General features: G+C 49.8%; 1 protein-coding gene across 1 annotated transcript; it reads left to right on the forward strand.

Moving 5' to 3' along the window:
- Positions 1-9612: 9612 nt before the first annotated feature.
- Positions 9613-109505, forward strand: FAM222A (family with sequence similarity 222 member A). Its single transcript, XM_054995913.1, has 3 exons — positions 9613-9857; positions 64893-65020; positions 108202-109505. The coding sequence occupies exons 2-3, from the start codon at positions 64939-64941 to the stop codon at positions 109452-109454; spliced, it is 1335 nt and encodes a 444-aa protein (XP_054851888.1). The 5' UTR covers positions 9613-9857; positions 64893-64938; the 3' UTR covers positions 109455-109505.
- The last annotated feature ends 17011 nt before the right edge of the window (positions 109506-126516 follow it).

Genomic DNA, 126516 nt, shown 5'->3' on the forward strand with positions numbered 1-126516 from the left:
ATATGAAATCTGAATATCGTGCTGATATATTGGCACACAAATAACATTATAAAAGGCTTACATTTTATGGGGGAAATTAGGTGCAAGGAAACTGGAAATGGTGCAAAACCAGACTTGTGGGTTCATGTTGCCCAAGGGAGAAGAAAAATCAAAATACAGCCATTGGAGCTGAACCGGCGTGCTTGCAAAATTTGATTGCATCCCTGTTGCAAAAAAGTTGATTTCCTTGTCTTTTGACAACTTGGTGTTGTTACAATTTGCAGGCCCCCTTTTTGGGGAATCACACTGGCTGCCATCAGAGGAGCCCTACCTACTGGCCACAGAGCCAGCTGACCCCTGAACAACATCCCTCCCCATAGATTCTTCTGCAAGACTGAACCCCTTCCCAGGAGAACAGGCTCTATACTCTCTGGGAGGACTCCCAGAGTGCTCCACTCTTAAAGGGCAATTACAACTTTGCCTAAAGGGAGTTTTATGTAGAGTAGAACAATAATTGTCATTAATAATGAGAAAATGGCCTGGCAAAGAGCCAAATTGTGATCTATTTGTATAATCATTGTGGGGGGTGGTTAATATGGGTTGGGAGGCTGTGTGCAGCCAGGAAATGGAGCACCCCCCCCCCCCTTCTCTCCCTTTGCTACTAGCCGGCAATCACAGGCAATTGGGAAGAACGCTATTGAGGTGGAGATGAGTGCCCAGGGAAACAGGTATTTCAGTCTTTGCAGAGCTTTGATCTGCAATCAACCGCCATCTGAAAGGTAGGCGCCACAACGTGGACTTGTTTCTTGGCCCTGTGTGGACAGGTTTCTTCCTCTCTCTTTTTCTCAGGTGTGGGGTGCAGAAGTTGAATTTTAGTGGGAAAGCTACTGGATGGTAAGAGCTTCAGAAGTACCTTATTCCTGCCATGCCAACCGGGCGGGGGGACTATACAGGCCTGACCGTCTTCTCTTTTAAAATCTTATTTTTCATTTAGCATTCGTGTCATTTCATTTTATAGCTAGACCCTCCCTCTCTCTTTCCCCCCCATCTCCCCATCCTCTTCCTCCTCCTTTTCAGAAACCTTTTAAGCAATGCTTGATGCAGCTGGTTCAACACAGTTGTGGGTCAGGAGGACTCACAACGCTGTTGGTGGCTGCCCAGCAACCTCCTTTTGCATCATTCCAGCCATGGATTCTGAGAGGCAAGAGAGCCCTTGGCCCTTGCGAGAAACGTCATCATATAATCTACAGGCTGTAAAACCAGAGGAGGAAGGAACGGGCCCTGTGCTGGACCTCTGGTCCGGGGGAGTGCTTCACCTTCAGATGGACAGCTGCCGTTGCCCCCGACCAATTCAGATGACTGGCGCACCTCGCCAAGGCTAGTCTGATCTGACAGGCAACGGCTCGCCAGGCTGTCCAGGACAGAACGGTCTTTTCTGCCACCTGAGCTCCATTCACTGGATGTGCCAGGGACTGAGCTAAGTACCTCTGGCACGCAAAGCGGGGCTCCGCTGCCCTCCCCCCCCCGCAGCCCCTTCACTCCCCAGAGCTCAGCAATCCCGAGTTCAGTCTTGCTGGCCAGAAAACAAGAGGGATCCTTTTCCCTCGGCTCCATCAGCCCTGTGGTGTTTCCTTCCTCTGGAAGGGATACGGCTCTGAGCTTGCCTGCTGACAAAGAGCCCCTTATAATGGGGCCTGTGCAGGATATGAAATGTATCCCTGGGAGATAAGCCACAATCCCCCGTCAGTCATCTCCGTATCTATTGTGCATCAAAAGGCTCATGACTAACCAGAGCGGCAAGCGCGCGGCAGGCTCGGCGTTGCGCCGAGCGCTCTCTTCCCTCTCCATTCTTCCCCTTGTCTGTTGTATCCCCCCTCCCCCAGCACTATAGAGAGATTCGGGGAGCAACAAAGGATGATAAAGCCACGGACACAACCAGGAACGGAGGTCAAGTTCAGTCTTAGTCACCTGCGGTCTCAGGCACAGGAAGAACATTTGCTTCACCTCCAGCCTGACCCTTCTTCTACCTCGAGAGGCTGCTGGGGATTGAGCCTGGGTCCGCGGCATTTCCGGCCACCGGCGTTTTGGGCCTCACAATATGCAAAAAGAAAATGGCAATAATGGCGCCTGTGAAGGCTGCCAGGGCCACAAGTGGACAGCTGAGGGGCCAGTCCCGGTAGGACTCGGTGCCACAGTAGGATGGAGTCCTGCAGCACCTCTCCTGGATGAAGTGCAGAAGTGCCCTCAGTGGAGGACGGAGGATGCTGGCAGAAGGGCTGGAGAGTTGGGGAAGCTGGCAGGAGAGGCGGTTGGCCGGCCAGTAGAGACATCTGGTCAGAGGGTGCCAGGGCTTTTTTTCTGGGAAAAGAGGTGGTGGGACTCAGCGGTGGAACTCAGGACCGCACAACGATGTCACTTTGGGTCAGCTGGAACAAGGGAGGAGTTTTTAAAAGTTTAAATCGCCCTCACCGAAAATGGTCACAAGGCCGGTGGCCCCGCCCCCTGATCTCCAGGCAGAGGGGAGTTTAGATTGCCCTCCGCGCTGCTAAGCTGCTGCAAGGCTAGGGTTGCCAGCCTCCAGGTGGTGGAAGGAGATCTCCTGGAATTGCAATTGATCTCCAGGCCACAGAGATCAGTTCCCCTGGAGAAAATGGCTGCTTTGGAGGGTGGGTTCTATGACATTATACCCTGATGAGGTCCCTTCTCTCCAAAAACCTGCCCTCTCCAGGCTCCACCTCCAAAATCTCCAGGAATTTCCCAACCTGAAGCTGGCAACCCTGTGCAGGCCCTCCATCACGCATGCTCCTGTCCTGCACGATGACGTCACTTCCAGGAAGTGATGTCATCACACAGGCAACGTGCTGCCCCTGGGAGCACTCCAGTGCTCTGCAGCGGGCCAAATCAGGCTGCTGCAGAATGCAGGAGCACTGCCGGGGTGGCACGACAGGCCTTGGAGCCCTCCTGCGCTCCGCAGCAGCCTAATTCAGCTGAATTGGGCCACTGCGGAATGCGGGAGCACTGTTGGAGTGGCATGATGGGCCCGCAGCAGGCCGAATCAGGCTTGTTTTGGGCTGAAATCGGCCTACTGCAGCATGAGGGAGCACACTGTGCTGCCCAAGAGTGCGCCCTGGGAAGTGCATTCCCCTGCCTTTCCCCCTGCTGGCCAGGGGTTGGAGCGGGGGACCCTTTGCCCCCAGTGGGGGACTGGCAACCCTAGGTGCCAGGGTGGCCCGGCATGGCAGCGCGGCTCTCCCAAGGCCCTGCAGTGGCCGTGGAGGTGGTAAAGAGGCCCAGCACAGTGGCACGGCGCTCCCAAGGCCCCATAGCAGAGGCATGCCGTATCACTTTTCTAGAGCCCATTGTACTTTTCCACATAATGGGCTCTGTTGCTAGTGAGTCATTGTTTTCTCACCACTGTTCTAAAGAACTATGCAATGGAGGATGCTGGAAGGGAGTGCTGGAGAGCATCGGGAATCCTGTTCTCCTACACCTGGCACAAAAGGAACAAGCTGTATTCCAGGGGTGCAACTGGGATTCCCCCCAGACTCAGCGGTCTCCCTGATTGCTGAAAGAGGGGTAGTCGGATAGAGCCTCTAGGGAGTGCTTTTGACTGGGGAACTGCAGTTGTCCCACAAAGGGACCCCAAAGTTAGGACCCCACCTGCTACCATCTGCCAGTATCTGGACTCATGCAGGGAAGAACTCTGCCAACGTGACTGTTGCCACCCCACACACATTTGGAAGAAGCCAGTGAACAGAGCCAATGCCCCCCTCCCTCTGCCCTGCAGTTCATGCACAGTTCAAAGCATGACCTGCTATTCGAGATTAGCTGCTAACAAGGGGCATACGAGCACTTGCTGTTAAAACCAACCTGCTTTCCAAAATGTGGAAAAGCTGCAAACATAAATCGAGATTTTAGACAGGGATCCAGGAAATTACAAGCCACTGAGCCTAAGGCATGTCCCAGGTAAATTGCTGGAAACTGTTGTTAAAGAAAGAAAAAAGAAGCGCACGGTAAAAACAAGCCCTGCTGAGGAAGGATTTGCATGGCATCTGCAAAGGGAAGACCCGCCTCACTAATATTTGGGTTATTAACAGTGCAGTCCTAAGCAGTTACTCTAGTCTAAAACCATTGAAATCAATGGCCTTTGACCAGAGTAAACCTGCTTAAGATTGCACTGTGAGAGTCTTATGTGAATAATGGTGATCAGGTGGCCAAGATTGCTTATGTTCTGTTTCAGCATTTCTTCAGCTCTGTATTAGATTCTTGCTAATGCTGTGTCTTTGTAAACTTGTGTTTATTTACCCAATGGCATTGTTTATGAAATCGTCCTTGATACTGACTGTACTACTCTCACACTGTGTAATCCACCTTGAGTCTCAGTGAGAAAGGCGGACTAGAAATGAAATGAAATATGAACGTACGCACATACTTACTTGGGCCTTCAAAGTTCTTTTGATGATGAAGCCCCTCAACAAAAGCTATGGAGTAAATGTAGCAGTCTGGGGTTAAGAAGACAGGTCATGACTAGAGATGGGCACGAACCAAATTATGAACCGAAGCTCGTCACAAACCAGGCTGGTTCGTGGTTCGCGAACTGGCAGTTCGTGGAAACTCATTTTTCATGAATTGTAATGAATTTTATCCCAGTTCGTTTGGTTCATATTTTGGTTCGTCACTGCAGACAGCCTGGTGCCGATCAATCAGTTGCCTAGGTAACAAGGGGATGGGCTCTCTGCAGACCTTCTGCTGACCTAGAAGTGACATTTTAACGAACCGAACGAGCTGGTTTGCGAACCGGGGCAAGTTCGTGATTCGTGAAACACGACAAACCGCAAACTGCACGGTTCGGAATTTTTCCAGTTTGTGCCCATCTCTAGTCATGACACATTAGGAAGCAGATAAAAGGAACAAAGGGATCCTTCTTGCAATGGAGGGAATTGAGCACTGGGGTGCTGATGGATGAATTCTTTGTATTTCCATTTTATTTGGCATCTTCTTGCTCTGAGTCAGACTGTTCATAAGTTCTCATGTTAATTAAAGACCAGAGATGTTCTTGCACATTATTGTCGCTTTGCATAATGGGTTTCGGAGTACTGATGCTGCCAAAACAGAAATTTGTTTCTTAGCCTGTGTATTTTGTACAAGAACAGAGATGGGCTGGTTGCACGTGAAACGGTTAAATATCAGGGAGAGTCATGGATCCTGTCCCGCCTCAGTGGTCAGTAAGGAGATGCTATTAATTAAACTCCATGCGGCTGGAAGGGCAGCCTGTGATGTTTGCTCCTGGCATAGTCTCCTTCAGCTGATTTGTTTGCTCTGCCAGTGTGGGAAGGGCAAGAAGCACTGATTCCCCACCTATTGATGGCCAAGCAAATCAATGCTATCTCCTTTTTCCACGCCTATGTGCACATTGATTTTTGGTGCTGTTGCTGCCTGGCTGTTTATGTAATGTCTGAACTTTGTGCAACTCAACCATTTAGTGTGCAGAAAAGGAGGCCTGTTGCCATGAAAACAGATCTCCGGATGACAGCGTAATGCCGAGTTATCCTTGTTTCCTTGGACCACACTGAATGTATTTTAACCTTGATAAGTCAATAACTTTGTACAAAAGGAGCCAGAGCCGAGAGAGCTTAGAATGCATTTAAACAGGAGGAAAAATGCTCCTGATTTGTAATCTGCAGGAAATCACTCCAGTTCTGCAGACCAATCATTTTCTGAAAAAGAGGTTGACATTCTGAACAACAAAATGCTGCCTGTATCGCCATCGAGAAAGGACCCAGGATTTTGCTGCCCTAGTTAAAAATAATTCAAGCTGAAGAGGACCCCAGAAAGATCGGTGAGGTGGAGCTTTGGAGAGCATGGGCGGGGGGCGGGGGGGGGAAGGCTGTGCTTCCCATGCGACCCCTTATGTTTACACATCCCTCTGAGCATGAGAAGAAGGTACTTTGGCCTTCCTCTGAAGCAGCCTGGGGGGGGGGGTCCAAAGTCGGGAGGGCAGGGGCAGAGGAATGCTAGCTGGAGAGGGATGGAGAAGGGAAGAGGGCCTTGCGGGAAGGGAAAGGGCAGGAACAAGCTGCAGCAGCAGAATGCCCAGGGCAAGTTCACGGTATTTTGTTGTCCTAGGCAAAGTACACCCATTTCCCCTCCCTCCCAGGCCTGCATTGTGGGGTGGAGGTGGGGAGGGGTTGGGTTGGTTTATGCCTGGTAGGCAGTGATGTCAGCCAGGGCATGCCTGTCTCTTCCCATGCCATGGCTGGGAACGAGGCAAGCTGAGCCCCTTATTATGCCCCCTGGAGCAGTCCCTTATGTGGCTTGACTGAAGAACCAGCCGTGGGGAAGCCCAAGAGCCAGTTTGGTGTAGCGGTTAAGAGCGCGGAACTCTAATCTGGAGAGCCGGGTTTGATTCCCCACTCCTCCCCTTGAAGCCAGCTGGGTGACCTGGGGTCAGTCACAGCTCTCTCAGAGCTCTCTCAGCCCCACCCACCTCACAGGGTGTTTGTTGTTGTGGGGATAATAATGACATACTTTGTAAACCACTCTGAGCGCGCATTAAGTTGTCCTGAAGGGCGGTATATAAATCGAATTTTATTATTATTGTTATTAAAAGAAGTCCTGGGCAGAGGTCCCTGAGGAGAAAGCTCCTACTCTAAGTCCTAAGGAGAGAGTCTTTGATGACCGTAACAAGTGGAGACGCCAGCCTGGGCATTGAGGGGAGTAGCAGCAAATGCAGGGGCTGTTTTTGCCTTCCAGATCGTAGCTGACTGGAGCTGGAGCTGGAGCGGTGCCTGGGCAAGCCCCCCAGTTCAGCCCATGGCATCTCCCACTTCCAGAGACGGGGAAGACGGCAGGTGGCCTGAATGCTTGGAGAGTCACTGCCAGCCAGAGCAGAGGATACCAGGTGAGGCTGGCTGCAGGAAGCCATCTGCAGGCTTGTTACTTATTTCTTGCCTCTCTTTCTAAAGCAAGTCCCAAGGCGGATAAGGAAGGACAAGAAGGTGCAAGCACGTGAATTTGACTTGAACTACGGCTTCCTCCGCAATGGGACTTGAGGCACCAGAGTGTGGTCTGAAAGCTAGGCCTCAGCCCTGGGGAACAGCAAGCGAAGACAGTGCCTTCCATCCACCCCTGAGCTACCACAAACTGCCCTCCTAGGGCAGCAGCAGAATGCCTGCTTTGCACATAGAGTGGCCAACAACCTGGAAGGAAAAGTGTCCTGGCCCTTTAACAGAGAATGAGTGGGATTATTTGCCAGGTGATGACCAAGGGAGCTTTGATTAAGAAGCTCTTACCTTGGAAATTTAGTTGGTCTTGAAGGTGCTGATGGACCCAAATCTTGCTCTTCTGCTCAGGGCTTTTTTTCTGGGAAAAGAGGTGGTGGAACTCAGTGGGTTGCCCTCGGAGAAAATGGTCACATGGCCGGTGGCCCCGCCCCCTGATCTCCGGACAGAGGGGGGTTGAGATTGCCCTCCGCGCTGCCAAGTGGCGTGGAGAGCAATCTCAACTCCCCTCTGTCTGGAGATCAGGGGGCGGGGCCACCAGCCGTGTGACCATTTTCAAGAGGTTCCGGAACTCCGTTCCACCACGTTCCAGCTGAAAAAAAGCCCTGCTCCTACTACAGACCGACATGGCTGCCCACCTTTACCAGGTGATGCTGTTTACCTCTTTGCCATGAAAAGCTTCCACTGCTCATTTCCACACATTAAGCTGCTGTTAAAATGGCAATAGAAAAGAGTCCAGTAGCACCTATAAGACTAATAAAATTTGAAGATGTGAGCTGTGGCTCATGAAAGCTCATAACCTACCACAAATTTTATTAGTCTAATCTCACACTATGTAATCCGCCTTGCGTCTCAGAGAGAAAGGCAGACTAAAAATGACATAAATAAAGAGTCTTATAGGTGCTACTGGACTCTTGCTCTTTTCTGCTGCTACAGACTAACACGGCTACCCATTTTGACTTAAAAGAGCAAGACATGTTTTTCTTCAGGTTGCTGGCAACCCTGTCTGCGTGCCAGTGTGGTGGTTGGAGCATTAATTAACTTCTGAGAGATCTGAGATCAACCCAGTCAGTGATACAGGAAGCCCCCTGGGTGATCCTGTGACAATCACTTTTTAGTTTGCCCTGCCTCACAGGATTGGTGTGAGGCTAGAGGAAGGGAGAGCCAGGTTGCTAGAGCTGAGCCTGGTGAGTCCTACCTGGAGGACAGAAGATGCTGCGGTGGCTAACCCCGTACACAGAGAAGGTCAAAACCATGACAAGGCCCTATGGTTCCTGGGCCCTCCAACTCCTCGCATCCATCAGAAGACAAGCTGCCAGTTTCGTCTGCCAGACAAGAAGCCCAGACTGCCTATGAACAGGAGCTGGAGATCCGATCTGCAGAGGAACCTGCTATGGAGACCCTACAGTTGCCCCCAGGAACCAAGATGGAAGTCTGGGTGGAAGCTCTGCTCAGGTAATGGAATGTGCAGCTGGCTGTTTGGGGCTGAGGAGACCTCAGAAGATCCAGATCTATCTTGAGGCTTTGAAGACAAAAAAGGGAAACTGCAACCGAGCAATCAGAAGGCGGTTGAGACAGGACCGTCATGAAGGAACTAGAAAATGTCCTTAAGGATCGACTCTGCCAAGCAAGCCACGACCTGCTGACACTTTGCAAGATACGGGCAAGACTGCCCCGGAGGTCTTTCACTCACAGGGTAGCCCTAAGTCGGAAGCGCGGTGACGGAGCATCGTCCACACGCAAGCACACGCCAGGCCCATTTTGCAATGTAACCTAAGAAACTCAGCGAGCGTTTTCCCGAGCGAGGGACTGCAACTCCCATCGCTCCCGGCGGCCGCGGCGCCTGCCGGGTCTTGCAGTCCCTGCCTGCCCGGCGCGCCTCTCGCCTCCTCCGTCCCCGCTTCGAATTTTGCCGCGAAGGCGCCGCGTGGCTCCGGAGGCCCCGCCCATCCCACCCCGCGCGGGCGGGGCCGCGAGCCGAAGACGCTTCGTGGCGTCGCCGGGGCAACCGCGGCCCGGGGATAATGGGGGGCGTGGCCCGGCCGCGTGCGCCTGGCGCCTGGGAGCGCGCGCGCCGCCTGCCAGCCCGCCCGCCCGGCTTCGCCGCTCAGTGTCGCCGGAGCCGCCGCGGAGGGAGGCAGCAGCGTCGGAGCCTCCGGCGCGCGGCAGCCAGCGAGGCCCGGGCAGGCGCGGAGGCTGCCCCGGGGACGCGGACCTGCAAGCGACGCCCGCCGACCGGGGCCGGAATTGCCAGCCGAGCCGGCGCGGTGCAGAGACTCGATCCGGCGGGGGCGCCGCGCTGCCTCTGCCCGTCCTCCGCCGAGCCGCGGCCGGGCGCTGCTGGCTCGTAGCCCCTTTCTGCGCGCTTCCCGACGCCGAGCGATCCGGATCCGGCCCGGTCCTCTGCGGTGGGGCCGCTTCCCAGCGGCGTCCGCCCCACGGCTCGCCCGCCCGCCGCTCTCTGCAGCCGGGCGGGGGCACTCGAGGAGCCGCGGCGGCGGCGGTGGCCCGGATTCTCTCCCGGCGAGGCGAGCACACAAAGGGAGGGAGGGCGGGGAGGAGGAGCCAGGCGCGATGGGCCGCCCCGCTCCGCTCCGCTCCGGCAGGATGTGAGCCGCTGGCAGCCCCGGCGAGCGTCGCAGAGCCCCGTCGGGCGGCTCCGCGGGGAGGCGAGCGCGGGAGGCCGGCGGCGGAGGATGCGGCGGCGGCGGCGCTGCTTGAGCCCCTCCTGGATGCGGCGCCTGTGACCCGCGGCCGCGCCGCGCTGGGATCCTTCGGCTGCGCCCCGCTCGGCTCCATGGCTCCGCGGACGAGGCAGGCGAGGCGGCGCCCGGCGGCGCCCTGAAGACGGATCCGGGCTGCGGCGGCGCCTGGCTGGTAAATGTCGCCCGGCAGGGGCCTCCCCGCGCCGCGTCCTTCTCCCTGGGCTGTCCCCGGGCAGGCGCTGCAGTGCGCCCGGCGGCCTGGCGCAGGGGCCGGCTGTGCCCCGGAAGGGCCGCCCGGCAGCGGGCTGCAGCGCCGGCCGGGCCCCGTGGGCCAGGCCGGCCCTTCTCTGTTTGCTGGGGCTGCTGCTTGGAGCGCGGCTGGACGGGAGGCGCTGGGCAGGGGCGGCGGGGCCAGTCCCTCGGCTCGGGCAGGGGCGGGCGGGCGGGCGAAGCCCGGCGCGCTCCCTTCCCGGCCGGCCGGGCGTCCTTGCGGGCGCTTGCGGCTGCCGCTTCCAGCCTCGCTCCCGGCGCTCCCAGTGTCTGGCCGGCTGCGTGGCGGGGCTGCGGGGCAGCAGCTGGGCAGAGAAAGCCGAGCGAGCGGAATGGAGCCTCCCCGGTCAGAGGCAGTCGGGAAAGGCGGCAGGCGGCAGGCTTCCTGGGCCGCCTGAGCGCAAGCAGAGCGCCGCCTTCGGGAGGCCCCGGTGCCGCAGGAGCGCTGCAACGCGCCTTCAGACCATCCTGGCGGACAGGCCTGTCGGCAGCCAGTAGCCCGGCTTGCGAGGAATGGAACCTCCACCTGCAGAGGCAGTATACCTCGGCGGCCCTGCCCACACTCTGCCTCCCTGAGGGACCTAGAAAGCTTCCTCCATTCTGCTGCTCTTTGCTCATCTGGCCCCCTTGTGTTCTTGTCCCCAGCTGGTTTCTCCAGAGGAGGGCTTTGCCTTGGGTGGAAGTAGGGGGGATAATAAAGGTAGTGACAGGTTTCCTTGCCGAAGGGCCTGTGTCCTTGAGCCCCGGAGGTCTGCAACGGTCAAGTGCTGGCAGCGCAAGGAGCACTTTTGGAATATCTGGCTGGACTGTGATGATCCCGTTTGATGGGTTGTGCCCTGGTGGGGGTGGGGATGGTTTTTGGAGGAGAAACAAAAGGAGGGTGCAGAGGCAGGGGAAACGAGGCTACCTCCGTTGAGGCATCTTCCTGTCACTTAGCTCAGGGGGAGGTGGATTTTTCAGGTGGGGACTGCCTCTGCCCCCCCCCCTCACTTCCGAGAACTCCCAGTTGGTGCTGGATGGTGGAAACAGAATGTGGCTCCCTCTCTCTCTCTCCCAAAACAGCCCTCCAGCTCTTTTGGGGAAGCATCGGCCCACTAGCCCACGAGGCCACAGTCTGTATGTTAAGCAACTGGGAGGGCCGGGTGAAAAGCGCCCGCAGGCCAAACGTGAGCCCCAGCTGTGTTTCCCCCAGGTCCCTGCTTTCTGCCTCTGTTAATCTTCTGAAAGTAATGGCTCTGCAGAAGAGCGGCGGGAGAGCGTGAAATCGGGGTGGTGCGCTGCTACGTCTCTGCTCCCTTCACGTGGCTTGGGGCGAAGCACAAACTTGGTCTTGCAGTCAGGTCTGGTGAGGAATAAGGTTGCCCGTCCTGGTGAATTAGTCTGTGATTCAGCTTCGGGGGCTGCTGCACCTGGAGAGGTTTATGAGCCCCCAAACAGAGATTGGGAGGCGCTTCTACTTGGAATCCAAAGGAGTCAGGCGTCTGTTAAGCTTGGTTGGGTATTCTTTTTCAGGTGTGCATAAGAGAGGGCTGCGTGCTCAGTTGTCTTGCTCATAGTCGTGGCCCTTCCGGCAGGTGAAGCAGTGGTACAAATTTTAACTCCGGACAGGGCGAGAGAAGGTTCCCATGACTGGTAGTACTGCTGGGTTTAATTGGGAGGTCTGGTCATGGACCTCTGGATTTAGTAAGATGCTTCTGCCCTTGACTTTGTATATTGTAAAAGACTGTACGGACTTGGTGGTGTTTGCTCTCTCCCTCACCCCCCCCCCCAAATCCATGGCTGGTTTTAACAGGTTGGTTTTAACAGGTCGATAAATCTGCATTCCAAGCCCTGTTCTTGGTTTCTGCCGCAAGATATTTCAAGGCTCTGTAGGGAGGGCTATGAAATCTCTAAGCTTTCAAGTCACTGCATAGTTATCTGGAAGGAAGGGAGGCCAGCCTTGGAATTATGCTGTTGGTCAGATGGATGCCCTGAATTAACAGCCCTTGACTTTTTACTGGAACTCTCACCTCTCCTGTTGGATCCATGTGAAGGGCGGAGCAACCTGGCCTGTTTGTGGATAACATTCAGCCACGTTGGGACTGGGATTGTAAAGCACTCGGGAGGACAGTCTCTGCTTTCCTGACATCATTTAATGTTAATTTCTTTTCCAGATTCTGTTTATTGTTTTCAAAATCTCAATGTGACAAATAACTTTTACAAAGATAATTATCTATAAACAATTGTTACTCTCAGTATACGTTTTCTAAATTAGTATACATTTATACATTCATAAATAACATATAATTTAATGCTGTTTTAATAACTGCCGCTGTATTACATGTTCTGTGCCCGGGTTAGCAGGTATTGCATTAACCCGCTTTGATGACACCTCAGATTCTGGGGCTGGAAATTTGAAAACCCGACAAATGGGATGAATTAAGAATTTAACCTGCTTTATGAGTCAAGGAATGCCCTTTTCATTGAGAGATCACAGCCGTGTGGATAAATGGGGGTTCTGCCTTTATAAATAATTTTCAGATCTCATGTCCAGTCATCCTAAAAGCTGGTGGTTCTAATCTCACTTGGCAGCCTTGAGAAAGTCATAGCTACCAGTATTTTCCTTAAACACATCCTCATTGCCATTTTCTGATCAATTATGGTAGGACTTGTGCTGTTTTTCTTTATCTCATTTACATGGCTTCTTCTAAGGACACAAAATGACTTTAAAAACAAAGTTGAAATCACTATATTAATTAGTGTTTTAAAACATACACAGTACCTACGCCTTGTGTCCCAGAGCTGGACAAAAATCTAGCCTGCTGGCCTCTAAACACTCTGGGCCCCCTCGCCTGCTGCATGGTCCAGTATTTATTTCAGAATTTATGTCCTGCTTCTCCAGAATAGCTGTTTACTACAGTTCTGGCAAACTTTAAAATGGCAGCATGCAAACGTGATAAAATTCAAAAATCCAAAAAAGTAACAAAACCGTATGCCTGTGAGCTCTTAGAGTAGTGATAATTCAATTAGAGTATTTTATTTAAAAAGTAGTTGACTTCCTAGTCCTTGTCATTGAAGAGGATTGGGTCTCCGGTAAAAAAGTTCAAAATTCTTCTGCTTTGCCTCAGGACATCCCCCCCCCCCCCCTTCAGCAGCCATCTTGGAGCATGAGAAATAGTAATCGTGCTTCTGTATATGCACAGAGTTCCTTCCCTTTGCTATTTGGTCACTGCCGTTGGCTCTCCCTGATCGGAGGTAATTAAAGGGCATATCCTTGCAAAGGCTCCCTTTGATCGTATGCAGATTTGTTAAGCATACTCTGTCTTTTGTGCCTCTGGAAAAAGCTTGACTTTGGGCAACCTGTTATGTCAAATGTGAATGACAAATTGCACATCGGATTCTTTGCGCAGGCAAGAAAAAGGAGAGAGAACAGAGGACATTTCTCCTTTCTCTCCTGCCTGGCACATTCTTCGGAAAAAGCTAATATTCGCACAAGGTAATTCAATCAAGCAGTGATTCCTGTCGGCTAACACAGCGACGCTGGGAACAGAGAGGCAGGCGCACAAAAGCCCTGCTGTATTACCTCCTGCTTGCCCCCGAATTGCTTTTCTCCCTCGAGTGAGCCGGCTAAAGCTGGCTTTATTATGTTAACCTATTTGCGTGTCAAGAGCTATTGTGCCGCTCCGTATCTGTGTTTGTGTTTGCTTGGCGCTGCAAAGGAAAGGGCGAAGGGGAAAATGGCCGTCCGGTCAGTGCCTGGCGCTCCAGGGGCACTGCTCTGTTGCTAAGTGACTTGCGTCCCCACTAATCGCTTATCTCCCAAGGAGTTGTCCTCCGTAATTATAAGCTGGCTGACATCTTTGAAAGCTGCCTAACGGTGTGTGTGTGTGTGTGTGTGTGTGTGTGTGTGTGTGTGAGAAATCTGCATTGAGCAAAGGGGATGTTGCTTCTCTTTGGCTGCAGCAGGGAGATTCATTCTGTAACCTGCAAGCAAAGGAAAAGGCCTCATACAGAGTTGGGCCATTGGTCCTCCTGGCCCAGAACTGTTTACTCTTGCTGGCAGGGACTCCCCAGCAGACAGCAGCGCCTGCTCCTGCAGATTTGGGGGTGGGACCCAGAATTGGCTTCATGCAAATGAGGTGCTGTGGTACTGAGCTCTTCTTCCTTTAAATATGGCCGTGAAATCGCACCAGGAAGACGCTGTCGTTCCGGGAGCTTGGCGCGACGTTCCGTGGCCGGTAAGCAGTGTGAAAACGGCCTATGCCTAGTTGCCTTACAGAGAGCCCAGTCAGTGGTTGCTCTAGCCCAGGGTTCTCTATTCTGACATGCCAGGGTCTCCCCTGGGTCTGAGGCGGAGAAGGCTCTTCCTGAGCATCGGCCTGAGCTCTTTAACCAGAGATCAGCCCTGGTGCCTTCTGCGTGCAACACACCCACTTGCTTATTTACATAATTTAAAACATTTCTGTGCCCCCTTTCGACCTGCATCAGAATTCCTGACGCAGACCGTGAGCTGGGACTAAAGACAGTTTAGGAATGTTTTACGTAAATAAATTAACATTAATGCTTAATGATATCCCATCTCTGTGTACATTTTTAGTGGCTGATAGTCAGACCATTAAAAGTGCAGTCCTGTTAAATCGGAGCCGTTGCCGGTAGAGCTGTGGGCAACTTTTCCCAGTCTGTACACTCCCCCCCACACACACACTTCCACCAAGCACAGAGGGAGGCTGTGGACATGAGTTCGATCCCACAAAGCCATTCTGCTAGCAGTGGTGTCCTGCGTGCACTGCGTGAAAGCACTTCCTCAGAAGACTGGGTTTGTGAGATTCCTCCCATAGTGTGTTCGCATGTCACATTTGCTGGACTAAGGGAGGGTGGACCTATCCACCACACCACATTAGCAAAGTTTTATGTACCTGACACCCCCCACCCCAAGGGCACAAAATCGTTTAAAGGTCCCTCATTGTCATTTGTAGTCTGCCTTTCTCACTGAGACTCAAGGCGGATTACAGAGTGTGAGATTAGTACAATCGGTACCAAGGACATTTCCCTACACAGTGTCATAGGATTTGACAAAGACCTAGCATTAGCAAGGATCCAATACAAAGCTGGAGAATTGCTGAAACAGAACTTCTAGGATTGACATTAGACAACATAAAGCACAGGTTGTACCTAGGAGTACGTATTTAAAGAAACAGTACATAAGGCAACATAGTGGTGAAGTCTGTGGTCCCTAACTCATTAGTGAAGCATCTGAGACCCCTTCCCTACAATACCGCCCTCCTATCTGAGTAAAAATCCTTTTTGAATAATTTGGTTTTGCATTGTTTGCGGAAAGCCAGGAGAGTGGGGGGGGGGGGGGCGTCTCCTGACCTCCTCAGGCAGGCTGTTCCACAGGGTAGAAAGCCCATGTACGGGCTACTGTTGATTTTGCCCATGTACAGGCTACCATCCTGTTCAGATGAGCGAAGCTGCTGTGGAGGAACAAAGGGAGGGAGGCGGTCCCGTAGGCATGCTGGGCCAAGGCCGTGAAGAGCTTTGTGTGCATGTTTGATTTAGCTTTACTCTTTGAGTTGGTTTCGTTAAATTTGTAGATTGCACTGAAAGGACATTGCTGTCATTGAACTCTTAATTCGAGGTGTGCAAGGAATCCTCAGCGTGGCAGGAACTCACCGATGAGTCAGTTGGGTGAGGAGAGATTAGCTAGCCACTGTTGCTCCTTGGAGGCCCTCGACGGTGGAAGAAAAGCATGAGTGAAAGATCTGAGGCTGTGAAGGCAACTCACCTGTGGTGGTGGTGGGGGGGTGTCTCCTGGCAGGGCCACTTTTGCATTTTCTGCGGGATACAAGAGGGCCCATCTGTTACACTCTTTAATGTTAATTTGTAGGCAGAGTCATAGGGTTGGAAAGGACCTCTAGGGTCGTCTAGTCTAGACCCCTGCGCAATGCAGGACATTCACAACTACACGTCCCCCCCACCCTGACTGCCCCAGGGACTCCTGCTCCATGCCCAGAAGATGGTGAAACACCTCCAGGATCCCTAGTCAAACCAACCTGTGGAAAACCGCCCCTTGACTCCAAGGTGGCGATCGAGCCTGAGTGTGTAAGAAGGGCCATGAAAACCAAGCCCTGATGCAACCCCTCATGCCCTCCCCCTCACGATCTGCCCAGGTTCACAGCATCAGCACTGCTGTCAGGTGGCCATCTAGCCTCTGCTTAAAAACCTCCAAAGGAGGAGAGCCCACCACCTCCCGAGGAAGCCTGTTCCACTGAGGGACCGCTCGAACTTTCAGGAAGTTCTTCCTAATGTTTAGCTGAAAACTCTTGATTTAATTTCAACCCGCTGGTTCTGGTCCAACCTTCTGAAGTAGTGGAAAACAACTCTGCGCCATCCTCTATATGACAGCCCTTCAAGTACTTGAAGATGGTTATCATATCACTTCTCAGTTGTCTTCTCTCCAGGTTAAACATGCTGAGCTCCTTCAACCTTTCCTCATAGAACTTGGTCTCCAGACCCCTCACCATCTTCCTCTGTATCCTTCTTAAATTTTAATGCCCCGAACTGAACACAGTAGTCTAGGTGAGGTCTAACCAGAGCAGAGTAGAGCGATACCATCACTTCCCGTGATCTGGACACTGTGCTTCTGTTGATACAGCCCCAAACCGCATTTGCCTTTTTAGCTGCCGCATCACACTACTGACTCATGTTCAGTGTATGGTCTACTAAGACCCCTAGATCCTTTTCTCACATACTGCCAAGCTAAGTCTCCCCCATCTTATAATTATGCATTTTTCCTTCCTAAATGCAGAACTGTGCATTTATCTCTGTTGAGATTCATTTTATTTGTTTTAGCCCAGTTTTCCAGCATGTCAGGACCATCCTGTACCCTTACTCTGTCTGCGACCATATTTGCTACCCCGTCCCAATTTAGTATCATCTGCAAATTTAATAAGTGTTCTTTCTATTCCTTCATCCAGATCATTCATAAAAATGTTGAACAGAACAGTTTTAGTTGATTAACGAAATTGTCCATTCAAACGTTCATCCCGACTTGTGTTCATTGCCAAGTCTGCGCTCTTGAAATGTGTGAGGTACTGCTACAGCTTCTGCAGAGGACCTCTTACTCACCTGGTTATTCACTCTCCAAATCTGTAATTTGGTCTTTGTGTGGTTCTGATTTTATTTTGGCTTTGTTCTTTGCATCAAGTTTTTCATTATAAGCACACCATGCCAATTTGGGGGGTAGCAGGGGGGGTGGAATGGCCTCCACATGGCGTGAGTCTGTCATTCTTTTTTTGGAAAAGGAACATTAAAGAGCCTGGTTTTATTACCTCCTTTGGCATTGTACCTTTCTAGGATTGCATTCTTGTCCTGCTGGTTAGTAGGGGTGTTGCAGCTATGTTGTTTAAAATCACCCTTGCAAACAAGAACACACAAGTTACTAGTCCATAGTTTTTTTTATTTTTACTGTCTACACTTCCACTTAGATTATCTCTCTGGGTTCATTGCTGCCGGGAAGAGGTTTTTTTTCCTGCGTCCCCACAACAGTGGAGTGCACTGTGGAACGCCCCCCCATGGAAGTTCCCACAACTTTTCTCCTGTCTTTTTCCAGCCTGCTTTCTCCAACCTGCTTTGTTTTGGGAAAGCTTGCAGTAAAGCCTGGGTGTGAGAAAGCTGGGATTTTCTTGCTTAAATGGGAGCATTTCCCCTGATTTTGTGGTGGCCATCTTGTCCCCCTACTGCGTGTATGTGGGGGGGGGGGTGTTGTTTTTTAAATAAATTGGCATTAGAATATTGTTACACCATTATAACAATATGTACAACAAGTTCTTTGCATTCACAGCTTTCATTAAAAAAATAAGACTTATGGAGATATAAGGGGAAAGGTATGCCTCTGCAAAAGAAGGAACAAGATGCTTTTATGAAAAATGAAAACTGGAAATCCAGCAGACCAGCTATATGTACTTGTTGCAATGGCACATTGATATAACAATATTCTAGTGCTGATTTTTTTAAAAATTGCAAAAACCGTGGCGGCCCACAGAAGGAGGCGTGGTCACTGCTGGGGGACTGGGGCAGGGAAACCTTGGGAAACTTGTCATGTGGAAGCCCCATTGCTGCACCAGCAATGGGGGGAACCACCCAAGCCTGTCCGTGTTCGGAAAACGCCCTAGTCATCCATGGGTTGAGAGAATCAGTTTTCTGAAGCGTCAGTGCCTGGTCACTTGTAGGTAGAGTGGACTCGCCCCAGGAGAACTTACTATAAGCTTGGAGCTTGCAGAATGGCACTGCCATGGCCTGGCTGTATTTTCGTTTCCCCTGCATTAGAGGGCAGCTGGCAGAGATTAAGCAGGGTGGCGTTGTGGGATGTTTCCCCGTAATATTGGCAAAAGAGAGCCGAGCAGAGCGGCTGTCCTTGTGAAGGAGAAAAGGCATCCAGGTGTCGGGCCTGCCTCTGCAGGTAGGTTGTCCTGCTGGAGGTCACGAAGGGGGCTCTGGAATGCCTTGCCGTCCTTCCTCATCCTGGGGCTTGCCCCCTCTTGAGGGTCTCGGTGTGGCTTTTTGCAAGAGGCACGCAGACGCAGCAGCTCTTGACGGCTGGCTGTAAACAAGCCTCCAATAAAGGCAAGTTAATGACCTGAAACTGACAAGAGTCTGCTGGGAATTTTTTATGGCCCCGAGACTCCTCTTGCCAAAGAGAGAGACTCAGCATTCCCCCCCCCCCCAGGCAAACTCTGTTGTGCCCCCCACCCCAAAGTCCCTTTAACATCCAGGAAACCTACTTGGGCCGGGCTCAGGCCATTTGCTTTCCCTTGGAGGTCCTGTCCCCCTCAGCATCTTGGGGCAGGGAGTTCTCATAGCCTCTATTCCAGGCTCGAGAGAGGCTGGCTGGCATTCAGACTGGCGTGGTGGGAAGGAGGATGCCCCCCCCTCATTTGCACCGTGTATGGAACTAAAAATGTGGTTGCAGCTGAGAGACCTTGGGGAGGTCTGACAGTGTCCCCTGGGCCAGACTTTATTGGTCCAAGCACCTGCAGCTGGGGAGGGGCATCATCTTCCTTGAGGGTCTTTCTAACTAGCCAGACCCCTACTGTTCTATCCCCCCCCCACAGCAGCTGCCTGCACTACCTTGTATGGCTGGGGTGGGTTGTAATAGAAGTTTATCAAATTAGGGGTGGGAGAATGATGTGGGATCCTCCCCCCTTACAAAACAGTACTAGAACTTGATGTCAGTCAAGTTGCTGCCCCCTCCCAAGGGAGGGACAAAGAGCCACTCTGCTTGCCTGGCCATCCTTGCCCCACACTAGGCACACACCTGGGCTGCCTTGCCTGAACTGTGTGGAGTCAGCTGAGCATCACCTTGCCTCTGTACCTGTCCGGCCCAGGTGTGTGTGTGGGGAGGGGACCATCAGCCCTGGTGGATGGGGTGGGGCTTGGGCTTCTCCATGAATGGCAGCAAGCCCCCCGCTGCACGCTTGGCCCTTTCCCAAGGGCTCTGCAGGGGGGTATTGTCGAGTCACTCTCTGTCCTCCCCCCTCGCCAAGTATTTTATGGAGCCTTTTTAAGGCAGTGAATGTTAAGCACTTTGAACCAGGCCAGATTGAGGTATTTTGTCACTCTGAGGAAGGTACCCCACATTCCCTTCTGGGCCTGCACAGTTGCTGGCAGGGTCTGAGTGGCATCGCAGGCACCCCCAGTGCCCCCAGTAGCAGAGTGGGCTGAACTCCTCTGCAACAGCCTTTGCCTCCCTAATTGGTCGCCTTTGAGACTTGGCTGGAGAACTGGCCTTGCTTGCAATACTCTACCAATATTATATGCTGGAAATCTGTCCCTTCGTGGACTTTTCTCTGGTCTGCCCTTAGCTGTGCTTTGAGAGAAGATGGCCGTTCTGAATCCCCCGGCTGAGCAGACCCCTCCTCTGTCAGACATGCAGGCACTTCGGTGCTCTGTATTTGAGCATTGCAGGCATCGCTCTGTGCCACTGGTGCGTTCTGGTGACGGTTGTGGGTTTTCCTGAGCTCTACAGAGTCACTCAGGGCAGACTTCCCCATGCCAGTTTTTATCTATTTCATTTACCGTCCGCCTTTTCCACTGTGACCCAAGGCGGATTACATAGTGTCAGATTAGTGCAGTCAATTTCAAGGACGTTACAATTAAAAAATGCCACAGGGTCTATACATGCAAATTTAAAAAGGCATAACATCAGCAAAAACCTAGTACCGAGTTGAAGAAATGCTGAAACGGCATAAGCAATCCTAGAACTGACATATTAAATAACATAGAACTGCCCAGTAAGGTCATGTTGGCTTGGGGGAGAGGGTGACTTAAGTGGGTAGAAAGTGGGACTTGGGCTAGGTGGGCTTCTGTGTTGGAAGCCCAGCTTGGCCATGAAGCTCCCGTGGGCTCGGCTCTCAGAGCCTGACTTATTTTGCAGGGCTGGTGTTCTTAGGAATGTCAGAATGGGATTGGCTTCCGCCACTGCCCGCTCCATCAGTTGTGCCAACAGCTTCCAGTTCAATTCTGAAAACTCTCTTGTGTGGTTCTTCCTTTTGCGGCTTGGGCTTCCAGCCGTCTCATCCTTGAAAGGCTGTGCGTTTTAACAGGCCATCTTTTTCAAGATGACGGCTGCCCTCAGGCTGCAAGCGGAGCCTGCCTTTGTTGGTGGTAACCAAACACTAATAAAGCTTTCATACCTTCTCGGAGTGCTGGGCTAGAGCTGCCTCGCACATCCAGGCGGCTTTATTTCTCCCATGTCTGCAGCGCCCTTGCAAGATGCTTGTGGCACAGAATGCAGCTTTTTAAGGCTTGGGGGTGGTGGGAATGCCCTGCCTGACAGCCAGCGTGGCGTGGTGGTTAGCGTTGCAGACTAGGATCTGGGAGACCCAGGTTTGAATCCTTGCTCTGCTACAGAAACTCACTGGCTGACCTTGGGCCCGTCACACTCTCTCGGCCTACCTTTCACAGGGTCCTTGGCAGGATAAAACGGAGGAGAGAAGAGTGATGCAGTAAGCTGCCTTGGATCCCCGTTGGAGAGAGGAAAGCCGGGTGTAAATAAAAACACACAATAAGCCGACTAACAGGTTTATTAGTGGCACAGGCTTTCATACTTGGATTTAAAGAAATCTACGTATTTATTTAGCCCTTAAGGTTAATAAAGGCAAGATTCCGGCAGGGTCCGCAGAATCTCATGTGTGTTGGGAGGGGGCTGCGGCTTCTTCTATGGGCTGGTAATGACTCCTTTCACAGTAAATATATGTTAAAGTAAGCAGATTTGTGTACTGTTAATTTGCGTAGTCTCCACAGGTTGCAGAATTTAGGAAGAACGTTCCGACAGTTCGAGCGGACCCTCAGTGGAACAGGCTTCCTTGGGAGGTGGTGGGCTCTCCTCCTTTGGAGGTTTTTAAAGAGGCTCGATGGCCATCTGACAGCAGTGCTGATTCCATGAATCTGGGCAGATTGTGAGAGGGAGGGCAGGAAGGGTTACCTCAGCGCTTAGTTCTCATGGCCCCTTCTTACACGCCCAGGGTAACGCCACCTTAGGGTCACGTAACAGTTTTCCCCAGGCCAGTTTGACTAGGGGTCTTGGTGGTGTTTTGCCATCTTATGGGCATGGAGCAGGGGTGTCACTGGGTGTGTGTGCGTATGTGTGTGCGGGGAGCATTTGTGAATTTCCTGCATTGTGCAGGGGGTTGGACTAGATGACCCTAGACGTCCCTTCCACCCCTATGATTCTATGAATCCTGCTTTCCCTCCGCAGATTAAGTGCAGAACATGCAAACTGGACTCAAATCACTTGCGGCAAACAAAATTGACAAGTGGCTCACTTGCGGGTGATGGATAGGGAGAAAAGTCTGCTGCTCTTCTGGGTGTCGGGTCACATTTTGAGTTGGCGAATGTGGATGGCAGTCTGAGCGGGTGGCATGATGAGAGCCCGTTCAGACCGCGTTCTTGAGGCCTGGTTTGGCTGAACGGCCCTGCCCTGATCCGGGCAAGGTCCCTCCTCCTCGCCGGGAACAGCTGGGGACTCCTGCAGCTCCAGTTGCGCGGGGCCGGTGGGGAGCATGAAAGATTAAGGCGAGCGCCCATTTTTCTAACTCAATAATGGCGAAGACAAGCTGGAGTCTGCAGTCCGGAGATAAAATTAGTCTGCAGCTGCTGTGCTGCCTTGATTTAGCTTCCCCGAGCTGAACAAGACAGGGCTGTTAGACCCAATTAGCAGGAACATCCCCACAATGCCTCGATGGGCCGGATAAAAAGCCATTTCTGTGACTCGGAGGGGGAAGGACGGGATCCGGGGTTTGGCGGGGAGGCTGTTTGGGTCTCTTCTTCAGCATTAGAGGAGATGTTGTGAAAAGCTGCAGATTCTCCCCACGGCCAAGAGACGGCTGTTAGTCACAAGCAATAGAAACACGGAGAAGGGAAGCCCCGGCCCTTCTGGCAGATGGCAGCCAGAGTGTCGGAAGCATCCGATTGGGTCACACCCAAGACGGTCCAGGTAGCCCAGCATCCTCTTTCCAGCAGCGACCAGCCAGAGGCTTCTGGGAAGCACAGAAACGGGGCACCCTGCAAGTGCTATTCAGCGCTATGCGGCTTCTGAATGTGGAGCTCCCATCTAGCTGTAATGGCTTAAAACTGTTACTAGGCCCAAATGCCTCCATGAATGTGTCTCGTCCTTCTTTTGAAGCTGGGTAAGCAGTTTGCCACCTCTTGTAGCAAAGGGGGAATCGCCTTTTCTCTGTTTTTTAAAAACAAGAGCGAGCCTTTGTCCTTTTGGTCCTGAGCTTGGTGCCGGTTCTGTAAATGTCTGGATCTGCCCACCTCTGGTTAGAAGCATAGATTTATCTGTTCATAGAGCCGGAGGACTTAGCTGTGTTCGTCTGTAGTAGCATAATAGTAAAGAGTCCAGTAGCACCTTTAAGACTAACCAACTTACTGGCAGCAATAAGCTTTCGAGAACCGCAGCTCTCTTCGTCAGATGCGTCATTTGTAGTATAAGCTTTCAAGAACCACAGCTCTCTTGGTACAATAAAGTTAGTTAGTCTTAAAGGTGCTACTGGACTCTTTACTATTTTAGATTTATTTGTTGACACTTTTAGCTTTAATGCTTGCGTGCCACCCCAGAAACGGAGCTGGCAGACCGGGACACCTTGGCAGGTCGAATGTGGCCGCTGTTGGTCTGTCTGTGCTTGGTGATGGTTCCCTTTCAGTCAGGTGATGTTCAAGGTGTTGGGCTGGGGTCCGGTGGCGTGGGAGGGCCTCTGTGCTAAGATGGGCCTGAGCAAGCAAGCAAGAGGCTTTATAAGGAACTAACTGCTTGTCTTTTCCACCTTCCTCAGAAAGGCTTTATCTGGCAACTTCCCTGGTGTGTTGACAGGCACAGAAAGAATAGAGACTGGCAGGTCGCATGAAGGCTCTGGTTTGGCCAGGCCTGGTCTCCGTCCTGGGAGTCTGGCCTTGTGTCCTTCTGGAGCGGAAGCCCCCCAGTTTCTAGCATATGATTCCAAGGGTTCTGGGAATGCATGTTTCAGGCTTGGCTTTGGGTAGGGCTGCCCCCATTGCCTTGACATTGTCCAAAGTGCCAGAAGGGGAAGGCTACTTTCCTTTTTTAATTAATAAAATAAATGAGAGCAGCTGGCCGTAGCCTGACCAGTTCTTCTTCCTGATAGCAGCCCTCTCCAGACTCCGTTCCTTACAGACTTTTGTGGGAAAGACTCTCTCCTGCTCCCCCAGAACCTGTCTGGCCACTCGGAGGGAGGGCACGGTTGGGCCGGCTCCTTTTGAGTTGCCTCCTGCTGTGGTCCCGTCTGCTTGTGGGCATCTGAATGGAGCAGACCCATTTGGGGTGCCTGGCAAATAAAGTAAGACCACATGGGCACATCACACTGCAAACTGTATTGGTGGTTTGTGCTCACATCTGGGTCACCATGTGCAACAGGAAGGGGGAATCTTTTATTCCAAATCTGCTTGGAAGTGTGCACTTTGTGTAGTGTGCGTGTGCGTTCCTGCCAGGCACCCTCAACTGTATCTCTGGCTGTGTGGCTTGCTCTCTTTTGGGGCTCCTTCCACCGTTCCTGCTTGGGTTGGCCAGAAGAAGCTGTCCAAAGAGGGCCTGGAGACAGGTTGTGTCTCTGCCGGTTGGTACCTGAGTGTGTTTCTCAGTTGAAGGCCAACTTGCATGTCTGAATGAATGAAAGGGGACAATCCCGTATTGCTGTGGCTGGGATTCCATTGCTGTGTTTCAGAAGGTCCACTTCTTGTGTCACTTTGCCTGTCTGCAAAATCCACGTTGGAGTGGGAAGTGATGCGATCTTTGGGACGTGCGAAAGTGTTCTCTACTCGGCCAGGCCTTACCCCCCTTTCCCCCTAACTCCCTGGCAGATTAGAGGTGGCCACATACTTGATAATTGGGTCAATTATTTTGCCTTGGTGGCTGGTGGGGGGGCAGTCTCATAGAGGCAATTTTTTTGCTGCTAGTTATTAATGTGGCATTAAAGAGATGTTCCATTTAGCCACATGGGTGATGGGTTTTACGAGGCTGCAGTCTATAAAATCTGGGCTCTGGCGCTCTTGACTCTCCGCTTGGTGGCTTTGGGGCCTCTGCACAGCGGCTGGCTCGCAAAGATCTTGGCCCGTGTTTCTCTTCTGTCCCCTTTTAGAGAGACAGGACAGTGTAGATCGCAAGCGGCAAAAGCTGCATGATCCAGGTGGGAGGGGGCCCGCATAGATCGGGGCCAGCAGTTTAACTCTTCCTTCCCCATGGACTGCTCCTTCCCTGATTGAAGGGGTCTTTCCTATCCCACTGTAGGGGGGAAAGTGCAGTGTAATAACATGGCGGGGGGGAGCGGGAATGTATGCTTTCTTTCCCCCAGTGTGACATAAAGCAGCCAGACTGCAAATGTTCTTGATGGAGGAAGAGCATGGGGTCAAAGGGTTAATCTCCCTTCCCCAGCGCTGCAGCAGATTGAGACTTCTGTGCTGCTTTTCACAGCTAAGCTGAATGTCTGGAGCTGCAGCAGTTGATGCTGTGTGGCCTTGAATACCTCCCCCCCCCCCCCCGCCATGCACACAGCCTGACCTGGATGGTCCCGGCAAGCTGGATCTTGGTGGCTCTTGGAAGCTAAGCAGGATTGGTCCTGCTTGGATGGGAGACCACGAAGGGTTGCTAGGCAGAGGCAGCCAGTGGGAAACCTCTGAACTTGCCTAGATTACAGCAGGTTTGCCTGGAACACCCTGTGGGGTCGCGGCAAGTCAGTGCAATTTGACGGCACCCAGGTCTCTGCCACACAGTCCAGTGTTCGCCGTGCTCCTGCTCAAAAGAGGCTTATAGGCACTGACCCTCGTCCTGTTCTGGCTGTGGAATTTGTTATTGCAATAAAAACCAAGAGGTTGTTAAAGGATGTCAGAGATATAAAGTGCCTAGTAAAGTTCTCTGTCAAAGACGTGGATTGTATGAATCTCGGCTTAATTGCCTCTTGGTGGGATTTATGTCGGTTATTTGCTCTTTATTTGGTGTGTGTGTTCAATTCTTTCCACCTTCCTTGCTCTTACTCTTCTGATGTGGGCTGCCCAAGCAAAAGGGGATTTTGAGAGAAGAGGAGGCCATCAACTGCCCCCGGAGAGGAAGGCCACCTGGTCTGCATTGAAACTTCCATTAAAACTTGCCCGCTGCCAAGACTCTGCATGCTCCATCAGAACAACGGAGTATAGAAAAGCCTTCCAACATACGGCATTGGCTGCAGAATTTAGCTTACCCCAAAAGCAGGAAGCAAAAGACCGTCAAGATGCTAGTCCTGAAGATTGCAAAGATGTGTTTGGAAGTGTGTGAGTCAAGGCTGGAGAATTTCCAGAAGCTACCAAGGTTGTATTGTCGAAGGCTTTCACGGCCGGAGAACGATGGTTGTTGGGGGTTTTCCGGGCTGTATTGCCGTGGTCTTGGCATTGTAGTTCCTGACGTTTCGCCAGCAGCTGTGGCTGGCATCTTCAGAGGTGTAGCACCAAAAGACAGAGATCTCTCAGTGTCACAGTGTGGAAAAGATGTAGGTCATTTGTATCTACTCAGGAGGGGTGGGGTTGAGCTGAGTCATTCTGTAAGAGTTTCCCAGGGTGTGGAATGCTAATGGCGGGAGGCTTCACTGTAACCTGAGGAGGTTCTTTTGCATATGGATTGGTGCTTGATGTGCTAATCTTCTCTGCAGGGCTATTGTCGGGTGTGGAGTGTTTTGTTGGCCTGGTGAATACTGCTTGAAGGTTATGTGTGGAGTGTTTTGTTGGCCTGGTGTGGTCCTGCAGGACCACATCGGGAAAACCTCGTCTTACATCAAAGATTCAGCAGATTTCATCAACAAAATCAGTTCTCTGAAACTCAATCCACAAGACATACTTGTCAGTTTTGATGTTGTATCCCTGTTTACCAAGGTTCCAGTAAAAGACACTATTGCACTGATTAATCAGATTTCCCAGAGGATGTAACAGCCTTATTCCATCATTGTCTGACAACCAGTTACTTCCAATGGGACAACGAATTCTATGAACAGATGGATGGGGTGGCCATGGGGAGCCCACTCAGCCCAGTTATAGCAAACTTCTACATGGAACATTTTGAAAAAACAGCTCTAGAATCAGCACCCCACAAACCCAGTGTATGGTTCCGGTTTGTGGATGATACATTCATCATTTGGAGCCATGGGGAGGAAGAATTGAGGGAGTTTTTGAATCATCTCAACAACATCCACCTGAACATACAATTCACAATGGAGAAAGAAAGTGAGGGAAAACTCTCATTCCTGGATACCTTGGTCATCCGCAAAGCAAACTTTCAGTTAGGTCACAAGGTCTACAGGAAACCAACTCACACTGATCGGTACTTACACAAAAACTCCAATCACCACCCCCGACAGAAAAGAGGCATAATGAAAACATTAGTGGATCGTGCAAGACGGATATGTGAGCCGCGCTTTCTCAATGAGGAAATTAATCATCTAAACCACGCACTTCAGGCAAATGGCTACTCCAGAAATGAAATCCGAAGAGCAATCAAACCCAGGATGAATCAAACAACCAAGGAAAAACAGTCACCTACAGGAAAAGTGTTTTTGCCATATATCAAAGGAATTACTGATCAGATGGGAAAGCTTATGGAAAAGCATAACCTTCAAGCAGTATTCAGACCCACCCGAAAAATACAACAGATGCTACGATCAGCAAAAGACAGCAGAGACCCCCTCACCTCTGCAGGAGTATACCGTATACCCTGCAGCTGTGGACAAGTTTACATCGGGACCACAAAGCGTAGCATCCAGACAAGAATAAAAGAACATGAAAGACACTGCAGACTTGGACAGCCTGAAAAATCAGCAGTGGCTGAACATAGCCTAACTCAAACAGGGCACAGTATCTTATTCCAGGACACCAAAATACTGGACAACACTTCCAACTACTTTGTCAGACTGCACAGGGAAGCCATTGAAATTCACAAGCATAAGCAAAACTTCAACAGGAAAGAAGAAACCTTAAGAATGAACAGAGCATGGGCTCCAGTTCTGAAAAACACCAGGCCAACAAAACACTCCACACCCGACAATAGCCCTGCAGAGAAGATTAGCACATCAAGCACCAATCCATATGCAAAAGAACCTCCTCAGGTTACAGTGAAGCCTCCCGCCATTAGCATTCCACACCCTGGGAAACTCTTACAGAATGACTCAGCTCAACCCCACCCCTCCTGAGTAGATACAAATGACCTACATCTTTTCCACACTGTGACACTGAGAGATCTCTGTCTTTTGGTGCTACACCTCTGAAGATGCCAGCCACAGCTGCTGGCGAAACGTCAGGAACTACAATGCCAAGACCACGGTAATACAGCCCGGAAAACCCCCAACAACCATCGCTACCAAGGTTGTTGTGGCAGCGTTGGGTGCCTTTTTATTCTGGAGGGTGGTAAGAGAGGATATGCCTCGTGGCCCTACAGTAAGTGGTGCCTCTTCCCTTTGGAGAGGGGGGGGGGGCTTTGTCTCTTGGAGGAAGTTCCTAATCTGGGTCCGTTTCCTGCATGCAAGCTGTGAAAGGCTGGGGCTTGGTTTGCCAGCAGAATGCCTGCTTGGTTGGCTGGCACGTTTTCTTGGCTCCCCTGATTTTTGCTGGCAGTGTTGCCACAGCATATGCCACCCGTCTTTCCTCCCTCCCCCCCCCCTTCCTGTGGGCTGCTTTTGCAGAAAAATGTGTCTGATAGAGCTGAAGTCTTGTCTGATCTGGCCATAAACAACCCCTGGAGAAAGGGGGCCACCCGGGGAGTTCCCAAGTAGTTAGGAGCTGTGCAGAAGGCCTTTCCCAGGAATCCAGGGGAGGCCGTCGTGTCAGTTTGCCAGCCTCTGTGCCAATCCATGCCCAACATCAGTGCTGGGCTAGGGCAGTGAGGCATATTGCTGGTTGGCCATGCAAACGGGTGTGTGCAGGCACCATGTGAGCGAGACAATAATTTTTGCAAGATCTTCTCCCTGTTTCTGACTTGACCCTACAGCACTGGATTGGCAAACTCGTCTCTGGGTGATCTTCTAGAATAAAAGCACTGAGTAATGTCTGCTTGGAAGGACCTGGAAGCGCTCAACAGGACTTCCGCTGTTAGAGGCTGTTCACTGGGGCAGGTGCTTTGTATAGCTGGGAGGGAGAATGCAGGAGCTTGGCATCGGGGAAGGCAATTGTACTGGCCCCAGGTGAGCAGCCAATCTTAAGACTGGCTTGCCAGAAGTTGCGGAGGCTGGAATGGAACAGGGGGCGGCAGCAAAAGTCAGTGCTATGCTGGCTGGATACGTTGGCATCTAGACCAGGAAGGGGGAGCGAGGATTAAAATATTTGATGCCTGGGTGACCTGCAGCCAAGATGGAAATTATTCGTTGCTTGGTAACCTGAGATTACCCCAGGTCTGGTCTTGGTGGGTCCACCCTGTCCTTACGTGTGTGTCTTGCTGCTTTCCCCTTCTTGCAAGTAAAGTTGGACTCTCAAAAGGGCATCCCTGCAGTGGGAGACGGGTCTGGTGGCCTCAGGCGCTGTTGTGTATGTGCACACACAGCAGGGGGAGGAAGGACCCATCTCTGCTCAACCGCCCGCCCGCACAGCTGTTCCTGGGCTATTAATGCGCGGTGCTGATCACGGGCTCCTGTTGTAATCATTAAAACTATTAGAAGGGAAACGTTTGCTGGAAGCGAATGTCGGCCTCTCTCTGTTCTGCTTTGCAAACGCTCACAATTAATGCCAATCAGGAGCCGGGAAAGAGCCAACTTGAAATCGCGTCTGTTTGATCTCATTTGTCAGCTGTTGCCGTTCCGTGTTGTACATTTTCATACAATTGCTATAAACATAAAAGGGGAGAAGGGGGGGTGCTGCATTTTCCCAGGGAGTGCTTGGCATTGTTCTGTATGTTCATTTTAATCATTTTGCATTTCTCTGCCTGTCACCTGGTCCTCTCCAAAGAGCGGGAGAAGAAAGTCGGTCTTTGTAAAACAGACACATGAGTCTTAATAAGAGGCCTTCTTTTCAGATCCGGTGCTTCGGTTAGGTTAGATGGTCTGTTGCTAAAAAGGGAAAGCCTGTTCAGATCCCTCGTTTCTCGTGGAACAGCCCTCTTCCCTCTGCAGTTAGACAGATGTTTAACTTAAACTAATTTTGGGGTGGCAGGTCTGCATTTTTGATCTTTTAAAGCCTTTCCCCCCTGAAGGTTGGAGTAGGGAGAGAGTAGGAATTCTTTGCCCAAGGAGTGGCATACTGTTAGGCACAAGGAGCAGAATGAGATTCTGCCCACCTCCCCGTTGGAGTCGCTGAAATGGCTGTTGTTGTTGGCAAGTTTTTGAGCTTCACAAGCACAGTGGGGGAAGGGCAGAATCTCCAGTGGGCTTTCCTTCCTCTGACCTCTTTGAGCCCCGCAACCCACCATGGGTCCTTTTCTTGCTGGCCTCCCGTTTCTAGCAGTGGCCTGCTCGATGCTTCCAGGGAGTTCCCGTGCAGGGCGTGAAGGCAAGCAGCCCTCTCTGCTTGACCCTCGGCAGCGGACACGGGGAGGGTTCAGTGCCTCTCATGGAGGGTCCATTGGGTGGCCAGGGTCTTCTCCCTGCGTCTGTCCCTTAAAGCCGCTTAAGGTTTGATGCTGTAAGAGAGTTTTTTGTTTTGCCCGTTAAGGACGCTCGGAAGGGATGTTATTTCTCTGCCAATTCCACATCTGAATAAAGTGTTCTGTGTAGCTTTCGCTACCTGTCCCATGTATATTCCGTTGTTTCAGCCCAAAGTTGCCATCATTTGACTTGCGGTCAGATGTCTACAGTGTCCTCTGCAAAGCTGAAACCCCTGCCTCATTCGGAGGGCGGGCAGGCCAGAGAGGTCTTTTTGTGTTGCAAAACAGAGCTTAGGTGATGGACAGCCAACTAATCGTAACGCGATTAGACAGGGCAGCTTGGAAGCCATTCTTCCCCAGAAGTCCTGAAAAGGAGCTCCATCTGTCGCCTGGTAAATCCCTTTCTTCTCTCCATGTGTTCTTCGGATAATAGCGCAGCCTTCAAAAAAGCCATCCTCTTTTGCCCCCTGCGAAAGCGGGAGGCGTCCCGAGGCAGGGCTGGCCGGCCTGTCACAGGCAGGGGAGAGCATAACTGGGTGCTGGTTGTGGAGGCCTATTGTGCGGGTCCATCCCAGACTCCCAGGTGATTGGTGGGGGGCACCTCCATTGAGCCTAGAATGACAGGCTGCCAGCGCCCAGCAGAGGCCAGCAAGCCGGCTAGGAGAAGGCTGTGGGTGGGGGAAAGCTGGCAGGCAATTTTGGCTTTGAGGCAGGGGCAGAAGAGGTGTCCCTTGGGCTTTCACAGAGTCCTTTCTGCAGCAGCTTTTCTGTTGAAAAGCCACCGCATTTTTGCAAAGGATTTGAGCATGTGTGTGTGAAGTGTGTGCATGTGGTTCACACTGGGTGCAGGCTGCAGTGTTGCCATCACTGTGTGCTCGCTCAGCACTCCCATGTGCTTTTTCGCATTGCTTTGTGTGGGCATATTGTCCTTCAGGAACTTGCCCCCACTGCTGCAGTTGTCTTACTGGGAACCCCCGGGACTGGGCCATGCCTCTGTGGCAGAGCAGCTGCTTTGCAGGCAGAAGGTCCTGGTTTCGGTCCCTGACATTTGCAAGTGAAGGATCTTCGCCTGTGACTTCCTCTGGTGGAGCTAAGTAGACCACGAGTCTGATCAGATGCGGTGCGTTTTGGCTTTCTGGGCCGAGATCGAAGGCAAGGCACCGTTTTGTTTGCTGCTACATAGTCTAAAGGTGGCCAGACCAGCAGCCTCCGTCTGGAAGCAGAGCCCATGGTGTGGTCCTCTGTTCAGAGCATCTTCTCTTGATTGCTCAGAGGCTGGCTGCCGGGGCTGGGAACACTTGAAGCCAGCCTGGCCAGAAGGCTGGTTAGCGAGCGGATTACAAAACTCCTGGTAGTCCTCTCAAAAAACGTACTCTGTCTTCTCGTGCCAAGTGAAGTGTTCTGTGTAACTCTCCAGTTTGCGTGGCCAGTGTGATGTCGTGGTCAGACAAGAATCTGGGAGACCCAGATTCGAATCCCCCCTCTGCTGAAGGTGACCTTGGGCCACTCACACCCTTTCAGCCTAGCCTACCAAACACAGAGATGTGGTTTTGTTGAATGGGCGTGTCTCGTATGGTCTCCCTTTGGGCTGTCAGTCACAGGCAGTGCAGAGAGGCCAAAGCCGCCCCTGCGGTCACTCCCAGCAAAGGCTAGTCAAAGGTGCACTGTCTTGGAGCCTTGAGGTCCTGTTTAGCCTTCATGTCGGGTAGCCGTTGAGGTACCTATTCCCCATTTATCTAGCTTGCTTTTAGGGGGCACGTGTGGCTGTCACTGGTGGCACATGGACTAGAGGAAAGGAAAAAGAGAAGGCTGCTTTTGGCATTTCCAGCTGGGTTCAATTTTTTAAAAGTATGTTGAAACGACTGTGACTCCTCTGGCAGTTTTTGCTTTTTTACCTTCTTTCTCAAAGTTTGATCGAGGTGTACGAGAGTGTGAGAGTCTCCTGCACAGTACTGCTGACACACGTTCTTCCTGTGTTGTTAGCTGGGAAGCGTAGTTTTAAATGACGAAGCTGGCGGCGATCGCTCCAGAGGGGGCGGCTTCTCTCACAGCCCTCTGCCACCTCTGGTGTCTCTCCTTTTAGAGCCTTTGCCCTGCCAAAGCCCAGTTAGTTCTAAGTGTTAAGCAGCGAGGGCGGCTTTGGAAGGGGAGACAGTCCAGCACACCAGAGGTAGTGGAGGGCTGTGCGAGAATCCATCCCCTCCAGAGCGATTGCCGCCGGCTCAGTCGTTCAAAGCTACTGTTCCTTGTTAACGTTGTGACTCCTGACACTTGACGGACATGTGCCCCGGTGTCTCGTGTAGAGAAGCCCTGTGTTGCTTTTCTCCGAAGTCTCTGCCTTCCTGTTCTGTTCTATCCAGTGGACACTTTGACTACCCCCCCCCCCCTTACAGATCAGTTGGGGCAGCTTCTGGCCCTCGCCCCTGCCCAGGAGCACCTAAGAGTGATCTTCCTTCCCCCCTTCCAGCTTCACCTCGGCTGGCCTCCATATTTCTCTCTTTCCCGTCTGGATCATTTTGCAGAGAAGCTCGCGGTGTTTCTTGACACCCCCCCCCCACCACTGTTTTTCAAGTTCTGGATTGAGGGGTGGAAGTTTCCCACTAGAAGCAGGGCACTGTATTGCAGGTGTGTAAGCTGCCACTTCTCGAGAGCAAGTTGGTGCACTCTCCATTATAGGAAAACACAATGACACAGTTGTAAGGTTGACAGTGACAAAACTGAAATCGTTAAAAGATTTCCTATTCCTTGGCTCAGTGATCAGCCAAAAGGGAGACGGTAACCCAGAAGTCAGGAGACTGAGACGTGGAAACGCAGCCATGAAGGAAGTAGAAAAGATCCTTAAGGAAAAGGATCACCCGCTGCTGATTGGCTGAGCTGCTCTGACAGCATGGAATGTGTACAGACAGTTTTACTGGTGGTGTGTGAGTGCCTGAGGTGGTGATGCGTCATGTATTTTCCAGCTTCTGTTAGGGGAGAGAAGGGTGTTGGTTTGGCTGGTCCCCAGGAAGGAAGGGAGTTGGGGAGGTCGGAAGCAGGGAGTTCCTAGGGTGTGAGGGCAGTGTAAACAGCAGACCGAAAAAGGGGGCCTGGGAGAGGAATGAAAGTGATTCAGCAGTGGCCAAAGGCATTTAATTGCTGGTGGATTTTCTTTGGCAAGGCATGGGAGGCGGGTGCCACCACAGAGCGGGCCTGCAGTTTGCCTGTGCACATCTGACTCCTGCTAATTGGGTTGGGGCAGAGAGCAGGTTGGCCTGCAGATCCCGAAGGGGTGTGTGTGTGTGTGTGTGTGTGTTTTGGGTTACCTTGGCTGCTCAGGGCTTTAGAGGCCAAACATAGCCTGGGACCCAGTCTAGGGTAGGGGGGCAAGCCCGATCTCACAAGCTCAGCAAGGTCAGCCTTGGTTAGTGATGGGTTGGGAGACCACCAAAGAAGACCAGGGTCACTACATAGAGGCAGGCAATGGCAAACCACCTCTGTTAATAATGACATATTTTGTAAACCGCTCTGAGTGGGCATTAAGTTGTCCTGAAAGGCGGTATATAAATCAAATGTTGTTATTATTATTAGTCTCTTGCCTTGAAAACCCCAACAATGAGTCAGCTACAGCTTGACGGCCATCACCAAAATCCGGAACTAGACTGGAACGTTCTCTCTGCCGTGGAAGCTTGCTGGGTGACCTTGGGCCAGTCACAGTGTCTCGGCCTAGCCTACCTCACAGGGTTGTTGTGAGGATAAAATAGAAGAGAGGAGAATGATGTCCGTTGCTTTGGGTCAGGGTATAAATGATGTATATAAAATGTTTGTAGAAGGGTCCAACACGAGCGTTCGGGCCTTATTGAACTCCCCGGGACATTTTGTTTACAAAGCAAGATGTTGGGCTGCTGAGCCCCTAGGAGGCCCTCCTTCTAGAAACGTTCTAGAAAAGCAGACAGCCATGTGAGGCTAATGGCCTCTCTCTTGTTAGAAAGGCATTTTGTCGGTTCCTAGCCAGGGCCGTGATGGCTTCCTCGACGGCCTCCAGTGAGGCCTGGCCATCAGCTGACCCTGGCAGAGCTCTTGCTACCCCTCCTCCCAGATGCCGAATGATTCTTTTGGTCTGTCTGAGGCCTGGTGGCTGAACGCGTTTATGGATTGAGCAGTCCGGCCACGCTTGCAGTTTTGGCCCAGGATGGTGGCCCAGGTTGGGCCCCCTCCACCTGCCCACTCTGTGAGCTGGGCAGCTGCTGTGATCTCATATCTTGCAGGCTTTTAATTTCATGTTCGGTAGTGTTTAAAAATGCCCCCTTCGAGGGGAAGCTGCCAAGCGGTGGCTTTTGTCCTGGCCGCCCGGGCAGACGCTTCCCTTCGATTGTTATTGACCTGCCTTAGAGCTGCTCTGGCTCCCGCCTAAAATTAGCCCTCTAATTGCTTGCCTCAAATAGCTTAGGGGGCAGGAGGTCTCCTTTATGAGCAGGGGCATATGTGCCGACACCCACCGCTGCCTGCCAGTGCTGAATTGCGCTTTGATTGTCTCTCTCCCCTCCCCCCCCACCACATTGTTCTGTCGGGTTCTGTTGCTGCAAGCCGCCGGTCTGATACCTTTCAGTCCTTCTCGTGTCTCATTTGTAATGTTCTCAGGGCGCTTCAGCTGCGTTTCAGTTCAGTTCTGGCGGCCTCGGCTGATGCTTTGGGTCTTGGTGGTTTGCACTTGTTTGGGGGAATTTCTTGTAGCTTCGCCTGGGGACGAACGTGGCTTCTGTTGAAGGCTCAGTGGTGTCTGAGGAGAGCGGCCGTCTTCAAAAGGGGGCTGCCCCTGAGTCTCTTTCTGTCTAACCTACCAAACCTTGCCCTCTGGTATCTCTGTTGCTCCAGAACATTTTTGGGCCTGTGGGCACCTTTGGGACTTTGGCACGGTGGTGGGCACAACCACAAAATGGCTGTCACAAGAGGAAGAGCCAACCACAAAAATGGCTGTCGTGGGAAGAGGAACTACACACGCCCAGGAAGCCCAAGTGCAGAGGAGAAGAGATGTAGCTTAAAATATATATATATATATATATATACCAGGAAAGGAGTGAGAGAAAGTAAAACCAGATGGGTGGCAGCTGCCGCCAAAGCAACATTATTATAATCTGCACAACCAATCAGAAGCCCTGCCTGGCAAGAGCCTCGCCCACTTTCTGATGATGATGATAAGAGTGTGCTTAGATCCAGAGGAGTTAGCCGTGTTAGTCTGTAGTTGCAAAATAGTAAAGAGTCCAGTTGCACCTTTAAGACGAACCAACTTCGTTGTAGCATAAGCTTTCGAGAACCACGGCTCTCTTCATCAGATGCATTGACAGCTTTCGAGAACCACAACTCTCTTTGTCAGAGGCATTATCAGAGCGAGCTGTGGTTCTCGAAAGTTGACGATGCCTCTGACGAAGAGAGCTGTGGTTCTCGAAAGCTGACAATGCATCTGACAAAGAGAGCTGTGGTTCTCGAAAGCTGACAATGCCTCTGACAAAGAGAGCTGTGGTTCTCAAAAGCTGACGATGCCAGTGACGAAGAGAGCTGTAGTTCTCAAAAACTTATGCCACAATAAAGTTGATTCATCTTAAAGATGCTACTGGACTCTTTACTAGTGTGCTTATATGCCGCTCTTCTAGACAGATCAGTGCCTCACTCAGAGTAGTGAACAGAGCCAGTGTTGTTACTATCTGGGGAGCTGGGCTGAGAGGAGGGGCTCGCCCAAGGCCACCTGCAGAGCTCAGGGCAGTCACGAGTGTTGAACTAGCAGAGTGCTGCCTTGCACCCCAACCACTTCAATCACTACACCACAGCAGCTCTCTTATCGGGTGCCAGGAAAGGAATTGGCAAGCAGCGTGGGCCCACAGGTGCAATGCTGGGAATCGCTGCTCCAGAACATTCCCAGAGGTGGTGTGCAGTCCCAAGCTTTTTGTTTTTCAGTTTATCAAAATTATTGGAAAACAACTCTTATCCCTTTATCTCAGGAAGGGCCTCAATAAATTGCCAAAATGAACAAAGGTACTGAAAGCCAGCCCTCATTTACCAATGGGAAGGAAGCTTTCAGTGTTATTTCAACAGAAGCAGGCTTTGTTTCTTAATTATTGGAATAGTCAAACAGAATTTTTTAAAAAGTAGAAATGAGTTTCTTCATGTAAAGTTTAAGAAATGTACACGTATGTTTATGTCAATATTTGTTACTCTAAAAATGAGAACGTATTGTGCATAAGGATATATGGCAGTGGGGCTGCTGGTAGCCTCCTTGCATAGAAAGTTTACATGGCTGGTAATTTCTTTCTCTTCCTCCACCCCCATCCTCTTGTCCTACAGTTGCAGATATGAGCATGGCTGGGCATGCTTGCTGTCTCAGTTCGCAGTGCTCTTTTTTGCAGGAGGAGATCTGGGGCATAAGTTGTTAACTCGGGCCCAATAAGGTTTTTTTTTGGTAAGGAGTTGGCAACCTGCAGCCCACAGGCTGAGCAGTAGCACTCCACCCTATTTTGCTTGGCACACGGACAGGGGCAGTTTTCCTGAAGGAGGGATGGAGGGGAGTCCCTGCGTGGGCTCTGCTTGCTGCTCCCCTGCGTCTGAGCAAGTGCAGCTCTCTCCCACCCCTTCTGACCAGTGTCTGCACAGATAAATGTTGGAGGGATTTTTTTTTCATATACTTGGGCCAGGAAGGTTGCCTGTCTCTGCTCCTGTGCCTCTGATGCCCAACCTTCGAGAAGCTGCTCCTACTTGGAGAAGTGCAGAAGCTACTGCTCAAAAGCAGTGGGGTACCCCATGGAATGGGGCTCCATGTGGCACTCCTTCAAATCTCTCAGGCTTTCGGGAGTGACGAATGCAGGCTGTACATGAGTGTTGTGTGGCTTTCTGGGTGTGGGGGAGGCAAAGCCACACATAGGGGAGACTCGGTACAGTATAACTACCTCTAGCCACCGTGCCTTTGGGTCAGAGTTGCACATGCATGGCAGGACACCAGGAGTTGTCTGGGCTGGTAAAAACCGGTGACTGAGCCGTTGGCAGTAGAGCGTTGGCAGTAGAGCGGCTTGATATAAATCAAGGTGACTTTTATCATTGATTGAAGCCATCTGTTTAAATAACCAAGAACAAAAGGCTGTTTTGAGATGAGTTCCCCATTTTGAAACTTAAGACATTCCCTGGCCAAGCATGCATACTATATTCAGGTATTTATTATCAGTGTACACAGAGTTCAAGTTAAAAACAAGTTAAAAACATAGGGTCTGAATAGCCGGCTACATACATAGGTTGAAAATAGGTAAACCGTTCTCCGTGTGCAGTTAACAATACTGTTAAATGACCAACGCTAAAACAGACCATAGTTATTTCAGCCCCAAGGCCTTCCTCAGTGGTCAGTTGTAGTACAGTATCTAGAGTAAACAACAAACAGTTCAAACAAGTCAGTTGAAGTCAGCAAAAGTCCTGCAAAAGACGCCCGGCCGAAGTTCCCACGGCCGGTTCCCACACACTGCAAGCTGCGCTGATAAGGCCTCTTAGCAAAGCATAGACATAGTGAAGGAAGCTGCACTACAGGAAGAAAGCCCATCTCCCCCCACCCCACCCCACCCAGTAGACATGCATTCAGTTACGGCAGGCAGGTTGGCTTGCCTGCCACACATCCAGAAATCAATATAAAAATTGTTCCTGTTGTTCTTATTTAAAAATGCAAAAGGAGGAAGAAAAAATATTTTTAGTGTTGGCAATCGCTATACTATAGAATTTTTTTTTAGAAAAACGCCGCACCAATGTTACCTCTTGTATTGTGTGGTATAATACAGATCATTGGGAGCAGCTCTCTGTCTCTCGTGGGAGATGCTGCATCACCCTTCTATTTTTCATATAGCTGAACTTCATGAGATCAAAATGCCACTTGATTGTAACTGCAGATTGATACACATCCAGAAACATTGGAAACCAAGCCTAAGGTTTGTTTTGGAGATTGGGGAGCCCTGTATGTTTTGTATGTAATATTTAGTTCATTTGTAATTATTGTTCTATAGAATATAATACCAAATGAAGAGCACTGTTTGAGTGCATAGATCCAGAGGAGTTAGCCATGTTAGTCTGTAGTAGCAAAATAGAAAAGAGTCCAGTAGCACCTTTAAGACAAACCAACTTTATTGTAGCATAAGCTTTTGAGAACCACAGCTCTCTTTGTCAGATGCATCGTCAGAGAGCTGTGGTTCTCGAAAGCTTGTGCTACAGTAAAGTTGGTTCGTTTTAAAGGTGCTACTGGACTCTTTACTATTTTGTTTGAGTGCAGTCACTATGTGAAGCTGTCCATGGCCTGCTGCAAAAATCTGTAATATACCGCACAATAAAAGAGGTAAAATTGGTTTACTGTTTTTCTAAAAAATATTTCTATAGTATAGTGGTTTCCAAAGTTAAAACCCCATCCTTCCCCAATAGTAAAGAGTCCAGTAGCACCTTTAAGACTAACCAACTTTATTGTAGCATAAGCTTTCGAGAACCACAGCTCTCTGACGATGCATCTGACAAAGAGAACTGATGCATCTGACAAAGAGAGCTGTGGTTCTTGAAAGCTGATGATGCATCTGATGAAGAGAGCTGTGGTTCTCGAAAGCTTATGCTACGATAAATTATGCTATGATAAAATATGCTACAATTACAGACTAACACGGCTAACTCCTCTGCATCCTTCCCCAAGCTCTACTCCCAAATCTCTAGGAATTTCCCAGCCCAGAATTGGCAACCTGACCACCTATCCTTGTTTAACCAAGGCAGAGCATCTTCTGTCCTTAAAGCCACCAAATGTGTGTGTGTGGGGGGGAGATGCACTGCCACATACCTAATTTCTGTTTCAAAAGGACCCCTTCTGTGCCCCGGGCTCTGGATGTGGGCATTCACACATTGATCCACCACCATGACAACCTTGGGAGGTAGCTGGCTGTGAACGGCAATCCAACTCTGCCCTGGAAGCTCCCAGCTGGCTTCCAAGGTTTCCTCAGGCACAGCCCCCATGTTTCCAGACTTCCCTCTCAAGCTCAGGATGAGCAAGTCGCTTTGAAAGACGGCTTGCCTTGGAGAGTTTTGAAGAATTGGCAGCTTCGTATCTGGGGCTTTGCTGTGTGGCTCCCCTCCCTTCTGGCGTTGCAACGTCTTCTCTTGCAAGCCAGCGTGCCAGGCTCAGGTCTCCTCTCTTCGCTTCGCTTCCCCAAAGGGGCCACAGCAGTTTTGTAGAAGAGAAACAGGAGAGAGTCTCTATTCCAAAAATCCACGGAGCAAACAGACAGGGTTCTCTGCGGAATGCTTTCACGACCATGATTGTCTTTGTAAACCAGCCATTCCTTGCTTACTTATCGCAGCACGTCTGGTCAAATTCTGACTTTGTCTTTCCTACAGAATAAATGGGAGGGCCAGGCCTGGCTACATGAAAGTCCATTGTTGGGCGTGGGGGGTAAATCCCACTGTGTATTGTCTCAGACTTTAAAGTGCCAAACTGTTACTCCCTTCTTCCCATGCTGATACTGAGGGGAAGGGACAGCCATAGAATGTTGTCAAACAGCACAGCCATTGTGGTGGGAGAAGAAAGAGGTTCCCTTAGCCAATGTGGCTAGCAGGGGAGGGGGAGACACTTCCTAGGGTCTAAGGTGGGGAGGATGAACCTTTGGGTTTGAAAGCCCCTCTGAGTCCTTGCCTGCCTTTGGCAGCTCCTAGAGGGGCAAGTGGGTCTTCCTGCCTTCAGTGCCAGCCACCCAGGAGTGGCTGCCTTCCCAGCTGTGGCTCTCCATGGTTCTGAAGGGCCTCCTGCTCTTGACCCGTTAACAGTTTTCAAATGCACTGGCCCACTGACTGGAGCTACGCCTTGCAGGGTTGGTGCTCTGGGAAATAATTAAGTGGGTTAAAGGGCTGAGAAGCAAAGCCCAGGGCCTTTATGTATGTATGTATGTTATTTATTGTCTACTTCACTGAGATTCAAGGTGGATTACCCAGTGTAATGAGTGGCTATGACTCCCCATACTGTGACCCCCCCCCCCCAAGTGATCTGGAGTTATAGGGCGAAAAGAAAGTTGAGAGCTCTTTGGAAGCCCAATGGCAGCAAACCAGGACAATCCAGAAGGAAGATGGCTGGTCTTTGCAATTCCAGTAGAGAAATACCGGTTTTCCCCTCGCTTTTGCCCATAGGAGCGAATATTCAGCACAGAGATTCTGTGAAAGAAGACTTAAAATCATGGCCTGGAAACACCCCCCTCCCTTTATAACCTAGGGAAGTGTTGTGATGACTTGAAGAGCTTGTACCTGTTTTTTTGTCGTTGTAAAGTGGCAGGTGTGGGGTAGATTTCTCATCAAGATTGGAAAGAAACAGCCAAGACTTTGCATCTGACAAAGAGAGCTGTGGTTCTCGAAAGCTTATTCTACAGTAAAGTTGGTTAGTCTTAAAGGTGCTACTGGGCTCTTTACTATTTAGCCAAGACTTTGGATGCAGAAAGTTAAAACAAACCAAAAGAGATGCTAAGCCGGTTGGGGAAACCTTGGACCCCGCCATTGAGCCTCTTCTGTGGGCCCCCTCCCTCCATCTTTTAATCTGCAAGGCCGGTGTCACTTTAAGATCATTGGGCTTTTAAAGATCACAAGAGGGGTGAGAGAAAATTACCCTTGACTCTTACATGCTAATATAATCTCTAACCACATCTTCAGGACTGCAGCTAAAATTGCTTTTTAGATTAACATTTAATTATTAACAGGGCGAGCTCCCTCCCTCCCTCCCTGGCAGGCCTGGGGCTTGTGCGCGGCAGGGAGCGAGGCAGGCAAGGCAAAGCAAGGCGGCCTGCCTTTTTGCAGAATGAATCAGGCAGGCCTGATGGAGACGTTTGCAAGCGGCAAGGAGGGGAGGGAGCCCGGCAGGGAGGGAAGGTCACCGGTGCCTCCTCCGATCAGGAGCGCGGGTGCTTTATTGCAAGCCTTTGGCAAGGTGCTGCGTGAACTTTCCTCTTTGGATTTTATTTTATATATCCCATAATTTACCAAGGGGTGACCTTTCCCCAGATTAACTCATTTCACCACCCAAACTGTCAGCTTTGCTAATTGACTTGCAGCCCCTTTTCCCTGCTCTTCAAGGTTGAATGTAAATTACTCAGTCGTTTGGAAGGGGTTGGCAGGAGAGGGGGGGCCTGTTTCTGGAGCTGAGGGCTAGAACAGGTGAGGAAAGTGAGTGCCTCTGAGTATGTGCAGAGTTCCTTGATACCCCTTCCTTCCACAGAGCTGAGGGGTGATAGCATGTGGTTTCCAGGATAGTCTTGAACGCTGACATAACTAGGTTGGAGGGGGGGGGGGGATTCAGCCACTGATGACCTTTCTCCGCCTGTGAAGATGGCACGCAGCCAGAGCGATGTTGCTGAGGGGGGGGGGGGTGTCTAGGAAGCCTGAGTTGTTGGTTCTTGGGGGTCTGATTGAGAAGAAGAATTGGGAGGGGGTCCACTTCTGGCTAGAATGTGGATCACTGGCTTGTCCTTGACCAAAGTCTCAGAACAGACTATTGAACAGTGAGAAAACTTAGAGGGGGGTTTGGCAAAGCCTCAAGGATCCAACGGTGGGGCTTCTACCGGGGGGCCAGGTTGAAATCCTGCCTAGCCGTGCGTCTTACGGAGTGAACCTTGGACACCTCTTGGGACACTGTTTCTCTTGAAGACGGCAGGCAAGGGGGCTGTTTCTCTTTGCTTTCCAGCCCTCCTTGCCTCTGTTGCAATGCTGGCTCCCCCTCCCGAACCGTTCCCTTGTGTGAATTTGCAAAGCTGGATTAATTGCCACATCGTTGGCTGCCTTGAGCTCCTTGGAGGTAGGAGGGGCAGGATGCAAATGTAATGGTTTTCCAAAGCCGGTGGAATTAAATTTCACTCCTGTTTTTGAGTGCAGTCGTGAAGTTGAGAGAAGAAAAGCAGCACAGCGGGAGCAACATTTGTTATGAACCTGAGTCATCCCTTTTATTAACTTTTGGAGACACGCCCGTAAGGCTGACACCGCCGTTCAGAAGCGTGCGTTCAATGCTGTATTTCATTTGTTTCCCTAGTTTAAAGATGCCCCCCTGATCCAGTCTGATGGACAGTCTGCAGATGGTATGTTTTAGGAAGTGGAGGCTTCGTGGGCACCTCGGAGCCTCTGGCAGGGCTGGGGGATCCAGCTGGGGTTCCCTGTGCCCCTTGTAGTTCCTGAGCGGCTGCGGCGAGGTCTTAGCGGCTCTTGTACGGCCTTTCCTGGAGGGTCCTGGTCCAAGGCAGAGGTCCTGAGCCCCAGGAACGAGAGAGGGTGTTACCAGGGAGTGGGAGTACAGCTGGGGAAACGGGGGGGGGGTGTTCAAGGAATCCTTTGGGCTATTGCGCAGGAGAGCTTCCCTAGGATGGTGTGCAAGGTGCTGTTGGCTACCTATTGGCTACCTATCAGTTACCGTGTTCAGTTCAAGGTATTGGTTATCACATACAAAGCTCTTCACGGCCTTGGGCTGGCATGCCTACAGGACCGCCTCCCTCCCTATGTTCCTCCACGGCAGCTTCGCTCATCTGAGCAGGGTCTCCTGCAGGTGCCAGGCTGCACATGGGTGAAATCAACAGCAGCCTGTACACAGGCTTTCTCTGTGGTGGCCCCCACCCTGTGGACCGGCCTGCCTGAGGAGGTCAGGAGAGCCCCCACCCTTTCTGTAAACGATGCAAAACTGAATTATTCAAAAAGGCTTTTTACTCAGATCGGAGGGAAGTATTGTAGGGAGGGGCTCTCAGCTGCTTTGCTAATGAGTTAGGGACATTAGACCTCTCCACTATGTTGCCTTATGCACTACCTGTTGTCTTAAATATGTGCTCCTATGAGCTATTTGTGCTTCTTGTGGTCTAATGTCAGCCCCAGAATTGCTTCAGCATTTCTTCAACTCTGTATTGGATCCTTGCTGATGCTGTGTCTTTGTAAACTTGTATTTATTTATCCTATGACTTTGTTTATGGAAATGTCCTTGATATTGACTGTACTAATCTCATACTACCTATTCCGCCTGGAGTCTCAGTGTGGAAGGCAGACTATAAATGACATAAATAAATAAAAACAAAAGGAAGGTCATCCATTTGCTGCCTCGGGCACCAAAACCCCTTCCCCAGAAGCTGGCGTGGGTCCCCCACCTTGGACAGTCAGTCTGGATCTCCCCCCCCCCCCACTGCTTTGTTTTTTAGGCCGCTGGGCATTAGCAGGGGCCACTCCTCTGTGCTGCTTCTAATCTTCCCTCTTCTCCCTTATGAGATGCCTGCTTTTGAAAGCCTTCTGTATTGCCGGTCCTCTGGCTGCATTTGGAAGCTGCTGCCTTCCTCCATCGCTCCTCCCGCTCCAATGCCCCCCCCCAGTCCCCTTTTTTATCTCTTAGCCTTGCCTATGAAAAGGCGGTATCGACAGCTGCGCGCACTTATCTCGCCAAAGGGACCTTCATGGAGGCTCACGCCGGAGATAAGGCCTGTCTTATCGGCTGCTGATGTCAGAGAAAGTGCCAAAGTGTTCTATCATTGGCGCGTTAGGCGTAGGGTGGCTTAAAAAATTATTAAAGTCGCCAAGACCTTGGGCTTATAAATAGCCCTGATTTTAGCGATAGGGTTTCAGAATTAGCAGGCGTTGGAGAAAAGGCTGTGAAATGGAACTCATAAAGAGGCAGCGGCTGCCATAGAATGACTTAAAGAGCTGCTATTTTTAAAACCTGAAGAGCAGACGATACTGGATAACATGCCCTCTTATGTACCGGAGACCTACAGCAAAAGATTTGGTTGGATGGTTTGTGTTGGTTAGGAAATCCATCCCCCCCCCTTCCCGGCCGTCTGTACCTCTAACCAATAATGGGGTACAGCTCCTCCTGTCCAGAGGGCCGAATGTGGTTTCCATCGCTGCTTCCGCCTTTGTGGTGCCTGGCGCACAGGCCTGCTCTCACCCCTGGCCTTGTACGGCACAGACCTTTACTCGACTTAGCCCTTCAATGAGCTTTTCTTCTTTTGTAGTCAGCCCACCTTATTTTTCCCTGCTATTGTGGCCAGAGTGCTCCAGTGTTTGGCACAATTTTTGTATATGCCAGAGAGTGGCCCCTGCTTTCTGATATCCCCTCTCTTCCTTTGGAAAGCGAAACTTTAAAAAGCAATGAAGCGCTGCCGGGGTGCAGGAAATGTTAGTTGTGAGATGGTCGCATTGTAGGTTGCAGCCCAGCAACTGAAAACCAACCGTTGCCTTCCTAGACCTGGAGCCGTGAGGTGACGCAATCTTGTGCATGCAAACCAGCCTCCTCCTCTTCTTTTTGGCAGGAGTAGGGGCAGCTGGAAAACGCTCCCAGAAACAGGTGGCACCAAACCATCATTCCAGGGTAAGGTGGGTTTTGCAGCTAATGAAGAGTGACATGACCTTTCCTGCTGAAAATTGTCTGTCACTAGAGTTGGTTGCGGGGGCGGGGGGGGGGGACTCTGGCGCCAGCGGCACCTGTTCGCGGCTTCCTTTGTCACCCGGAGGAGGAAATCGGGGTCTGCTGTTGCAGTCAGCTTTGGGGAGCAGGAGCTTAACTTGGGCAACTGATGGAGAAGGCCCTCCAGTATAGTCCCTCCACTGCAGTAGGTGTTTAAAAGCCCCCAGCAATACAAGGCAGTGACATGTACTGCTTTCTTACAAGTGATGAGAAGCTACTGACCAGGTGTAGAATTGGTGCCGTGGGTTCGATGCGGTGGGTATGCATGGACCACCCCTCAGTAGAAATCTTGCTGGGTTGAATTCTGCAGGGTATACGTGTTTTGCTTCTGGGAGGAAAAGGCATGTGGGAGCCCAAACGTTGCTGGCTACTCAAAATCTGTGGACCCTTGGAAGGAATCTTCCTTGGCCCCATAAAACTTGGTAAGTCCTTTGTAGCCTAAAGGCTGAGGACTTGTGAGTATGGTACTGGTACGTACCTATTAGCCCCGAGGTTCAGGCTATGGGAGGGAAGGCTGCAACACAGTTGTGTGGAGGAAGTTTTGCGTGTTGCAGGAGCCGGGTTCAATCTTTGACATCTGCAGTTGGAGCATTGTATGTACTAAAGACCTTCCCTGAGACTGCAGAATTGTAGCCGGATAGAGCAGGTCCTAAAATGCCGCTCGCTGGCCCCGTGATGAGCATTGAGCTTGCAAGGCTGTAGTGTGGCCATGGTGGGAGTTACTTGTTGTTCCGTTTCTACAGGGCAGGAAGAACAGTGACTTGCCGTGCAGGCTGTAGGATGGCTGTTAAGTGTCATGTTGCACAGTGAAAGAGCAGGATGACACCCTGCCCTACTTTGCCTTTTTGCCTGCCTTGAGTGGAGCAGTGTATGTTCTGAACAGGTGCTCGGAGTCCGTAACGGGCTGAGCGAGGGCTCCAAAAGTGAAGAAGCGCAAGCCAGACCAGGTGGAGGTGGCTGTTGATAAAGGATTGAGGTTCAGTTTTGGGGTGCCTCAAGAGGCAGCTTTATAGCTGGATGCTCGTGTAATGTGAACTGCCTTCCCACCAGCTGCAGCCTTTACAGGATGAAAATTATCTTGCCTGTTATTTAGGTTGGATTACTGTGATATGTTGAAAAGAGGATAGACAGCTTTTTTGGGGGGGGGTGTTGAGAAATTTCAGATTGCTGCAAATACAGCAGCTTGGCTGTTAACAGGGAGGGAAGTAGGCAGTGAGCCTATTTCACCAGTGGTCAAAACTGTTCTGTTTTATTTCCAGACACAATTCCTTCTGCTGCTGCTGCTGCTGCTGACCTGTAAAACCCTAAATGGTTTGGGACCAGGTTATCTTAACCACCAGTTCTGCCCTGCATCAATAACCTGTGTCTGCCACAGCCGCCGTCAGAAGTTAGGTGGCTGATTATTCAAGAAAGGGCCATTTCTGTGATCCCCCCCCCTGTTTATGGGGCTCTTTCCCCAGTCTGTGTTTTCTTGTAGGTGCCAGGAGAGATGGGATGGCCTGGAAAAAGGGGACAAATGGGGAGAACGTTCCCTCCACAGGCCTTTTTTCAGTTTTCCCAGCAGAAATTTGGGGTAGCACTGGGGGGTGGGATCCTATGACATACTTCCTGTTACGGGATTAGTGAGATTTTTCTTACTTACAGCATAAAAAAAGTGGAGGGCTTTTTAGTTTTTCCAGTGGAAATTTGGAGGGAAACGTTTTTTTTTTTTAAAAAAGCTTTTTCCTCCTTTTAGGGTGAGTGAAATGCTTCTTATGACAAGTTTTACCCAGTGTAGTATGACAAGTTTTGTGTAAGACAGCCTGCATCATTTAAGAGATAAAACCAGGGTTTGCTAGTTGACATTTACAGTGTGTTTTCAGTAAGACGTTTTTGTTAAAATGTAAATAATTTTGGCCACAATTAATATGCTTTCATGTTTAATGATGATATATTATTTCAAAGAGTTTATCATTTTCAGGGTTAAAAAGTTTTAACTTGATATTCAGATATGCTGGTAGTTCTAGGAACATTTCTGTCCAAATAATACACTTTCTTTTGTTTAAGGCAACTTTTATTTTTTCCTCCAACTCTCAGATGACAAAAATTAAGATACATGTGCTAAAGTAGCAAAGTAGTGGAGGAGTGGGGAATCAAACCCTGTTCTCCAGATACAGCAGTTTGCAGCTGCCAAGTGCTGGATATGTAAACCACTTTTTCTTATAGAAAACCAAGATATCTGTACTTTTAAATTCCATAAATATGCCAAATAACACAATTTTGTATTTTAACTGTAAATGTTATAAATGATGTGTTTTAAGTTGTTAGATCAGTAAAATAAGTTTAGGTTTGATAGAAAATTAAATATTGTGTGTATTTTATACACACACCCAATTTACTTTTGGGAGGGTGGGAAGCCCACCATTTTTTGTTCTGTGACTAAAATTTCAGAACATTTTGCCCCTCTAGTGCCAGGTTTCCTTGTTATTTTAATTACGCAGGGCTTGGAGGGCAGCTATCTCTTGATGGTTTTCTTTGCTAGATTGTTATGTATTGTGTTAAAGCAGCCGTTGTTTTTCATTTTTGATTGTTGCCTTGAGTACTTTTTATGGCTGAAATGTAGGATTAAAATACTTCAATATGTCAATAATTATGCAGTGATCTGACTCCGGCTATTGAATTGCATCCTGCAGATCTGGTCTGGTAACAGCAGCATTTTCTCCCAGCATCACGAGTCTTCCTCTTCCAGCCTTTTGTGAGACACAAAGCTTCCTTGTGCCACAAGAAAGTACCATCCTCCATCAGGGGAATGGGTCCCAAGACCAAGCACCCTCTATAATAATAGTAACAGTAATAATAATTTTATATACCACCCTTCAGGATAACTTAATGCCCAGTCAGAGCGGTTTGCAAAGTATGTTATTATTATCCCCACAACTGAGAGAGAGCTGTGATTGACCCAAAGTCACCCAGCTGGCTTCAAGCGGAGGAGTGGGGAATCAAACCCGGCTCTCCAGATTCTCTATCCCTGCATATAGTCAGTCATTATATATTCAGTCATTGTTGCTTTTGCTTCTTGGCCACAACACAGATGAGAGAGCCCAAATTTTCCCTGGGTGGCAAAATATTTCTTTAGTTCTTTCTTTTTTAAATGCAGCCCATCTGTTCCTGTGTTACTGAAGATGTTACGTATTTCTTTAACATGTTGTGCGATTGCCTTTTTTAAATGGCTATTGTAAACTAACTGAAATGTCAGAAAAAAGATGGACATTATTATTATCATCATCATTTATTGGATTTGTAATCCATACTCCCTGCCAAGCAGTCTCAGAGCGGATAACATACATATAAAAACAAAACAATATATAGTAACAGTTAATATGTTACTATGAATATGTTAATAACTGAATACATGATGCAGTTAAGCTAGACTTGAAATTAAGACCACAGCTTTGACACGCACACACACACACACACGTATTGCATGGAGATAATTCTCTGGCCTACCTTACAGGGTTGTCTGTAAGCATCATTGAGATATGCCTGGGAGCTTTTTGAGCACAACATAAAAGGGATTATTGTTTTTCCATTGGATGATTAGGTAGTGCCCCTGCCCAAAGGGGCAATCCTTCCTCCATTGTGCTGTGCAAAGCAGAGCCCCCGTTGATGCGTAAGAGGATTTTTCTCTGCTTCAGGACAAATGGAAGAGGGACAGAACTAATTTGGCCCAGTGATTTTTCAGCCTGTGTTGGGACTTTCAGGTGTGGGGAGCTGCCTTTTTTGTTCATTTTTTGCTGCCTTCTGGAAGTACCTGCTGCCAGGAGGGCGCATGTGCGGAGAGGAGGGGAGGGCACGCCATTTCCCCTTGCTGCAAGCCCTTCCTGAGAGGAGCACCAGCGTAGTAAGGCGGGTTGCTTGAATCTCAAGTGCATGCTTGCAGCTCATTGGGTCCTGGGTTCAAAAGGTTGAAGATGGTGGGTTTAAACTCTTCAGAAGTAACACCGAAAGCCATACTTCACGCTGAAGCTGACGCCAGCATTAAGAGCTACTTTCCTCTAAAGAAGCAGCAGAGGGAAATTTTATTCCACTTTTCATACTCTTTCGGAGGCTTTCGTTAGATGCTAATAGCGCTCGTCTGATTTCAGATTTTGCTGCTTTGGATTTAGGGCAAGAACGATGCTGTGGGTTTATTGCATGCCATTGTCTGAATTCTTTAAATTGCTTGAAAAATACTATTTTGTAGATGCGCCTTATAACCACTTTGAGCCATCTTGCAGGGGTTTTTTTTTTTAATTGAGACTGCGGGACATAAGTATTTAAAAATTATAACTATGGGAATTTGTGGGGCAGTCTCCCCAGGGATGTAGTTCGCAGTAGGTTTTCCAATGACAAAGGAGGGGGGCAGCATTTTTGGAGTCTGATGGGGTGTTGGCCCCTGGCTACCAGAAGGGGTTAGACAAATTCATAGAGAGCTAGGAATGTAATCTGTGGTAGCTAAATGGAGCCTCCATGTTCAGAGGCAGTATAGTGTTTCATTAATTTCTTAGACTGGAGTGTGGGAATGCTGTCAATGTGTAATTTATCTGGATTTAAGTAAAGCTTTTGACAAGGTTCCTCTTGATGATCTGATGGGTAAACTGAAGGACTGTGGACTGGATGGTTAGATGGACTGGGAACTGGCTGGAAAACTGCACCCAAAGGGTCATCGTCAATAGCATCACATCTGATTGGAGGGAGGTAGCCAGTGGAGTGCCACAGGGCTCGATTCTGGGCTCCGTGCTTTTCAGTATTTTTATAAATGATCTGGATGAGGGTCTGAAAAGATTCCTCATTAAATTTGCAGGTGACAGCAAACTGGGGGGAGTAGCAAATACCATTGAAGATAGAGATAAAATTCAACAAGATCTGAACACACTGGAAAGGTAGGCAGATTTGAATAAGATGCAATTTAACATGGACAAGTGCCAGGTTCTGCACCTGGGTAACAAAATGCAGCGCATGCCTACTGAATGAGGGATACATTTCTGGGTAGCCGTGTGTATAAACAAGATCTTAGAATACAGGTGGATGGGAAGCTAAATATGAGCAGCCGGTGTGATGCAGCCGCAAAGAAGTTGAATGCAATCTTGGGGTGCGTCAACAAAGGTATAACATCTAAATCACAGGATGTGATTCTCCCATTATATACCGTGGTGGTCAGACCCCACCTGGAGTCTTGTGTGCAGTTCTGGAGGCCTCACTTCAAAAAGGATGTGAACGAACTGGAACGGGTGCAGAGGAGAGCAACCAGGATGATCAGAGGCCTGGAGACCGAGCCCTATGGGGGAAAGACTGGGGGACTGGGAATGTTCAGTTTGGAGAAGAGACAGTTGAGGGGGGACATGAAGTATTTAAAAGGCTGTCACTTAAGGGAAGGGAAGGGAGCTGTTCCTATTGGCAGCAGCGGAGAGGACTCAAAACAGCGGGTCCAAACTACAGGAGGGGAGGTACCAGCTAGATGTTCGGAAAAAGAGTAATCCAGGAGTGGAATCAGCTGCCTGGGGAGGTGGTGGGTTCAAGGAGCGGCTGGACGAATCCTTGTCGGGGAGGCTTCAGGCTGTTCTTGCAATGGGCAGGGGGCTGCTTTAGATGCTGGGGACAAGCGGCCCTTCCCGCACTCTGAGTCTGTGGTCATCGCTATAACGGGCTGCTTGAGTCATGTTTTAGCTGCTGCTCCTTTTCAGGTGACGAAGAGGTCTCCCAGGCACTGCTGGCAGAGAGAGGGACCTGCTGAGCTTTCTCCCTTCCCTGGATAGAGCCAGCTTGCAAATAAATCCTAGGTGATTGGGAATTAGTTCAAATGCAGATGGCAGGAACTAAGCTAATGTTGAGCATTTGAGCAGCTCAGCGCCCAGGTCCCCTCGGCTGCTTCGCCAGCGCCCCCTCCCCTTTCCCGAGAAGCCTTAGCCAAAGGCAGCTGAGCTGGCCTATGGCTTTTGTGGCCTCTCCTCTGCTTACAGGGCCTGTCGGAATGGGGGTGGGGAATCCCCTCTCTCCTGCACAACTGCTGGTGCAGGAATTAGGAATGCCGAAGGTGGCAGCTCTGTAGGATTAATGTCTCAGTATAGAGGGGGAGCAGGGTCATTTGAGAATGCCACGTGTGTGGGGCTTGATCCTGTTCCCTGAGCACAGCCAGGCTGGAAAAAACAAGGACCTCAAAGATTTGGAAATATTTATTTTCCCTGACTTGGTGGGAATGTCATTGCAGGTCTTCTCTGCAGTGAGCCTTTCGATGTGATTCATCCGCCTAGAACTTCTCCCGTAAAATCTAAGCAGGTTTTCAGCGTAGATTTCATGATCTACCTTCGACCTTGCCCTTGGACAAAACTGACCTGGAAACTGCAAGTGGAGAAACTATTGAGTCCATAAATAAAATCCAAACATCTTTAGCTAAAAGATTTGATAGATGAATTCACATATAGTAAAGAGTCCAGTAGCACCTTTAAGATGAACCAACTTATTTGTAGCATAAGCTTTCAAGAACCACAGCTCTCTTCATCATGTACATTGTCAACTTTTGAGAACCACAGCTGTCTTCGTCAGATGCATCTGACGAGGCACCTGACGAAGAGAGCCGTGGTTCTCGAAAGCTTATGCTACAAATAAGTTGTTTAGTCCTCAAGGTGCTACTGGACTCTTCACTATTTTGCAACTACAGACTAACATGACTGACTGACTCCTCCGGATCTGTGAATTCACATAGTATTTCTTTATGTGCCTTATAGGCTGCCTTTCCCACAGAGTCTCAAGGTGGATTACAAAATATAAAAATAGACAGCATAAGACATCAATACACAATACCCTATGAAAAGGTATTACAGAAATAGAAAGTGATGCAAATTTTTTTTAAAAACTGTCTAAGGCAAAGCAATGCAAAAAGTACATCACAAAGGTACAAGACAATTCAATAAAGCCAAAATACATGCAAGAAGTATTGCAATAGACGACGCTTCTTTGCCCTTATAAAAGCACTCTCCTGAACTGTTCCATTATACTACAGTTCTAAGCCCTTTAAAAAGGGGTCCTGAACACTTCTGCTTTGCACATTCTGCAGAATGATCGAAGTGTGGGAGTCTTGACCTCGCATGGGCCATTCCACAAGGTGGCAGTTGCAACAGAGAATGTAGATCCAGAGGAGTTAGCCGTGTTAGTCTATAGTAACAAAAATAGAAAAGAGTCCAGTAGCACCTTTAAGACTAACCAACTTTACTGTAGCATAAGCTTTCGAGAACCACAGCTCTCTTCGTCAGATGCATGGAGGGTAAAAAGAAACTGGTCAGATATATAGGTGGAGATGGGAGGGGGGAGTAGATGCAATCAGAGATTGTGTGTGCATGGGAATTGTCAGTCTTAGTCTTCGCAGCGTGGCACCTTCAGAACACTTTGCTCAGATGTGGTGGTGGAGCAAATCAGAAGAGGCAGTCCTATGAGTATGCAGGTCTAAGGTTATAACTACTGTCTTGAACTGAACCTGGTAACTTGATCAGTAACCAACCAGTGGGTTGACTGCAGAAGGGTGTGATAGGCATGCTCCGCCAAGCTCCAGAAAGTAACCCAGCTGCAGTAGCCTGTACCAACTAGAGTTTCACAGTTGACTTTAAGGGCAGACCCATGTAGTGTACGTTACAGTAGGTTACTGTGGCCGTTGCTGTGTGTAGCCGGATCAGCGGAGTCAAGGTAGGGGGCCATCTCCTGGGAGGAGAAGATGAAATAAAGCGTTCAGCTTTGCTTCTCTAGGAACAATGCTTGATCCAGAATAAACCCTTGGGTCTCCCCCCTCCCAAAATCTTTTATTTGAATCAAAACAGTTCACAATAGAAATACAAAATTGTGTATAACATATTAAAGGCTATAATCATCATCAACGGAGAGTTCAAACTGCATTGCAGTATGTATATGTGATTATTATTTTGTGATAACTACATTTCTGTTTACTTAACATCGTAAGTTAAGAGCAATTTTAAACTTGAAAATAAAGCCATGTTCAATTCACTGCTAACTTCATTGTCTCATTTTCAAGAGTGCATAATTAAGAATTTTTGATAGAGTATGGTTACCAAATTTAGTTTGTTGTTGGAAAGATAGTCAATAAATGGTTGGCACTAGCCCTTAGGTCTTGACTTGAGTCGGTCAATGTCGGGCGGACCCTGTGAAAGTGGGGGACGCAGTGTCATTCTAGACCTCAGTCTTCTTCCCAACTTGCATCTGCCTCCCTTTTGTCCAGATTAATTTTCAACTACTTTACCCTTGGCCATTTGATCAGAGGCACAGGCGCTGTCTTGACAGCCTCTCTCTCTCTCCCATGTCTACCTACCTACTCGGAGACCTTGGCTCTGTCCTTCCGCACCAGCCGACAGCACACACCCACTTTGTATCCCTGTGCAAGGTACTTCGTTTATCACCTAAACTGGCCTCTCCCTTCTTTTGCATAGCTTGCGCTGTTTTTCAACATTTCGTTGTTGACAGGTTTACGTGGAGCAGTTATGTTTGGAGCGCTCCATGACATCACAGCAGATCAGCCAGTAGCTGCGGGTGGTAACCGGCTAGCGGGAGCCTGTTTCTTTTTTACCCTGTAACACAAAGAGAGAGAGATATGATACGTTATCAGATTCCTGGAAGCAATTAAATAGTAGGTTTCCCAGGCTTGAACAATGCGCTTTACTACATTTGTGGAAAGGACTAAAGTAAGTTGTATTTCTTAAGGCCCTTCAGTTTCTGAACACTCGGGGTGTTCCCTACACATAGCAAATTGTTCCTCCTGCTGTGCCTCCCCCCCCCCCCCGGCCGCCGCTGCCAGCTTCTGTAGGTTGCAAGCTGTCAAAAACGCCTGACTTGTTTTTCTAGAGCAAGCTTTGGAAGGGCGGGATAAATTTGCTGGGGGATTAAAATAAATGCCAGCCAGGAGAAGCTTGGAGCAGCAATGGCAGCTTCCTTATGCTGAAGACCCAGATGGTGGGTACCTGTTGGCCGGACACCAAGAGTTGGAGAAGACAGCAGCTGGAACCAGGCTTACCGCAAGAGGGAAGGGTTAGAGAGTTGGCGGCACGCCAGTAATGTTCAAAGCAGAAGAAGTCCTGGTGAGCTGGGATCTTGGAGGGTGGGAATTTCAGGGCTGAAATGCAAGCAATTGTTGTGGACTTTGGGAGTTTAATCTGCAGGACGGGAACCTTGAAATTCGGCCAAAGTATGCATGGACTACATAGAGTCCCAGAGTTGGAAGGGGCCTTTCAGACCATCTAGTCCAGTCCCCTGTCCAGTGCAGGGACAACCTCAAGCATCCCTGACAAGGATTTGTCCAGCTGTTCTTTGAAGACGGGCGGGGGGGGGGAACCTGCACCATCCCTAGGCAGCCAATTCCACTGCCGAATTACTCTTAACAGGAAGGATTTTTTTCCTCATGTCCCACTGGAACCTTCCCTCTTGGAGTTTAAACCCATTGTTTTTGAGTCCTATCCTCCGTTCCCAACAAGAACAGCTCCCTCCCCTCCTCTAAGTAACTTGTAAAGCCTCCGTCGCATAGAAGACAGCCTTGTTGCTTCTAGGACCCAGTATCACACCCAAAAAGCACCACAAAAGTAGAATATCCAGAGCTACAGTCGGCTTTTTATTCCAAAACCACCTTGCACCGTTTGCATCTTGTTATTCTATAACAATTGTGCCCTTGCCTCTTAGTGCAGCTCCTGGCTTTTGTCGCTCCTGCTTTTTGTTGTGTGGTGTGGTTTCTCCCAGTTCGATTCTGTCTCTGCAACCAGGCCTCGGTTGTGATTGTGACATCCTAGAGGGGAGCAGCTGGCTGGCTGGCTGATCAGTCAAATGTATTCAGTTCCGAAATAAGCTCTGCTCCGGTCTCTCCCCCTCTCCCCCCAATTGCATAATTTGACTGATTGTGATCGCATATTTTAAAATTACCAGAAATCAAAGCAGGAAAATGGATATAGATGCTTTTTTTTTTTTACTGCAAGCTGCATTAACAAGGGGTACGCAACGAATGCTCCTTTTTCTGTGTCTCTCTTCTTCTTCTTAAAGACAGTAATAGGAGAAAATTGGTTTTGAAACAGAATAAAAGTCCTTTTCAGAGGAAAATCACCTCTTTCAAGGTACCTTTGCTGAAAGTAAAATAGTCAATGATGAAAGGTGGTTGTGTGATTGTCTTTCATTTTAGAGAGGGAGGCTGGGCCAGATGGGGGTCTCCGGGGAAAGACAAGATTGGAATAATTACATGGTAACGAAGTCTTGTTGTGAAATTAGCATCTGAAGAAAATAGTGAAAAAAGAGCCCTTTTATTCTTGAATGCTTCATTAGTAAGAGGAAAGTGGACCAATTTGGCAACTTCAGGCACCTGTTCAGGATTAAATAACTTTTCCCTGGGCTCATCTTCCCTTGAAAGTTCCTCACGTGTTGCTGAACTCTTTAACTGCGGAGGGAAACTTACCCTTTTGGTCTTTGGGTTTTTTAAAAAGGGGCCACCAAGGCACTTCCTTACACTGCAGGGGGCCTGAGGGAGTTTTCCCCAAAAGGTGTGAACTAAACCCAGTTCCATTCAGCCTTCCGAAGTTCGCTTGCAGACATTTTAGCTGAGGGCGTTGGCGGAGAGGCTGTGTCTGCTCTACAGGCGCTTGTCCAGAAATGGAACCTCCCTGCTAAAGAGAACCAGGTGTCGCGGCTCGAGGCATTGGGTTGGATTCTGCAGATCCGTTCTGCTAATAAAGGTGGCCCTTTGGCCTGGCTCAAGCAGCCTCCTGCTGCTCGTGTGAGCGGGGGGGGGGGGGGGGAAGGTGAGTGAAATCCAGCCCATTGTATACTAGCTGAAGTTTAAAATAAAGTTCGGAGGCCTGAAGTGTGTGTCTCTTTTAAGTATGAGAGAGAGAAAAGGTGGCAAAAGTCAGAGCCCCTTGGAGGCCCAAGTCTGTGCTGAGCCTGGGTGTTGTCAGTGAGCCACGCCAGTGGCTGGCAGTGGTTTCCTGGCATGAGGGCTGTGCTTGTGAGGAGACTATCTGTTAGGAGTCTGCATGCTCTTCCTCAGACCCAGTGAGCCAATCCAGATTCTTGTCCTGAGGTACACAGAGGCCTTCCGTTGTTGCTTTGGACCACTGAGTTGGCTACCTCTGGAAGTCCTTCTTTGGAAGGCCTCCTGGACCAGTCCCTGCTGGCCACCCACTCCCCCTGCAGCTTCCCTGCGGCTCAGAAGGCGTGAGGTTGAGGATAGTCCGCCTAGGTTGGGTGGGAGCCGGTGGAGCTGCTGAGGGGCGGCAGGTGCTGACAAGCAGGTCCCGGTCGGTCAGCTGAGAGGTGAAAGCCATCCATTTCCCCCAGCATTTGTCCGTGGCATTCAGGGGGAGGGTATATGGCTAAATCACACTGACGCAGCCATTAACCAGTTCTCTCCACCTAGAGGAGGGAGGCTCTTTTCAGACACTATTACCTGTGATGGAAAAATACCCCCGGGGTTGTTGCCGTCCATCTGAGTTGAAACGCTACCTCTTGAAGCTCACAGCACTATCTGTGCCTCTTCCTTTCGTGCGCCCCCCCCCCCCCCCATCTTTTTGGCTTATGTAAAGTGCCCTGTTCATTGTGAATGGCAAGGAAATAACATGGAGCATTTCGTGGAGTGTTTTCAGTGCTCCGAGTCCTTCGTGCACATTTTCTTCCTTACAACATCCCTCTAAAGCAGGCCAGTATCACCATAGCCATATCGTCCTTGGGGCTGAGAAAACGGCTCGGCAGAGGCAGAATTCTGTCTGGGAACCTTCCTGGATCACAGCTCGTTTTCTTGGCTGCACCAATTTATTATTATTATTATTATTTATAATGGTAAAATTTTTAAATTATAGCTATTAAACTATTACTGTTCATACTGTTTTCCAGCCATTTTAGGCAAACTGATTGACAAAGCGGCAGCAGAGCAACTCTGGCATGTCTTGGATAACTCATGAACTCTGAACCCTTTTCAGTGTTGTTTCATGCCGAGCGAGCTGTGGGACGGAGACAGCTCTAGTTGACGACCTCTGCCTGAATGTAGCAGACAAAGGCCCTGTTGCTTTGTTGCTCCTCCGGGATCTGTCTGCAGCCTTTGATACAGTAGATCCTGCCATCCTGTTGAGGCATTTAGAGGCAGAAGTGGGTGTCCGGGGCTGTGCCTTGGAGTTGTTCTTCATGGAACAGACTCAAAAGGTTGCTGTTGGAGACCAGCTATCTTGTGAGGCCCTGCAGGGCGCAATCTTATCTCCCATGTTATCCAACCTTTATGTAAAGCCTTCAGGAGAAATCACTTGTAGGTTTGGAATTGGATGCTGTCAATATGTGGATCAACTCAAAAGTCAGCTCGGAGATTTCACTTGGTGCAGAATGCCACAGCGCAGTTGTTATCAGCAGCTCAGTGGAGCATGTATATCACTCCCAGTCTGCAGACACTCGTTCCATTGGCTGCCCATCAGTTACTGGGCTCAGTTCAAGGTTTTGACTATCCCATTCAGAGCCCTTCGCAAGCCCCAGTCCCTCCTAACTGCAGAACCGCCTCCCCCTATGCTCTGCCACGGCAGCTTTGCTTATCTAAACAGGGCCTTCTGCAGGTGCCACCCTGCAAATGGGCAAAATCAGCAGTTGCCCCTACGCGCGTGCATTCTCTGTAGTGCCCCCCCACCCCCACCCTCTGGAATGGCCTGCTTGAAGAGGTCAGTAAAGCCCCCACTCTGTTTCCCCCAAACTTTGCAAAACGGAGTGATTCAGGAGGGCTTTTTTAAACTCGGGCATTAGGGCTGTGCTGTAAGGAAGTGGTTCAGGGATAGGGACTGTAGACTGTATTGCTGTGTACTCTCTTGCTGTCCGTTTGCTTCTAGGTGGTAGTTTCTGCATTGCTTAATACGTCGTGTCAAACGGTTTATGTTTTTTCAGCATAGCTTCAGGTCTGTGTTGGGTTTCCGCTTGTTTTCAGATTTCTGCAGCTCACTCCCTGTTGTGTTGTTTATTGAGTGTCTCAGCCTCAGAATGTATTGACTTACACCGTGCAATCTGCCTTGAGTCTCAGAGAAAAGGCAGGCTATATGTAGCACAAATAAATAAATATTACCGTTTTCTGCTTTGTTGTGATCTATTTGCTCTTTGATTTTGGCTGCTCCTGATTTTCTGTGGATCATTTTTGTGAACTGTTAATTTAATGGGCAATCGAGCATGAAGTTGGCGAGCTAGTCCACAAGCCATTCCTTTGCTTGGGGCCTGCGTGGCCAACCCTTTGGGGCTGGTGTGCAAGTGGCTCAGGGCTTGTGGCCACTGCCTGTGGCTCAGAACCTGGGGCGTGGCAAAGGCCCCCTCTCCCTGATCAGCCTGGGTGAGTCTGGCCTGGGAATTCCAGCGCAGGGCATGCGTTTGCTGTCGCTTTTTCCTCCCTGCTTGTTTTTATATATATCATTTATATTCCGCCCTCCCCGCCAGGGAGTGTTGTGTGCCATGTGGCTGTGAGGACTCCCTAGCTCAGTCAGTAGTGGAGCTGCTGTGGACACATCCAGGCATTCTTGTTTTGGATCTATCTTAGTTCTTTCTCCCATTTCTCTCCTTTCTGACACGCCTCCACACCCAAGGATCTGCCTTCTGTAGACTCCACTCTTTCTGTATGGATGGCAGGAAGATCTTTCCCAGCACCTGAGAACCATTAACTGGGGATTCTGGATATTGGGCTCAGATCCTTCTGGGTGCAGCAGAGCAGGTGCTCCAACAGTGACCTCCCCTAGATGTGTGCACAGGGGAAAATAGCCTTTGAACGCAGAGGGCCCTGCTGTATCCACAGCACTGCTCCCTTTCTGCCAGGGCATGTCGCTGATGCAAACTCTCTCTGGCTTTCTCCGACTGAACTCTCTCCTACTTTCCCCTACTTTCCGTGAATATCTGCTCCCCTCCCCTTGCTTGTTGGTTCCTTGGGAAGGGCCTGGTTGCTGTAAATGCTCTCTAGAGAGGAAAGCGGATAAACATGAGAGCAGCACTTCTGGATTGGGCAGAGACTCATCTGGGCTATCTTGTTTCCAGCTGTGTCCAGCTGTGGATACCTCCAGGCAGCTTTTCAGGGGGGTGGGATCTGTCATTTGCCTTGAGCCTCTGGTGGTCAGAGGGGTGCTGCCTGCCTGGGCAGGTTCCATGTAGCCATTGATGGACCCCTCCCCGCTCCATCAGTGCTCTTAATTGCATCTATTGCTCCTGGGTCATACAAATGTGCATTCATATGTGCAGAATTTTGAATAAGCCTGAGGCATCTGTCTTTGCTTTTGCTGCAAGCAGAAGGTAATATCAACAACAACATTCGATTTATATCCCGCCCTTCAGGACAACTTAACGCCCCCTCATAGCACTTTACAAAGTATGCCATTATTATCCCCACAACAAAACACCCTGTGAGGTGGGAGGGGCTGAGAGAGCTCTGAGAGAGCTGTGACTGGCCCAAGGCTACCCAGTTGGCTTCTAGCGGAGAAGTGGGGAATCAAACCCGGCTCTCCAGATTAGAGTCCTGCCACTCTTAACCACAACACCAAACTGGCTCTCAAATTGCCAGAAGAAGCCAAGTGCCATGGAAATGAGAATAACTTGCCAGTTACTCCTTGTTTCCTTCCCGTTCCTCTTTTCATGTTGGCAAGGAAAGACAATCCAAAGGTTTCATTATCTGCTTTTCTCTCCCCTGCCCAGATCCGTGAAAAAATTATAGATGATCTGGTCACAAATGGGTTTGGGCCAGTGCTGAATTTCTCACTATATATGAAACACATGAGGAATGTAGTTGAGAGAATGAAAGAAAGTGTGTGTGTGTGTGGGGGGGGGGGGATCAAATTAACCATCCATGTCTTTGAGATGTCTGTAGTTCAACACAATGCAGATCTCTGTTTTATTTCTTCAGACACCTCCAGGGTGTGTGTGTGTAGCGAGGGAGAACAGTGCATGCTGTCTAACTGTCCGTCATATGCTGGACCAAAGAGCAGTTCAGAGTTCATTCACGTTCTGTCTGTACAGTCTCCCTGTCCTCCATTAGCAATCTTTTCATCCCTTTGTAGTTTAACAGTCTCTCCCTTGCTGGTTTCCTACTTCTCATGTATGTAAAGAAATTTCTCTTGGTCCTGTATGGATTTTATAATGTGCCCCTCAGTTTTTTCTCTTGCCTTATTGTCAATTTGCATTTGTCAACTTGCGCCAGAGTTTGTATTCCTTTAGTTCATTTGGGCAAGATGCCCACATTTTAAAGGAAGCATCTTGTCTTAGAGTTTCTTTGATCACGCTCATTAGCCATGTTGGCATCCTCTTGGACTCAGCATATTCCCTAATGTGTAGTACAAATTATATCTGAGCTTCTAGTGTTGTGGTTTTTAATAACCTCGATGCATCCTAAGAATACTTAACCCGTTGGACACCTCCTTTAAACTTTGACTAGTTGTGAAAATGTTCCCCCTTTGAAATGAAATGCGATCCTGCTGGAGTTTCTGGGCATCTTTGGATTGTGAGATCTGGGGGTTTGTTTCGGCACAGTGCGGACTTCAATCCTGTACTTAAGCTTGGGTACCACTTAAAGATTGGCTCCTTGTGGGCTCCATGCGCAACTGTTTGAAGGCTCAATTGTTTGTTGGGAGTAGTAGAAACATCACCTCTCTTTCACATCCTTACATGCATGTCTGTTTTCCCAGTCCCTGCGAAGTATTTTCAGTGGCCTGCTGGGATGCCTCTTTTGAGGCCACTCTTAAAGAGTTTCGGTTGGGAGGCCCAGTGTGTGTTGCTACACTTTGGAGGCAGAGCATTTCCACTTGTAATAGTTCTGTGACCCCTCTTAAATATGGCCCTTCATTGGATTCAGAGGAGTGTTAGTCTGTAGTTGCAAAATAGAAAAGAGTCTGGTAGCACCTTTAAGACTAACCAACTTTATTGTAGCATAAGCTTTCGAGAACCACAGCTCTCTTTGTCAGATGCATCTGACGGTTAATCTTAAAGGTGCTACTGGACTCTTTTCTTTGTTGGATTCGGCATTGCCTGAGATTTATAGAACAGGACCACCCCTGTAGATAGCCATGGCCCATAGATTCTTTCACTGGGTTTCTGCGGTGCCCACTGTCTCTCTTTTTTTGTACCAAGCTTCACAGTTCTACTGTTTTGGAGAAAAGGCTCCTGTCCTTAACCCAGAAACACAGACATGTTGCCTTTTTCTCCAGATGACCCGTTGGGTGCAATTTTCAAACCATTTTTGGTTTCTTTTAAGTAGCTTTCGGTTTCATCCCAGTTTTAGCCTGTCTCTCCTTTGTGGACCGGAGACATACAGTTATTTGTTCATTACCCTAATGGATGAGTCTGCTGTCCTTGGATGACAAGAAAGTGTAGGGTGTGGGGTCCTGATGAACTGACTGACTGCCTTCTGGGTTTTTTGTTTGCTTGCTTGTTTTCCTTTCCTGAATTTGAGATTGTAAGGATTTGCTTTAGTTTCACCTGCATAATTACTTCTGGGCACATTTGGCACATTGTATTGGAGAACATCACCTGCTGCTGTTGGCCTATTCAGAATGATTTATTAGATGGATGGCTGTTGATCACTTTTGAAGGAGGGGAGAATCTGCTGCCGTCTTGCATCTGCTGCTTCGGTGAGGCTGCTGATCGTCCCCCTCCATGTTTCTCTGATAATAGCCTCTAATTATTATCTCAATAAATGGTCAAGGTGAATAGTTTGAAAGTCATTCACACTGCAATACTACAGACCTCTTCCTGGGATTAAGCTCCATTGCATAGACCTGAATAGGATTCTGAGAGGTCCTTTTGAGGATTTTCCTCTTGAATTGGGTTGGATTAAGGGGGAGGGGAGACAACCCCAGCCCCTCTTTCCTTGCAGGTCTCTCTGCACAAATATTGATGGTTTGCTCTTTCAGGATTTGCATTCAGGCCTGTTCCCACACATGCTGCTGTGTGGATGGGCACAGAGTAGTCAAGGGAGTGAAAAGTCATGGCTGTAGGGATCGGATGTGTAGAGTTCTGTTAAAGGACTCTGCTTGGATTGTGCCCATTCACACCGTGAGCTGGTGCTTGCATGCTTTATTACACAGCTTACTTAAAGCAATAGATTTGGAGGGTAGTAATAATAGCAGACAAGCAGGTGGTTGCCTTGTTATGATGGGAGCAGGGGAAGCAATATTTGGATTCTGTCAGAATAAAATACTTGTTTCTTAAGCATTAAAAAAAAATCCCTTGCTGTGTTTAGAAAGGTAGTATGTCAGAAAGGAACGGTCTCCACTTAACCATGTCTGAAATGTACTGGTTTTCTTAATGCAGAGTTCTCATTTTAACATGATTACTAATCCAGAGGAGTTAGCCGTGTTAGTCTGTAGTAGCAAAATAGTAAAGAGTCCAGTAGCACCTCTAAGACTAACCAACTTTATTATAGCATAAGCTTTCGAGAACCACAGCTCTCTTCGTCAGATGCATCGTCAGCTTTCGAGAACCACAGCTCTCTTCGTCTTAGTCTTAGTCTTAAAAGTGCTACTGGACTCTTTACTATTTTAACATGAGGGAGTATCCAGGTGTGTGTGTGTGCGTGCGTGCGTGCGTGTGTGTGTGTGTGTGTGTGTGTGAGATTCTCACCCCCACCCCCAGTTTGCAGTCAGAAGTGTTGCAGCCCCCGGAGGCTTTATTCTGATCATGCAGATCAGCTCCTGCCCTGAAGCCTGTCGGTGATGCCAGGATCAGACTGAATTGTTTGCCACTGTGGGCAAGATCAGTGAAGAAATGCAAGCAAAAGTGAATTTAAATCACATCTATTTAAAGCAGTCATCCATTATATTAGATGTCTGGGGAGCGCTGATTCTCAAAAGCTCATGCCCAGCAACTCTGTTTGGTCTTTAAGGTGCTACTGGACCCCAGTCCAGCTTTAAATCGATAGCTTCAAACATGCATGTACTCTTTCAGAATTGAATCATCCTCCCCCCCCCCCCAACACTTTGAGTCAAAGTCTCTTTTTCGACGTAAAAGAACAAGCTGGGGACAAAAAAAGTGACATTTGAGGTCAAGCATTAGCCATATGACATTTTGTTGTATGTGTTGATTATGCAAATTGTGATTATTTAAACTCTCTCGTGGATGTTTACTTTCCATGTCAGCCCTAATCTCCTGCTTCTGGAAATTTCTGGGCTTTTGCATAAGTGAGCTTGCTTAGGCCCTTTATACACAGGAAGAGCTACACAAACATCCTCAGTCAGTGTCCCCGTGCTTCGTTCTGTGTTTCTCAGCAGATGCAAATTCTGGACTGAAAAGGCACGTGACCAAAGGGTTTGGCTTATGCTCCTAAGCAGCGTAAGGGCTTTGTCTCGCTGTACACTTCATGTGCTGTAGCAACCAGTTAGCATGCCGCCTGGTTTCAGAAAATAAATGAATTCAGAAGTTGGATTTTAAGTCAGTGATTTCTTTTTCATGACTTAAATGGCTTCGATAAGAAATCACCCAACCCTGTAATGGTGCAGAGCAATGGGAAAAGACAGCAGACCCTCCCAGCATGTGCAGAGTGCCTTTCCCATGCACACCTTGATTTTTGCAAACCAAACGTGGTCTGCCAATGGTATCTCTTTTTCCCCTCTCATTTCACTTCTTAGGTATGCAGGCCTTTCCCCCAAGCAACTGTCAGTAAATTTTTGCACAAGACCACAATGGAACACAACCCTTGCCCGAAAGATGGAGTCTGCTCTGCTAACGCTTCTAGTCTTGGACTTCCTCCATCGGCCAGACTGTTCTCAAGGCTGGAGGGAGAGTGTCAGGCGTAATCGAGCATAATTTTGCTGCACATTCCGGTTCATGGAGAATAACTCTGTACAGTGAACATGGGTAGAGCCAAGTGGTATCTTTGGCCTCCCCCCCCCCCCTTACCTCCATCCCACCTTGGCCGATTCCAGACAGCCCTCCCCATGCCGAAACGTCGTGCGTTGTCGCGCGGGAAACGCGAAATACCGCGTTTTCGCACGACGTTTCGGCATGGGGAGGCCCGTCTGGAATCGGCCCTTGACTTCCATTCTCTAGATTTCAACTAAAGTCTTGGCTATGTTGGCTGAAAAGCCCCTGAGCAATGCTGGTGGGCTTCCACTCCATCCTCCCTCTGGCCACAGTGCGGAATGAGTTGCATGCTGGGATACTGGAGGCTGCAAGGCAGGGAGCGCGGCTTCTCCTTGGCGCTTGCTCCATTCTGTTTCCTAAAACTTGGCCCATCTGCGTGCTTGGACTCTTATATCTGAGGAGCTGGCTGATAAAACTGGATCATGTTTGGAAACCTTTTCAGTCAAAATAAATAAAAAAGAGTTTTGCTGAAAGTGCTTCTTGATATCATACTTGCCCTGTAGGGCTTCCCTCCCCGCTTCAACCAGAAACGGCACTAAAGGCCTGTATCATACAATTAGTATTCCTGGATTTATTGTACTCTCTACTAGTGCACACAGAAAGGAAGGGAAAGGATTCTGTGTACTCAGATTTCCCAGGTTTTCAGCAATAGGGCCAGAAATGGCCCGATGAAGACTTTGTCCGCTCCTAGAGGCACGAAGCTCTGAGAATAACTGAGAGTTGAAAAGGGGCGGGGATGGAGGGAGGTGGGAAAATTACATTGGCTTGCTCAAGAGACTACAGGCTTTCAGGGGCTTAAAGAGAGACGGGGGGGGGCTTGGTTTTTTTCCCCCATTCCTCGTGAGCCCCCAGTTGCACAGGGTAGTTCTGTGGTACGGCTTTCATCCTCTCTCCAGCCAGAAGTGAGTGCTGCACAATAAAATGATGAAAATGTCAAGAGCAGAATATTTTGTAGAAGGGGCATGATTCAGTTTGGGCAACGAGGTGTAATGTATTTTCTTTTATGGTTGGTTTTGTTCTGCTTAGTGCTAGGAAGGGTGCTGAAACTCTGTCCCTTCTTGATGCTGGGACCCTTAATTTGCACCCTTTCTGGTTTCAGGTGCAGAGGAGTTAGCCGTGTTAGTCTGTAGTAGCAAAATCAAAAAGAGTCCAGTAGCACCTTTAAGACTAACCAACTTTATCGTAGCATAAGCTTTCGAGAACCACAGTTCTCTTCATCAGATGCATCTGACGAAGAGAACTGTGATTCTCGAAAGTTTATGCTACAATAAAGTTGGTTAGTCTTAAAGGTGCTACTGGACTCTTTTTGATTCTCTGGTTTCAGCGTCAGCGCATGCACTACGCACTTCTTCAGTGGCAGCGAGGGATAGAAACGTGGTTTCTGATTTGAAAGCCTCAGTTCTCAGGAAGCTGAATTCTGCATTCTGTGTCATGCCCCTCCCCGCAATAGGGGGTAGAGCACCTACCGCCCCGCAGCCTTCCCTCTTCCCTTTGTCATTGGTCAGTGGTTGTGTTGCTCTCAGTTTAAATCCTGTTTTTTTGACTGACAATTTTCTCTTTTGGGTTCCGTGCAGTGCATTCTGGAGTGGCGGTGCCTGAACCCTCCCAGCCCCTTCAGCCATGTTGGCCTGCCTGCAGAGGACGCAAAATCCCCCCAGCCAGCACCTGGCATGTCCGAACAAGACCCTGGAGCCACGCAAGTGTGAGTGTACCTCGACTAGCCCGTTGTGCAGCTAACTCTCAACCCTTCGCTGCTTTCACAGGGACCAAAGCTGTTACCGGTGTTGGGTGTTCACGTTGGGGTATTCTGCGAAGCGTACTTGAGTCGTTGTCTGCTGTGCAGGATATTCTGGGGGTATCTTCTGCTTTGCTTCCTCAAGGGGAGGTGATTCCAGACAGGTCAGCAGGTTTGTGTAGCAGCATAATAACAGAGGAGTCCAGTGGCGCCTTGGAAGTTAACAGAATTTATTCCGGCTGTGGCCGTGGACATCCTGAGAGGGAGGAAACACGAGCCTCTGAACAAGCATTAATGCAGCATTGGCATGACGTTGTCATTGTGCCGATGTGGGGAAAAGCACCAGGCAGCAGTGACTTGTGTACGAGGCAACCAGAAGAGGGAAGAAGAGCCTAGCAACCCCCCCGCCCCTTTCCAAGCAGGAAGAGCGAGCGGCTGGCCCTTCTTCCTCCCTTTTGATGTTCTCTCGCCTTATTGAAAAAGACATTTATTTAGCTGATAATTAAAAAGAACAGGAAAAGCAGATGGGAAGCAGGCGGGGGGGGGGAGCAGCTCGCAGGGGGGAGAGCTGGTGGGTAGAAGGAGCAGCAGAGATAAGCAGATTTGAACCTGAGTCGCCATGGCAGAGAGAGAGAGAGAGAGAGAGAGTGGCCCTGGTGAGAAGAGAGCTGCCCGGCGGAGTCCTGGGGCTTCCTCGGACAATACCCTGCCGCCAGGGTCACCTGCTCCCAGGTTGCTGCTGGCCCCGCTTCTTTTTTCCTTTCCTCCTTTTAAAATTCCTTCCTCTCGCCCCTGTAATTACTTCTCTGGGTTTTGCTTTGGCTCTGCAATTCCTGATGAGTTGGCCTTTCTGATAAGCCGTAAACTAGTTACATTAAAATAGGTTTGGAAAGGTCACTCCGGCAAAGCACCTGTTTCTTGCCGACTTTGTCTCTCAGTCCAAAGCTATGATTAAATGTATATTTAATGAGCCCGGGTTTAGGCAGGCGGCTCTGACCTCCCTGGCTGGCAGAGGCACATTAGGATGCTTGACGGATGAATAATGTGTTTTAAACGGGGCCCCTTTGCGGACCGGCATGCACCCCCTTTCCAGGTCTGTGAAATATTCCCAGCAGAACCTTTTGTCTAGATACTGCCGCTCAGCTTGCTAGTGCGGCAGCCCAAATTGGGTATTTGGGGAGATGCCCGTCCCCCACATGTGCACGTCTGGGCTACTGCTTGTGTTCTGGCTGCTGCACAGTTGCAACTGGGGAAGAGGACGGGGTTGGGTTTCTTAGACGTATGTCATTGCTGCACTGTTGGAGAAATCGGGATGCTTTTGCGGGGTGGGGAACTCTTCCCCCATGTATTCATACAGAGGATGTGGGGACACGTTCTCAGGCACGTACTCCTTTCACATTCTGGCCAGACCCTTTGGGATGCACCGTTGCTCCACAAGACGTTTTGGACTGTGTCCAGTGCTCCCCTCTGGGTGCGCATGGCAGGGGATCATTTGGGGAGGGGGCTGGTGAGCTGCCTTTCTCAGAGGTTCAACTATTGTTTGTCTGCTTCTTGGGCGTTCCTGATAAGAGTCCCTGGAGGTCGCAGTTAAGGATGCTGGCCTGCAGCTGCACTGATACCCTCTCCTCAGACATTGAAACTGTCCAGTGCATACTTAATAAATAAAAGGGTGACACTCAAGACATCCAGAGCAATGACAGGAACAAAATCGCAGCATAGCAAGTGTAAAGCTGTAGCACATCTTCCAGAGCTTTCCTTGGAAGGGTGGGTTTTGCAGTTTTCTCCAGATTTTAATACACCTCTTGAAGCTTATTCCAGGGCCCTGGAGTTACTCCTGAAAAGACCCTGCTCCATGCAGTACGAAGGATGATGGAAGGCAAAGGGGGCTTTAGGGTATAGCTCCCTGCTCTGCCGCCCGCCAGCATCTTCAGGGCAAATTATGCAAATTTGTTTTATTGTGCATGCTTTTCAGAATAACAGGCTTTCTTGGCTTAAGATACAGTGGTTTTATGTTGACTGCAGGGTGTATTCAGCCCTGTACATCCTCTCAGACACGCAGCCCCTTTCTGTGTCCTGCAGCCATCTTCCTCTGTGCAAATTTAGTTGGCTGGAGGCTTGGTCAGTCCACCTTCTGCCTGTGTTTGCCGCTGTTCTTAATCAGAGTTTTAGCTGATCAACAGATTCTCATCATTATGAAAGAGAGGCAGCTGGCTCCCTCCTCTTGCCTCCTGCTATTTTAAATTAAATTTCAGGTGACATTCAGGGCTGTGCATCTGTCTTTGGATGTAATCCACTCTTCTTGTTTATTGCACATGCAATAAGCTGGGGGGAGAGATAAGTGTGGCACAGCTGAATTCATGGTGTTGGGGGGGGCATTTTGGGCTGTGTGAAGGGACATACATGTATGGGCCTCCTGGCTTTTCCTCTGAGCCCTTGCTTACGTAATCAAAAAAGATAAGCGCTTCTTAAAACTAGACACGATTTAGAAGCGCCTCTGATTACTTAATTTGCTCCTGAGTATCTTGGTAATGATCTTTATGGGCCTTATTTCTTGTCCTCTGGCATCGTTTCCGCCGATATTAAACGAGACAAGCTCATGGGATGGCCGTGGTCTGGCCCGCCACGGCTGCAAAATCCTATTATCCTGCCTGGGCTGCTGATTAATTTTTGTATTAATTTTGCGTCAAAGGTGAGCCTGCTAATATTTGCCCCCCTGCCTGTGCTGGGAACGGTGGGAGAGGCTGACATTTCTAAGTCTCTCTCTTGTTAATTGGGGTCCTTTTTGTTCCAGCGGGCCCCATGGAACCGGTAAAGAACACAGAGAGTTGGTAGCTTCGCTGCAACGAATTAATTGAGGCTTTCCCACATCCTGCCACAGAATTTGCTTTTCCCTCTTGGGGTTTTCAGTCACCTTCCCTATCCCATTTTGCTGTCTTTGCGTTCTTCTTTCCCCCAGGCTATTCTTCTTGTGCATAGAAAGCCTTGCTTGCTACTGTTCATACGGTGAATACCCCCTTGCCTCCCCCAAACAAACCAAGTTATCTTCCAAGGAAACCTAGGTTGGGCACTGAGGCTTAGCTGTCCCAAACATACCGTGCCAACTCCACTCTCTGGCTGCCAGAGGGTTTCCAGGCCCAATTTAAAGTTCTGGTTATAATCTTTAAATGAAGTAAACTCCTGTTAAGTTCTTGGAAATGAGCAAAATGCTTTTCTGCTCAAAATGTACAGCATAAAAAAAATCTGAGGAGTGTTTTTTCAGTTTATCCAGTGGAAAAATTTGGAATTTGGGGAGAACAATGAAGAAAACTCAAGATTAATTACCCCCCCCCCCCTTGGAACAAATGCAATGTGTTAAGATAGCAGCAGTCTGCCCATTTTTCTCTGGAGTGTACTTGCTAGAAAACTAAGCCAATTAATACAATTTTATTTGCTAACTAAGTTATAAGAGATGCATTGTATATTGTTAAAGCAGCAAAATAAGTTTAGATTTGATAGGAAGGCAAGTATTGCATATCTTTCAATTTCTCCCAAAATTTTTAATTTTTTTTCCTGGGAAAAAGTAGCTATTATTCCCGTGGCTTGAACTGTCTGGCCCGTGCAGGTTTCTAGTGCTGTTCAGAAATGAATGCAAATACCCATTGGGCATTCCTTCCTTGCCCCGCCCCCAAGCTTGGAACCTGAGATGAGACAACTTGAACTTGCCTTTGCATTTTGAGGAGGGCAGAGAGCAGCTGCTTTGCATGCCCAAAAGTCCTGGCTTCATTCCCTGGAGTCTGCAGTTAAAAAGATCTCAGGTCACAGGTATGGAGAAAGGCACAGAAAGCAAGAGGGAACTAGGTAGGCGGAGGCTCTGAAGGCAGCCCTTGTATATGGGCAGCTGCTCCTGAAATGGTGTTCCCTGTTGAGTTCCAGGAAGGGCAGAAAGCTTTCCCTTTGCAGAGAAGGTCCTTTCTCGTTATGATTAACTTAGTAATAGATTTTCCCCTTCCCTTAAAAAGTTGGTGGCACGATTTCTGTGCTAGGAAGCATCAGAATGCAGTGCTGTGAGGTTTTGGAATAAATCAGTAACCCAGGCAGTGGTATAGACAGTTTCCTCGTAGGCATAAGAGTTTTGAGTCTAGTTGACCCTCAGTTGGAGGCTTGTCTTTCACTCTAAGAGATCTGTATGATTTCTGCAAGAAGCTCCAAGGGGCTCTTGAGCTTCCTTTTTGGCATCCTCTTGTGCCCGTAGCACAGCCTGAAGCCCGTTTACCCAGAAATGAGCAGGGCAGAAAGATTCCGTTTCCTTCTCTGTCCTTCGTGCGTTGAATTACAAGAGGGCACACCTGTTTGCACGAGGTGCGTGGTACAAAGCCCTGCTTGTGCAGCCTCCTCCTCGTGTGTTCTGGGATACGGGTCTGTCTGCTTAGAGGCAAATAAAGGAACTGTGATCAGAACAGATTCCTCTTCGGCTCGCCATTCCAGTGCGAAGCTTCAAGGCCTGAGGTCTGAAGATGTCCGCAGGCCAGTTCCGGGGTTAAGTGTCCCAGATGACCAGCTGAGCAAAGTGGACATTCCTTCTCTCGGGCTGAGAGGCACAAATGTCCGTGGTCTGCCACAGGGTGCAGGAGTTATTAATGCCAATAATGCCCAGTGTCAGCAGTCAATATACATTCTCCAGGACTGTTTCTTGTACGTAGAAAAGGGAGTTTTTATTCTGTGTCTGCCTAGAAGCAAGCAGATTTTGCCCAGCCTTTTGCTCGACTGCCATCCATCAGCAAGGCAAGGAGACCAAACCTTGGACCCCCCCCCCCCCCAAGCTGAAGGCCTTCCCATCTCATTAATTGCACCAGACTCCTTTTTTCTTTTCCTTTTCTCCCCCCACCCCCACGTGGATAGAAGCATGGAGCTTTATTTAAATTATAAATCAAACACCACCCTGCGCCCAGCCCCGCTTGCTCCTTTGCAGCTGTGTAGCCGTGGCTTATATTTTAATTAAATGTCACTTTCTGTGTGCCTCCTGACTTCTCCCCCCCCCCCTTCCTTTTTGCATCTGCTGTAGCTCCAGCTGCTGGTTTGGTGCACGCAGGAAGTCTAAGCGGCTATAATTGCTCAAGATCGATATTCTGCTCTAAGAGCTGTTTGAAAAATTATAATTAATAATGCTTCTCTGAGGAGCCCCTCCCGCCGGCTGCCCAAGCAAGGTGGGTTGGTGGCCTCTTCCGAATGGCCAGCGGAATGAGGCTGACTGCAGGCCCCGGTGTTCATTTGGTGGCTTGCAATAATGGCGCGGGGAGGCCTCCATCCCTCTTCTGCTCAGCCAGTGAGTAAGACCCTGGGAATCATAGTTCAGTGAAGGTGCGGAGAATACTGTGTAAAGAGCCAGCCCCTTACACAGCCAGCGAGAGACATCTGTGCCAAATCTCTCATGCCTTTAATGGCTATGGGATGCTCAGGTATTCCATGGGTTTAGTTAAGATTGAAGCCTTGCCTGGGGTTGGATCCTGCACATTTGGTCTGCAAATGATGCCTTTCTTGAGCGTCTCTTGCGCCAGGGTAAAGTGCCCTGCCCTTGGGGGAAAGTGCTGCCTTTAGCACAAAGGATTTGTGGGGTCCGAACGATTCTCTTCTCCCCTCCCTCCAAATTCTGGTCCTGGAAATCTGCCTTTTTAAAATTTGCAGAGCAAAAATGCATGCTCAGGTTCTCTTAAGAGATAAAACATCATAATGGGTCAGAGCCAAGTGACCCTGCGTCTGCCCTCTTGTTGAGAAACACTAGAGCTGACAGAGGTAGTCCCCCTAGCCCAGCACTCTCTGCAAGAATCGTGGACGCCAGCAGCCACCGGCCAACGGTCCACCAGCCCTCTTACCTGCCCCGACTGAACACAAACTCAGCCGCAGTCAAACAGGTGCACTTGGAAAATTCCCAAGCTGACAAGAAGGTGACGCCCTTCTCCCTAAGTTGTTCAGAGGTGCGTTGCCTCTGAAGGTGGATGTACTGCATAGCGCTTGTAGTTGCTGCCCGTCTTCCATAAATAGTTCCAGAGAGGTGGCTGTGGCAGCAGAATTGAACAGACGTCTGTAAAGACTGACGCAGTTTATTCCGGCAGAAGCTTTTGTGAGTTGGCTCACTTGATCAGATGCATGAAGGGTATACCGATGGCAGTTATTTATCCATGAAGATGCAAGCAGAGGCGGAAAGAGGTGGAATGCAATTGCCCAATTTGAGACTTTATTACGATGCAATTTGTTTAGTATGATTGAAAGATTGGATGAGGCTGAAAAATCGCAAACTGCTGGCCTTAGAGGGATATAAAAAATTATTTGGATGGCATGCATACTTATGGTATGACAAAGTAAAAGCGGATTCTATGTTTTTGCACCATTATATTCAGAGAAGCCTCTTCTTAACTTGGAAGAAGTACAAGGACTACCTGCAAGAAGGAATCCCCTCCTGGGTGGTTCCATATGAAGTAATAGATCTGAGAACGGTTGATAATGAACAACAGTGCTTAACGTACAAGGAGATAACGCGAATAGAACTTGCTAAAATAAGAATAAGGACGCAACAAGAGTTATCTCCAAATTATGACTGGTTTCAATATAGACAAGTTAGAGATCTTTACTATTCGGACTGTGCGAAGGGAGGGATAAGAATGGAGAACTCAGATTTAGAGAAAGCAATTCTACAAGAAGAAAAAAAGGAAATCTCTAAGATATACAAAGTACTGTTAAAATGGTATACGGAAGATGAAGTAGTTAAAGTGCAAATGGTGAAGTGGGCTATAAATTTTAATAAAGAAATAACAATGGAGGCGTGGGAATATTTGTGGAAAAATACATTGAAGATTATGACATGTACCAGTATTAAAGAGAATCTCTACAAAATGATTTATCGTTGGTATTTGACACCAAAGAAAATTGCGCTAGGGAACTCGAATACATCTAATAAATGCTGGAAATGTAAAAAGCATGAGGGATCTCTTTATCACATGTGGTGGACTTGTGAGGTAGCTAGGCAGTACTGGGGGGCAATAATAAGAGTAATGAGTGAGATTTTACAATTTCAAGTTAATAAGAACCCAGAACTCCTGCTACTGAACTTGGGAATGGAAGATATTCCAGCACAACACAGGACATTGCTATTTTACATGACAGCAGCAGCTAGACTCTTATATGCGCAGAAATGGAAAGTACAAGAAGTGCCAACTATTGAGGACTGGATTTACAAATTGCTGTACATGGCGGAGATGGATAAAATGACAAGAAAATTGAGAGACCTTGACCCGGGACAGTTTAACACGGACTGGGAGAGGCTGAAACGATATCTGGTGAAAAAATGGGAGGTGGGAGGACTGTGGCAGTTTGATAATTACTGAAATAGAACAAAAGGAGAGGGGAGTGACTATACCGGGGGGAGAGAGTAAAGTGAAAAAATTCTAAGCAATTATTTTATTTGATTAGTATGAATAGTTGGGTATCAATAGTGTTACTATTATAAGGATTATAAGGATAGAATTTAATTAATTTTTTTTAAGTAAGCAGATAACTGTACAATGGAGAATTAATATACATTAGCATACATAATATAGGTCTAATTGATAGACCTTTGTTGAATGTGTACATGAATTGTTTGTTGTGTAGTTTTACAATGGAGAAATTAGTTAATCAAAAAGGACAAGACATGTAAAAGAAAGTAAAGAGTAACACATAGAGTACAAGTCAAGTTGATTGATTTATAATAAATGTACGCAATGTTTATAGAAGTATGTGAAGTTATGCATAAAGAGGGACAAATTGTTTGTCCCATTTTGAAGTACTTAGAAAGAGTAAGATAGAGTACAGAATACCAAAATGATTATTATTACTATTATTGAAAAAGATAAGTTAAGACTGTTATACTTTTACCCATTTGGGAAGGAAATTAGAGATAGCACTATGTTACTATAGAAAAGCTTAGAAGAGTTTGAAAGTATATTATAATAAGTACAATAAGTTTGAAATGAGTAGAGGGAGAATAGACAAGGGGTTGGAAAACTGTTGGAAGTCAACAAAAGGGGGGGGAAAGGGAGGGGGTTAGAATTGGAAAATTTAAGGGAATGTGATTGTAATAAATTTTATATGTGTCTAATCCAATAAAAAATTTTATAAAAAAAAAAAGAAGATGCAAGCAGAGGCTGGGTGGGTGTGGAGAGGTGGGCCTGACCCTTTCATAAGCCCCCCATCACTCGACTTTGCAAGCAGTGAAGAATGTTTGCCCGTCCTACAGCTTCGAAAGGCAAGGGGGGTGATGTATCCTTCATTCAGGCGGTATTTACTTTCTTTTTAAGTTAGCAAACAATTAATTACGCGATAGGTTTGGCAGCACTATAAAACTTGCAAGGGAAGTTAGCCAGCAACCAGCACTGCTTCCCAGAAGACCTGGCTGTTGGTGGCACAGGCTGGGTCCGCGGGTCCTGCTGACGGAGGAGGAAGGGGTTCTTGGACCGACTGGGTCAAAGAGCAGGACCCCCCCCCCCCCCAGTGGCATTCTCAGAGTGACTTCTGACACCAGTTTCCCTCCTCCAGTTTCAGGGAGTTGTTTTAGTGAGCAGCTTGCTGATAAGTAAAGGCACGTGCAGAATCGGGGGGGGGTGGGGAAGGTCGTCCTGGACTGCAGTAGATTTTTCTGTTCAGTTGGCCAACCAGGCAAAATGTCAGGATTGAAATTCAGTGTTCTGGATGACAGACAGTTCAGAGTTTGAATTTGAGCAGCACTCTTTAAAAAATCCAGAGGAGTTAGCCATGTTAGTCTGTAAGAGCAAAATAGTAAAGAGTCCAATAGCACCTTTAAGACTAACCGACTTTACTGTGGCATAAGCTTTCGAGAGCCACAGCTCTCTTTGTCAGATGCATCTGATGAAGAGAGCTGTGGCTCTCGAAAGCTGACGATGCATCTGACAAAGAGAGCTGTGGTTCTCAAAAAGTTTATGCTACAATAAAGTTGGTTAGCCTTAAAGGTGCTACTGGATTCTTTACTCTTTAAATGAAAGTTCTTTAATATTTCACCACTTCCGATTTAAGGGGATGGATCCTTTTAACCCACATCCCCTCCCCAAGTACACAAAATTAGGATTAAATGTTCCCAGCCAAGAGGCCTTTGTGCCCGACAGCCATCTACCTCTTCGTTACCCTTAGGTTGGATTCTTTTCAACTGCAGCACTTCTAAGGGTCCAGGGAAGAAAGCTGGGATTGGGTCCTGTTGTCGGGGTATGCAGAATGAAACCATTCTCCTCTACAAGCTGGCAGAAGCCATTGCAGGTGGGGAAGAAGAGTCACCCTCGTATCCTGAATTCCCCTACATTCTGATTGCCCCCAATGACTTGTCATTCACCCCCAGGCAGTCTATATCTCCCCCATGAAGAATCACTAATCCAACGTAAAATAGAAGTTCAGTAGCACCTTTAAGACTAGCCAACTTTATAGTACCATAAGCTTTTGAGAACCACAGTTCTCTTCGTCAGATGCATCTGACGAAGAGAACTGTGATTCTCGAAAGCTTATGCTACAGTAAAGTTGGTTAGTCTTAAAGATACTATTGGATTCTTTTCTATTTTGCTACTACAGACTAACATGGCTAATTCCTCTGGATCTAATCCAACGTAGTTATTCTGAGTGTCAAGCTTGTGTAATCTGCTATTTTTGTTTCTTGCTTTAACTGGGGGAGAGGGGGAACCAAATCCAACATGCTGCAACATTGAGACAGTTGAAAGGGGAGCTAAATATAGAAGAATTTGTCTGCGAATATTTTTTGTCTCTACTTTGATATCTATCAGGATTGTAAATCTGGTGAGCTTTGATGGGCATAAATCTCTACAGGCAACAACAATTCCCTTGTTGAGAATATGCCTGAGCGTGTGAAACTGAACCAAAGGGGGCACCCCCACCCTCCACCCCTAGTTGCATGTACACAGGACGCTGCCTTCTGCAGAATTCGGACCCCTGGGCCATCAAGGTCAGTCTAGTCTAAGACTGTCAGCAGCTCCCCAGGATCTCAGGCAGAGGCTGTTTGCGTCACGCACAACTTGATCCTTTTAACTGGAAATACTGCCTGGGATTGAACCTGGGACCCTCTGGATTCCAAGCAGGTGCTCTGCAATGGAGCCACCACCCCTCTCCTTGTAAGCTCCTCAGGGCAGGGACCTGTTATCCCACTTGATATTCTGGGAAGTGCCTGGCACAGATACCGATTGCATCTGCTACCCTGTTAACAACTGATCTGTTTGATTGACAAGGAGTTCTTCCGCTAAACTCGCCCTGCAAAAATGTGCAAGTGGATAAAGCAGTAGGGGGGAGGGGCAGGAGCAGATGTTGCAGCAGGAGCCGTTTCTTGCTTGCTTATCTCGAGCCTCCTTGGTTCTCACCGGAGGAAAGGCTCAGGTGCGAGAGCTGCAGGGGATCGAGCCCTTGTGTCGCTGCCGGGTTCAGATCGCTCAGTCCCTCTTGCCACGTGGGAATAAAGGGTGGCTCAGTTCGCTGGGCAATTGCTCTGTGCCTTGGCTTTGACACAGTCGGGCCCTTTCCCACCTCGGTCTTGAGGCCTGGGGCCTGGACATGACTCCGGGCCCGGGGCTGTTGGGGTTTACAGTCAGGCGTCCGTGCCTGATGCTGGGCTTTGCGTTGCTGACTGTGAAGGGAACACTTCCTTAAGTCTCCATTTTGGAGTCCCCTGCAGTGCTAACACGACGAGTCTTCTAATTTATCAAGGCAAACCACAGTTACTCGGGCCAGTCTGTTTAGTGTTAGGTTATCGAGCTTTCTTGTTTTATCTTTCCTTTAATGCACACTTTTTAGTTTAATCATTTTAGTCGCCTATTAATAAATCGATGATATTTTATTTCTGTGCGGTGCCTTTTTGGTTCAAAAGCTTCAGTTTGAATCTATTTGGCCTGTTCTGCCTTTTGTAGCTTTTGGTTGGGATTCTCTTAAGTACACTCCGGTGAGGCCCGTGGTGCGGTTTCCTCCTCAGCGCCAGGACTTAGGACTAAACCTGGTGACAAGCTACCATTTTGTTGGGCGGGTAGACTTTGGACCAGGTTCCTCCTGACCCAGTTGGGTTCTCCCCATATCTGCCGGTGCAGTTGTTTATCAGGACTTCTTTAATTTTAATATCACTTGTCCAGTTTTCCAGGTAATCTTTTTAACCAGTCAGAAAGTTTTAAAATGGGCCCAGAACCAACGGGTTGAAATTAAATCAAAAGCGTTTTCGGCTAAACATTAGGAAGAATTTCCTGACAGTTTGAGCGGTCCCTCGGTGGAACAGGCTTCCTCGGGAGGTGGTGGGCTCTCCTTCTTTGGAGGTTTTTAAGCAGAGGCTAGATGGCCATCTGCCAGCAAGGCTGATTCTGTGAACCTGGGCGGATCGTGAGAGGGAGGGCAGGAAGGGTTAAGTCTGGTACGTCAGGAAGGGTTACATCAGTTCTCTTGGCCCCTTCTCACATGCCCAGGGGTAAGGCCAATTGCAGCCTTGAGGTCAGGTAGCAATTTTCTCCAGGCCAGTGTGGCTACGGATCCTGGAGGTTTGCTACCATCTTCTGAGCCTGGAGCAGGGGTCATTGAGGGTGTGTAGGGGGGGGGATTGTGCATTTTTTGCATTGTGCAGGGGGTTGGGCTGGATGACCCTGGAGGTACCTTCCAACCCTATGATTCTTCTGTGATGATGACCTGGCTAGAGTTTCCAGGGCTAAGCAAGATCCAAAGTGGGTGGTCCTTTCAAGCTGTCAGTGAGGCACGGGTATGCTGTATTGGGGTGGCTGCTAAAAATATTTGGGAGCTAGTGATTGGGGGGAAGGGTGTTCAATATGTAGAAGATTTCTGGGTTTGTTTTTAAAAAGCAACCAGACAGGCACCATTTCCCCCATAATCACAGCCAGAGAGGGTCCGTTCCCGCTCCCCAGGCACCTGCTCTCTTGCATTGACATTGCTGCCCCAAGGCTGGGGGGGGCTTGTTTGGCTGCCCCCTCCTGAAGTGACTCAGCCAGGGAGGGCTTTGCCTTCCCGCTGTTGTGCAGGTTAAGTTCCCCTCTGGAATGGTTGATGTCCTCTGCTCAGCTCTCCTGGCCTCTTTGATGGTGAAACCAAAATTCATTCTCCACCCTGTGGAGGCTGGAGGGATGAAGAGCGCTCCAGATGAAGACAGAGCAGGGTCTGTAGAGGAAGGGAGGAGAGCTTTGGGGAGGTGGCCCTTCATCAGTGTCCTTGCAGGAGCCCCTTCATGGCACAAAGTCCTTTGCGTTCCCCCGAAAGGACTTTGGCAGCTTATCTGCCAAAAGTTTGCAACCTCTTGTCTGAAACTCTCCTCCTGGGATTTCAGTTCTCCCGTTGTGGTAGCTTTGATGTCACTTTTGGTACTGAGTGGCGAGTGCCTTTCTAGCCGCTCGGGGAAATGTGTGTGCAAAATTCTGCTGAGGCCGCTGTATTGTGCCGGTGGTAACCCCCGCCCCCCGCCAGTGTTCTCCTCTGATGCACTGAGAAGACCCTCTTGGAGGACATAGCGGGAGAGATGTGAGGGCTGCCCCACGAGCCCCATTCTCCTCTCTGCCATGTGGATGAGCCGCTGCTTGCTTTCCAGCTTATTCTCTCTGCAAGGGAGCTATCCTCTCGATCTGACGCGATGCAAACACAATGCTGTCTCCTCTGCTCAGCAGGGTACTACAAACCTGAGCATTTTCTTCTCCAGGGCCCTGGGCAGAATGTGCACAACCACTCTCCATCGAGAACTCCTCCCCGTGTTGTAAACACAACAACGCAAGCATAAAGCAATCAGATAGCCCAGGACGTGCACACAACCGGGGTGCTGTTTTAACAGCAGTTAGCCTGTTTGGGCTTGCAAACCACAACTAGTTGGGTGCTTTTATTCGAGCAGTGGGAATGGCCAGACCAGAGCTTTTGCTAGTTGAGGGAGCACCAGCTGAGAGAAGGAATTAAAGGCCAGATTTTTTGCCAAGTTTGTTTCACCAGCCCGTTTTCTTTGATAGATGTGTTTTTGTGCTGGCTGTAAGGGTAAAAAACTTGTTGAGTTGCTCTCCAGTGGCGAGATAATTGCAGGAGAGCTGGTCCACTTGGGCTTGGACAGAGAGGTCATGCAGGCCCGAAGAGCTGCTGGCCAATGGAGGTGCGCTATAGCAACCCCCGCCCCCATTTCCATTACTTTCCCCTCCTCCCTCTGCCCCCCAGCTGCACCCTTCTAGAGAATAAAACTTAAGCAGTATGTGTGTGAACGGCAAAATTAAAATGGGAATGCAACCTGGTATTCCAGCAGAGAGTTTGCTGTTTCCCCCCCCCCCTTTTTATTGTACTTTTATATAAGGTGACAAATGGATTCATTTTCCGTTCTCTCTCTTTTTTTTTTTAAGTATAACTGCATCATGAGAGATGATAGATTAGCAGAGTGCTGGTCCTTTGCTAGGTCCCTGTAAGTATAGGAAGGAAGGGGCTGCTCTGTGTAAATTACCAGAAAGGGCGGTAACCAGGGGCAGGGCACACAGAGAGGTCATCTATTCTTGCCCTTAAGCTGAAACAGCCCTGCCCTGGATAGCCAGGGCAATCCCGATCTCGTTGGACCTCGTTGGACCTCGGAAGCTAAGTAGGGTTGGTCTTGGTTAGTAATTAGAGGGAGACCTCCAAGGAAGACGAGTTGCAGAGGCAGGCGATGGCAAGCCACCTCTGTTAGTCTCTTGCCATGGAAGCCCCACCAGGGGTCTCCTGAGGTCAGCTATGGCTTGACAGCACTTTCCACCCCCAGGCTGAAGCAGGACGTTCTGCATGCCTAGTCGATCACCCGGTGGGATCCACGTTATTCTCCACTCTGAAGATGAGCACTGCCAGGATTGTGTTTCCATGGTGCCAGATGGTGGTATCTGAGCCAGGATCCTGGTGTGCTCTGACAAACACAGGTGTGCTGGCTAGATAGGAGGGGCCTCTTTTTTCTGCCCTCCCCTCCAGCCCCAAATTCCCATCTCTGTAGGCAGCTGTTAATCTCTAAATGGGGTGGGGGGTGGGGGGTGGGGATGAAATATCTCTGTCTTCCCTGTTCTCCTGCATTTCTTATTCAGTCCATTTCTTAGGTCCTGCCCTCTGAACATTCAAAGTTGCTTTCTACTGAGTCAGGCGACTCCTACATCTAGCCCCGTGTGAGCTGCTCTGCTTGGCTGCAGCTCTCAGAGAGGGGAAGGTTTTCCCCAGCATTCTGGGACCAGGGCGCGGGCTGCGGTTGCCCCGGGGCCTTCCTGCGAGCTTTGCCTTTGCCGCTGAGCCTCAGCCCCTCCCACGATTGCCTGTGTAGGGTCCTCTGGAGCCTTGGGGGCTGGGGCTGAGCCCATCCGCAGTGTCTGTGCAGAAGACCTGGGGGCTGGTGTTGGCCTTTAGTCAAGGGCCTTCTCTGCAGGGGGGTGTACAGCGAGGCTGATGTTTTTGTGCGGCTTTTATTTTGTTTATAAGTTAGATTTAGTTTTCTTGCTGAATTTTTAGCGTTGCTTTGGTAGATGGTCACTGTTGGACCACCCCAGAAAGCTCAACTGGGATTCGTATTCTTAACATCAAGTGAATGGCATACCAAAGGGAGCTCGCGTTAGAATTTCAAAGAGCTCTCTTGTGTGGGGTGGGTGGGGGTGGTACTCCACTTCCCAGCGTCACCTGGGATGCAGACTTCAGATGCAGATTTGGGATGTTCTTTGAATTGGGGCAGAGTGAGTCTCCCAGCTCTGTGCAGAGCATCTTCTGTTGCCCCCCAGGATCCAAGAGGCAGTGGCTGCTCTCCTTCTGATGGAAGCCAGAAGCCAGCAGTTACTCAAGTCTGTCTTCAGCTCCAGTTGAATCTCATAAGACTCTTGCAAGGCCAGGAGGAGAAACAGAGGAAGGAAAGCGAAGTTAACTTCCTTTATTAGCTGTGTTGCACGCTGATGCAGATGCTTCTAAGCAAAAACAGCCAATAAGGAATAATAATCTTGGAGCCGGTAAGAAGGAAGGAAGGATGGGGCGGGGGGGGGGGGGGAGCTGGTGGACTCATCTTGGCCTGGGGTAGCCTCATGTGGAGCAGGGGCTGGAGGTGGGTCCGGCTCCGTATTTTCAGCCCAGTGGCTGCTGGAGAAGCGGCTGCTTTTCTTCTTGCGCATCAAGGGCTCTGCTGTGCGGCTGTTTTCCCCCCTCCGCCACAGGTGCTTCTCTGAAATAGAAGATAACAGGAGCTGTTTGTTTATCGGAGCCTGCCAAGGGAAAAGGTCTTTGATGCTGCTGTGGCTGTTTCAAATACCACCTCTTATGGCAAACACACGTTTAGCGTGATAGGATTTCATGCCCAGGCAGAGAGAGAGAGAGGGATTGCTGGGGGTGGCGAGTGTGAGATTCTCCTCCTGTGTGTATCCCACCCCCCACCCCCGTACTTTGTGATTTCCCTGGTTTGGGGATCCTTCCTGCTGTTGGAGGTAAGGTGGGAAGAGGGTTGAGACGGAGGGCTTTCTTGGTGGTGGCTCCCTGCTTCTGCGTTCCTAGCCCAAGAAAAGCTTGCCTGGCTGATTTCAGAAGGCTGGTCCGGGTTCAGGGTAGCTGCTCCTTGTTGATTTTAATGGCTATCCTGTTCTCTTTAACTTCTTAATACTATTAACTGTGCTTATGTACCGCTCTTTCAGACAGACGAATGCCCCGCTCAGAGCAGTGAACAAAGTCAGTGTCATTATTATTATCCCAAAAGATGGCTGGGGAGCTGGACTTACCCAGGACAACCTGCAGAGTTCATGGTAGTAGGAGAATTTGACCCAGCCCAGAGCTGATTCACAGCCCGACCACTTGACCACTATGCTACGGCAGCTGTTGTCCTATTCTCCTACAAGTAGATCATACTCATGATGCGGGAGGGGGTTGCTCAGGTTTTCTCCCGCATTGAATTTTATTGTTAAACATGTCAGGAGCATTTGCTGACATGTAGTCTATAAATCTGAAAAATAAAATTCTACCCAAGGTCTCCCCTTCAGCTGTGGAAAATCTATACAGTTTCCAGCTCTGTGTTCTAGATAAAGAAGAAAAAGAGTTAATTTTATACCCCACCTTCACTACCTGAGCGGCTTACAATCACCTTCCCTTCCTCTTCCCACAACACACCCTGTGAAGTAGGTGGGGCTGAGAGAGCTCTGAGAGAGCTGTGACTCACCCAAGATCACCAGCTGGCTTCAAGCAGAGGAGTGGGGAATCAGACCCGGCTCTCCAGATTAGAGTCCTGCCGCTCTTCACCACTGCACCAGACTGGCTCTCAAAGCTCACCTTGACTTAGGAATCTGCCAGGCCCACAAAGAACTGCAGCATGAGGCTTCACGATACAAACAGAAATTGGCTCCCCAAACGGCTCATCTATTCCATCTCGTTCCACCCAAATGTTCTTCAGGTACCGGTCCCCAGGGGTTCCATTCACTGGCAGCTGAGCCCCAGGTCTTCCTTTTGTAGACTCTGTAATGTTTCCTTCTGTGTAGAACGTGAAGTAGCTGGAGAGCTTGTCTGGAAGTTCTGGCCTAGAAGGCCTGCGGGCGTGCAATCAGGGAAACGTTCACGGGGCCTTTTGAGGGATCTCTTTGGTTTGCCGTGCCGTGATGAATCCTCTCTTCCTTCCCTGTGTGCACCGAGAGCATTTGCTGTAGCTCTTGCACAAATGCTCTCTGGTGGGTGATAAAATGCTTTTAATTGCATCTAGAATTTTAAAGACAAAACAGTCCTCCCAGGCCCCAGGAAATCTGCCCTTACTGGCTTCTTGTTGCAAGTTTTTGCTCATTTCTGCCTTGTTTTCATCTTCCTTGCTGCAGCAAAATTTTCCTTATTTGCATGCGTTTAAAATATTGCCTTAATTTCCACGTGGATTCATACACAAGCAAGGGAGATTCCTCCACGGTAAACTCCCAGAAGAGGATTGTGGGGGGGGCTCAGTTGAGCCCCTCCGAGCAAAAGGGGCATCACTTTAGTGGCGTGCCTGACTGTATCGGAGAGGGGCCCATTCATGTCCAATCTGGCACAAGGAATACCCAGCCACAGCTGGTGTCAAGAGCGCGAGGAGCAGAGGCGCTATCAGGTGGATGGATTTTGATCGTGCCTCAATGCCTGACTCATCCTTAAGTTCCGGAACCATAAATGAATTTCATTTCCAGGTCTCAGTGGCCAGTAAGTCATTCCCTGCACTGTGCAGCTTAAGTGTATTTGCTGGAGCCATCAAAGTACCTTTTCTGGATCTGGGAAGTTCTGGTGCACCAGTAGGATGAGATCTGGTGAATGGATGGACTGTCCCCTCATTCCTATCGAGGGGTGTGTGTGTGTGTAGATGCATGAATACAGTGTCCGTCCATTTGGGGAAATCTCTGCTTCAGTTTTGTTAACAAGGCCTGGGCCTCTGCAGCCGTCTACCTGAGACCTCACCTATGGCGGCCTTTTAAAAAAAATTGCCTTCCCCCTTGGTCACGGAGAGGCTGTGGGTGCAGCATGCGTGGCCAAACCCCCAGGCCAAAGGGGCTTTGAAATGGAGCTGAAAAGAAAACAGGGCTGTTTTACAAGGTGCCTGACCTCATTTGCTTCCTGTTTTATAAGCCCATATTTTCAGCTATAAAATGTTTTATTGCCCGTGCCCTCTCTTGCTGTTCTCTCCCCCCTCCCTCCACAGGGACCTTAAGATGGGAGCCGGCTTGTGGGGATTTAAAATGGGCCTTCCCTCCCAGGAACATGCAGCACTGAGGGATTTATAGGCACCTGGGGATCCTGAGTCTCGTAGCACATGGATGCAAATCCCAGAAGGAACAATAAGTGCAGAGGTACAGATACCAGATGTCCTCCTGCCTCCGGCTAACATGAGTAAAGAAGCTCAGTCCTTACAAGAGTGGCTGTATTGCCTATCAAGGAGTCAGCCTGTTCTGGATGGGGTTGTGCTCTCCTAATAGGGAAGCGTCACATTTTGGGGGCGGCTAGATCTGAGTCTACAGGTGAGGGTTCAGGTAGCATCTGTGTAGGAACGAGCTTGCAAGCTCTTCCCTATTCCTTCTGATTGGGCCCCTCGGAGGTCAGAAAAACCGCACAGCCGTGCCAAGCCAGTTTGGTGTAGTGGTTAAGAGCGCTGGACTCTAATCTGGAGAGCCAGGTTTGATTCCCCACTCCTCTGCTTGAAGCCAGCTGGGTGACCTTCGGCTAGTCACAGCTCTCTCAGAGCTCTCTCAGCCCCACACGCCTTACAGGGGGATTGTTGTGGGGATAATAATGACATACTTTGTAAACCGCTCTGAGTGGGCATTAAGTTGTCCTGAAGGGAGGTATATAAATCGAATGTTGTTAAGCTTCTGCTTGGTGACATGCCCCTTCCTCTGCCTCATGTCAGGTGCCATTTACAAGCTAGATAATTGACTGCCACCAATGACTGTTAGGAGTATCTCCTGCTAGACAGTCATAAATCTAATACTCCATATTTGCTTTGCTGTTCAGAGATTCTGTTTAGATGCTGTGCCTCTCACGGTCTTCCTCCAAGCAAGCGGGGGGGGGGGGGGAACCTATCACATCTTTGCGCTTTGGAGCCACTGCGCTCCAGAGATGGCCAGCTTCTCTACTGCCTCTCAGGGCCACCACACTTTCGATAGCAAGACTGGATAGACGTGTTTTTCCAGAGTTCAAACGTGGAGCAGTTTTAAATACAAGGAAGTTTAATAAATGAATCAAAGAGGACACATTCTGCTCAAGCTTTTGGGGCTTAGCAAGGGAACAAAGCAAAGGGGGAAAGACACCGACTTCTGTTCCTATACTAGGGGCACCCTGAGTTACGTTGAATTTTGGGACAGGTGGGCTTCGTCCCCTGCCTCATGGCAAGGTGGAGTCCCTTGGTGAAGCTGAGTCCATCATGTCTCGTGCACAGCCGAATTGCTGACCCAAAGGGAAGAGAGCCTTCCCCCCCCCCACCCCCATGACCAGAGTTTTCATAACTTCTCTTTCTCCCTCCACCTTTGAGACGGCTGTCCTGTTCCCAAGGAAGAGTTTTCCTTCGCTTACTTTAATTTTCCCATCTTTATGACTCAAGGTGTGACTTATTGTGGAGGGGGTGGGTGGGGGGATGTAATAAGTCATTAGCAAAACTAAGAGCTTGTGCTGGGAGCTTGACACTTTCTGTCTCCACCCACTTACCCACCCTTTTCTCTGCTGTCATTCTGCATCAGGGTTCCTGCCCATGGACAGAGAGCAGTCACACTAATTGAAACGGGTGAATTCTTGGGTGGAGGGTGTTTCACCACCGCGTCCTTAGCTCCCTTCCCTTGGGGCATCAGCTGCTGTCCTCCCTTGAAACCTGTGGCTTGGCCCCCGGTTTGCACGTTCTAATCCCTTCCAGGCTAGATCGCTGCAGTGTCCTCTGTATAGGACTGTCTTTGAAGACTGTCTGGAAGTTTCAGTTACTTTTTAAAATTTATTTTCAACTTTTATTCTGCCCTCCCTGCATTTCCAGCCGGCTCAGGGCGGATTACAGACACATAGAGGTTAAATTATATATAAAAACCACTTATTATAAATTAACAATCTTAAAAGCATCCACATTTACACAGATTAAAATATATATATAAACATCAACATAGCAGCACAAAATTCCACTGACCAGATTTAAATCATCGTCAGAGCATCTTTGCAGTAAAAGATTTTTAAATGGGGGTATTGGTGGTGGGGAGGGCCCAATCTATCATCAACCGCCCGGGGGGGCTCTGCCTAGCACCGCCCATATGCCTGGCGGAACAGCTCCATCTTGCAGGCCCAGCGAAAAGATAACAAATCTTGCCGGGCCTTGGTCTCATTAGACAGAGCATTCCACCAGGCTGGCTGGGGCCAGGACCGAAAAGGCCCTGGCCCTGATTGATGCCAGGTGAGCCTCCCTGGGGCCAGGGACCTTTAGCAGATGTTTCTCACTGGAACGGAGAGTCCTCTGGGGTTCATATGGGGAGAGGTGGTCCCACAGATACGCCGGTCCCAGTCCACATAGGGCTTTATAGGTTAATACCAAAACCTTGAACTTGATTCGGTACTCCACCAGTAGCCAGTGCAACTGACGCAGTGCCGGTGTGTCAGTTCAGAATGCAGCAGAGAGATTATTGGCTGGTTTTATTTATTTATTTTTATTTATGTCATTTCTGCCTTTCTCACTGAGGGCCAAGCTACACATGACGAATGACACTTGAACGGCAAGTGGATTGAGTGGAGGGCAAGTGAACAGGGAGAAATACACTTGCCGTTCAAGTGTCATTCGTCATGTGTAGCTTGGCCCTGAGACTCAAGGCGGATTACATAGTGTGAGTTTAGTGCAATCAGTGGCAAGGACAAGGGCAGGCATTTCCATACCGTGTTAAGAACATTTCTGTAAACAATGTCACAGGGTAAATGAATACAAGTTTACAAAGACAGAGCATTAGATAATAACAACATACTTTGTCAACCACTCTGAATGTGACATTAAGTCGTCCTGAAGGGCGGTATATAAATCGAATGTTGTAAGATGTGTCTTGAGGATTTTGAAAAAACAACTGTGCCTGCCGGTTTGTTTCTGGGGACAATTCAAAGGGCTGTTTCTTCCCTGTAAAGCCCTGGGGATGAGATATTCAAGGGCCCCTCTTCTTCCATACAAACCTGCCTATTTGCCTCACCTTTGGAGGCAGAATGAGTGGCAGACTGAAACGGGGGTCTTTTCATATGTGGTGCTGTGACTCTAGAATTCCCTCTGCAAACAGTTTGCACAAGTTTGAGCCTTGGGGCAGTGAGGGAAGGAATAATGTAGTTTTTCCCCGTTGTTGCTCCACCTTTTGTTTTGGGCTTCATTTAAGTCTTCTGATTTGGTTTTGGTCTCTGCTTTGTTTTATGATAGGGAACAATGTTGCTTGGTATTTTTATGCATAGCTTCCTTTTTGTTGCTTGGTATTTTTATGCGTGGCTTCCTTTTTGTTGATGTTAATGATGCCATGAGCAACTGTTGCTTTTAAAGGAAAGAGCAGAAAAGAAAGATTTTCTCCAAATTAGCAGTTGGGTTCAGCTGCTCGCTCCTGAGTTGCTAAAGAGAAAGGAATCCCTCTCTCCTGCCAGTATAAGAACCAGGGAGCTAGCAAGAAAGACGAGGGCGGTTCCGCAACAGGGGCTTTCTCCTGTTCTGGCATTAGCTGAATGCGGGATTATGGTGGAGGGTCCACACATCAGGGGGTACAGTACTTCTGAAATCATTCGCCTCCCAGATTTTCTCATCTGTGCAGAGGGGGTTCTGTTCGATTAGCATCTTGCCTCTCCTGTTGGCAGAGGTATTTTTCATATTTTTTTTCAGCATTTATTTATCAGCTGATTGGCGCTCTTAGTTACGTCATAACTCCTGGGAAAACACTTAATGGTTGAAATAGAAACAGCGCCGTTCATAAGGATGTAATAAGTACCATTTTTTAATATAAAAAAGCAGTATGGAAGTTGCACTTCCTGTCCTGCCACCAAATGCAGGTCTACTTGAGGACACGGCCAAATAGTAGCAATTACATTTCTGTACTGCACGAATGCAAAAGCCCGCAACAGACCAGCTCCTAGGAAAAGCAGGGCTGTAAGGAGGAAAAATGGGGAGACGGTGGGCTGATGATGGCCCAGTTGTCTGGAGCCCCCGCCATAAACTGCACGCACAGATGATGGTAACCGTGCTACATCGTGCTGCTCCCAGGGCGGGAATCTAGCAGTGATGGGGGGGGGGTGTCGAAGGACTCGTTTGCTGAACCAGCAGGGAGCCGTCTGAAGGTGAGCAAGGGCCGCACTGGTGCTGTGCCAGGGACTTCCAGGCCTGTTCGCGGATGCCGGGTTCTCCCCATTCAAGTGTTGGCTGGAGCTTCCAGGGTTTTCTCCCCCCCCCCCCCCAGTAGGCTCCGCTCCACTTGGGCTTGAGGAATCCGGTTCTTCTGACTCCAGGAGGGCTTCTGAGTCCGGAGCTCAGCACTGGAAAAGGCTGAAGTAATGGGAGGCAGAGGGGCTGGGAGCACATGGGGAAGGATACGGCGCAGTCACGCCTGTGTGAATCCCTCTGAGCCACCTCTTCGGTTTTGCAAATCTGCTCTTTCCTGTCATGGCTTCCGAAGAAACACTCTAGTCCCATCAATCAACAAACAACATTTATTTGGTCTCATCTGAGGGACTTTCCAAGGAAAGACACAACCCCAAATGGAGCCCAAAATACAACTTACAGGCTTACCCAGACAAAGACTTTGATCAAACGTTTTATGTTGCAATGGGATCAAAAGGCTATAATTGGTTAATACTGGTTGCAGAGGTAGGGTTTAGCAGTTCGTTCCTTGTCCAATATTTGGGATGAGGGTCTTGTCATTTACAATGTTAACTTTGCTGGCGGTCGGCATACTTTTTAGCAGGAGATGGCATTTCTAAGGCTGCATACGGCACTTCCTCTTTTAAGCGGTTTGTGTGTCTGGTTTGCAGGGGGAATGGTGTCTAGCTTGCTCACATACAAAGATGAACTCCCCATACCTCTGGCACCCAAGCAAAAGGGATAGATATTTGTAACTTGGGAAGTAGGAAGCTTTTTCAAGAAGCCTGCCATATGGTGACTTTAGCCTAGATAGACTGGGCTGTTTCAAATTAAACAAGCAGCCTAAATTAAAATTTGCAAGAGAACAAAAGTTTGGGTCACAGATCTTTCGGGCAGCCTGCATCAAATCCTCTCATCCAACCGTGCAGCACTTCCAAGCACTTTGTGTTTACATAGAACTTTCTAGGAGTGCTTAAAGCACTTTGTTCGTCTTCTCTAATCCTTGGAGCAATTCTGTAAAGGAGGCCAGTATTCTTATCCCTCAGCGGAAGATGGGAGGACAGGTGGCTTGGTAAAGGCCACCCAGTGCATTCCTAGCAGAGGAAAAACTTGCCCTGGGGACTGTTGGCTCATGGCTACACCACACGAGCCCTGATCCAGCGTTGCTCTGGGACTCGCCCCAGACCTGCAGGCGGCTGCCAGTGGTGCAAAGCCAGGGGTTTTCTTGCAGGCCCATCAATCCGAAAGGGATGCAGCAGTTTGCATTCTTGGGAACCCAGACCCCTTCCGTTCAGAGATCTCCTTATGTGGCGATTGTGTGTGTGCGTCCCCCTCTGCTGCAGGTTTGCAAACATAGGAGCCAGCCTCGTGCTTGGGGCTCCTTTCTTTCTCTTCAGGACGAAAAGGAGCCTTAAAGCAGAGCTTCCCAAGCCCTGTTTCAGGCAATCCCCCCCCGCCCCCACTGATGCCTGTGCTGGGAAGCGGAGCCACTTTTCAGACCCACTGCAGCTGCGCTTGACCAGAGCGAGCCACTGGCGAAAGGAAAGCGCCTTCTTCCTTCCTTTCACTGAATCAAATATTAATTTGCAATCATTCAAGGAGGATGTTGCTTAAATGACAGAACAGAGAGGGCAGGAATAGCCTCGGGCGAGCCGCAGGGCCCTTCGGTTTCATTTACGCGCTGTCCTCCGCGCAGCCTCTCCCGGCGTTCTGACAGCTGCCTACCCCTCTCCTCTCCACTTCTCCCCACCCCCCAAGTGGCTTTGCTCCAGCTGAAAAGGCCACGCATGAATGTTCCTGAAAGGATTTCAGCCTCTCCTGCCCTCCGATATACAGAGTTCCAGGTCCTCTTGCACAGCCAGCCTGGTGGGGCTGCCTGAGGTGTGTTGGACATCTCTGGGGTGGTCCATGCCCTGCCCCTGCTACCTGTCCTTGTCCCAGGGGGGTTCAGCCTTAATTCTTCCGCTAAACAGCTTCTTCAGTATGGCCCACCTTGCAGGACTGTTGAGGGGGAATACAGATTGATTGTTTCAGATGCTTAGTAGTCATGATGGCGTCTGTGTGGCATCTTGTAAACGAAACGGCCTCCTGCCCCGAGGAACTTGCAAGAGAGACAGTGGAGAGAAACAGGGAGCGATTCTGCCTCTTCCAGTGGCTTGTTGCAGTACAGAAGGGGAACCGCGTGCGTGCGTGCGTCACCTTCACAGATTGGAATCTTATTTTTATGCCGTGGTGGGACTTCACTTTCCCCCCACCCCCGAAAGGCTGGCTGTGGGTTTGCCTGTCTTTACAGCAGAGTACGGATTCTGAAATAATACTGTTAGTTTCAGGAGGAGGAGGAGGAGAAAACTGCGGAGCAATCGCTGGCTCCACTTTGCATCCTGGGCTGGGGGGGGGGGGGAGGACGGGCCTCGAGGGGCACTCAGAGAGTCCTTGGAAGTCTCCTCCAGGGAGTGCTGTTTTCCACGGCTCTTGCAGACCTTTCTGGGTCTCGAGGTCAAATCCAGCGCAGGAGCCCGTGGCAGTCTGAGGCCTCTGCTCCCTGTACCTCCTTCAGTTGAAGTGTCCAACTTCTGCGAGGGTTCACGGGCGCCTTTCTGCGGAGGGCCCGTGGGCTTTCCTGTCTTGGCCAGCTGGGCCTTTTCCTTCCCTACTTGTTCCTCCTTTGGCATTTTTCTGTTCTCCCTCGACCCTGTGGCCTGAGCCCACACCCCTGCTGGCCACATGTCCTTCCCTTCTCCTGATGGCAGCACAGAAGATGGGTACATCTAGTTGCTTCCCTTTCCTTCTTCTTTCTCTGAGTGCGGGGCAGAGCCGTCCCATGGAGCGGGGTGGCTCCTTTCCTTTGTGCCCTGTGCTGTTCGTTTTGCAGCTCAGGTGGCCCTGTGAAGTTGTCACACACACACACACACCGGCACATTGCGATTCACAGAAATTCTCCCTCCTCGCCACTGCGCTGGGCACGTTCTTCTCTGCAAGGAAAGACCTAACGAGTTTTGACAGGGGTAGCTGGTGCGCCATGCAGTGGTGTCTTCTGGCATGCTGGCCGCCTGTTTGCATAGATCCACAGAGGGCGCCTGCCTCTGAGACGTTGTGGGTGCAGAAATTGTGTTGGGTTTGCTGTTCCGCTGAAATGCAGGTTTCCGGGGATGTTGTGACATAAGCAGATGCAAATGTTCGTGTCTTGCTCTGGGGACAGGGTTTGGACTCGAGGCAAACCAGCCTGTCCAGGACTCCGCCTCTCCCTCTTTCCTGCTCCACTAGATTTCTGAGCCCTGGGGCGGGGGGGGGCGGCGGCGGGGTAACCCTCTCCCACATTTCAAAATGCCAAAGCATTCCTCTCCTTAGAGCAAATAATCTCCGGTCTTGACGTGACCAGGCCTCCTGCTGGCTTCCGTGGAGTTTGTTCTAAGAACACGCCCCGTGGCTTTGCGGCCCTGCTCCTCCCAACAACCTGTGCTTTTTCACTGACTCTGCATAGTGTCAGGCGTAACGGGTCTTGTGCCCCACATAGGCTCCTCATGAGGAGACAAATGCATGATGGTGTGTGTGTGTGTGTGTGTGTGTGTTGCACTGTCTACAGTGACACTTAGACTGCAGGGAATAGCTTGCCCTGTGCTGAGTAGATTCAGCAGAAATTCTGGACAGAGTTATTGAAATTGGCAATATCACATTGAATATTTGTGATGTTTATTGATCAAAGAAGTGTTCTCAGCATCATAAAAAACATTTTGTTCTTCTGTAGTCTCTTTCTCCCCCCGGTCTTTTAAACTTTCTGGAATGGTGCACCCGAGATGAATGCACAGGGCAGGGGGAACAGGCTGGCATCTGTTGCACTCCCTCACGGAGCTGAATAATGTTCACCCAGGTTAGCGATTCCTGTTTCAGTGATCTACCCCTCATTCTCCCTCGTTCCATCTTGATTCCCAGATGCAGTAGCAAGAAGAAAAAAGCAGTGACGTGCGCCCGGGGTGGATTTTCATTGCCCGAAGAGCTTTTCTCAAGAGTAGACGTGGCTTGGCGCTCGCCGGTGGGCTGTGCAGCCTACAGAGTCATCCTTGTTGTTTCTTTATAGAATTTGTACCCCACTTTTCTGCCTTCATCAGCCCACCAAGGTGGCTAACAGATGGAAAGCATGCGTAATGCAAGCATGCCTTAAAAACCATTAAAGCCAAGCAAACGCCCAAGCCGCGGAGGGCTTTAAAGGGCAAGGCCGGCACCGGGACTGGTAGGCTAGATCACTCTTGGGGTGGGCAGGAACTGAAGTGGGGCTTGGGCTGGCAGTCTTGTCCAGGCACAGCAGTCATGGCCCCCTGGAGCCAGTCTCAGGCTTCTCAGAGAGGGAATCGGGTGAAGTCTAGGAAAACAGGAACGCGGTCTGAGATGGATCGGGGCCCCAGGGCAACGGCAGCCCTGGAAGAGACTCAGAAGCTGCGCCTGCAGCCGAGACCTTGCCACCAGGAGGCATTCCAGAGGCACCAGCAGCACGGCACCAGGGAGAGCGGGTTCCACTCCCTGCCTGGCCTTGAAGTCCTTCGGATGGCCAGCCAGTCTCTGCCTCTTGCAGCCTGATCTTGCTTACAGGGTCGTTGTGTCTCAGTGCTGCCCAGAGGGGATGGATTTTGGCAAGGCTGCAATTTCATAGTTGGGAACTGACGGAGCCCCACCAAGATGAATAGAAGGCTCTGTTTTGATGCTGTCCTTGGCAGTTTGTTGCTCCTGACAGGGTGCAAAGGGAAGAATCTTTAATAATAGTATAACTCCTACGCGGGGCATGAGTTGAGAAGATCCCCCTGACGAAGCTGCACGCGAAATATGTAGGGATTATACTATTATTAAAGATTCTTCCCTTTGCACCATTTGCTTTTTTCCCTTCATTTTTGCCTTGGTGTGCCCCCCCCCTTCTTATTTGCTCCTAACAGGGCAAATAGCAGGGGACGGCCTTTCTAGCCTTTGATCTGCTCCGTGTGGCTTGGCTTGCTTATTCGAATCATCTGCTCTTTGGTCCCTTCCCGCTGAGCCTCTGTTCTGTTACGTACCAAGAACTGCGTGCAACTTGGATACAGAAAAAGTCATGCATCTGAAGAAGAGAGCTGTGGTTCTCAAAAGCTTACGCTACAGTAAAGTTGGTTAGTCTTAAAGGTGCTACTGGACTCTCTTCTATTTTGCTACTGCAGACTAACACGGCTAACTCCTCTGGACCTAGAAAGAATCTGGGTTCAGCGGAGTGAGGGGGGCTTTTCCCTTCTGAAACTTTCCTAGTCGGCCCCTGCTTCAAAGGCTTCAGACACCCCATTGCAAAGGACAGAGATGTGGGGCAGAAAGCATGGGATGGAGGCGTGTCGCACGAGCCCAGAGGAAATAGAAATGGTCTGCCGTCCTTGTCAGCCGGCGGGTCTGGCGCTGGCTTTTTCCACACGCACCCCACCTCTGGCTCTAGAGACCATAGCAACGCTGGCAGCTGGCTGGCGGCTCTTCTCATATCAGCTGTGTTGCCTTTCGTTCAGGCTGTAGATCAGGGAGATAGTCACCAGGCAATCGGTGCTGGTAGGATATTAAATCGCTCCTGGAGTGGGAGGGAAGGGAGAGAAGTGAGCCGTGCGGTTTGTCCTCAGTCCTTGTTGTGGGTGCAATGGAATTGTTCTCGCTCCTGCTGCTTGAGTGTCCCTTTACCTTGCACCATTTTTGTAGCACCCCCACCTGCCCACACAAGCAGGCACTCGCTGACTTCCCCAAATTAAAATCCTTTCTCTGTTAAGGCAGCCTCTCACACGCTGAGATTTAACAAAAGCCAAACATGGGTCTCAAACCTTTGTTGGTTTATTGCATTATTTCTAGGCCGGGCGAAAATGGGGCAGGAGCATTAGGGCCTCACAGCAGTCGGCCTTGCCCCGGACCCCGCAGCACTGGCCCACCGGGTCTCCTGACGTGGCAGCATGCCTGGCTCTGCTTTTGAGTTCAGACATGCGCAGGAAGCAGCGATGGAGGTGGCCTCCAGTTCCCCACTCTTACCTCTCAAGCGGCGCTCCTGGAAAACCAGAGGCGTGCTCTCGTGCCCTTTGGGGCTCTTCTTTCTCCTTGGTGACCAAAAGCTGTTTCCATTTGCAAGCACAGGAGCCCGGGGGGAGGGGGAGGGAGGTTTGGGGCTTCTGGGGCTTTGCCTCCGTAGCAGCAGCCTAAAGATTAAGAGCAGAGATTATATTTTCAATTTGTTGCCGACCATTTCCTTTCTTCATATATATGAAAATCAGATCTGTCTTGTCTTATCAGAAGAAGAACGTTGACGTTATCTGCAGCGGCTTGGGGTGGGAGCGCCTTCTGGCAGGCTGAGCGGGTGGTGGGCCCCGGGTGTTCTGCATCAGGCAGCCATTTCACCCTGGATCGCTCCCCTTTGGAGGAGACAGCTGCCTGGGGCTATGGATCCCGTAGTCACAGCAGGACTACGGACGGGGTGCTGCTTGTTTACCGTTAGTAGCAGGGGTGGAAACTCAGGGGTGGGGGGCTTGCAACTGCTCAGCTGAGCTGCATATGGTTTATGCCAGGGCATCCTGAAATAAAGTCTAGCTTACTTCCAGCTCGGAGTGTAGCAAGGTTACCTCCTCTCTTAATGTGGCCGCTGGTTCAAGGATGAGTCCCAGCGTACTTTCCTGTTTTCCTTAAGCGCTGTCCCTTCCAGTCGGTCCTTGTTACCCAAACACAGCACTGCCGCTTCTGCTCAGCATGGTGCAAACGCCGCACTATCATCATAAGCCTGAAGAAACCGAGGCAGCAAATTCTTTCGTATAAAGATGACATTCTAGAAGTTACTTGGCAATATCTTGGCAACAGGCCAGTCACAGAAGAACTGCTCTTTTTCCAAGCCCTCGCTGGTGATGATAACGTCACTCTTCCATGTAATGTAGCAGTAATAATTGCAGTGCTTGGGCATGGTTGCGCTCCTCGGGCTTTTGACAGCCGCTCAGGTGTTCTCTGTAAGAGGTCTGAGTTTGTGCTGGGGAGCGGCAGCTGCCAAACGGCGTCCTTGTGCCATTTGCTCAGGTTGAGAGTTCAGTTCTGCTCAAGAGGGATCCCTCGCAAGGTCTGTTTATTCGGCAGGGGCAGTGGCGCCAGCATCAAGACTCCCTGCGGTGGCCTGGCGGCGGCTGCCCCCTTCACTTTTACAAATGCGCCTTGATTCTGCAGCATTTCCTACCAAGCGGGGCCTCGAGCGTCAGAATCCAGGCGCGCCACGGTCCTTTCCCGACACTGAGCTCCTCGGGAGCAAATTGACAGACAGACAGACAGACAGACAGATGGCTGAGCAGTTTGGACAGTTCTGTTATTTCGGGGGGGGGGCTGGGCCTGTCGGTTCTTCCTGCTCCGCCTTCCCTGGGGGCCCCTGTGTCTGAAGGGGCTTCGCTGCTGATTAACCCTGCCTTGTTCTCCACTCTGTAACTGCTTCTTGGCACATTTTTAAAAGTGTACTGTTAAAAATCGGGGTTAATTAGAAGGCCTGGCAGCTGGGCTTTGGCAAAGCCTATTGTGCATCTCAATAGAACCGGAACTGGATTTGCGGCTCAGTCTGCTTTAATTGGTAACTGTTGTGAGTCTGGGCTGGCTGGCTGCCGCCACATGCAGGCCAATGCAGCTACCCAATTAAGGATTTTTGTTTGCCGCTTTCTTGTCAATAAAGATGTTTCTGTTGAGCCCGCCATGGGATCCCCCACCCCCTGTGCTTTTTAATCTGATATATACCACGGGCTGTATCTGTCGGACGCCCAGGAGCTGCCTCGATTAGCCCTGGCTGCTGTGAGGTCATGGAAGGTTTGCTGCACTTCGTCAGAACTGTGTGGTGGGTGGACCATTGCTGAGCTGGAGGGGGACGTTGCAGCTTCTCAGTGAGGCCAAAAGGTAGGGTTGCCAACAACTGGGGAGGGACGGGGGATGGGGGGGGTCTTGCGTCTTTAGCAGAGGTTTAATGCCCAGAAATGAGCAGTTGAAGTTTTTCATCACCAGGTCAACAACATCCCATTAAGCTCTGTTAAACTGGCAGGACTTTTTTTCCTGATCGTTGGCAGCCCTGCGAAAGGTTGCCTGTGATCAGATGGCCGATGAAGTAAGTTGCCCACATTCTGCATGTGGAGTCAAGATAACCTGCCAGAGCTTTTGCTGGCGATCTTTATTCCATTTTGATTTCTGGATCAAAATTGGCTGCCAGGGAGCAGGGGGGACAGAGGTTGGTTTGGGCGCATTTGCTTCCCGTAACTGTCATGGTTGGTGCCTGGCCCATCCTGATTGGGCCACCATTCTTCTTCTTGCGTTGCTCGTGTGGGTAACGTCAGCCCGTCTGGGATCACAGAGCGAACAAAATGACGACGCACAAGGCCAGACCGTAGTCCGTTCAGAGAGTGTTTTCTGCCTATGTAGATGCCTTTCGCAGGAGTTGCCAAAACACTGTTGGAGGGGCGGGTGTGCCTTTTTGAAGTTGCCAGAAATGTTTGGAGAAAGCTGGGAATACTTCTGGGTCTGCCTTGATGTGTCTGTTGATGGTTGACGTGGCGCTCGGAACGTGAATTCGAGCCTGAGCTGACTTGAGTGTTCTGAATGGGGAGATGTGGTATAAGTATTTTAAATAATCAAAAGTGAATAAAAGGAATGCAAGCATCGGAAGATGAAATGGGGGGGGGTATTATTTCATACCATATAGCTTCTATATTTATAAGAAATAAAAAGAGTTTTGCTGGATCGGAGCAAGGATTCATCCTGCCCTGCACTTCCTAGCCAGATGCCCTTGAAAATTTACAAGCAGGCACAAAGTACCTGGGGGGAGGTGGGGCCTCTTCTCTGGTGCTTGGATGCTACAACAAACTCAGCAGTATTTGAAGTCTAAGGACCTCCTGCCAACATAAACTCACTGAAGCAGGAGAGCAGAGAGAGGCTCCTTAGCCTGGAAGAAGGCTTTTGCTGAGCAGTGGGGTAAGACCCAAGCAAGTGTGTTTGTGAGAAACCTTTGGCTCATAGCAGCTTCTGCCTTACTGTGAGGACTGGGTTTGTGTTGGGACTCCATAAGCTGCCCCTCAGCATTTAGCATCAGCTGTACCAGCCAGGAGCCTCCGAGCAGCACATAGGTAGGGCATCAAGTCAGCAGCATCTAGTATGCACGTGCCAAGAGTCCGGTGTTAACAGAGAGGAGTAGGATGTGGCTGCAGTTTATAGACAAGCTGGAACGTGTCCAGAGGAGGGCAACAAAGATGGTGAGGGGTCAGGAGACAAAGTCCTGTGAGGAAAGGTTGAAGGAGCTCGGAATGTTTAGCCTGGAGAGGAGACGACTGAGAGGTGATACGATAACCATCTTCAAGTACTTGAAGGGCTGTCATATGGAGGATGAGACAGAGTTGTTTTCTGCTGTCCCAGAAGGTTGGACCAGAACCAACAGCTTGAAATTAAATCAAAAGAGCTTTTGGCTAAACATTAGGAAGAACTTCCGAACAGTTTGAGCGGTCCCTCAGTGGAACAGGCCTCCTCGGGAGGTGGTGGGCTCTCCTTCTTTGGAGGTTTTTAAGCAGAGGCTAGATGGCCCTCTGCCAGCAAGGCTGATTCTGTGAACCTGGGCAGATCGTGAGGGGGAGGGCAGAAGGGGTTACATCAGTGCTTGGTTCTCGTGGCCTTTCTTGCATGCTCAGGGTAAGGCTGATCACCACCTTGGGGTCAGGTAGCAATTTTCCCCAGGCCAGTTTGACTAGGGATCCTGGAGGTGTTTTGCCATCTTCTGGGCATGGAGCAGGGGTCACTGTGTGTGTGTGTGGGGGGGGGAGGTAGGTAGTTGTGAAGTTCCTGCATTGGGCAGGGGGTTGGACTAGATGACTCTGGAGGTACCTTTCACCCCTAGGATTCTAGTGCTGCCAAATGCAAGAGTCCAGCCAGGCCGAAGTGCAGGTGAGGCTTTCTCCACCTTTGCTCAGGTGCCCAGTGGCAGCGCTTTGTGCCAAGGCTGGCGTTGGTGGCTTCCATGTAAGATTGGCTTGTTGGCACTTTCTGCCAGCAACCTTCTAAAAATGTATAAACAGGACTCATGATCTGCGTCTCTGGGTTCATCTCATGTCTTGTGAAGCTGTTCAGGGCGGAATTAAACTTGGAACAGCTAAAAAAAATTGCTAAAAATCTCAGAGAAGTTGCATGTTGGATGCTCACCTTCCCCGATAAAATCTCCAAACACTTTTGCCTTTTCTCATAGTAAAAGCAGACATTGCCTTATGTTGACAGGCAACGCCAATCGATAACTGCTGCTCGCCTGACACCCCAACGGCCGCCAAATTTTTACCAGGCGAGAGGGTGAGAAAGAGACCCCTCGAAGGAACTGGAATTTCTCCCCTCCTTTCTCTCCCCAGCCCACGGCCTGTTCTATTTCTCCAGCTTTGCTTTCAATAACAGCTAAATAATTGAATCAGCTCAGCTGCTCAAGATTTGCTTTGAATTTTATTGGAATTTTAAATTGTTTTGTTTCTGCAGTATTTTATTACTGTAAATGGAAAAATGCATTGCCCACAGTAATAATCTGATGGCTTTTTATATGATTCTCAGTTCTTGCTTGGAGCAAATGCTGACCGGGGGGAGGGAGGGAGGGAGGAAGCAACTGGGGGGGGGCTGCAGAGGTTTATGAGATTATACCTGCAGTGAAGCGACTTTTTTTATTCTCACAAATTGGCCAACAGATTGGCTCGGTAGTAGATTTAGGGCTGTAACAGAGAATGATGGGAGAAAAGATAAATCCTGCTTCTTAACCGGAGGCTGACAGAGGCACTGGGAACTGGGGCGCATGGCACACGAGCGCCCACCTGGCAAGGTCTGATTTTGGCATTCCACCACAATTTCATCATGAAACTGGGAAATTATGAAGAATTATTGACAAAAGGAAAATAGGTGTGAATAAAGCCACCTAACCACCAGTTAACTCAGGTTTGCGTCATGTGCAGTGCTTGTATGTGAAGTGTGGACTCTCGTGATTGATGTTCAGTGGCAATGTTGCCACAGCAGAATTATTGAGTGGCTGAGATTGGGGATGGGTGCGCAACACAGAGCCTCATAGATCATGTGGCCCACTATTGAAAACATTTGGGATGCCCCTGGAGCTGAACGAAATGCACAAGGGAGATTTTGAAAAATGATGGTTGGCGTGCAGAGAGGTTTTCTATCCTGTCTCCTAATACTAGGACTTGTGGGGTCACCCAGTGATATTAATCAGCAAATTCCAGACAGATCAAAGGACACAATTCACAGCATAATTAATCTGTGGAACTTCCTGCCGTGGAGTGTGTTTATGATCACTGGCTAGATGGCTTTAAAAGAGGAACAGAGAAATTCATGGAAGAGAGAGATTTACCAGTGGCTAAAAGGAGCCTCCATGTTCAGAGGCAGTCTATCTTACAATACCAGGTGTTGAGGGACAAGCCACAGTTGCTTTTGATGTCCCAGCTGTGAACTGTCTGTCTGTCTAAGTAGTTTGTCCCACACTCCCAATTCTCAGATTTCCAGCTTGGCTAACAACGCATCAAAAAACAAGAGTAAATATCTAGAAGTCAACAAACTGGGACATGATAGTGGCATTAAAACAACAACAACGTTGAATGGCAGATATGCTTAAAAGCCAAAGGATCATATATTCCTAGGAACCTGGCAACTTCCGTTCGCAGCACGCTGAGCATCTGACCATCGGCCCCCGCCTGGTCCGGCAGGGCTACTCTGGCCTGGAATGTTGCCGTGTCCATCTCGGTCGGCTGGTGAGATCGGCTGCAGCGAAGCACAGGAGACACTGAAGGATCCAAGGTGCTGCCACTGCCTGCTTATGCCACTTCCCCATGTCGCTCTATTCACTGTTGTGTTACAATCAGCAAACTCTCCATGCAGCAGTTACAATCATACCGACAGGTAGCAATTTCTTTTACAGCCAGGAAAAAATTGCTGCCTGCCTGAGTGAAGACATCTGCTGTGTGAGGAGTCTCTCTTTGTTCTCCCCCACCCTCACCGAAGTTTGGACCGCCCCTGCAGAGACTGGTGTTTTGGGGTGCAGAGTTTAACCTCACAGTGTGTGTGAAAATAAGTGGGCCCTAGATCAAATCAAGCCGGAATTGTCCTTAGAAGCTAAAATGACAAAACTGAGGCTATCGTACTTTGGTCGCATCATGAGAAGACAAGACTGTCTGGAAAACTCAATGATGCTAGGAAAAGTGGAAGGCAGTAGGAAAGGAGGAAGACCCAAAACGAGATGGCTGGACTCAATAAAAGAAGCCACGTCCTCCAGTTTGCAGGATCTGAGCAAGTCTGTTAATGATAGGATGTTTGGGAGGTCTTTCCTTTATAGGGTTGCCATAGGTCAGAGGTGACTTGACACCACATAACACACATGTGCGAAAAATAGAAGCCATTCCTTGCCTTTTAAAAACTGCATGGCTTGAAAGCGAGATGAAAAATGGGATTGACCTGAAAAAGAACCATCCTCTTCTCCGTCACTTGCAAACGTTGCGTTCGAGTCACACGTGTCCTGCCTACTGACACACTAGGATGGTGGTCATGGGCTCTTCCCCTTTTAATCCACATGACAGTCTTGTGAGTTGGGTTAAGGCTGCTAGGCTCTGGCTGTTTGTTTTTGCATCCCACTTTGCATTTTTCGTTTATGGAAGTCACTTCAAGCACTTTGTATAAGCCGCCTATAAATCCATTCTTTTAGTTCTGTTATTCTCAAAGCAGTCAGCATGTGGCCTGGAGTTCCTCTGCCCTTGGCCTAGTGAAGCAGGCCATGCTCCAGGTGAGAGCTGCCTCTTCAAAGTCCCTCTGGCACAAATGCTCCTTGTCTAGTTTTTGTCTGAATGTGGCCTTGAAGCTTCAGCCCCTAACCAGAGCAGATGGTGCCGTACAACGGGAGCCGCACCTGGCCCTGGGGCTAGAGGACGGCCTTGGCTGTCTTGCCGTTGACAGCCCGAGTTTAAAGTGGAAAGGGGTGAGCGAGAGGCCAGGCCAGTGCTGGCAACTGGCTGTATGTCAAGGCGAGGCTGCCTTTCCGTGACGGGGTGATTGGGGAGAATAATTACGGCCCGTTAGAAAGCAGTAATTACTGCCGGGAGGGAGAGACGCTTGCCAGTGGAGTGCAAAAGCTCGCCAGGAACCCTCTCGGAAATTGGTAGCTCTGTAATTTTCCTGGCGGGGGTTCGCTGCGTCACCCTGAGATGTGACAACACATGGAATTTGCAGCTTGTCATATCCAACCCTGGTGGCAGTGACAAAGTCAGTCTTTCGCCTTGATCCAGGCATGATTGTTCTGTAGATACCACGTATGTTCTTGGACTGGGCTCTTGGCTTGCCCTGGTGTTCATAGGTCGCAGTCCAGCACAGGAACAGTCCTACTGGGGCTCGGCATCACCTGTTGTTCCTAAAGAGTAGGCGGGTGGGTTTGCTTGTACCGACGTGGGCAGTTCTGCAGGGGAAGGAAGAGTAGGATTTCCAGCGGTCAGGCAGGTGGGACTTGGAGGCTGTGTGCATAGCTCCCTCCCTGTAACTTAAGAGCAGACTAAATTATGCAAACTCGTAAGAACCGTGGAATAAATTATGCACCCTACGAGCAATTATGTAAATTTATACGGAACTCTCAGCTGTCCTTGGCCCAGAATTCAGATTGCCTGGGAATAAAATTTTAATATTTTTGTTAGCGCGGAGTGCCCACTGCCAGGCGTAAATCCCATTGCAATTTATGGCCGCTTAATTGTGCATCATAACTCTGCACCGGATAACCTCTTTCAGAGAGCCATAAGGGCAGGAAGGAAAGAGGGGCCTCTCTAGTCTGTACGCGCTGCAGCCCCTCCGGACCCCAAACGGTGCGCTCCAGACAGAGGCAAAGGGACAAGTTCCAGGAGCAACCGAGTACCCCAGTGCAGAGCACATACCAGCCGGCAGGCGGGCCGGTCACCCTGCTCTGGCCACGAGGGATCCGATAGAATGACCTGGATGGGACAGGAAGCGTGAATGGCTTGTACTTGCAGGCCCTGCTCCAGCCTGCTTGTCGTGGTTGGCGGTGCTGGCGAAGGCAGCCTCCTGGCGTGGGATTGCTGGCCTCGGACTGGGAAGGCTTGGAGGGGCTTCTTCCAAGCCCATGGCTTTCTTTTCTTGCATGGGGGAACGTCCCCCTCCCTCTGGAAAGGCATCTTCTCCACCCTCCCTTTTGGCAGGAGCCCTTTCATTAGGGATTCTGCGTGTGTCACCGGCTAATTAGTGTCATGTTAATTGAGCATTTGCGATGCTGCCACCTCCAAGGACAGCAGTGCCAGCATGAAGGGGAATGCAGATGTGCCGTTCTTCATCTCAGCCTGCCGACGGGGGGGGGGGGGGTTGCTTGGAGGGGCTGCTGAGCCTCTGGCCTTTGGGTCCAGGCAGCTGCCCAGCAGGGCATCCGTTCCACCCAGGAGTTGCCCTTGGCAGACCTAGAGTGTGACGGCTCGACCCTGGGAAAGGGAGTGGGGGGGCGGCTGTAGGGGGAGGAATCCGTCGCCTGCTCTTGAGACCCAGCAGTGAAGATGGCAGAGCAGTGTTCTGCCTGTTGCTGCATGTGGTATTTGTTCAGTGCTGGGTGCCCTTGCCCAGCGGCGCACATTGCCATGCACAGAAACACATATATAGAGAGAGGGGAGGGGGGCAGGTTACCAGTACTCAAGGGGATAGAAGTCCAGTGTCCTGTATAGCTTGCAGCGTTGATGACAGTAGTAATACTTGGCATTTTGATTTTGTAATCCTCATAGCAGCCCTTTAAGGCAAATCGGCGAGCCGTGCTTTAGCAACTTCCACGCTTGGCTGCTGCAAGGTGCTCTCCCTAGGGCGGTCCTTGAAAACAAATAGGAACGCAGCTTGCCCACCTTTTATTTGGGTGGTTGCAGTCGCTCGATCTTGGGCCAGTGGAACTGGGGTCCGATTTGCTCTCGGGCTCGAAATAAGATGAAGCATTGCCCTTTATATCCATTCAGAGGATAGGGCCTGCATACCTGGAGGATACGGCCAGCAGGCATGGTGTGTTCGCAGGTGTGTCTACACACATACTTCTCATCTGTTCCAGTAAAGGGAAGGGGCGTAAGGGGGAGAACCACTTGGGTAGCAGAACCAGCTTGCCGGGCGGTGGGTGTGGTGGGGAGGAATGGAAAGCGCTTCTGGTTCTGTTTGGCCTTGGGTTGAAATTGGCACGGCGGGCTGTGCTGTCTTCGTACTGTACTGTGATAGCGTCGGTGTGAGAGACTTTTGTGGTCTCTTTGCCTGAGCGTAGCAATTCATGCACACAGCCTCGATCACTGGAAAGGCAGCTTTCGAATGTGCAGAGGAATAAAAAGAGTGAGGGCGGGTTCTGGGAGGCCGTGGCCAGCGTCGGGGGGCGTGGGGGGAAGAGGCTGGAATCGGGAGAAGGATCAGGACAGGAGCGCGGGGAGGCGAGGAGGATGAAGGGGGAACGGAGGAGTGACAGCCGTCTCTAGCCAAGCCAGTATGAATTATGCAAGAGAATAAAGATAAGGAAAATGTATAATTTATGCCAATCACCCCGTCAGGCTGAGCGTAGAATTTTGATTTGGGGCGGGGCTCCTCCGTGCTCCTCGCCCTCAAGCAGGAAGGGGAGCTTTGGCGGGGGCCGGCAGAGGCGAAGGCTGGGGACCTCCCGTGGCCCCCTGCCCTTTCCCCCTTCCTCTAGCCCTGCAGTCTTTCCCCTGAAACTTTGCCGCCTCCCATCAATGTTCACGGCGCCCACACCAGCATCCCTGTTTTCTAGAGGAATTACCTTAGAGAGGGGTTGTTCAGAAATCAGTTTACAGCCCAAAAGACACGGCGCGCAAGGGGGGCGGCATGGTGCAGGCCTGTGGGTGCCGGCGGGGCCAGGCTACCCGCCCCCCTTGGCTCTGCAGACTCCAAGGCCCTGACTCTTTCGCAGGCAGTTGGCTGAAGGCTTAGTTCAGCTTTGGCGCACGCTATTGATGAGGTATTGACAGCTAAGGATAAAATGACAGCTGGGTGTTTGGAGCTATACTTGGCTCGCTGGCGTCTCTCAGGGCAGTAGCGCATGCTTGTGGATCAGGGCAGAGGGACAGATCGCTTTCCTTCTGCTCTGCACATCTTCTGCACTCGTCTCTCCTCTTAGGCAAGGTGCACATTCCCTGCAAAGGCTACTAGAACCTCGGTTGGCGCTCTGTTGGCCAGTCCAGCCGTATGCCTGAGGGCGAAGCTGACATCATGCCTTTGAAGTCTGATATTCAGAGGTATCCTGCCTCTGTGCATGGAGGTTCCACTTCTACTCTTCCATGAAGGCAGATCCTTGGAGAGGACACTTGAGGAGCAGATTGTGTAAAGAAGGCCGTGTCTTTGTTGACAGGCTTGCACTGTTGTTCCTACCAAGATCTGCGAGACATTGATAGTAAAGAGTCCAGTAGCACCTTTAAGACTAACCAGCTTTATTGTAGCATAAGCTTTCAAGAGCCACAGCTCTCTTCGTCAGATGCATCGTCAGCTTTTGAGAACCACAGCTCTCTTCGTCAGATGCACCTGACAAAGAGCTGTGGCTCTCGAAAGCTGATGATGCACCTGACAAAGAGAGCTGTGGTTCTCAAAAGCTGACAATGCGTCTGACAAAGAGAGCTGTGGCTCTCAAAAGCTTATGCCACAATAAAGTGGGTTAGTCTTAAAGGTGCTACTGGAGTCTTCACTATTTTGCAACTACAGACTAACACGGCTAACAGGATCCAAGGTGTTGATGGCTCTTGGGGATGGTTTCACATCCAAACAAGTCCCGGCACGTTTGATTTCTGACTGCTCAGAACATTGCCCGTGTTGGATCTTCGTCATCATGACAAACTGATAGAACAGAAATGGGCAGCGTTCTTAGCTATGGAACAAACAACGTTGTGCCTGGAAAATGTGTATTTGTAGAGGCGGGTGTCACGTGAGCGGCCTTAATCGCAGCCTTCCATTAAGGCCTCTCCGGCAGTCATTTGAAAAGCAAGGTGGATGGGTTCACCGGCCATTTCCCCATTATGCTAATGTTATGGGCTTTTTACAGGTGTCTTAAATAGACATTGTTATTAACGAGTCTATTAAGACAATTAAAATCCAGTCCTTTGAGCTGGATTTAATGTTGCCATTGGGAGAGAGGAGGGAGAGGAGGAGAGCTTTGCTTGGTATCCTTTTGGTTCTCTGCCGTGGGGCAGGAAGGCTCCCGGCTTTTCTGCCCGGGACTTCCGACGCTTATTCCCAAAGGAAGTGGAAGAGGTCTGTTCCCGCCTGACACAGCTGTGTGTGGAAAGGTCCTTCCAGTCAGGCACTGAACGCTGGATTCCTCCTTTTTCCTTCTAATCTGGATGGCAGCTGATGGGGCCCGTGCATGTTTTGAGAACACGATGTGCTCTTGAGCATGTCTGCGCTCATAGCATCTCACGCCAGACTGGGAGGGTGTTGGGGGGTTCTTCATAGTGAATTCTCGGCTCCCCTTCCTAGCCCCTGGGAACTCCCATTCCTACCCAATCTCAGGAGGGTACTAGATTGTTTTTAAAACACAATGAAGTTCAGCCTTTGTTCCCGTTTGTACCCTAGAGATGTGGACCCAGTGCTGTTCTGTCCGGGCGCGTTCTTGCAGTATTTGCATGCCCCCACCAACTGTGGTGTCCCCACTTGGAGACTGTGCAACATCCCCCCCCCCCCCCCAAGCAAGCCAAAGGTTTTGCTTGGAAATGGCTTGGTGGCATCACCGTCTCTTTTTCTGCCTCTCTTTTGGAGGGCGCAGTCTTCAAACATCTAATTTATTCCATCCATTAGATAGATTTTGTAGATTTAATCTTTTTCACAGTTGGGGGCTCATTGGATACTCAAGATAAACTCCAAATGAAAGTATAATGGGAACGACAAATGAGTTTTCACACCAGAAATAGCAGAAACTTGCTCAGGAAAGGAGTTTGAGAGGAGCAAAATACATATAATTTCTTTTCTCCCTCCCCTCCCCCCTCCCTGTTGCCATCTTTTGCTGACTACAGTAGGTTACCACAGTTAATTTCGCCAGTTTTGTTCATCTGTAAAATTGCATAAAAGTGACATTTTTGTGCTCATTATAAGAAGTGCTGATTTATAGCTGGTAAATGGAATTTTTTCTCCACTTTTTTTTCCCGGTGAATCTCTCATAGTGGCGTAAAGCACCCATGAAATTGCTTGTATAATGTAGTTTAAATCCAATCTCCGAGAGAGATTCCCCCCGTTGGGTAAAGAGACATTTCCATTCTCCACACTGAGTTTATTTTGGGTCACTCACAGAGGTGAATTTGGAAGCCCAGGTCTGGTCTCTGGGACCCTGATTCTGCCAAGATTGACTACAGACAGATGGAGGCAGGGGGCTTGTTGCGGGCCAGGGGGAGAGAGAATGAAAATTGGTTGAGGAGGCTCGAATCACAGGGTTGGAAGGTACCTCCAGGGTCATCTAGTCCAACCCCCCCTGCACAATGCAGGACATTCACAAATACCTTCTGCCCACACCCTCAGTGACCCCCACTTAGGTTTGCCAGGTCGAGGTTTGGAAATTCCTGGAGATTTTGGGGAGTGGAGCCCGGAGAGGGTGAAGTTTAGGGAGGGGAGGGGCCTCGGTGGGGTATAATGCCATAGAGTCCACCCTCCAAAGCAGCCATTTTCTCCAGAGGAACCGATCTTTGTCACCTGGAGATCAGTTGTAATTCCGGGAGAGCTCCAGCCACTACCTGGAGGCTGGCAATCCTACCCCCCCACCACATGCCCAGAAGATGGCAAAACACCGCCAGGATCCTTAGCTAAACTGGCCTGGGGAAAATTGCTTCCTGACACCAAAGTGGTGATCGACCCTGGGCGTTTGAGAAAGGACCACGAGAACCAAGCCCTGATGCAACCCCTTCTGCCCTCCCCCTCACGATCTGCCCAGGTTCACAGCATCAGCACTGCTGTCAGGTGGCCATCTAGCCTCTTGCTTAAAAACCTCCAAAGAAGGAGAGCCCACCACCTCCCGAGGAAGCCTGTTCCACTGAGGGACCGCTTGAACTGTCAGGAAGTTCTTCCTAATGTTTAGCCAAAAGCTCTTTTGATTTAATTTCAAGCCGTTGGTTCTGGTCCGACCTTCTGGGGCAGCGGAAAGCAACTCCGCGCCATCCTCTATATGGCTGCCTTTCAGGTACTTGAAGATGGTTATCCCATCACCTCTCAGTCGTCTCCTCTCCCGGCTAAAGATGCTGAGCTCCTTCAGTCTTTCCTCACAGGACTTGGTCTCCAGACCCCTCACCGTCTTCATTGCCCTCCTCTGGACACGTTCCAGCTTGTCTATATCCTTCTTAAATTGTGGTGTCCAAAACTGAACACAATACTCCAGGTGAGGTCTAGCCAGATCAGAGTAGAGTAAATGTGATACATATACTGTTTTCTATCATCTGTGGTACCTAAACAGAACCTCCAGATTTAGATGCAGTGTACCTTTGGAACAGCAGGTGCAAAAGACAAGGAACAGAACAACTAGGACTGTCTTGCTCTGCTTTGGCTCTTCCTGGAAATAGCCGGATATTGGAAACAATGCTGGGCTTCAGGAGGCTTGGTCTGATCCGCTGGGACTGAAATTATTTTACCCCATCAGGCAATAATATGGGTATCTCGTGTCTAGCAGCAGGCTCAGGCCTCCCATAGTCCAGCAGAAGTTTTATGGAACTTGCTGAGAATGCAGGAGAACATGAAATGGTAAATTACAGAGGGACAGAACAAAAACTGCCTGGAATGTTAAGAGCTGAAGTTGGTAAAAAGGGAGGGAGAAAAACTGAACAAGGGACGGAGGAGGAAACAGATACAGGCAATTGCGTCCCTCTGCAATCGTTTGTGAGCTCCTTCAGTGAGTTCTTGGCTTAAGTGAAGCTTTAAGTACAGGAACTTATGGCTCAAAATGGGTGCTAGGAATCAAGGGCGGGCTTTATATAACTCTGCTCAAGTGGCAAATATTGAGCTTATATTCACCCAAGGACTTGTGCCCGGTGGAGTCGTGTTTGTCTTCGAACACCTGTCTGTCCCTGGGCCAGGAGGAGGGGGCTGCAGAGCAGACTTTCTTGGTGTGGTGTGTCTTGGGGAGCAAGGATTACAAAGCCTCCAGGAAGCAGGCAAGCGTTGGGGTGGCTGGCCGGCCCAGTGTTCCGGCGTGGAATAAAACATGAAGGGTCACATCAGTGCTCAGTTCTCGTGGCCCCTTCTTACACGCCCAGGGTCATGCCGATCGCCACTTGGGTCAGGGAGCAATTTTCCCCAGGCCAATTTGGTTACGGATCGTGATGGTGCTTTGCCATCTTCTGGACATGGAGCAGGGGTCACTGGGTCTGTGGAGGGCGGGAGGTAGCTGTGAATTTCCTGCATTGTGCAGGGGGTTGGACTAGATGACCCTGAGGTTCCTTCCAACCCGATGACTCTGTGTGTCCGTGTGACATAAACTACTTCCTCAGTTCAGGCGGGAGACACTGTTGAAGTTAAGGAACCACAAATCTGCCTCACGGCCCGGGCATGCTGAATTTAGCAGAAGGCTTGTGGACTCCCCCTCCGCTCTGCCTGCATACCATGGAATGGGATGTGGCTCAGCGGAAGAGTCTCTGCTTGGCATGCAGAAGGCCCCAGGTTCAATCCCCAGCATCTCCAACTCAAAGGATCAGGTAGCAGGTGATGTGAAAGACCCCGCTCGAGACCCCGAAGAGCCCCTGCCAGCTGAGTAGACCAGCCGGGCCTCGATGGAGCAAGGGTCTCGTTCAGCATGAAGCTGCTTTGTGTGGAATTCAGCCACCTTACTAGGACAGGTTTACACGATTGTCGTGCTTTTCCTTTCTGGAACTCTGTGTGGGGTCTTTTTTTGTTGTCATGAGGCTGCTCGCATGGGATACTGTATTCCACATGAAGGTGTTGCCTGGGTGGTCCTCCTGACTCTCCTTACAGGTGTCGCTGTAGTGCCCAGGAGGGCCTGATCTCGTCAGATCTCAGAGACTAATCAGGGTCGACCTTGGTTAGTAATTGGATGGGAGACCTCCAACGAAGATTGCAGAGGCAGGCAATGGCAAACCACCTCCGTTAGTCTCTTGCCATGAAAATCCCACCAGGGGTCGCCATAAATCAGCTGTAACTTGATGGCAGGATTTCATTTCTTAATGTGATTGGCTTTACAGAGAGCTGTATGGTGACATCCAGTGGCAGATTGCAAGCATTACATAACATTTCTTGCATTACTTGCGCAGGATTTCAAGCAGTTCTGCTAGTACATTTGTTGAGCTTGTTTTGGAAGATTGGGTTCACCCCCTTTCCGTACAAGAGCATCCCCATAACGCCCTGCTTTCTTTGTGTCTTGTAGGTGAAGCCGTGGCTCCCGCGCACTCTCCGCGGTATCCCAGCCCAGCTGAACTGGATGCCTACGCACAGAAAGTGGCTAACAACCCCCTCACCATCAAGATCTTCCCCACCAACATCAGGGTTCCACAGCACAAGCACCTTAACCGGACGGTGAACGGGTACGACACGACAGGGCCGCGCTACAGCCCGTACCCTGTGCATGCGAGTGGCTACCAGGGCCTTCTGGCCATTGTCAAGGCCTCCTCCAGCAAAGGGGTCGTGAAGAGCTTAGAGGGGAAGCGGACTAAGATGTCCCCTGCCCACGTGGCCATTGCCCCCTACCCGGTGTCAAGCACTTTAGCCCAAGGCCCTTCTTGCACCGGCCAGCTGAGTTACCACAGCAGCCAGAAGCAGATGGAGGCTCCGGTTCCCCCCAACATCACAGTGGCTGCTTCGGTGATCCCCCACACAGGAAGGAGCCTGGCGCTGCCGCAGTCCAACCTGCCCTCCATCCAGAACATCATATTCCAGATCAATCAGCAATGCCAGGCCCAGAATACCCAGCCAGGGTGCCAGGGAGTCGTGGTGACTAATCCTAGTCCGGCAAAGCATGGCACCGCCAGTGGCTTTACCAGCATGGCGACGGTGGGTGCTGCGGTGGCCTACGCAGGCACAGTGCTGCCTGATTGCCGTAAAGGGGCAGAGCTGGTGGTGGGCTCCACCCCCGGCACTGGGCTTGGCTCCAAATCCGGCCTCTACCCAGATAGCATGGACTACTTGCTGTGGCAGCAGAAGCAGCAGCTGCGGATGTACAGTGCGGGCAGCGGGGGTGGGGGGGCCGTCAGCAAGTCTCCGGAAATGTGCGCCGGGGTCCTGCGTGCCTATCCCGTGGCGGTCACTGCCGACAAGGTGAGCTCGTCCCCTTTGAACTGCGTGGGCCTGCATGGGAACTTCTCGATGGGGCAGTATTTTGCCCCTCCCTGGAACAGCATCCTGGTCACGCCCAACAGTGACTGCTACAACCCCCAGGAGCTGGCGAACGGGCACCGTGAGCTGGGCGTGCACCCCTCAGACGGGCTTCCCAGTTTGCCCAGCAAGACCCTCTGCAATACCTCCGTCCTCAGCAGTAGCCTCCAGTCTCTGGAGTATCTCATCAACGACATCCACCCCCCGTGTATCAAAGAGCAGATGCTGGGCAAAGGCTACGAAACTGTGTCGGTGCCGCGGCTCTTGGACCACCAGCACGCCCATATCCGCCTGCCCGTCTACAGATAAGAGCTGCCTGCACACTCTTTGGAACTGGAGGGCAATTGCTTCTGCTACTGAGACCTGCTCCCCCACCCCCACCCCCAGTTCCTGTCTCCAACCATGCTGGGGGAAAGGGGTGGAAAAGGAGACAGCATTGTCAGAGAGACACTGGAATTCTGGAACGTGGGTTGAGCTGCCGGCTGCCCTATGGCCTACTGGAAGCCCCAGGACAAAGGAAATTGCTTGTCTATATAGCTCAGAAAATTGTTTTTATTTCTAAGAATGTGAACAGGGAGATGCTATCCAATTTTGCTGCTAATCCAGGGAGAGAAGGCTTCGCTCGGTGTGGATGTGGGTGTGAATGGGAGTGCGTCAGTGTGCGTCTGTGACCGTTCGGATATGCATGTGGAGGGGCCCGTTTTCCCCCTTTCCAGAAAGAAGTTTTGTTCCTGTGCTGAGTCCAAGTGGGAGATTTACACGCATCATGAGTTGGATGGGGGGCACGCAGGGGAAGGGGTCTGAGGCCCGGGCCGAACCCCCACAAATCCAGGTGGTTTCGTAGCGTGGCTTTGCCTACTTTCTAGTTGAAGTCCGTAACTTGCACTGTTTTGATTAAAGCTAATAATTGGGGAGAGGGGAGGAGGAAGCTTGTCTGGAAGCTCTTTAAGGAAAAAGAAACCTTGAAAACTTGAAGCTTTTTTTTCAATTTAGTTTAACCTTGTGTATATTTCTGCATTCGGCTGCTACACGACAAATTCCCTTTCCTTCTCCCCTTTTGAGATAGTCCTAGGTTGTTGTTGTTTTGATTAATACCATACTTGTTGTTATTATTATAATAATTATTATAATTATTATTTTTAACAGAAGAGTTCCATTGCCCATGTGTGTTTGAGGAGACCAACATGTTAGCTGGGCAGTTACGCTAGAGAGAGAGCCAGAAATCATCCATCTGCCCCCCCCCCCCACTGCCCTTCTGTTGAATTCTTGTTGTGTTTTCCCCCGCGATCCTCCTCCATGGCACGTGGCTATGGATGAACCGTTTGAGAAGACAGAAGCGAAAGTCACAGGAGGGGCTCACAGTTACCCCTGTGCTGTTGTGTTGTTGCAAAGAAGTAGTCCAAACAAGAACCATGCCCCTTTACTTGTAGCCCACCACTGGCTCCCCCCACCCCTACCCCATGCCTCTTTTATTTGTGGCTGGTCATGCCTTTGCATTCGAGTAGGTTTCAGTGTAAATCGGGTTGAAGCACGAAACACGAGCTGGTGCTTGTGGGATGTCTTTGAAAAAATGGACAGGACAGATATTAGCTTGCTTGTCCGGCTGCCCGTTGGAGATGGGCTGCCTCCATTGCACCCCCCACTTCTGCTGCTCAATTCCACTCACACAGCTCAAGTTACAAGAACATTATGGATTCTAAAACACTAATGTATTTTACTGTCAGTTATATCTTTGTTCTGTTCTAGAGGCAGTTTGCAGGTGAGAATCCTAGAATCCTATTTAAACACATCTAGAGGGTTTTTTGTATCAGGATATATCATTTGCATACTTTTATTTCCTCTTTTTAAAAAAAAAACAGTTTCCAAACAGTATTCATTCTGCTCTGTCATTCAGCCCTTGCAATTATGTGTTTAATAGATTTTATTCAAGGCGTCTGCATTGCGGAAATTACAAAGATATTTTTTGTCCCCGCTGGGTTTGGGGCAAGGGGAAGGGGGAGAAGGAACGGAAGCCCCCCCTGCATCCAACAGTTGTGCTCCGAATATAGCGGTACTGTGTCCTTAAACCACGCGTTCCAGCACTAAGTGCATTTAGAAATCTCTGAGAATGTGTTTTTATATGAAAAAAATCGACCATTATATTCTACTGTGAGAAGTGCACCTGCGCTATATTGTTTTAAAAATGAGAGAAAAACAAAAAGAGAGAGAAAAAAAACAGCAAACCGTGTCTCTCCATGTTGTCTTTCTTTCCCCTCCCACACACCAAATGAAATTAAACCGGGGGTTTCACTGGAGGTCTGGTTTTGAAATTTGCTTGCGTGTCTTACTTTCTCCCTTCACGGCCTTGGGGTCGGAGGAAATTCCCCTTGTGGCCTGGCTGCTCCTTCCAGTAGGGGAAATGTCTGTGCACATGTGGATACACACGCATTTGAAACTAACAGGTGGGAGCCACGGCATGCTTGTTGGAGCAGCCGCGGGGCTCTGGTGTTCTGGCAAAACTTTGAAAGGCTGACAGCCGCACATGTTGGAACAGTTTGTGTGCTGTTTGTTGGTGGTCACTGCTGCACCGAAGGGCCGATCAAGCACACACATTCCTCCCTCTTCCCTCGGCAGCCGTGTTTTCCCTGCTCAACGTCAGTGAAGATTTGGGGGAATTGCTGGGGTTGTGCAGGTAACAATCATGTGCAGGACCTGTGGTTATGCCTGCACTTTGGAAAGCCGCTGGTTGCCACATTTCCATCTTAAAAGGAAGCATTATGGCTGTGTGGCTCCCACCCAGCACCCCAAAGGGCAAAGAGTGTCGTGGGCCAGGTGGCAGGCCTTCCCTCTTGGAGTGGTCTGTAAGGTCAGAGGCAAAGGCCCTGTGTAGGCGGCTCCTGTCAGGTTTTTTCCTCTCTCCAAACGTTTTCGTTGTCAAAGCTGAACCTGCCGTGTTTTCTCCCCTGCCTAAGGAGACTTCCCCTGGCTCCTGCAACAGGAGAATGTTCCCTTTGCTTTGGGAAAGCATCACTTTTAGCAAGGCTGGTCTGCAAGATCCACCCCCCTGAATGCCACCGCTCGAGCTGCAAGGCGCATGCAAGAGCTGCCGTGCCTCCGGAAAAGATACCCAAGTTCGTCAGGAGCATCCGAGAACTGGTGAACTCTCTTTCAAGCAAGTCCTGTGGCCCAGCGGAATGGGCCTGGCTGTCCGTTTGTGTGTCTGAGAGAGAATCGTCTCTCGTCTGCTTGGCGGGAAAGCTCATGGAGGCTGAGAAGTGTCGCTTCCGTAACTGCTACGCTGACTGGCTCCCCAGCGAGACGCTGCGCCGCCTGGATTGCCATTGGTTGTTCGTCCTTGCCCTGTAGTCCAGGGATAAAAATGGCCGCGGCAGTTGTCGTGTCTGTGATACACAGGCGAGGAAAGAAGAAGGGGACGGGGCTGCAGCCTGTGGGTCTTTCCTGTTAATGGGGCCTTCCCACAGCTCAGGGCATCCTCTTTGAGCAAGGGAAGGTTTCCTGTAGCAGGGAGAGGTGCCACAGTTAGCAGAGGGGCCCCACAAGATCCAACCCATGATGTGGAAGAGAGACATATTGATGCAGAGGCTGTGGCCTCCCTGAGTTGGGTAATTCCTGGAGATTCCTGGAGATTTGGGGGGGTGGAGCCTGGGAAGGGACCTCAGCCAGGATATAATGCCATAGAGATCACCCTCCAAAGCAGCCGTTTTCTCCAGGGGGGTTGATCTCTGGAGATCAGGAATCATTCCAAGAGGTCTAAACCACCCACCCTCCCACCCCACTGCAGGTTGGCAACCTTGCTCCCTGCTTGAGAGTTGGCCTAGCAAACGACTGGAGTTTTGCTGCTCTTTGCAGCAGTTTTTCTGTGCAGAGTTAAATAAAAGGCTGTGGGCCACTCCTTCCTGTCTCCTGCCCTGCCCTGGCCCACAAATTTCCAACTGGACAAAGCAGTGGCTGTCACTTTTCCTTTTGAAACTGATCCTTTGTGGGGAAGGAAGAGAGTTGTGTATGTTGTTGCGTGCCTAAATGTTTAATGAATGATATTGTGGGCGTGCTGAGAAGACCTTGAGTTTGATGGGGCTATAAGCAAATGGCTTCCCCATATCCAGCACAGCCCACCTCGCCAGTTGCGTCTCTCCATGCTGCTTTTTCCACCTATGGATAGTGTGTGTGGAGCACATTCTATGTAGCTGGTCTTCCATGGGAAAGGCTGGATCTGTGCCCCGAATTCGCCTTGCATGTTGTTGCTGAGTCACCATAGCCCCCTTTCCTCAAGTACCCCCAACCTCTTCCCCCTTTTGCATTTTCTCCCCAAATTCCTCTTTCCTTGGCAGCATGCCAGCAAAATCAGGGGGGGGGGGTCCACAGAGCAACATGTTCTCTGCCATTTTGGAGCTGTGTGTTCTCACCGCCGGCTGGCTCCTGTTGTCCTCAGTTCCCAGGCAGCTGAATCGGATTGTGTTCTCCCCACGATGACCCCGTCAGCCCTGGGTGAGGCAGCAGATTCCTGCCCTGAACAAAGAGCTCCTGGCATTAGGATAATAGTATTAAATTCCAAATAGATTTCAGTGGGGGGGGGCTATCTATCACTCGTGCTCCTGTCTCTCTCCATGGCGGAGTCTCTGTGACATACGGCGTCCCATTATGTAGGCGCTGGCCTAGGAGAAAAGGCTTTGGCGTGTAAAGAGACGGGCAGGCTGCGATGGCTGGGTGCTTGCTTATTGGAGGGCCATGTTTTCTGGGGATAACCCCTTTCTTGTCCTGGGATGTAATGGAGCCCATTTCCCCCCTCCTCCAAATGGATACGTCAATGCGGGCATGAAAATGCAGAGCGGAGGGTATGTTACTCTTTCAGATGGAAAACTAGGCCTCAGCTGCAATCATGTCGACGCCGCTGTGATCATTCCGACAGAATGGTGCTTTGTGACTTCTGTTAAATGGCCATGTGAGAAGTCGAGCGTGTTAATTTTATTTTGTTCATTTGCTCCGTTCGGATCCTGGCCTAGAGTAGCTTCAAGTACGTGCTTGGAAAAGCCAAACTGTGAGATGATTCCTGGCCGCCCGAGCATCACCGTTTTCGAGCACTGCTCTTGTTGGAAAAGGCAGGGCACGCCTGTCGATTTGGCTGCTCATACGAACGAAGGTTATTCTGTATCAAGCCGATGTCCGTGCCTGTAGGACGTGCTGGCAAAATTACCTCCATTTGTCTTTTCTCGCACACATAACAACCTGTCTTCAGATTTCAGGCTCGTGGGGGGAGAGGAGGTGGAAACTGGCAGAACCTCAAAGCCTTTAGGTCCCCCTGCTGGTAGAAGATGGATTGACGGAAGGAACCAACCACTTGGAAATCCCCTGAAAGAGAATGAGAGTGCTGGGTGGTGTGCTGGGGGTGCAGCAGGCAGAGAAATGTCTGTTTTCAAGGGAAAGACTAGGAAGGGGGGCCTCCAGATCCTAGAAGGCAAACAGTAGCCCGGGGGGGGGACGTGCATTGCCAAGCTGGTTTCCCTCCCTCCCCCCTCCCTTTGTGGAAAATGGAAACGTATTGGGTGTGGAGCTGCTAAGAACACGCCCATCGAGATCTCTGGCCCTGTTACACAAGAGGAATGTTCCTTCGGGTAAAGCCATGACAGTAAACTGGCTTAGTCCTGCGCGCATCCTTGAGTACGTCAGAATCCGAGGGCTATTTGGAACTGACGTTATGGGCAGTTTGCATTTGCCTGAGTCAGCCCAACTACCTGGCGCTGTGCAGGTTGTAGCTGTGGACCTGTGCACCAGATCAGCCAAGTCAAGGTAGGGGCCAAGAGAAGAAGAAAGAACATTTGTGGCTACTTTCATTTGCCTCTACAGCAATAATGCTGGCTCCAGTATAGCCCCAGGGGGTCTTTACTGACTCAGCAAGGCCCCATTAAAAAAAAGGGACACCTGTCTCCATGACCTTGGACTTCCCACCAGTATCATCATCACCTTGTCGGGGTTTAGAGTCAACTTGTTCACCAGCAGCCATTTAACTGCAGCAGCCAGGCAACGGCTCGGGCCACTGGCACCACTGTGGGATTGTGAGTAAAGAAATGCAGAGTTGGGTGTCGTCGGCATATTGATGACACCCAATTCCAAAACTGTAGAGTTGAGCAGCACCTTTAAGACTAACCAAATTTTATTGTAGCGTAAGCTTTCAAGAACCACAGCGCTCTGTTAGATGCATGTGACCAAGAGAGTTGTGCTCCTCAAAAGCTTATGCTTCAATGAAGTTGGTTAGTCTTAAAGGTGCTACTGGACTCTACTATTTTGCAACTACAGACAAACACGGCTAACTTCTCTGGATCTCTCAGACCCGTGGAACCCCCACAGGACACCCCCACTCTGATGACAACTGGTCTCCGATTATAGGGTCTCAAACCATAAGGGCTAGAAGTTTGCATTTTAAAAATACGACCGCTGAGTGGCTTGAGCTGCGGTATACTGCAGGCACCACGACTGACCGTAGAGTCTGGAGGCCCGCTTGCAGCGCAATTCTGTGAAGAGTTACTCCAGTCTAAGCCCATTGATTTCAGTGGGCTTGGACTGGAGTAACTTGATAGAACTGAACTTTTGTTTATTTATTTTTACTTTATTTTTAGACCACCCTTCACTGAGACTCAAGGTGGATTACAGTAGGAGTCAGTACAGTCAATTTCAAAGACATTTCAATAAACAATGTAATGTAGAGTATGTAAGTGCAAATTTGCAAAGCTTTAAAACTAGCAAAAATCTAATAAGTTCAAGAAATGGTAAAACAGCATAAGCAATTTTAAGACATGTAGGATCGTACTTGCAGAAAGGGACAGTACATAGTAAAATCTATAGCCCCTATCCCTTATGTATCTCGTTGAGACCACTTTCTTTGCAACGTTTAACAATATAGTGTTAAAAACCAGCATAAGAACAAGTAATAACAATAACATTAAATCAAGGCCTTAAAATACCTGGCTCAGCACCACTGTCGGGATCAACCCAGAAATGTCTGGTTCACCTATAAAGGCCACGTTAATTCAGCCTTGTGTGCCCTGTGGAAACTCAACAAACCCAGCAGGGCCCGAGAGACATCAGAGAGTGCGATAATCAGTAGAAAGCCCTTGGCAGATGGTTCTCACTGCTGCTTCGTTAGCTTGCAATAATTCTGTCTTGTCTGTCTGTCTGTCAGCAGGCCCAGAAGAGCATCAGCTCTTTTCCAGCTGGGTGGATCTGGCAGGCTGATCCAGCGGCAGTGAGGGGGGATCCAGTTGGGCCACGAATGGCAGGAGAGATGTATCGTCCTCTTGTGCTGCTGGCACGCCAGTCGCCTTCCTCCCCATATTTATGGCCTGCCAGGAAGGGAGCTCTCACTCACTGGGGCTGTAACCACAATGACAGCCAATCAAGGGAACAAAGAAGAATTGGCACGAAAGGAGAATTTCGCAGAGGTGGTTCCTGCCTTGAGAAAGGAGGGGGCAGGGAAGGGAGAGCGCTGTGTGAGTGCCTAGCTGCCGGGTGGCACCTTCAAACTGAATTGTCCGCTGGAGAAAATATTTGCTTGGATCTTTGTTAATCAAAAAAGGGCCATGGGAAAAAGAAATGTGAAAATACCCCACTTTCTTCTAAGGGGAAAATTGCGGACGACCTGCTGTATAGTCTGAATGTCGGTCGCATTGGATCCCTGGCCACCTACCCACTGAATGCAAGGGACAAAAATATTGCCCAGGTGCGTCGCAGGTTGTTAAATCCGAAACAGCCTCACAATGGCGAACTCATGCTGTAATGCCCTCTACTAATTTGGCTCCGTTCTCTGATCATCAAACCAGGTCCTGTTCCTTGCAATGGTTCAGCAGGGTGCAAAGCAAATATCACGGCAAAAAACTAGTCGAAATCCTACTTTTAAGTGCTTTTTGAAATCTGACACCAGCAGCATTCAGACATGCTTCCTGCAATTAGGTAGTTGCACGGTGCCTTTTTAGACTTGCTGAAATCTTGCTTACCCAGCCCCTCTTTCCTCAAACATGGAAGCCCTTCACACAGGAAGTAGAATTGCAATGTCATGCAGTTCTAACATCTTTGGATCAGCACTATGCAACTACCCGTTTCCTTCTAGACCTGATTTGGGGTGCTGATATTGACCTTTAAAGCCCCCTACAGCTTGGAGCCTGCATTGCCTTCAGGACTGCCTGCTCCCCTATGAACCTGTCTGTCCACTCAGGTCATCTTCGGGGGCCCTGCTTCAGGTTTCTCTGCTGTCCAAGACAGGTGGCAACCTCAAAAGGGGCCTGCTTGGTCATGGTGCCCAAACTCCGAAATGCTCTCCTCAGGAAGATTCGCCTGCCTCCCTTTGTCATGGTCTTCCAGAAGCGGGTGAAGACTTTAAATTTCCCCCAGTAACTCTTACTGGCTCTCCTCTTTGGTTGTGTGTGTGTGTGTGTGTGTGTTTGTATATATGTCCATTTTAAAACTGTATATATGTATATAGTTAAAATGTTTTCGTATCTGTTCAATGTCTTGGGGTCCCTATTTGAGTGGAAAGGGGGCATATAAATGAAATTGGAGAACAGAGGGGGGGGCGAGACTTGGGCTGGGCACCCCAAGATGTACCCAGTGACAACACAACACCGCAGCCCACTAGAGGAAGCTGTCTTGAAGAGCTGGGGAAAGGTGTACAGCCATATTGGTCCATGCAAATTCCCCCAAAGAATGGAATTGGCCTTTTTCTTATTTGAGGGGTGTTGAGGAGCTGGAGCTGAGGAATCCAGTGAGGATGTTTCTCTAAGGTGGGGGGGGGGGGACACAAGTCCTGGGAGTGAGGCCACCCGAGCTGTTCTCGGCAGCTGCAGATGTTCAAAGAGGAGTCCAGTTTGGCTCTCTTTGCCCCTTCGAGTCACCCTCTTGCTCTTCATGCCCCTTCTTACTGTTTCCCATTATTGTTCTGTCTGCCTTTTTTTCTTGGTGTGTGTGTCCGGGGGGCGGGGGGTGTCATATGGAATTTGAACTTCTGGTGTGTTGTTTGGATTCTACAGTTTTTTAAAAAAATAAGCAAAATGGGCAGTTAAGGTTCTAATCGTCTTTGTTACAGGAATAGGTTGAAATAGTGGCATTTCTCTCGGCTTCAAGTGACCGAGGAGAGGAGGGCTGAATCTAACCGCTATCCTGCTTCAGCTGATGGGAGAGGGGCTTTTCTGCACACTTGACTTATTCTTGATTTTCTCAGCAGTCCATTCACGAGCGTTGGAATCGGTTTGGGCATGGTACTTCTGCATGTCTGCCCTCCCTCTGCATTTTTATGGTTGTGGAGTCACGTTATTTACTTCCTCGTGTGCCTGAAAGAATCAAGATTTTCAACCTAGGGTGCTGTCAAGCAAGGAAGCAAACGTCTAGCTTCTTCCTTTGCAGAGAGAGGCCTTTTCCCTTATATCTATGCAATGGAAGAGGCTAGGGACTTGCTTTTTAAAAAAATGAAAGCTGAGAATGCAGAGAACCCCCTGCACCTATTATTACAATGGTAGATCGATCCGTAGATATGATATGGATGATTCTTAAAAGAGAGAAAAAACAAAACCTGGAAGGAAGGAGGGGGAGGGGAGGTTCGATAACAATGAACACCCAATCCTCAAAAAGTGGGTTGGAGGTGGGTGGGAAAGAGACATTGCACGGAAGAAACAAAGGCAACTCAGAATCGGCTTTTAAAAATGTCAGGGTAAAAGTGGTTTCAAAAGAATCGGGAGAAAAATGGAAACAAACAAATCTGAAGGCAAAAAATGTGCTTAGAAATCAGAGACTGAACCAAAGCAGTAGGGGGCCAGAATGGATGGGGAAAAATTGCTCGGAAACCCCCAAGGGCCAAGATGGTGCTTTGGCACTGGCCAGACTATCCAGTGCTAAGCACAGGTGTGCAGCAGCAGCAGAAGGGTGGTGTGTGTGTGTGTGTGGGGGGGGTCTTAAGGCTACCCAGTGGCTCTGCAGCCAGGGCTAAGGATGCAAAGGAGGAAGGGGTACCATTTGAGAGCTCGGCTTGGGGTGCAGCTGGACAAGGGCATGCCTGGCCCATTCCATTGGACAGAACAGACTTTGGTTTCTGCTCCCCAAGTGATTGGCTCTTTGAATGTGCAGGCAGCATTTCAACGAAATTGCACTGCAACCCCCGCCCCCTCCAAGCTTTACCAACTAACTAATGACTGTCAAAATGGGTTATTTATCCCTGGAGAGTCCCGTCCTCCCCTTACTAAGCACCTTACACTGAAAATCCCTTTAGGAGCACGTCGCCAGCACAGATGCCTCCCTGCGGAAGCAGCTCAGGACAAGCCCCACTTGTGCTCTTGGCTGGTCCCCAGCTAGAAATCCTACAGCGCGCTTTTGCAGTCCCCCTCCCCAAAAGCAAGTTAAAGAGTCTGGGGCTCTCCAGTTGAGAGAAAAGGTGAGGAGGGAGGCATGCTAGAGGCTTATAAAATTTTGCCTGGGGTGGAGAAAATCAACAGATCTTTTTCTGCCCCTCACTGCCTAATATGAGAATTCTGAGCCCCCAGTTAAGTTGATGGGCAACAGTCTCAGGACAGACTTCTTTACGCAGCCAATAATTAAACTGAGGAATTCCCTGCCAGAGGACGTAGTAGTGGCGGTCCATCGCTGGCTGCCAGCCATGGCAAGTAAAAGCACGGGCACCAAAAGGAACCCCATCATATTGAAAAGCAGACGATCTCTGCATCCCAGTGCTAAGCGGCAATCCCAGGAACAGGCCCTGGCCTCTGTCCCTCCAGGGCAGCTTGTTGGCCGCTGTCTCTCTCGGGGTGCTGGACCAGATGGACAGCTGACTGGATCCCGTTGTGCTTAGCATGTCAGCAGCCTCGGCTGGAGTCCTGCATGCAAAGGAAGGCCTGGGGCTGCAGCGTGGTGGAGACATGGGCCGCTTGTCGAGCAAGGACGAGCGACGCAGCCCCTGCTGCAGACGACCCCGTGCGACTCCTCCAGGGAGAGGAGCCCTGCTGGCCTCCTGAGCCTGAGGCGCTGCCCTTGCGCCCCCTCCTGCGATAACGGCATCTTTGCCTGACGCAGGCCCAGAAATCTTGTTAGCTGCATTTGGAAGGTTCCTGGCAAGAGAGAGAGGCGCAGCCTGCCAGGAAGGCGAACTCCTTTGAACTTGGCAGAGCTGCTGCCAGGCTTCTGGGAGCTGGGGTGGGGAGGGGCTGCCATCACAGCAGAGATCATTTCCACCCCCTCCCTCGCTTCCAAAGCGAAGCAAAGGACTACAAACGTTATTTTTCTGGTTAGGGCTCTTTCAGGACTGCCCAGCAGGGGGAAATGTAATGGGGCAGGGGTTCCCCGCTGCGAGAGCGGCAATTCTGCCCCAGGCCCAGCACAGCGCTCTGTGCTGAGTGGGAGGCCTGCAGTCAGAGCCCCACAACATTGGGGACCATCAAAAGGAACGGAGGAGGGGCCTTGATTTCGCCTGGGCTTGCCAGGCAAGAAGAGGGTGTGCTAAGCCACCTCCTGACCTGAGGGGCTCTCGGAATAGAAATCTCGCTCGCCCACCCAACCAGTCTCTTTCTTGGCTGAAGCCCATTTTTTTTAGGCAGAGAGGGGCGCAGCCCCGTGGCGCAGAGTGGTAAGCTGCAGTACTGCCGTCCAAGCCCTGCTCACGACCCGAGTTCAGGTAGCCAGCTCAAGGTTGACTCGGCCTTCCATCCTTCTGTGGTTGGTAAAATGAGTACCCAGTTTCCTGGGGGTAAAGTGTAGATGACTGGGGAAGGCGATGGTAAACCACCCAGTAACAGAGTCTGCCAAGAAAATGTCGTGATGTGACGTCCCCCCATGGGTCAGTAATGACTCGGTGCTTGCACCTTTACCTTTAGGGGTATGTGGCAACTGTAAGGATCCACCTGGGTTCAAACCCTCCTACTTCAAGGGGTGGTTTCAGTTGAACCTCTATCCAAAATGGGCATTGAACTGAGGCTGCTGTCTGGGAGGGGGGGGAGTGAGCTCAGTGCTATTTCTGAGCAGGCCGGCCCTACCAGCAGGCCGCCTACTTTGGCCACTGATTCACGATTCCTATTAACTTGGGAATGTCCAGGGAGCGCCACAAAGCCTCCCCTCCCCTCCTGGCCTTCACCTAGGAGAGGCATTTATCGGAGGTCCTTCAGCCCTACAAGCAGGAGGCTGTAAATCAGCAAGCTGCCTTTGGAGCAGAAGCCACTCGATTCATCTTGCTGGCCCGGGAGTTGTCATGTTCCATTAATGTTCTGTGGCAGGGGTTTCATTATTTAGCTGCTGAACTTCTTCCCGCACTTCCCCGCCTCCCTGTGTCCACTGTGTCTTTGCGTTAAGCAGTGGCTTGCTTGAAGTGGACCTTGCCCACGTTCTGAGAAGTAGGCATCAAATGATGTCACACAAACAGAGCTGGAGGGCCAACTGCAGAAGTGGGTCTGAAGTGCTAGTAGCAAGAGTCAGCCTGGTGAGTGAGGGAGAAGGGCCACAGCTTTTGCTTGCATTTGAGAAGGCAGAAGTACATTTTCTATCTCTTGGCTGGAGAAAGTAAGGTATGCCATTTGCCTGTGCCTGGGCTATGGCTCCTTTGAGATCTGCTTCAGGCAGGTAGCCATTTTGGCAAGATCTGAGTCCAGTAGCACCTTAAAGATCAACAAGATTTTTCACACCACACATGTTGATTTTCTGCATTTCCTCCCCTGCTCTAATGAAGCTCATTACATTTTGCATTGTACCTTTGCATCCTGACTCCATTCATTGCAACACCCCTCCCACTGTCTGAGTGGGATATAAGGGCTCAGGGATCTCCGTTCCTACTTGTATCTGATGAAGGAAGCTTGAGTCTCAAAAGCTTACCCTCTGGGAGTCTTTTATTTATTCATTTGTTTGTTCCATTTTTAAACTGCTTCTCTTCAGTTAAGATCACGAAGCAGTTCACCATAATTACAATGGTTAAAAACAATATAATACTCAATAAAATCACAATAAAACAGCCCAATACAAAAATTAAAAAACACTCCAGTCCCCATCCCAGCCTATAAAACCCTGTGACTAACATAAAAATTGCAGGTAGATAAAAATGCATAGCAATTTGCCCTAACTTACAGAAGGATATTAGCAGGCAAAGACGTGCCGGAACAGAGTTTCTGAAACATCAACAGATCCTGTTTGTTGGTCTTTAAGGTGTTCCTGGACTCTAATCTTACTCTTCGTGTTCTGGTGTTGCATTTTCAGGCCCCCCCCGGGAGGGGGGGTGTCAGATGTGATGTGAATCAGGAGGTGCCTGGGGGTTTCTCAATGGATCCAGTGCTGCGTCTCAGCTGGGTCTTGGGGTGTGTGGGGCAGGTTGTTCCCATGGGGTTTGGTGACTTAGCATTTTCAGCCTCATTTGTGTATGCACCTTATGTTGAAAACTTTGGTAATTTTAAAAGAAGCCGATTTGGGGGTCCTTCTAGGATGCAAGTGAGGCAAAAGTCCAGAGGGAAGGAAATCCCTGCCCCTGGGAAAGCCATTTGAAATCCCTCCCTCTTGTACTTTGCCTCTACTTGTATGTGTGTATTTATTTTACACTCTTCCACTGGAACACAGAGCTCAAAGCGACTTGCAAACTTTAAGTCATAAACAGTCTAAAATAAGAGTCTAATCACTTGAAATCCAATCATGAATGAAACCATTTTCTTGCAGCGACGTGCCAAAGCACTTGAAGTCTAGGGCCAGCCCTTTGCAAGAAAATGCCCAGTGATCATTTTGAACAAATAGCTGTGGGTTTTTTGGCTTCTCTGCTCCACCACCACTTTTGTGATAGGAGGGTCTGTCACTGGCTGCTGCTATTTGTTGTTTCTGATTCAGGCCGTTTCCACACGTCCTTATAGGCATGCCCACCCGCGGAACTCTGGCGGCTTTTCCCCAGGGTTCCACACATCTCTGTTTGCAAAACGTTTGCAGGCTATTTTCCTACTTTTTAAGGTGTTTTTTCTAGGACCGCACTTTTCCTGGTACTTTCTTTTGCCACAAGTTGACGAAGCGCGTCTTCTGCGTTCTTTGGCACGTGAATGCTTACTGCGCTCTGAGGAACCCTCTGATCACTGCCCAGCTCTTCCCCCGAAGCTGTCGGCATGTGATTGTGCATAAGAAGAGTGAAAAAAAAACATTTGAAAGGGAGGCGGGTGATGAGGACAAAAGTGCCCGACCTCCCCTCCCAAATCGCTTTTCGTACGAACTCTGGAGGCTCTCCTGCAGCCTCAAAGCGCAAGGTAAGCACTTTTGGGGTGTGTGTGTGGAGGATGAGTTTTCTGAGCGACTCAGCAAAGCGCACACAATAGGTGGGGAAAGGGCGGGAATGACCAGCTGTGTGGAAACAACCTCAGGAAGGCTCATGTTGAGTACTCTGTAATTCTGTGTTCTGCCACTAGGGGTTGCTGGTATTTTTGCTGATATTCTTTCTTTTTTTTAAAATTAAATTTTATAAATCAACATAACAGTAAACAACTTCAAACATTATCACATAAACAGTAAATACGAAGGGTAAGGTATAGAAGTGACAATAAGATGTCTTACATAGAGTGCTGATATTCTTTCTGACTTAACAGTCGGAAACAACACGTGATAATAATAACAACTATGCTTCTCTGCCACCCTTCTGGACAGATGAGTGCCCCCCACGGAGTGGTGAACAAGGTCAGTGTTATGATTATCCCCACATTTCAGCTGAGAAGCTGGGGCTGAAAGGAGTGGCTGACCCAGGGCCATCTGCTGAGCTCATGGCAGGAGTGGGATTCATAAGACCCCAACATATCCCACCCAGAGGGGAAGCATGTTTAAAAAGAGAAGGTGTACATGTCTACTGTCAAACCAGTAAAAAAGAACTGAAAGAAATCCAGCCCTGTTCATTGTGTAAATGCACCTCAAAGCAACACCAGTTGTCTGTTTGGAAGATGAGTTAATGACACGCAGCTTCAAAAGGTACGCGTATCTGGATCTGCACTCATTTTTCTGCCAAGCAGAAGCTGTACAGCTTAATGACATTGGGAGAGGGGGGAGAATAATAGCGTTTTTGCCCTGCAGAACTGGCCTGATTTAAATTACAGTAATAATACAAATAATTTTGAGGGAAAGAGCACCTGATGAGGATATTAAACGCTGCTGAGTGAAGAGGCAGCTACTGTAAAGCTGCCTGGCAGAGAGAAGATTTTTTTAAAAAACCTGTTCATCTCTCAATTTGATTGAACACTGGCTTCCAAAATTAACCTTCAGATTTATCTAAAAATAAATTTGCTGCCGTGCTTGGCATGCTAGGAGCCTGCACGCTGCCTCTTCTTTGCACTGGGCTGGGGGTGAGCAGGCTTGTCTCGTGGGGTGGGGGCTCCTGAAAGCCATGCCGCAGCTGGGAAAGGCAGCTCTCGTCCTCTGTCAGGTGTGTGGCAGACGGTGGTCCTGGCAATGGTGGTCTCTCTTTGTTGGGTGCAAAAGAGAGGCCTCCGCAAGAGTCCTGTAGGAGCACAAGGGCAATCGCATTTTCTTGTGGTTCCAGCATTCCATACTAGCCTCTTGTAGGATCAAAACATGAAGCCTTTTGAAAGGCTCACATGGCCAGTCCTTCGCCAAAGGTGGTCCTCTTGCCTGGATGGACACGCGGGACTTTGGGGAAGGGAAGCTTTTCTCCTGTACAAATGGCCTCCATGTCCAGAAACAGTCAACTTTGGAATGAGTCCAGTAGCACCTTTAAGAATAACCAACTTTATTGTAGCACAAGCTTTTGAGACCCACAGCTCTGTTTGTCAGATGCATCATCACACACACCCAGCATGCACACCCTGGCAGAATCATGATGGCTGAAGCCCCTTCTCTCCAAATGCATCTGATGAAGAGAGCTGTGGTTCTTGAAAGCTGACCATGCCTCTGACAAAGAGCTGTGGTTCGCAAAAGCTGACGAATCTGAGAAAGCAAGCTGTGGTTCTCGAAAGCTGACCATGCATCTGAAGAAGAGAGCTGTGGTTCACGAAAGCTTATGCTACAATAAAGTTGGTTAGTCTTAAAGGTGCTACTGGATCACCCTAAATAGTGCACTCCATAGCAGTACAGAGAGGGCCTTGGGAGGAGCCTGGGGGGGGCTGGAGGGAGTGCGAAGTGCTTCCTTGAGGGTGAACCTGGGCAAATTCTGCTATTGATGACCTGAAGCGATCCGAATTGGGCAAAGGAGGGCCCACCTCCAGAAGAATGGGGGAGAAGTGGGGCCCTTGCATGGGGCAGTTTTCCCCAGAAGTCCCTCTTTGCCCTAAAAAGATCCACGGGAGGCTCCGGTGTGCCTGCTCAGGCCCCTCTCGCCCGCCAACAGTTTCCTCCCCCCACTTGTCAGTCTTTGGGGCTTTAACTTCATCAAATTCTCACACACACACCCCCAGTATAACAAAGGGATTGCGCTTCATAAATGACAGGAGGGGAATTTAAAAACTTTCCTGAGTCTTAAAAAAAAATTACAAGAGAATAAAGAGCTGGGGGCGGGGCGGGGGGGGGAGCACGTATGGCTTTTGGTAATGTGTTAATCTTAATTGAACAATTACCTCTTCTCCCCAAGAGTTCATTACTGTTCTACTCATTGTCAGCTGTTGTTATTGTCTTAAGATGAATGCCAGAGACTTGGATTTTTTTAAAACATTGAAAAGCCGCTTCAAGGCTTCACATTGCCCACTAACCCACCCACCCCGCCGCCAAATTTTAAGGAACGGGGGCTCTGCAAAGCCTTTGAGAAGTTCTCGCTGACCAGAAAGATGGTTTGGGACTGAAGAGAGCTCTACCAGCCTTGAGCCTCGATTGCACCTGTGCTGGGAATTCTGCCCATTCCCAGAGGAAACACCTCCTGGAACAGAGGGACAAAATGCCACCCTGGTTACAGGTAAAAGGGAGGGGGGGTAGATCAGAATCTGGTCATTGTTGTAGGGCTGTGTTGTGCATGCGGAATCATGATGGCCGAAGCCCCTTCTCTCCAAACGTCGCACCGTGTTCCCTCCCCCACCTAGAATGAATGGTAGCCACACCGATGCTGTTGGGATGGGGTCAAGTTGCCCCCTCCTGCCACGGCACTGATCCAGCCGCTGCACCCTGACGGCTGTTTCTCGGTCCCCTCGCATCGCGCGACAGCCTGGCCCTATTTCTCTCGCAGGTTTCGCAGAGTTTGGAGGGCCAGGTGGCTGCGGTGCCCCTTTGGCCGAGTTCCACTTGCTGAAGAGTGAGAGGGGGGAGAGGGGGCAGGCCACAGCTGCTCAGTCTGCCCCCAAGAAGCCAGTGGCCTCCCCTGACCTTCAGCGGCAGGAGGCACTGCTGGGATTTCCTCTCTCCGAGCAGCAGCAAATCTCCCCAGCCTGAGCCGAGATTTACAGGCTCCTTGTTCTCCTTTAAGTTC

The sequence above is a fragment of the Eublepharis macularius genome, chromosome 13 (genome assembly GCF_028583425.1).
Source record: "Eublepharis macularius isolate TG4126 chromosome 13, MPM_Emac_v1.0, whole genome shotgun sequence".
Lineage (NCBI taxonomy): Eukaryota > Metazoa > Chordata > Lepidosauria > Squamata > Eublepharidae > Eublepharis > Eublepharis macularius.

Bases quoted from the DNA above. Each gene is read 5' to 3' on its own strand.
- FAM222A (XM_054995913.1), top strand. From the start codon at position 64,939: ATGTTGGCCTGCCTGCAGAGGACGCAAAATCCCCCCAGCCAGCACCTG. The intron at 65,021-108,201 runs GTGAGTGTACCT...TGTGTCTTGTAG, and splicing joins GACCCTGGAGCCACGCAAGT to GTGAAGCCGTGGCTCCCGCG.